This window comes from Hylaeus anthracinus, unplaced genomic scaffold, assembly GCF_026225885.1.
Source record: "Hylaeus anthracinus isolate JK02 unplaced genomic scaffold, UHH_iyHylAnth1.0_haploid 0, whole genome shotgun sequence".
Taxonomy (NCBI): domain Eukaryota; kingdom Metazoa; phylum Arthropoda; class Insecta; order Hymenoptera; family Colletidae; genus Hylaeus; species Hylaeus anthracinus.
Window position 1 is genome coordinate 10,978,888 of NW_026533254.1, and position 144,179 is coordinate 11,123,066.

At 39.5% G+C, this 144,179-nt stretch overlaps 7 protein-coding genes across 15 annotated transcripts; 3 read left to right on the forward strand and 4 right to left on the reverse strand.

Annotated features, from left to right (window-relative positions):
- Window positions 1-4,820: 4,820 nt before the first annotated feature.
- Window positions 4,821-18,584, reverse strand: LOC128896355 (uncharacterized). 2 transcript variants are annotated; one of them, XM_054159697.1, is made up of 4 exons: window positions 15,680-18,584; window positions 11,038-11,162; window positions 10,853-10,937; window positions 4,821-6,531 (listed from the first exon to the last, which is right to left on the reverse strand). In XM_054159697.1, exons 3-4 carry the CDS (start codon window positions 10,895-10,897, stop codon window positions 4,831-4,833), a joined length of 1,746 nt encoding a protein of 581 aa, XP_054015672.1. In that variant the 5' UTR covers window positions 10,898-10,937; window positions 11,038-11,162; window positions 15,680-18,584; the 3' UTR covers window positions 4,821-4,830. The 2 variants fall into 2 exon arrangements, with proteins under 2 accessions (XP_054015672.1, XP_054015673.1); XM_054159698.1 differs by lacking the exon at window positions 15,680-18,584 and adding an exon at window positions 13,920-13,981.
- Window positions 18,585-19,075: 491 nt separating this feature from the next.
- On the reverse strand, window positions 19,076-24,656 carry LOC128896347 (WD repeat-containing protein 44). Its single transcript, XM_054159680.1, has 6 exons — window positions 24,347-24,656; window positions 23,550-23,709; window positions 22,839-23,474; window positions 22,619-22,756; window positions 22,245-22,535; window positions 19,076-22,149 (listed from the first exon to the last, which is right to left on the reverse strand). The coding sequence occupies exons 1-6, from the start codon at window positions 24,412-24,414 to the stop codon at window positions 20,413-20,415; spliced, it is 3,030 nt and encodes a 1,009-aa protein (XP_054015655.1). The 5' UTR covers window positions 24,415-24,656; the 3' UTR covers window positions 19,076-20,412.
- Window positions 24,657-25,135: 479 nt separating this feature from the next.
- On the forward strand, window positions 25,136-38,010 carry LOC128896350 (fragile X messenger ribonucleoprotein 1 homolog). 8 transcript variants are annotated; one of them, XM_054159688.1, is made up of 15 exons: window positions 25,136-25,411; window positions 25,810-25,862; window positions 26,593-26,743; window positions 27,100-27,263; window positions 27,822-27,987; window positions 28,149-28,219; window positions 30,722-30,793; window positions 32,507-32,654; window positions 32,779-32,916; window positions 34,038-34,076; window positions 34,582-34,725; window positions 35,103-35,310; window positions 35,472-35,687; window positions 35,957-36,055; window positions 36,207-36,380. In XM_054159688.1, the coding sequence occupies exons 1-15, from the start codon at window positions 25,247-25,249 to the stop codon at window positions 36,236-36,238; spliced, it is 1,866 nt and encodes a 621-aa protein (XP_054015663.1). In that variant the 5' UTR covers window positions 25,136-25,246; the 3' UTR covers window positions 36,239-36,380. The 8 variants fall into 8 exon arrangements, with proteins under 8 accessions (XP_054015663.1, XP_054015657.1, XP_054015665.1 ...); XM_054159682.1 differs by having other exon boundaries at window positions 25,137-25,411; window positions 36,203-38,010; XM_054159690.1 differs by lacking the exon at window positions 35,957-36,055 and having other exon boundaries at window positions 25,137-25,411.
- A 908-nt stretch (window positions 38,011-38,918) lies between these two features.
- Window positions 38,919-51,057, forward strand: LOC128896349 (E3 ubiquitin-protein ligase RNF19A-like). The gene is made up of 13 exons (XM_054159681.1): window positions 38,919-39,279; window positions 40,729-40,955; window positions 41,031-41,173; window positions 41,295-41,484; window positions 41,564-41,875; window positions 41,957-42,101; window positions 42,188-42,324; window positions 42,472-42,569; window positions 47,470-47,668; window positions 47,756-47,948; window positions 48,023-48,188; window positions 48,305-48,447; window positions 48,521-51,057. Exons 2-13 carry the CDS (start codon window positions 40,793-40,795, stop codon window positions 48,762-48,764), a joined length of 2,133 nt encoding a protein of 710 aa, XP_054015656.1. The 5' UTR covers window positions 38,919-39,279; window positions 40,729-40,792; the 3' UTR covers window positions 48,765-51,057.
- On the reverse strand, window positions 42,835-46,209 carry LOC128896360 (uncharacterized). The gene is made up of 3 exons (XM_054159708.1): window positions 44,924-46,209; window positions 44,527-44,745; window positions 42,835-44,460 (listed from the first exon to the last, which is right to left on the reverse strand). The coding sequence occupies exons 1-3, from the start codon at window positions 45,044-45,046 to the stop codon at window positions 43,510-43,512; spliced, it is 1,293 nt and encodes a 430-aa protein (XP_054015683.1). The 5' UTR covers window positions 45,047-46,209; the 3' UTR covers window positions 42,835-43,509.
- A 99-nt stretch (window positions 51,058-51,156) lies between the features above and the next one.
- Window positions 51,157-51,980, reverse strand: LOC128896363 (trafficking protein particle complex subunit 1). Its single transcript, XM_054159713.1, has 3 exons — window positions 51,775-51,980; window positions 51,455-51,664; window positions 51,157-51,343 (listed from the first exon to the last, which is right to left on the reverse strand). The coding sequence occupies exons 1-3, from the start codon at window positions 51,871-51,873 to the stop codon at window positions 51,215-51,217; spliced, it is 438 nt and encodes a 145-aa protein (XP_054015688.1). The 5' UTR covers window positions 51,874-51,980; the 3' UTR covers window positions 51,157-51,214.
- A 7,608-nt stretch (window positions 51,981-59,588) lies between these two features.
- LOC128896351 (sodium- and chloride-dependent glycine transporter 1-like) lies at window positions 59,589-83,318 on the forward strand. The gene is made up of 10 exons (XM_054159691.1): window positions 59,589-59,736; window positions 62,609-62,777; window positions 64,165-64,443; window positions 66,146-66,353; window positions 66,954-67,147; window positions 70,099-70,279; window positions 73,208-73,445; window positions 74,720-75,058; window positions 80,191-80,343; window positions 83,149-83,318. The coding sequence occupies exons 1-10, from the start codon at window positions 59,707-59,709 to the stop codon at window positions 83,284-83,286; spliced, it is 1,929 nt and encodes a 642-aa protein (XP_054015666.1). The 5' UTR covers window positions 59,589-59,706; the 3' UTR covers window positions 83,287-83,318.
- The last annotated feature ends 60,861 nt before the right edge of the window (window positions 83,319-144,179 follow it).

Sequence of the window (144,179 nt, forward strand, 5' to 3'; positions counted from 1 at the left end):
TCTGTGAGAGTATTACCAATGAATTGTCAAAGTTCTTTCTATGAAAATAAGTCTCAACGTGATTATATACAAACTGTTCTCCGTTACACGTGATTTAATGTTTCGCAGAAAGTATTCGAAAGACGTGTAATTAAAAATGGTTCGAATACAATTATGGTTGGTTTAATTTTAATGAATGCACCTTTGCACCTTTGCTCTCGACGATGAAGGTAAAATGAGAAATATAAAATCTTTTAGTTTTCGTTAGTGTCTGCCAATATTTATACGCAAGTTGCACCGCTTTAAAGTGCAACCAGCAAAGTTCCATGGACTCCTTGTTAAGAACCACTACTCCGGAGACCAAGTTTTCGATAGGTGTCTTTTTTTATAGTTTCGCGTGAAAGCATTATAGATGATTATTTTTGAAAAGTTGGTATTGGGTAAGTAAGCAGTATACTTGCAGCGGATAGTAGCTATATATAATAGAATAAATTAAAGAAATTCGCGAAAAGGGAACTCAGAATGGACGACGCGACGGCTTTCGCTGTGAATATCGTAAACGCGTCGCTTCGTCCTTGAGATTACGAATGACATTGTTAGCAACTATGTTTTTATTACTTTTTTCTGTTCGATGTATCATTGATCGAGTCAAAGACGTTAAGTGCGGAATTACACCGCTTTTCGATGGATGCGTCTCTTTCCTTAGATAATTCACAAACGGAAAGAACTATATCTGTGGAATATAAACTCTCGCGATTTACGAGATTCTTTTTTCGTATGTAAATCATCGCGTTTATATGCCGTGTAGCATTGCACGTCTATTATCTACGTATTTAATGATCGATATGCTAGAGATGCTGCTATGAATTGTACTTAGACAATTGTAATCAAAATCGAACGGAATACGATACAATAATAATTGAAACATCCTGCTATCGTGGAAATGCAAATTTTCCACCACTTATGTTTTTCAAATTATTATTCCAAGTGTTTCTCGAGTCGTGATCGATACATATATTTATTAACAAGAGAAACGTTACTTTCGATCTTTTATACGTATGTGAATTATGGAAATCAATTGTAAGGTAAAAGGAAGGTTGGGAAATTTTTTTTGTATCCAATAATTAATAAGAAATCCTTTGATGATCATAGACACATGGTGAAATTACTTTGAAATAACAGCACCTCTAGATCTAGCCCCAAAGAGGCTGACGATAACACCTAGCTGAAGATAAGAAAGCAATCGTAAACATTATCGAGAAAATTGAAAAACGCTGCTACGAAGCTCAATCCCTTTTATTTTTAAAATATGTATACCGTTACGTTAGTATAATACAAGAATTCGATATTTTTAGACATTTAATCTTCCGTTGACACACCACATCAACAATTACTAAAGATATCATTCGATGGATTCTAGACACCCCGAACGATAATCATTATTTCGAAATATTATCAAAAATGATATCCATCGCAATTCTTTTTTCTATCATCAGGCATTTATCGTTTGGTTGCGTCAACTGAAGGTTAATAATCGAATAGAAATCGATTGCCTCCGCAGGCCTATTGAATTTCGCGACTAGAGCATAGGAAGAATTATTTAAGAAATCCCTGAAGCGTAATACGCATTAAAGAAAACGTCCAGGAAGACGTTTGGTTTACCGTGGACGTTGATCCTGAAGTACCACACGTACGTAATTATACATATAAGTAGGAAGACTATATTTGGAGAACATTACGAAAGAGAGAGGCCACTTTGAAGCACGCGTGCGTGTACAAAATAAAACAGAGTAGGGAGGAAGCTCTTTGTACAGGAAAACGAAGCTTCCTCGTATCCCCTTCATCTTCGTTCGCGTATCGCGTGCACGCCTTTGTAACAAAAAGAAAGAAACGTCTGTTGTTTTCCTTCTCCCCCCCCCCAAAAAAAAAACGAATTAATTAACGATGCGGTGGTTCGGATGAATATGTGTTTATTTAATCACTCGTCCAAACGTTTTGCGAAACGCCAGAACGATTTTAGCCCGTTAGATTATCGCCTAGGCTATAAATATATGTATACGCGTGTATAGAAAAAAAGATATTGCGTGGTGGCAAGGAGGATTTTTAAAATTAAGAACTAGCAACCACCAATTTCGAGCACGACGAATAATATCGAGCCGCGTACAGACCAAAGAGCCAAGGCGACCAAAGGCACATGCGCTCGAACCTTGGCGAACGTTGACGCATGTGGTCATTCGCATTCGATCGCCTTGGCTCTTCGGTCTGTAAACGGATTTAGAATGAATGTTGCTCCACTCTGAAAGGAACAAAAAAGTTAAGTCGTTGTTTTAATCGAGAGGTTGTGTTTTTATTTAACATAAATCAATGATAATGCCAATAAATGTATTTACAGCACCTTAACCGATTTCCACAGACCCGACGATTTACTTTCTTCCTGTGTTGTCGTTGCCCGAAGTACACTTCGTATAGCAATCGTTTGTATCGAGAACGTTCGCGCAAAATGGATGGCAAATATAATTATAAATTTATTAATCGTATATAAAAGTTTAAGTACCAGCGTTCTCGTAAAAAGTACATTGTCTCGTCGATGAAGAATAATTTATTCCTTAAATCTACTTGCTTAACGCTAACATTAAATATTATATTATATAACCTTTCATATACCATTACAAGCTACTGACTATTGCTTTATACATTTGATCTTGGTATCTTGTATATTTCCCCACTGATGTTGGAAGACGTTCAAGTGCATTCTTTGTTTGCAGATAATCGAATCGCTGGATGAAAATGAACGATTCGGTGTTTATTAGTTGAAATTTTCCAGTTTTCATACACAGACTCTATCGATGAACCAAAGATAAAACTCGAAAACATAAAATTTTGATTCGATCACATGCTACGGAATTATTTCCAACACAACCACGAACCAACATCATCCTGTCAGGTAGCGTATCTACCACTATGCAAACCAATTCGTTCCAATGGAATGTTTAATAATCTCCTCAACGATTTGACGATAACGTTCACAGTTCGAACTCGCACGATCACAGGTGCACAAGATGGATCGTATAAAGCAGAAGAAATTTGGAACATTCTATGCAACAAACAAATAACGGTGATGACGATAATGTAGTCAACAACATTAGAACGAAACGCTTCTCTTTAAAAAAAATATACACTATCATCTCGCAGTATTTCAGCCTTAGTCGTGCCCAGTGCACACATTGTTCGCACGCAACCAGCGACGATTACAAAACAAATAGAAGAAATACCCAAATACCATGGTCCCGAAGTAATTGTAACAAGGAAGTTGCGAGCGCAATGTTTGATTATCTTTGACTAAATTTTCAGAAGGGAAGGGACGGGGATCGAGGGTGGAGTGACTATACACAGTCGCCTGTAAGGGTTTGAGCGTTAGTTTTATCATGACGAAGCACAAATCCGTATCGCTGTATCGTTCCGAACGAAAATTAAACGCGATACACGTAGCAGAGAGAATTCTACTTATTTTATTACGAACTATACTCTGTCTGGTACGTGCCGGTATACAGAATCGTGCTTGCGACATTCTGTAGCCTCTACAATACCTGGAATGGAGCGACCAGGAAGACCGGTTTTCTGCAAGATCCGATGAATAAAACTTGGGAAAAAGTTTTCCGCGATCACGGGGTTTCGAAAATGAGCACGAAATTGAGAACCCGGTCACCGAAATTCCTACTCTGTACCATTCGAAATCCGGTAACCATCATTGAGCAAGTCTACGTGGAAGTAATACTTCTTTTTTTACGTATTCCATCTACGTGCTGGAACGAACGAGAATCCTACGTTGACTCGTGATTCGTCGTTCGTATCCTCTTCGATAAATAATTTAATGTTATTAATTAACCAGCCTCGAGGGAAAGGCTCGATTTAAACAATCTCCACGTCCTAATACCGTCCGCGACAAGAAGATGGCACACTACGTCGTTTTATCCGCAACGTGAAAACGGTTTTAAGAATACTGGAGATTTGACTGATAGACTCTGCAACAGACGGTAATTTCAAATTGTGTAGCAGGGCTGAAGACCATTTCCTGGTTTGAAATCATTCTCAGCCTTGCCATAGTGGATCTGAAACTTTACGTTACAGAAAAATGGCAAAAACTCCAACTGAGACCTTGTATAAATCGTTAACGAACACGTTGATCAAGGTGCTTCGATTTGGTGAAAGGGATACGAAATACTAAATCGAAAACAATTCTTTATATTCGTACAAGAATTATTTAAACAGTACGCTATCGTTCCATTTCTGTGCAACAGTTGTGGCTTTTATGCTCTTTAAATTATCAAAGTCTGTACAAAATGAATAAATAAGGTTAAAAGTGAAATGAATATGAAAATATGGTCTGTGCTATATCTTTGTCGTGGACTATATAATTCATCGACTATCAGGGATGGGTTCCCAAAAGTGTGCACGCAAATAAACAAATTTATTTGAAAATATAAGATTCTTTGAAAGCTTGCTGAATTTTTGATGAAAACTGAAACCCATAAATATAGAAAAAATTGGCAAGAAAATGTCTGTTATTGTAAAATATATATAACACCAAAAAAGTACAACAATTAGACTTCCAAAGATGTACGAATCGATCGACAATGATGAAAAAGAACTATGGCTACTAAACGTACCCACGACGATCATCGATACCACAAAAAGGAGAAACACCTAGCTAAACAGAGCTACATTTCGATCACAATCGGAATACAGATCAGGAACGTGGTCGTTCGAATACCTTTTGAGACACACTTCGCCCATCCCTGGTCGACAACGCGACCCGTGCAACCTCCTTCCAAATGCTACATCCGTTTGTACTTATGAATAGAAACACGTCCTCGTCGATTTTTTGGGGGCATTCTGTTCGCCGGCGTGATACGCGGCCGCCTTTCTAGCTTTTCCTGAGAACGGTCTCAGACGTAGACAGAGGTAGGTAGACAATATACACGAGGAAAGTAACACGGCGAGTAGTACTATGAGAGTGACAGCGAAGCCTGGTGTGGTCATACAAATCATCGCCGAACTCGCCGTGTTGTCGTTGCGGACAGGAAACACCATCGTCGGTCCATTAGAATCACCATTGTTGGACTCGTCGATGGAGAAGGTCAAATCGCCGGTTGAAACCACGCGTATTATCCGATTGACCCCGACAGCCTTCTGAGGAGTCGGCACTATTTCTCGTGACTTCCTCCGCCTCTCGTCCCGTGGACGTCCTGCAGTCGCTTGCAAGTATGCTTCCAGGGGAAGCGGGATTGGTGGGGGGAGACCGTAGCTGGAATCGAGGTGGCCGTTAGACGGGGAATGGTGATTCTCCAGAAGACCCTGGGACTCCAGCAACAAAGGGGACTCGGAGCACTGCTCTGGGCACTGATATCGACATATCTGTATCGTGCACTGGAAGTGAACCTCCATCGAGTCTGGGAATTTGAATGCCTGGAAATGTGCGTAGGAAAGAACCGACGCGGACGCGCCGAAGTTCTTGATCTTGGTGAACCGCGACATCAGCTTGGGCCTCGTGATACAGCCCCTCTGATCCACCAGCTGTATCGGTGCCCGTTTGCCATCGTGGGCCATGCAGTTCCTCACTAGCATGTCGAACTTGGAGTCGTCGTCCTTAATCGCGAGCACCATCGTCATCGTCTGACCGATCTTAACCAGACCGGAGACCTCGGACGCCCATGGACCCTTCCCCACCTGTATTTGCATCCAACAGCCGACGTTGTCGCCAGCGAAATCGGCCCTCACCACGTCCAACATGTCCACCGGGAACGGACGGAACGTGACAGACTTCTCGTACAGGTCGTGCCAAGTGCACCTAAGTTTTCTTGCCTGGTCCCAGACCTCTTGGACCTGGGGATCGTATTGCACCACGATGATGTTCTCGAAGTACGTCCCCGAGCCTGATTCGGCGCCGTAGCCGTACAGACCGTTCTCGGTATTCCCAGCGGTGCCACAGGCGTGGATGCTGATCTCGAAGTTGACGGACGTCCGGCCCAAGCCAGCTGGCAAGTGCACGCAATTGACGTTGCTGTAGTGGCCCTTGCTGAACACGATGCCGTAGAACGGCTTGTCAAAGCCCAGGTAGACCTTCATCAGGTTCTTCTCGCACTTCACGTCCAACGAAATGATCTTGGGCATGTCCGGCGTGGGCGCTGGCCAGGGTTCCGCGCCCACCGCTGTGCTGATTCCGCCGCCCGTCGTGTAGATCTTGTCGATGGCCTCCGATGGCGTCTTCGAGGGCGGCAAGGGCGGCGGCGGGCCATGATAAGCGACGTTATGGTGGGGCCTCGGATGAGGAAGGCCCAGACCCCCTCGACTCGGCGGCAGTGGCAGGGGATGTCCACGCAGACCACCTGGCTTGTAATGGTTGCTACCCGTGTCCTTCTCGCCTAGCGATTCTAACGCCAGTTGATCGGAGCTGTTGATGTCGTTGTCCTGGCGGTTCAGGGCCGAATTGTCGTTCCTGTTGTCCTCTCCAGGAATCGCCTCCACCACCTCCACGTCCTCCGTTCGGGCCAGCTGTCAACAGAAAGGCGAGACGCGACGTTTATAGCAAGATGATGGATTCTGTCAAACTAGAATTGGGAAAAAATAAAATGATAATTGGGAAATTGGGTTTTCTTTCATGACTCGGTAACGTAGAATCCTCGATTGATAACTCACAAGTCGCACTGTTGGCAATGTAGAACACTTTGTCGTTAAATCTCTCGATAAATCAGGGCTCTGCATTGCCAAGCCTTATCGACAGAATGCACTACGTTACCAACGCTGTACTTTGCCAAGAGTACCTCGGTAACTGGATACATTTACACACTGTGAGTGTTGCAAAGAGTTCTTACAAACCAGTAGCTGAATATCTTCTGAGACTTTGATTTTAAATATCTCCTAAACTATTTAACGAAAGCACCCAAAGTTCTATATATCATTCTCTCCGTCATTTCAAACTCTACAGCACTCTTTTCTTTAGCCTTTCATTGTTCAAGATACACAATGACTCTAAGGTGGATTTTTCTTTAATATATGGCCCGTGGAAGGCATAAATGGGTTAAGGCGCCAAACCTCGCGACGCAGAGGTCTCTCCGCGCAAAAACAGGCGCAATTTCGTATCCCTGGCCTCCGGTCACTCAAGATCCGCTCAAAGAGCTATCTCCGGTCGTGCGCATTCCTGATGGCCAATACGGGAGACAACAGCGTCCGATCAACAAACCCGTTCCGACTGTTCGACGAATGACGGGTTCGGAGAGCCGAGGAGGGGCGACCAAACGTCGGAATAGGAGCATCGGACCTGTACGCTCGGCGTAGTGGCTGATTACGTCACGCGTGACCCTGGGGCATAACGGACCACCCGTGTCTTTAGCCGCAGGTCAATCGGTCAGCCCGAGCGCTTCGGATACACGGTTCGGTTTTCCGTCTCTGCCCTCCGCCGACATCTGCTTATCTGGTCGCGGCTTTCCAACCTACGCGTTCCATAATTCGACGAAAGCTTACTGGGTCACCTGTGAACGAACTCGTGATGGATTTCGATGACGCGCGCTCGGCTGGAAAAGACGGTGGACGTCCTTCGGGTGAAACGGCAGCGTCGCGACGATTTGCATGTCATGTCGTTCTCGTTTCGACCAAACACGCTCTCCCAGACACGGACCGAAATTCCTGGCTAGATGAAAACTTCGAACGTGGAAGAGAATGCACATTGCTTGGATGAACAGAAATTAGAATTTGATCTTTCGGAAAAACGAGTCGAAAATGTAAAATATATTCTTTTTCTTACGAGGCTTGATACTCGAGATAAAACCATTTCTTTTAAATGTATGTTTTAACGAAGAATCAGTCTACTATCGTCTACTATCTACTATTATAGTCTACTCGCTGCCAAAGGTATCCCAGATGGAAACGTAATCTCTTAATCGTTTCAGGGTAAGGACGATAACGTTGTCTTTGCACCGGGTAACACTAACGACTAGCGATTAATTCCCCGTAACGTCGGAGACCTCGAGATTAACATCGCGTTGAGAGCATTCGGCAAAAAGGGAAAATTATAGTAAGCTACGAAGAGTAATAATTATCCTCCGGCTCCTCGAGCGTTCTCGTATCCCGGAGAATTTCTTCTATCGGCTTAGAAGGTATTTCATTCATCCCATCTCTGCTCCATTCACCTCGTGGAGCCGGTGCAAAAACCATCACGCCGTATGCCGTGTGGCTGTACCATGTTGTCTGTTAACAGCCGCCATAAAATAACGAAAGAGATAATTATTAATTGAACAGATACTGACACCGGTGGCGCACGATTTCCTACCGTACTGGATATAACGAGGATTGCAGAACAGAATAATTGAGATACGACCAAGGAACCGTTCGGTGCGTCTACAACGGTTTAACTGGCTTTGCGAGCGTGCTTAGAGAGGTACGTTAAAGGCAAAGCGTTATTTCCAGACGGCGAGCATGAAGATTGGTAGAGCACTTTGTCTATAGCGCACTTTATGCCTTAAACAAACGTGAACGAGTGCCTCGCGATAATTAGTAGAAACTACTTCGTAGCCTGCGGGATTACGGCCGTCTGGAAGGCATAAACGTTGGAGATCTCAATTTCTTTGTGAAATGATATGTTTCTTCCTGTGCAGCACGGTAATAACACGGTTGATCCTTTGTTGGAATTATTATTTGCACGATAACGCACAGAGAAGAATATTTTAATGAGTAAATCGAATTACTTTTCCAGTCCACCTAATAATTACAAAATGTTACATTCCATATCGAAAAGAAATTTCCTGCTCTTCCATCGCCTGTGGAAAGAGTTTTTATCTAAATTTTTCTAATCTCTATCACTTTCTTTACAAATTTCAATTGAACATCGACGCTACTGTCCGAAAAGGATCGATTCAGCGAAGTTTGGAATGCACTCGTTTGAAAGCAAGAAGGAAGAAGGGAGAAGATCGCGAACTACTTGAAGAAAATGGAATTTTGAACCTAAGAGATAGCTCGGCAAACGAATGTTGGACATTTTATGACCGTCGCTTGACAACGACCAGCGAAGCAAAGAAGAGGGATAAATGAGTTCCGGCGCGAGTTGAGCGACGTTCGAAAGTTGAAACGAATGAAGATAACTACTTCGTGACCCATGGAAAACGAACAAAATCCATTTGCAGCGAGTCGTTACTCGCGATGAAAAATGAATTTTATTCCGCGATCGGAAATATTCGGAACAATGGCTGACTGAACTTTGCCACGACGCGGATAATGGTCGTTGTTTGGTGTCTGTGAAACGGAACTCTATTTTACTTTGTTAACCGCTTTGGGAGCGCTGGAAATACTTTATACTTTTTTATTATTGAATTATTATTCATATTAGGTTGTCACAAAAGTTTCTTTCGCGACTTGCATTCAAATATTTTGTGTGGCGCTATTTATATAAATAGACAACTTTTATCTCTCAGTAGTTGATGTTAGAACGGTAATAGAGCAAAATAGATCGTATGGATTCACTAGCTCATTGACTTTTATCGATCTGGCATTCAAAATTTGTACACTAAATGGCAAAAGGCTGTTGATAACGAGGGCGATTACATAATTGATTAAAAAAAGGAATTTATTAAAAATTTGTTTGAATTTAATGTAAAAATAAAATGAGCATTACTTTCCAGTCCACCTAATATATACGTAAGTATCCCAACCAGATGAAACATTCTTTCATGAAACTTCATGAATTCTTGAATATTTTTGCTTAAAGGAAACGAATCAAAACACCGCGTAATTCAAAGTTTTCATCTACGGACAAGGTGAAAGAGGACACGTTCCGAAATCTTATAAATTTGATGCACGAATGAATTATAGAAACTTGAAACCTGATTTCTGGTCATAAATTCCGTTGGTTGGGAGGGTCCGAAAGAATGAGCGTTGATCAAGGAGAAAAGAAAGGAATCGAAGTGGTATCGGTCCCCGTGCGCGCAGGGTGGGAAGGCAGTATCACGGAACCGGTAGTTTGGTGTGCAATTTTTGCGAGTAATCTTGTAAGACCGATTCGTGGCGAAGGCCCCGGACGGTAAAACGTTACTTCGTAGTAGACGTGGACGAGCCGGATCGAAACGCCGCGCGCCATTTCAAGACAACGACCGGGCCTCGAGTCGCCCTTAGCTCTGGGTCAGAGCACTGGGTAACGGCATTGCTGGCTATGTACCCACCGCGTATCTGGGTTATAATGTAGTAATTACCCACGCAGACATACCGACCTACCCCCCTACAAACGTCGCCGCGTGCTCTTCTTACCTCTCGACGGTTTTTGACCACCGGTCGCGATAGTTCCCGCATACTTTTTCATAAACCGCAATTCGTGCTCGCTAAAGAGGAGCACTGCGACAGAAAGCTTCTCGTGGAATGCACCTTTTTACATTTTACGAAAGATTGGGGTCATTGACAAAGGTATAGATATTTTTGTGAAATGGGTCATATTGGTAAGAGTCCGACAAACGCCCTTTTCTTAAAGACTTGTTTGACAAAATGGATCGATGGACGTATCGATACAATTCGACTACATTGTTTATAGTATAAAAATCTGTTTTTGTTTTCAAGTAAATCTGACCAAAAAATCTAATGTAATTCAATTTTCCAATATTTCTTGATACGAATTTTGTAGACCACACTTCGACGTGTATATATTCAGGTGTTATAATTATAAATGTCTACGTTAAATAATTGGTATATTGAAAATTTCCAAAATATCTTCGTAATAAAATAAAAATAATCATTCTCTAATTGTTTTCTTCCCTGATAAAAATTAAATGAATGAGATAAACCAATGATCATCAAATTTTATGTTACAAACAAAATTTAAAATGGGTTTACTTACCCCCTTTAGTAGGAGACAGGCAAAAATGAAGATTCGCCACCGCATGCTGTACTAGCGTCCACGGTGGAGCACTATAAACCCGCCCCTGAAAGAATACGTTGCTCCCATTTAAAGAACCGTCTACACGATGTAACTTATACTTAAAATTAATTAGAGATAATAATAATCGATCTAGTTACACGTACCTATACCAATAATCTCGTCTGTTTTATTATTCGACCCGTCCAATACAAGTTCTACTTCTGCACTCGAAGTCAGTCGATGAAATCTTCTGGTATTCCCCTTATGAAGAGATTGACGCTTAGTCGATCTGCAATACAATATAAAGAAAAAAAACCATCAAATTATATAATATTTGATATATTTGTCATGCTGATACAGAATGAAGATAATTGAGAAAAATATGATGTAACGCCATTTCCTAATTTTTCTCGTTAGAAATTTTAGACAATATACTTCAATGTCTATATATTCATGCATTTAAATTTTTGAACTGCCTTCGTTAAATAGTTTCTACGTTAAAAATTCCTCCAAATTGGCCTGATTTTCGGAGGGTCAAGAAAGTAAAGTTTATACGCCTTAAAACGTAAGTGGACCATGCCTTTCTAGATGTCTGGGACGTTGTACAGCATTCCCGATGAATGTGCAAACGGAACGTCATAGTTAGTTGTTAGTAGAAAATACTGAACACCGAACGGACGAACCGGTCCATCATCAGGACGCCTGGTTCGTGTTTAATCGCCAATTATCAGACACGTTCGCCTCGTGCAACCACTGGGCCACCTGTCCCAAATTCCTGCCGAATGTCCGGGTTTTCGCTCCGTTACCTCGTTGTACTCATGACACCCGACTGCCACGATCGACATCTATAGGTATGAACTGAATCCGTAGAACCGACGCCCGGAAAATCGGGGATCTCTGCTTCCTGCCATTCGTTATTGAATTTTTCTCTTTCTTCGCGAGTCAAAAGTAAAGATTTTCTATACATAATCACCTAACGGTTAGCGCACAAAGTAAGTCAAGCAAATGGCAATTTTATATTTAGAAGATCTCTAAATTATCTGTCAAGTAATATTATTTTGTAAATTTTTCTCCAAGAATTGTTTCTGCTGAAGAGAAACTTGAAAGCTGTTTTCTGAGTTACGAATTTTGAAGTCATTCGTGTGACCTCTAATTTCAGTTGCGCTAATGGTTGAGTCATTGTGCGAAGCCATTAATACTCGAACTTCCTTTCAAGATGGCTATTTAGGTCCACGAAGTCTCTCTGCAGACGCTCGACGGCGAGTAAACATGATGTCCCGTATTTCGTAGTGCAACCAGAATGGGGTAATTCCTTGTTTAAAAATAAGTCGAAAATAACCATTCGTAGATGATTACTTTTGAAAATATGTGGGTCATCCACCCATTTTAAGTAATATTCAGTTAATTTCGATCAAGACGTTGTCGTTTAAAGTTTGTCAATCGAGTGTGCCAAATATTTTCCAAATGAAATTTTCCAATTATCTGGAGAATGAAGACTCGTAGAAAAAAATTTTGTTGGACATTTTCACTAATTTTTAGTTGAAGAACGTTACGATATGTTCTTTTATTATGAACAAAATTCAATTAATGTTTTCAATTTATTTTTAAAGGATCGCTCGCTTTCTATGCTACGAATTATGGAACACCCCGTACACTCTCCATCTATAGAGAGCAAAGAAGAGGTCGCGAAGACGCGCTAGGTGGTTGTGTTCGTCGGAATTATTCAGTAGGTTCAAGGTGCACGCGAGACATTGCGCGAATGTAGGCAAGTAGGTTTCCATCTATCGGGCTTCAACGTTCGTACCGAATCCACTTACACGGATCCAAAGCTAAAACCGTCCCCGCCAATGGGCTCTCGTTCGATTCCAGCTCGGACAATAGACGATACGTGCGACAAATCACCGATTTGGGAGCTGAGTGGCTGTTTGTCTGCCATTTCGATGGTAGCGCGTTGGGAATTTCTAAAAGACCACGAACAATCCATTTCGGACGCCCTATTGATCTCTGCGCGCTTTTCGGTCGGATCGAGTGTATTTCCACGCCATTTCCATTCATACCGTCGACACCTGAGAAATTTTTACCTACGAACCTTGGAGAAAGCTATTCCAATTCAAAAAAAAAAAATTACGACCAAATTTCTATCTACGGAAAGACACGTTTTAAAAGTCCCTGATTACGCTCCGACTATTTAAATAAAAATTTACCCTCTTTGTTATTTATCTACCCATCTCTGGTATGAAGCGAAAGGAAATTATGATCGACGGATTATGATCTATAACGAATTCCGTTAGCAAAATCGCACGTCTCGTTTATTACTGACACGCATTAGTTATTATTTAACTTAACAATTCGCGGCACGATAGACGACGACACCTGTTCTTTCTTTCACCTCGGGTGCCGGTCCTTGAATAAAAATCACTGCTGGCTGTTTACGCGTCCGTTGTTCCACGCTAACCATGAATCGGGCACGGCGAAGATGTGGCGTGGTGCCAAATACATATAACGGTTCTGCCGGTGTGGTAATTTCGAAGTCAGGCATTCGCATAATGAGTGCGTACCTAATAGTGACCCATATAGAATGGAGCCGAGGAAATATCACGTTCCCCTTTCTTTCGGGCGGTGACACCACCAACTATGTGACTTTTAAAAATGTTTAACGCGAATACCCTTGATAAATCTAATTGGATCGACCAACAAAACGATCAAATTATAATTGTACAGTATAAAACAATTGCAGTTATAATTTCACTGCCTTCCCAAAGAACAAGATAAAGGACCTTAATCTCTTCTTAAGCACTGCATCGATCGCCTTGACTACAAACATGTGCTAATAAACTTGATGCTCGGCGAACACGCAGTTTATCCCTTCAGAGAGGCGTTTGTTAGCAATCGTCAATGGAGTGCGGAAGGAATAAACGATACGTAGATAATCTACATTACTTTATCGTGTGCAACACACCAAGCATGCGGTAATCGAGCGTAACGTAACAAATTGACAACTCGATGACAACTCGATGCACTTTCGATGTAAAGGTGTCGTATTTACCGATCGATCGTGCGAGATATAGCCGATGGTACTCGATGAATATCGTCTACCGTTATCGTCGGCCGTGTCGACTGCCGATTGACTCTCCTTCTTTTCTATGCGCTAGGATTTTACGACCATCGTCAATCACGATTTAGTTACTCCAACACAATCATCACCCCTTGTACCCTTCGGCTACATCGATTGAATAACGACCCGGGAAATTGCTAAGTCCAGCGTGATTAATCATTCGATGATCTCAAGTAGGTATCGGTTAGCAACGATCAAACTCGTGTTTTTGTTAGTATGATGGAAGACTCGCGTATTGTTCCGGAATTTTTTGTGTGGAACAAACACTGAAGAATTATATAATTTGAATAGATGATAAATCGAATAAAAGAGATAAAATGATAACCCTTTCACTTTTTTGTTTCACATAAATCAACCCTGAGTGGCGATGGCTGCAATAAACGTGCTAGTGGAACACCATTTTATATATTATATATTTAATTTTCAGCTTTCTACATTGCATAGTTTTCATATTAAAAATTCCCAAAAACTTATTTTAATCTACCTCTCCAATTGCACCCGATTTACCAAACATCAAAGATAAGTACACCGAGACCAATTTCTGTACCCCTCGCCTTCAAAGGTACCGCCATCCAAAAAATCCCGCATCTCAACAAAGCATACACAGACACATATAAAAAATTTGAAACCGATATCTGTGATACTTCTTCCTGAATAAAATCTGAAACATCACCGATATATACTAGGACTTCCAACTAGCTAGACACCTTAACGGTCACCCCTACTCTCAATTAGTCCCCTGAATCGATGTTTTACCGTATTGGAACGTGTTACGCGAAGAGAGGGACAATATTTCTTGCGCGAGTGTTCGCTCGATTGGCAAGAAAATGGACACAAGTCGAATCGTAAGATGTGCGAACGCGTGCATCGTTGACTTCCAAAACGGACTCCGCGAGATTAGCCCCGACAGCCGAGCGACCGCCAACTGTTGCGGTGCGCATTCAATAGAATGAAAGCGGTCACCACGTGGTCGGTTATAACGCGTCGAACATCCCGGCGGCGCGTCATATAATTTCTACGGGACGAGGTTGCACAGCCTCTGTCATTACCAGCTAATTAGAGGGACAAACGACGACGGTTCCGCTGCAAATAATAGCTTAATCAATGGCGCGACGATAATTGGATTACCACCTAGCACGCGATAATTACTCGTTAAATCCGCGGCGTCGTGTGATAAATGCTTCCGACAAGTACCGCGAACGATCGCCTATTCGAATGTAATTGACGACACGCCGCTGGCACCGTGCGTTAACGATTCCGGATAACTGGTTGCATTGCCATCGCGACAATTAATTAGAAAAACCGAAAATACAGTTTACGTCTCGCTCGAGTGAACTACCACCAGGTGACAGAAGACGAGTTATCGGACGAGAGAGCAACGGTGGAGAAAACGTGCCTCGTCAGGTTGTTAACGCTTCGACCACACGTGGAGTCCTCCTTGGAACGTTGCTACCGCGAGGCTTGCCATCCCGGACAACGTTGAACGCGAACATGATTAATGATAGATTTGCATTTCGCCGAGAGGAAAAAGACGAAACGTGTGTCCTCATCGAAAAAAAGTAATATTTATTACAAGAGGTTACACTATTCACTCGCGAACGACGAGTATCTTTCGAGAAATGAAACTGGGACGCAAGCACGAGATCCAGACGAAACACGGATGGGATTGAATGAGGTGAAAAGTGTCTTACGTTTCTCCAACAGGCTGCTCTTCACCTTATCCCGTGTGTCAGAGGCGTACGGCGCGGAGAAAGAGGTCTCGAGGAACGCACCGCACTGATCGAAGCACCATGCGCAAAGAGATCTCCGCGTACCCGCGCGGTAGGAGGCACTCTAAAGCGCAGACGGTTGATCTCAGTCGATTTCAGTCGCGAAAACGAGGACGAAATCGTGGAACAGGCGAGAAGGCAGGACCACGTTTTACCAGCCACTTGCCACCGGCAACTTGTATCCGTGCTGCGCGCGTTTCGCTTGTTACGCGTCGTTCGACGACGCCCGCGCGAGTGATCTCGTCTCTTAAAAGCGACGCGCCGCGATATCTGTCGCGGGCCAGCTAGAAAGACGCGTTGCGGCGTGGCTGCGGCTCCGATTGTGCACGCGAGAACTCGTGGAGTCGGAATGGGGTACACCTGTCCGATATAGAGAGTATACTATAAACGTGGCGGCCCGCCCCCTGACCCAGACACATGGTACAGTTATATAGGTCCCTCGCGGCCCGGAGGATATCTCTTGTCGTTCGGGCCACACTCCTGATGACCACGACCACGGCCCGTGCTCGTACCTCCTATCCATCGTTCTTGTCCTTCTCGTTGTCCCTCTTGCCGCCTGTGTGCACGCGACTCGTCAGACATACGACGCTGTCGCGTCGTTAACGCGCGTCACATCGGCGTCTGTGTAACCGCCACCCGGTCTGCAGGTGTACACCGATCCGTCCTGTCGCTTGGGAACCTTGAACTTCGTGTTGTTGTTGTTGTTGTCCTATGACAATTTTTTAGATCACTCAGTAGACCAGAAATTACTTGAGCAAAATGACTATACAGTAGAGAGCATGAAAATTGGCACACCATATGGTTTTAGTATCTATAATAGACAATTTTTGTATCAATTGTGACAATCGTACATAGATAAGCATTTCAAAATCAATATTCTATTAAATGTCGATACCTTATTTCGCATAAGAGTACACGTTTTACATACATTTTTTACATACATTTTCGTTTATATATGTGATAAGAATCCGCAGTCCAGTAATTAATAAGGCCTGAGTTCAGACCAACGAGTTTTGTTCTTAAACAATATTTTTATATCGTAATATTTTTATATTCAACCGTGTAAAGTTGTAAAAAAAGTCACTGAAACAAAAGAAATGTATAGTTTCTGTAATGAAAAAGGTCTTAAATGTGCCCACTCGTACCTACTTCGTGTTTATAAGATTCGACGTTTTAAATTACATAAATTATGTCCCATATGCTCCAATTACCGCTTCTCCATTGAGGAATGTTTTGTACTTCGCCAGGGGCTCCAAATGGCGAAAAAGGTGATCGCCCGTTGGAGAAAGGTTCAGTGAATTTGCGGCCAGGCGTTGTCGTGAAAAAGTATGAGTCCGTGACTGTTAATCGATTCGGGTTCGTTTCGTATCAATCTTGACTTGTTGACGATATGATACTACTTTTTATTGTTTCAGCCAAGTTTCAAAGAAGAGTATTGTACTATGCATTACTTTCGGGTATACTAGAGAATAAATTTCGTTGGGTAAAATAGACCCCTTTTGTTTTACCCTCCGAGTTCCCTATTCTATCGACAGTATGGTCTATTTTAACAACAGAGTGCTCTATTTTACCAACGAAATATTCCCTCCTACGCGCGCAATCCAACTTCAGGAACATGCAACTAATTTTTATTTCAGATAAGCATTTTTATGAAAAATGGATTTCCACTGTTTCAAACCTTAAATGAAAAGGCATCCCAATCGTCTCAGTCAATAGGTGTAGCAACTACTTGTCTAGTTATGCTTTAATATACCTGTGACTTTTTGAAATTCGGTTTTGTAACGTATTTTGCATCTGTCGAAATATTCTTGTAAACGAGCTTAATGAACGCTATCCTGTCCAAAATATCCCAGACTTCAACTGGCCAGCAATTCAACACTTACAGGATTATCGAAACCCGCCTGTCATTAATAATGTTGCAAATTATAGGGTGTCCGTACTCTTTCGCGACTGACTGTACGCGTTAAGCAGACTTTGAGCCTTTCTTTCTCATTTATTATAACTGTACCGATGCTCGTGATTTACTCTCTTTTAATCGTCCCTCGGCGTTACTTTTACCGCGAATAAATGTTCAAATACCCATTAACAAAATATCGTGTATCCATTCGAAATACATGAAATACAAAATTTACGTAAACGAAACACTTTTAATATTATCGTATTATCTATGATACTATTTTCAAATGAATTTTAGAAATTGTTATCTTTCTCACGGTTTATTTTCACGTACTCGAATCGCCACTAAAGCGGAAGACCGAAGTTGCACGGCGTACTTCACGCCTCTAAGTCGTATGGCGTACTTTCATCTTAATTACCGAAGACAATGCACGCACATACGCGCACTCGATGGTATGAATGTGGTAAATGGGTGAATCAGCCGACAATCAACCGACCAACCGACCGACCGACCGACCGACCGACTGACCGCACACACATTGCTGACCTATAGGTGAGTAACCAGCCGGTACTCGTGCCTTTGTGTGTAACAATGGTTGGAATCTTATTAGCGGTGATCATTGTTCGGTTTCTCTTCCATGGATATGACGAGTCGCACGTTTTCTTCGCAAAACATTGAGTTATCCCCTCCGCATCCACAATTTTCTATACGCAGCTTCAAATAATTTATAATGGTCTTACATCGACTATAATTTTTCAGTAAAATATTATCCAATACTGTTTTCTTCTTCTTTTTTTTTAATACTTTGGTAAATTATAAGCATAAAAAGAGAAGAACCATGAAACTCGATTTAAAAAAGAAGGAATTGTTAACGTCGGTGGGAATTGTAGCAATATTCCTGCAACATTGAAAGGTTGCGTGTCATACAGGCTGTTATGTACAATGCCGAATGCAAGTATTATCACAAAGCTAATAAATAAAGTTTCCTGTTGGTTAATGTAAACTTGATGTATATTGCTGTGTGACGGCAACTTAAAAAACAGACACATTTCCATACACGAATACACTATTGATACATTAATATATTACATAATTACTGATTACTACGAGATCACAAACGATAGTTTTTGTGCACGCCGCTGTCGAACTGACTGCCGTTAATAAGCGATTAATGCTATCGCTCGAATAATATATTTACAATTTGCATTTACACAAAATACCTACATTTCTTTCCTGCGTATTTACATTAAGTTCACGATACAAATAAAATACATCGTACATTGTAATTTGATCGTTCAATTATTCCTGCGACCCTTCGACACTGCAATCCAACGTGCGCAGAATGGTCTCCATTTGCATATCTACTACAATCGCTCTTCGAAACCGCGAATGAATAGCGCATCATCTTTTTACGACATGACTTGTTTGTTAGATCGAGAATCGCGAAATGCAGAGTTTCGAGCAGCGTTTTAATCCGTCGTTTGATGAATTACACGGTACTCTGTTTTTTTTTTGTTTGCCGCTATAATTGACACGTTGCGAAATCGGTATTCCGCGCAACACCATTTTAAATCAGGTCTAAACGACACGCGATTGCGACATTCTGTCGAGCACTGAACATAGCGAGTGTTGTGAGCATATAATAACATCTACGGTACATAATGTGTCAATGCAAGGCAAACCTTGCACTTACATTAATCGGTTGAATTACATCTGCTTTATATAGAGCGTAACGTCAAATCATTTGATCCATATGGTTATGTCGAACTATAACTTTCATATTGAACATGTGATGTAGTCTCTAAAATATAAACTGCGTTCGTAGAAAAACTTAACGATGATGCATTTTTAACTTCGAACCACCTCATTGTTTTGTTGTTTTTTTATCTTTTTTTTTCTCATATTGTCTTCGATGTATTACACTATCTTATCACGGTAAAGTTCTAGAGCAATACTTTTAGAAACCATTAGGATTCGAAAACCCAGTTTGATATTCATTAAACTATGTAGATACTATTCAACATTGCCTAACGATAAATCACCAAGATATATTTATAAGTTTTTTCGGTTCAATCTGTACGATTCAATCGATTGTTGTTCTATTCGACCATTACTCTTGCGTGCTTGCTTATACTTTGTTTTTCATCAAGGTGCTCTTTCCTTCTATAAATTAATTGAAACGAACATTGCCAATATTATGTTGCAAAATGCATATGTATACGCTGCAACATAGCTTTGGCAAAGCCATTATAAATGTATATGATCGCAGTGGACCAGCACCGAAAAAAAAACATATGATACAAGAAAAATCGATAAAAATATAATGTCAAATTTAAAAAAAAAAATTGTTAAAAATACATTATGTTATAAATCTATGTGTTTCATATGGCTTACTTAAAGCTTTAGTAGACATTATAATTATAACAGTATGCGAAGATTATTATTCATTTTACGATTAATAATTTGCTGCTCAATTTAATAAGGAAAGCGAACATTGTTCGAGCATCAAACTTATGGGTGATTTGGTATTACTAACTATACGTTAGAAGCTTTCTTATTGTGAAATAATCCTTTTAGCATGCATTCCAAAATATTTTGTCGTCGCAAATTTTTAGTACAATCACGTTTACCTTGAAAAACAGCTTACAGTGAGCCCTACATCGTTCACTGAGGTAAAACAAATATACGCGTATAATATATTGGCGTTCTTACTCTTGTCTAATTATTACAACAGTGCATAGATGAATGCAGTACTGTGTTATGCGAGAGCAGATGCGGGTAGGGAACTGTGCTTAGGTCTTGTTTTATTTAGAAAAACTTTTATGCAGCCGTTGAAGTCAGCGCTTACAAGAACGTGTCCACCGCAACCTTTAGTGCGCTGTTCAACCACGGGATCAACAGGAGGAACTTCTACAGTTGAACTACCTAGATTTGTTACATCTTCCTTATTTTCCCTCCACTGCTCTCTTTCTTCGATCTGCTTAATAATACTATCTGGATTTGGTGCAAATACTGCGCATGTAACTACAGCGTTGTGAGCTTTTATACCTTCCCAAAAGTCATTTCGATCTCTGCGTACACTCGAGAATTTGGAGTAATCGTGATGGGTCTTCCAGATATAAATGCACTGATTTTCCGAACCACTAACTATGTACTGTCCGTCAGGGCTGAAACTCGCTTTAATCTGACTACTGACGTTAACGTAACCTTTGTATTTGCACGATAAATTTAAATCTCGTAAATCGTACAAACGAATACGACTATCGTTTGACGTGACCAAAATTTTCTCTTCCCCCGGCATTGGTTCGATACCACTAATTTTTCTTCCCGTGGAATTTTTACCTCTCGTCGATCGAACGTGTATTTGCGTGTGATACTTCAATTGATCCGTATTGTAAAATATACATCGGCCATCGTACGAGCCCACGACTGCGAATTTTCCATTTTGGCAAAAGTTTGCGGCGGTAATTAACTTAGTTTGTCCATCGACTTCGTTCCATACAGCTACTTTCTTGTCCGGAATATTCCAGAGACGAAGTTTACCGTCTAAAGACCCTGAGAGAAAATATCGATCATCGCGAGGATGAAACACTATCGCCGTAACAAAATCGATGTGCTGGAAACAGCATAAGCATTCCTTTCGCGATATATGCCAAAGTCGCACAGTTTTATCCATTGACGATGATAAAACGAAATAATTTTTAGACCATGAAACATCGAGCAAGTCTGAGGTATGGCCGGCGTAAGTGCAGAATGGCTTTGGCATAAAAGGACTTTTTGTCCCCTCTATTTCACTGAAGGCACTAGCCACAACATTAGGATCTTCCATGGATTGTTGCGAGACCAGGGATTCTTGCGAAGGAGTTGGACTAACTTTCTCGGCATTGTATTTCGTTCGCATGTCTTGAAAGTACGTGAACGCATCGCGTAAAACCCAAATTCTTAGAACTCGATCTTGTCCTGCCGTAGCGAGCAATCGTCCACAAGCAGAAAATTTCATACACCAAACAGGGCCCACGTGTTCACCACTTAAGTCTTGAACGTGCTGTAACCAACTAAATTCATATGGTCCTTTGTGACTATTGGACGCTTTCAATTTAATGTATTGCTGTTCACCGGGATAAACTTCATCTACTATTTCCATAACGTCTTCTTTGTGTCTGGCGTGAGATACTTCCTGCGCGATAGATTTTGCTTTGTCCATCGTTTTTTTTACAGTAGATCCTAAGAATCGTTTCAACTTTTGAGTTTTCTTTCGAACTCTACCAACGGCTACGTCTTCGTCTGGTGGTATACTAGACATTTTACTGTCGACGCTTTCCTCGTCGCTTTCTTTTTCCTTCTCCAGACTAGAATTACTTATATATTCGGAAGTAAGTCTCATTATATGAAGCGACAAAGGGTTAATACACTGTGGTAATTTATCTTCCGCTATACTTAATGGCACTCTTTCTCCAGTGTCTAGGTTTAGTACAGTTACTTGTTCTAAAATTTCCTGAAAAAAAAAAAAGAATAAATATCGTTTGTTATTAAACTATAGACATTGAGAAGCATTATAATTAATAAATAACTCTTTACTAAATGTCTTACCATGTCCGTTAGACGTTTTCCAGAATCCGTTCTTGTTCTCACAAACATATTCAACTGTTTAATCATATCTTGATCACCAGCCGATTTTCGTCTCTCTTTCGAACCCGAAGGACTTAAACCCGAAAATTTATGAGGACCTAAAGAATAACGGCCAATGCTGTTACTAGACATGGATCCCACTGGACTACTTGATTTATCGCTCGATCTCAAACTCATTAATTCTGCTTTTGCTCTTTCTATTCTTTCCAATTCTTCAGCCGATGGTCCTTCCGCTTTCGACTTAACTTCATCCTAGAAATAAACAATGATGTTAAATATTTACATTGCATGTAACATGTTAAGCTATGTATTCATAAATATATCAGAATACGTACTTGTGGTTTAACAACATACTGTCCCTTTGTAGCAGATCGAATATCAAGAGAATGCTCAAATTCTCTAGTGATCGACTCAATAGTACTTGCTGGACTTGGTAATGGTGAAGCAGGTAAGACTGATTCCGTTGTGGAAGGCTGAAATTACGAATCAACGTTTATATACTTTATACGTTACTTTTTTACGTTGGATAATTATATTAACGAAGAAATATCGTACAGCAAGATCAGTAGGTGTCTGAGCTTTTGGCTTCTTTTTACGTCTTGGGGGTGCAACAGGTATTCCAATCACGGTAACATCTTCGCTTGACTTTCCATTATTCTTTGTACTAGCGATGACATCGGGCTCTTGAAGTATAACAGTCTTATCATTTTGCGAGCGAGGAGCACAGTTAGACCTACCGTTAACAGAGGATTCCTGTAGGATATCCCCTGATAATGTAAGGATACTGGACGACTGGGACACCTTACCAGACATCGTGTCCTCGTCTTTGCTTGGTATACTAGCAATGGAGGACATTTGACTATCACGGGTAAGGATGCCAGAAGGGGGATACTGGGGTACATTTGTTACAAGTACAACGGAAGCACTGTCTCCAACTCCAGCTAAAATTCTACCCACTCGTCCTAAAGATGTCATACTCTGTAGACTAAGAGCATCATGTTCTATGATTCTAAAGGGATGAGTTGTTTTTGAAGGAGTAGGATAAACACCCTCGATAGATGATGTTTGACTATCTGGAGGGGAATTATTAATCGGGATATCATCATCCTCTGTTTGCATACGCTGCCTAAGTTCACGAAATCTCCTCCTGCCCACAATCTTATCAGTGCTTGATTCCTTTCCATCTTCCTCCTAAATAAATGTGAATCTTTAATTACAAATACAAAACATTAAATATATAATGACCTAATATTGATGAGTACTTACAGATTTATCTTTACTAGGCATACATTCTATAGGTACAGGTTCCTTTGGTTCTGCAGGTTTCACAAAAACATCATCGTCAGATTTTTTAGAAGCATCTGATACATCCTTAATTTGTATTTCAGTATTTTCAGTGCTGGTAGAATCACGTTGTTTACTTTTCCTATAAAAATTAGATACTCATTTCAAAAGGAAAGCAATACTTGGGGTACAAACCATAAAATAATCTTTGTGTTTCACTAACAAATGATTGAATTCACAAGTGATCAAACATTCAAATTTTGTCATATAAAACTCAACAAAACTGAGAGAAAAAAATAAAAATATTTAAATGATGATTCATTTCATAGCTCAGTAATCTTTAAAAAAAAATACATAAGTTAAAGATCATATCTCAAGTTTCTGGAATGACAATGCCAACGATTACAATCCTAGAAAACGTGCAAGTACCGGCCCCGAAATAAGTGCTTTCGATCGTAGAAATAATTGTACGTATGCAAGTATTAAATTTCGAACCTAACCAAAAATAATTCGGAACATAATACAGCGAAGAGCTAGTTATGAAGAAATTGCTCGAAACAAACATCCGTACGCAGAAGAAAACTAAACGAACTACGAGTCCAACAAAATGAAAATCGCGAATCAAATTTTTATAATAGCTGTTATTCGATAAATGTCCGTGTTCAAATAATTGCGAAAAACAGTACAGGAATTATCTGTAATACCTATGCATAGTAAATGAATGATTATTATAGGTTTTCGAACAGAATCATACGTCAATCGAGGACTAGTTAAATTACCGTGAATTGCGGTGGGAAGTATCATCCTCCGCATCAAAAAATTCTTCGGAATCGCTGCTTCCAGACATTGTCGTCTGCACTGAATGATCAGTAATAATACTATTGTCCGCATCGGTACTGTCAAGGCACGTCACGCGTTTCGCAAAATCGCGAACACTGGGGTTGAACAGAAACGGCTACAGGATCGCGAGCGGCACGAAGTCATGACTTGATTTCTAATATTCTAATAGCGGTTACACAAGTGGACAGCTCTATGTTGGACAGTGCTGAAGAGTGCTGAATGCGCTCGTGCGCCCAGGAAACAATGATTTGTGCCGTGAGAGGAGAAACTCACTAGCTTTGGACAGCCATACCCATCTTCATTGCCATACGTTTCTAAGAGTCGCGCGACTAAAAAAATAGATGGAGCTACCAAGACTGTTCGTAATTAAATCTGATACCATCTTAACAAAATATTGCTTACCTTAAAAACCTATTCATAAGAGCAATTTATACTAATTCAAAGCATGCAAATTATTTCAAATCGGACGCGAATTACCAGACGCACCACTAATTATTAACGCGTTCTTTTCTTTTACTTCTTTATCGATATAGCATGAGGTTCATTTGTTCCTACAGGTGTCTCACTGTGTATACAAACGGCGGATGACCAACTTGGCCATCTGGCGGATATTTTACACTTTGTTGAAGAGGTCGCCACAGGACAATTTCTATACTCCCATCTCTCTTTTACGAGGACGAAGGAAGGGCTATCCTGAATTGGTGACTTTCCCCTCTCGTGGCACAAATTGTTGTCAGCGGGTGTACGTGTTTCAATTATCCCAAGTTCTTTCAAACGTAAATTAACGACGCCGAAAGTGGTAACACTGCACGGAGTCCGTCCAATAAAGAGGCCGCGTCATGGAAAAGAGTTGCGGGATTGGTGAACAACGAATTTGCAGCCTCGAACTCGTGCAGCTGCCCGCTCGCCAGCATGCCTGCTGCAAAGGAAGCGAGCCGTCACACAAAAGCAAGATGGAGGATCTCACAGTCGAAGTATGCGGCGAAAACGGAGCATATTATAAGGTTCGTTCTGTGAAAAGTATACAAAAAGCAGGGCTGAGGATTGAGGCCGTGGATAGATCAACTCACGGCCCATGGCGCGGTTCTAATCTCACGAAAGAGACGTCCATACTTCGCGAAAGCGCGGCCCTCAAATGTTCGCGAGGTAACGCGGCTTCCTCCGACGCCATGTCTCGTTTGACAGGGCGTGATTTTCGTCAGCTTTTCATGTTGCGTTTCGTCACGATGTTCTCACGATTCACGAAAACGCATTTTCCTTATGACGGAATTTTAGGAACGGCGCTCTCACTGATAGACCGAACGCGTCTCGATATTATGCCCGAACTTCTTACGCCACTCGCTTCGTTCCTTGATCTCTCGACGAGTGACTTTACATGCTTTACATTTTATTTTTTTTCCAGGCCTTTGTCAGCGATGTTTTTGAAGACGAAGTTCTGGTAACTTTCGAAAATGAGTAAGTTGTATTTCCACCTTGTCAAAAGCAATTTAAACACTGAAAATTGTAAGATGCCACTAGGGTAGTCTGTGCTGATGCAGACAGTGTAGTCTTCTCAGACAGACAGATTATATTATTTTTATCAACAGCATTGTCTCCTATGCTTTTCATACTTAATCCAATGATATCGATAGATCTATCACTTTATATGAATGTTATCTGATATCAACATTTAAGGATTTGAAATTTTCGATTTCTCTTGACGCATTATTCTATTTTTAAACATTAATCAAGAAAATGTGATTGTTCATCTGTAAATATTATTAAGAATTTTCGAAATTTATTATGAATTCTACGAAAGAGTTCCTATTTTTATTATTTACGTTTTTATATATTAAAAAAAATAAGCATTTTTGTTTTGCTTTTTTAAAACTCTAAAAAAATGTAGTATTCAAACTAAATATTATGAAATAGTAATATCGCAATAGTACCTTCATTATTTAAAATTGAGAAATTCTGTAAAGGAAATGCTTGTATCTTGAAGGAAATCTATATATTTTAAAATAATATATCTTGCATTTATCTTATCAAGATACATAAACAAAATTTTAATCGAAAAGCAATCATAAATATACATTACACATAATGTGTAGATTAAATACTTTAAAAAAAAATGGTGCTACATTATAAAAACCATTTATATGCATTTTATTTGAAACGTGATCAAAATTTATGTGTTACATTTTAGTTGGCAACCGGAATCAAAATTTCCATTTGCTCAAGTACGGCTACCTCCTAAGGATGGTCCAAAACCAGAATTTCAGGAGAATCAGGAAATCGAGGTATTTTCTAGGTCCAATGAACATGAAGCGTGTGGATGGTGGAAGGCAATTATTAAGGTCAGTAGTAACAAACTTTCTTACTATTTTTACGTATTAATTATACAGAAAAGTATATAGATGTATTTAATTTTCATACTGATAATCATTATTATACAAATATATTACTTGTAAGTTCATACATAGTAATTATCAGTATAGATTAAAATACTATACATATGCTTTATTGATTAACACATCGAATGCTATGCCAGTTTCTAAAGATACTTCAGTTATATGATAATATGAAATATTTCATGATGCTTTTTATAACAAAGCATTCAATGTGTTAATGTTGTATTTTAATACATTTATCAACAAATTTCCTACCAATTTCAGTTATAAACATTATTTACAGATTAGAATTGATGTTTCAGATGATCAAAGGTGGTTTTCAAGTAGTTGAATATCTAGGATGGGAATGTGCTTATACCGAAATTGTAGCTAGTGAGCGACTGAGGGCAAAAAATCCTAATCCCCCTATTGACAAAAATACATTTCACAAGATCGAAATGGAAGTACCTGAAGATCTAAAAGATTTGTATGTATTACATTCTAATTATTCTATCGCATTTATAATTAATCGTTTCGCTATGGCAGTCTATTCCGTTTGAACGCTCTTATTGAATGAGACGTTGCTCTAAAAAATGAGCGTAAATAGTTTTTGTCTTGGGGTTACATTTTACCGCTTTGTTTCCTTAATATTAACGTTTTTACACAACATGACGCAATAATAAATAGAATAATATAACATAGGTCTGAATGACTGAGAATTCATTTGTCTCTACATTCGCTGAAAGCAATGTACAAAAAAGGTGAACCGCAAAACAAATGATATCGTTTACAGGAAAACATACGCGAGTTTAAACCTACTCATTTCAGTAAAACTGTGTTGGTGTGTACATATAGGCACAATTGAGTGATGAAGAAAGAACGTTCGAAACTAAATAAAAGAAAGCGTTATTCAGCAACATTGTAGGCGTAAGGGTAGACGTAGAACGTAAACAAGAATAAATGTACTGAATTTTATAGCGAAAGGGTTAAAAGTATGTTCGGTAAAAGCACATGATATTACAGAAATATATTTTTATGTTCATAGTGCCAAAATGGATAATGTACATAAGGAATTTCAAAGAGCGATAGGGGCGGCAGTGTGCCGATATGTGCCTGAACGAGGAGTATTGCTGGCCATCTCTCGTCATGAAAATCTACATCGTAACATTACCATGATTCAGGAGATGCACTTTAGAAACTTATCGCAAAAGGTGAGCGGCAAAGTTAATTTTAGTTGAAATAGTACCTACATCATGACGCAATACTTCTAGTATTAAAACAATTATATATATATATATACATATATATATATATATATATATATATATATATATATATATTTTTTATACAATAGTTTGTTTATATATTACAGGTATTACTTTTGAAAAGAACAGAAGAAGCGGCACGTCAACTTGAGTCGACTAAACTTCAAACGATTGGGGGGTAAGTAAAGATATTACTGTTGGTGTTGCAATTAACAAAAAATCTTGTGACATTTAATACCTGCCTCTATCCATACACTGTCCTGGTTACCATCCTGTCTGTGGTTTGCATTTACTGGCAGAAAAAATTCACAGTATTTCCAGTCATTAATTGATATGTTTGCTTCTGAACATCATATAATTTTAATGAATGTCATTATGTAGTTACACTACAAACGTTTATTATACATTTCATTTTCGTTTCCACATGTTACATTTGTGATTGTATATAAAATATTTCATACATTTAACATAATACATTTTCAAAATCTATATACAGTAAGAACTCGTTAGTTGCGTGCCGAACGGACCCGTTAGTTGCACGCGAGTTACCCCCACCACTTATTGAAATTAACTTGAATGAGCGATACTCCAAGTCACCGGTGTTTGACACTTCAAATCGGTGAATGATGAATCATCATTCCGATGCATGAAAATTTTACTTTTTATCATTTATCATTAGGAAACAACCAATACAATGATGTGTGATTTTATTTTTATCTTCAAAGCTTTCGATTTTACAAATTAAATCTTTCGCGACGAAAATCGGTAATGTTCATTGATTAATAGTACAACATTCTTCGAGATAATGAAAGTATATATAAGGAGGAAACTGTACAACAAAAAATATATAAAACGTATATTAAATTAGAAACAAAATAGTAGTAAGAAGTATTATTAGATAGATAGGCATTATCGATTTGTACCGAGGAAGATATAAATTGTAAGGTCGAAAACGAATTACGAATACCATACCATACGAATTTGTATCATGTTTGTAGTCGAATGCTTAAAAGTATTCGCATGTTGCATTCGGTAGCTGTGCGACTACAGAATACTTTTACTCGGGTTCCTCGTCGAATTTAGAATATGTACCGAATTAATGTACTCAATGTTTGATGATTCGGTAAATACAAGTTACACGAGTATTTAATATTCAACAGCATGTATGAATACACAAAGTACAGGTAAATGTTGATATTCGTCACCACAGAATACATTATACATCAACTTTATTTTTTTACCCTTGCTCTTTCCATATCACTTTTCTCCCAATGACATAGGGCCAGATTTAGTGCAAGCTGATTAAACAAATCCTGGGGACTCGCCGTGTATTCGTTAGTTGCGTGTCACCGGACCCGAACCGCGTGCAGTTAACGAGTTCTTACCGTAAAAATTTCTGTGTCAATTGTCATTTTACTTTTCGTACCTTTGCCAATCACAAGAGCACGATGTGCATATTGTAATAAATTTGCACACGATGTACCTTTTCATCATCTGTCTCTTAGCAAGTGTCACTTTCTGCTGACATACTCTTTTGTTTATTTCATAATATTGTTGTATATAGGGTAATGCTATGCTTTTCATTATTTGCTGATTACAATTATCAGCTATATAGAATACGATTAGATCAGTTTTATTTCATGTATTTGGTAATACACTTCCGTATATTAAATGTTTTAAATATTTTTACTGCTATTTATTGCTTTTTCTATATTGAATTATTACGTTTATAAGTCAACAAAAATATGTTTATGAAACCTATAAAAATAAGAAGTTCCCGCACAAGTTAGGGAAATTATAGCGATAAATAAATGTAATTATTAGTTAAGTATTCCTGATATCAACGTAAATTAGTGTTTAAAATTGAAGTTTCCAAGTACTAAGTATCTGTACTGTCTATTTTACTTGTTCAAAACATTAGTGAACTAAATTATTTTTATAAGAGAAGTTTTAATTATCCTCATTCATTGAAACCAAAACTCAAAGAGGCAAGATATTTGTCTATTGACAATTGTATAAAAATTCAAAAAAGTCTTTGTAATTTTAGACGTTTCGTGTGTTCCTACAATAAAGGTCACTATGCGTCTCGAAATCCGTTTATCATATTGCATTCTTGATCGCTAAAATCAATTTTAATGAAATTATATTTTTAGATTGAGATACACAATATTCTTCAAAACAAGTAACGGGTTTGTATATTATTTTATTAATTAGACAGCAATGTTTAATACATCTTAGTAATTCAGTAGAAATTAAGGGATAAAGTTTCTAACACAAACTCTGGATACCAATTCATTTTTATACAGGTATGTTTCCAAACAACTATTAATTGTAATAAAAACTGGAACAACGAGTGTTTCAAGAGTGTTATGTTTTGCTTTTAAACTACTAATATACTAACAAAATACAAATATAAAAATATGTAGGATTCCTTTAAGAATTTTTTTCTAATATATTTTATTTGACAAATTCAACATCTCTAGCTTATTAAAATCTCGGTTGGGTATGAGGACTTTATGAATTATTTATTTCATTTAAATATTAATGGAAGTGGATGTGAAATAAAAATTTACAAATTTATTGGTGAGGAGCAAACAGACAGAATGGCAGGGACACAGGATAGGGCCATCATACGCATGAATTTCCACTGAGTTACACCAGAGTTTCTTTCTCATTTCAGCAAATTTAGATCTTCAAACTTTATATATCAGCGTGTCTCAGACTTTGAGGCAGGAGTGAAAACAAATTCAAGGTGAGATCACAGCAGCGTGGTTTAGATTTAAGTTTAGCTTATTGTATGACAAATTACACGGCTGAATTTTTCAAATGAAAAATTAAATACACTATAAATGTGCATGCTTCGGCGTTGTGTAGATCGTTCACTGAGACCCAATCGCTTTAAGTACACCGACATATAAAATTTATTATTTATTCTTTTCTATTTATTATTTGTTCTGTAGTAAAATTTTGCATAATTGATAAAATAGTGAACCGATTTAAACGTGTAGCTGTGATCAGTTTCCATTTCTTTTCTTTTTTCTTTTATATATATATATATATTTATGTGTTTGAGTAGAGTTTTAAGTTCATTGATCTATCCAATATAAGAATTATATTCTGGCCTGCCAATGTTTGAGAAACACTGATATATTAAGTGTCTTGCACAAAAAATTGGATAACTGGTGGCTCTATCCTATGAGTTTTTAAATGTAAATAATTTATTTACAAAATTGTAATAAGAATGATTAGAAACTTACATTTTGTATAAATAATAGGAATTTTAAACGTTAAAAAACTTGTTAGGCTATTATGATATTTTCAATTTTTCTCCTCACTGTGTCACTATTTAGTTTTTATATTTTATTTTAGTTAATAAAACATCCAAATAATTCAGCTTCTATACAGATATTTCACTTGTGTACAAATAAAATTATGGTAGTACATTTACTTCTATTTATATAAAAATTAATTTTGATATGCTTGTTTAATAAATTGTATGCCCCTAAGTTTTAGTGCAAAGGCTAAAAAGTCAGTTTGGTATACAATTCTATTTTATAAGTTCTATGAACAAATTTTAACACAACTTTACACTAATCATTATGCTATAAATATTAACAATTTTCAACACATCATAGCCACCTAGTATAATTTTTACTGGTACTGGTATTTAAATGATAGTTGAATCATTTTACTATTTAGGAAATACCCAAATTATAATATATTACAAACAAAATGTAATCATTTTTCTACTTTTACAACAAGAATACATATGCATGTTTCATTCAAATTCTAAATATTATCCTCCTAATACCCATGATTTTTTGTTATATTCTTACATAAACTGTGTGCGTATCTTCTCGCTATATACATTCGTTACTGCATCAAAAATATACTTTATATGTCTACTTCAACATGTTGTATGCGTGTGAGTGTTTCGAAAAATAAATTAAACATGCATTGCATATTACGTATTGAACTTTGATTTTAACTTAATACAGTTCGTTTAGAAAAATGTAACAACTGTTTTAAAATTGTCCTCAATTTAGCGATAGTTTCGTCATTTGTGCTTAAGTATCACCATTCATATGCCATGCACATTCAATGTTCCTTGTAAAACATTTTTCAAACATTATCATTATCACTTTTATCTGCCAGGATGCAAGCCACTGATAGGAATTAAATTCTATTAAAATACATCATATTCGTTTTATTGTACTCTAATGAAATAATATAATACTGCATGTTATTAATAAAGATCCAAATTTGATAGTACTAAAATTAAATATTGATTTATAATGTTTATTATCTGCAACAATATCGATCACATTAAGTTAATTTCTAAGATCACTGTTTGTTATACTTATAATACATATATATTTATTACGACTTCTTGCATAATTTTAGCTGGAAAGTATATATTTGAAGTTAAATAATGACAAAACAAAAAAAACGTTTTATTTTTTAGATACACAGACGAATTTAATGTTCGTGAAGACCTGATGGGTTTAGCAATTGGTGCTCATGGCGCAAATATTCAGCAGGCGAGGAAAGTCGACGGAATAACGAATATAGAATTAGAAGAAAATTCCTGCACATTCAAGATATATGGAGAGGTATACATTACTTGTGATTGTGTTATAAATTAATGTGTTATTTTTTTATCGAGTTACAATATATTTATTCAGAAATCATAAAATATGAAGAAATCTTAAGTGGTATATACTTGTTTCATTGCAGACACATGAAGCGGTTAAAAAGGCTCGTTCCATGCTCGAATATAGTGAAGAATCTATACAAGTTCCACGTGTTCTGGTAGGGAAAGTAATCGGGAAAAACGGTCGCATAATACAAGAAATTGTGGACAAGAGTGGTGTAGTAAGTATATTTGTACTATTATTTAGTACTTTGGTAAGTTATAGATATATTATTGCTACAGTATTTTGCATTTTTATCTTAATTTTAATTTGGACATATTTTTTAAAAATAATTACAGTTATTTAATTTTATGTAATTCTCCTATTTTAAAATATATAAACGATATTATCTCTGGAAATAAATTTAATAATGTCTTCTTATTGATTTTTTAATTTCAATAATATACAGTATGTCTAGATTAATCATATACATGCAATCATTTTTGAGACTATTGAAAATACATAAAAGTTTTCATGAGTTGGAGGGAGAACTATAGTACAGCATAAGATCGTGGAATGTACCAAACACAATGTCATGAAAAAGTCACGAATAATATTATATTGCTCCTTCCGAATCAAATAACATTTATATTTAATATTAAGGGTACCATGTCGAATCGGCGTATAAATACTTTTTAATTTCCGGTTTTAAAATAAGAGTTTTAACTATCATTGTATTTAGTTAACTTATATGTGTTATTTAATGAGTTTCTTCACCTTCCAAATATTCCTAAAAAGAGATTGTAAATTTATAAAAATAAATTCTCTGCTTTGTGTGGATACGCCCTTGTAGCATGACACCCTTGATATCTAATGCTTGTCATATTTTAAAAATAATTGAAGAAAGTAGTATTGCAAGCATAATTTATTTAATTAAACATGAACGTTTTTTTTCATGTTTTTAGGTTTAACAAACAATTGTTTATGTAGAAATTGCATTGAAGAAGATAAATGCAAAATTAAAACGTTTATGTTCAATCGAATAAACTATGCTTGTAAATAATATTTGTACAAACAACTTTTTGTATTTTCAATAGTTGTGAAAATTATTATGTAGAAATGGACATACTACATTTATAGATTCATTTTTCCTATATTTCTTTTAAATATACTTGAAATATAATGCATTATTCTTTGAGCAGATGTAAATCTTATTATTCAATTAAAAATATGTCTTAATAAATTGAAATTAATATGCTTAAAGAAAATTTTTAAAGTTCAAAAATCAATACTGTATTGAAAATGGTTATTATTTGTTGTGGGCTGGGTATATTTTATACATATATTGTTTGTTCTCGGTAGATAACGACTGGTTCGAGTGGGAATATGTATACTGATAGAGTAAGTATATCATGTTCATTGTTTTTGATTTTTTCACTTAGCTCAGTCAACTAAATTATACATTGTTAGTAATACTTTTAAATTTTATATGACCCACTCGAGCCAGTCCTACCCAGTTATGAATAATGTCCTTTTTATCTGCATTGTTAGCAAAAGTTATACCTTATGCATAGGTCACACATGTCCATGCATTTGTTTTACGTCAAAAATTGTTTGTAATAAAAAATTTATTAGTTTTACGGGAAAAAGTTTATCAAAGAATTATTTTATTTTGTAAAATACTCGGGAAAAAAATTCAGAAAATGAGAGTAATTAACGTAATTTGTTACAAAACAATATTTAGAAAAATTTTACAGACTGATCCCCAAATCAATTGATGGAACTAATAGACAAAGGGTGACTGAAAACTGATGGTATGGATGTGATGTAGGATTAAATAATGCATAGACGACTTTTTATCGTTAATACAGATTAACAATATGATTCTGAATATCGAAAATTTCAGGTGCGAGTGAAAATAGAAGGCGACAACGAACCCCAACCAACGATTCCAAGGGAAGAAGGTCAGGTGCCCTTCGTCTTTGTTGGTACTGTTGAAAGTATTGCTAATGCCAAAATGTTACTGGAGTATCATTTGGCACATTTGAAGGTATAACAACATAATAAATATATATGTTCTATATATCATATTACAATATATTTTCATTAACCTTCGTACGGCGAATTGTCTGATAGCCGATAATAACTTGATGCTTTATATAAAAATAATATTCCTTAGTCGCTGCTAAGTTGAATATCGATTACGAACTATAACGAACGTTTTTGCAGTATGGGAAATTATTTCATTTCACGAAATAACATATTGTAACAGTATTTAAAAAGTATGAAATAATCGTGAAGTGACGTTCACTGACAACTGTTGACAGTTGAGTGCCAGCAGGAATGAGTTTGAAGAGACTTGCGATCCGTCGGGCGAAGGTTAATCGTTTTCATATATTAAAGAATTTGTTCGTCTTTGTTTTAAAGGAAGTAGAACAATTACGACAAGAGAAATTAGAAATTGACCAACAGTTAAGAAGCATCCATGGATCAACTACGGGACCAATGCCCAATTTTCCTCCAGCAAGACGAGGAATGATTGCTGGTCCAGAGGAAGGTGGTGGAGGTCGTGGTGGCCGTGGTGGTCAATCTCGTGGACGTGGCAGAGGTAGAGCTCCCACCAGACACAATGCCGGTAATACTATTACTGATTATATCAACAATTTAGAGAACATATAAAAACGTAATGGCAGAAGTGGTGTCTGTAGCACTAGAAGTACCAAAGAGCCCACAACTCATTATTTCAAGCTAACGTTTAAATTTAGTTCTTATTATAGGTGTTTATTTCATTTACAGGGTTACGTCGAGATACCTTAGATGGTAGCGAAGACCGGGTAAGAGACTTACCTCCAAGAGGTGGTCATCAAGGAGGTGCAGGAAATTCGGGGTATATGGGCGGTAGACAAGGTCGTCCTCCACCTCAACGTAGAGACCGCAGAGACGAGCGTCGCCGAACAACAGATGATGAAGACACAGTTCTTGACAGTCAAGATGTTTCGAGCATCGATAGAGGTAATAATATCATTCAAATAATACTTTACCATAAAACAACCGTTTCGTCCTAAGGTGAATAGAATATTAAATTAAAATGCTTTGAGAGTGACATGGATTGCGAAGCAAACACTTGTGACCATCTAACACTAACAATATCAACGACGACTACTAATGCACGCTACTAACATATGCAGTAGCTTTTTATATAAGTGACTAAATATATGTAAATTTTAATTTGTTCATAATGTAATATTAAAAGATGGTCACAATGGTTTGTATATGCATAGAGTCTGTATCAAGTGTGGAGGGTGGACCTAAAGGCATAAGACGAAGACGGCTTCGACGTTCTCGACAACGTAGTTCTACACCAACAAATAGTGAACAAGGTAACTACACGTACGAGACTCGTACAATATCCCTTTAGGACGATCGGTTTTTGCCAGGATATACTGTTTACATTATTAAATGCGAAACAAGTATTAATATATTTAAATGTACAGAAATATTCAGAGTTAATGTATGCATTTGTTTAGGCAGCAATGCCGCCCCAGGAGACCAATCAACCGTAACTAGTAAAGAAGGGACACCAGCAAATGACATTTCTGCTACTAACAACAGTTCTCAAGGCCCTAAAGGCCAGAGAGAACAACGGTTTCGTCATCGTATACAACAGAGCAATAAGCCTAAAGAAGCTCTGGTTAATGGTACCAGTGGCTAAATAACCATTATGGTCGACAATTGCTACTTATGTATAACACTACACCTGATGAGAGCTATTAACACCCAGCACATAACATGACGCATACCTACGCAAGGACTACACGATTATGGAACGCGACATGATTAGTCTACGCTCGTTGTTAAGACTGTTTGCTACCGATAAGAATACGACAGTTGTTTAAGAAATCGTCATTCTCCTTAAACACATTTAAGGACACACATTAATATCCATGCATGGTTTAGTTTAATGATAGTTATTACGCTATCATGTTTGATATATGGATACATTCATTGGGAGATAGTAGAAGCATCTGGTAAAAAGGAATCCCCTGATTGTGAAACTGTGCCTCATTTTTATACCGAGCTCCCAACTTGTGTGACAGTAATTTCGACGTACTATACAGTACCTCTTAATCACTTGTGAAACGATCCAATAATAGCCTGGATATTCGTGGCTCGTACGTCAATTATCAATTTGAACAATTTTCGTCTAGATGTGTCGCTATATTCTCATGACAAAAGAACAAGATACGTACGAAAAGGCAGAATGTAATCAGTTTCAATGTTATTTCTATTCCCTTAACTAATTAAATGTTTGTTGTCACAAAGTTATTAATATGTTTAAACATACATTACGGCCAGAAGTACGAGTTTTGTGTTATCTTGTATTCGTTTTTGGAAAAACGAAGATAGAACCCACTGAATATAACTGTTTTGCGACATAACTAGGGCGAAACTGAATGTGATGTAAGAAAAATGGATTTCCGTTGTTAGACATAACAATCGTAGGCGGCAGCTGCATGAAATCTGGGTTTAAAGGTGTTCCCAATGATGTTCCTTCTATTTACTTCACAAGATGAGTTTTTTTTTTTTTGGTTTACAATTACTAGTAGAATTATTTAACAACACTAGATTTTTATGTTTCAATGCTGAGTGTTGATTAATAATACCATGATGAATGCTAAAATGACTTATTTGATTGTAAAAGAACACAAATGGGTGTGCACAAGAAGTCGGTTTTTATTTCCGGGTTCACTTCTCACGTAATTTAGTCTTTTTTTTTATTACAGTCTAAGCATACTATATCAAACTTAGAATTTGATATAAAGTTCGTTTCTGCATTCTTTCGCATGATTTAAAAGGAAAGTAAACGTATACTTAGTAATACCAATGTATGATGTGCCAGAGAAGGAATGATACATGTTTTATGATATCTAGCTGAAGTGCAGACTTAGCGCATACCTTTATTACTATAATACTACTTAGTCGAAATGTGGATGTCTGAAAAAATAAATTAGCTTTACTATACTAAGCTATAAAATAGATATGGCTAACTGTTTTAAATTGATTATCGGTGACTATTAAAAATCAACTGTCAATTTAAAACAGTTGTCTCTTCTTCCGGATATGACAACAACTAATCGGACGTGTCTCATGAATTTTGCAAAAACGCATGGCGGTTGATGCAATACTTGACACCTAATAAAGTAGCTGCCATTTTATCTGAATATTCTTATGGCAGCCAAAAAACTGAGATATCCCCCAACTTGCTTGTTTCAGATACATTTGTATTGATTGCAGTTTGTGCATAATTTAAGAATAAAACATTTCTGTACATAGAGCGGTCATTAGTATGATGAACCACAATTTTTCCAAAACATTAATAATCATTTTCTAATCTTCTCAGTCGTTTTAAAATAAAACCCTCGTTCCCATCCTTAACTCTGAAATTATTTGCTATTGAAAAATTAATATTATTATATTTGATTTCTGATAATTTGCAATTGCTAAATGCTGTATAATTTGAATGATTTGTTTTGTAAAATTTATTCTTTAGTTTCGTTTAACTAAACAGAAACAAATAAAAATATATCGTGGTTTTTGTATGTTTTTTATATTTGCGCTTTTTTTCAACAACATTCTTAGGTAGTAGCTTCATATATTCTAAAAATGTTTTATGTACGTGTTTGTGGTGATTTTGTAAATATCCTTTTCTAATTGTTAAGCGTGTTGCAATTTTCAAATTCAAGTAAAAATGACAAAAGCAATGCTTGGGTCCAATAACAATAAGGTAATATGTATCAAAATTATATCGATATGGTTATGTAAATAAGTTTGTTATGATTTTTTTTCTGTAATCTAAGCTAACTTTTAAGTAATCTGAACTCTAGGTATGTTCTATAAAATTCATAAACTTAATAAGCATAAATCGAAGTGATATACTTTTTTAACACGTTTACTGTAGTAGTAAATGTGCTGATTCATTGAAAGACCAAAATTCCTCAATTAATTGTGATATATCATTTTCGCACTACCTGAACACATATTATCTGATAGAAATCTGTCGATTCAGCTGTGATACTGCAAAGAACAGGTTGTCGAAGTGTACGTGCATAAATAAGTTTTAAATAAAAGTAGGACAATATTACGAGGCTATTTATATAAACCTCACCATTCTTCAACAGTTAAACTATAAAAAAAGTATTTCATCTATTTCTTATCAATAGGTAAATTAAGAAATGAAGAAGTTCTTCGTTGTCCCGTCTATGAGGGTTGGTGAGGGTACGTGAGGGCCCGAAGCTTTATCAACTTCATTGTAAACTCACCTCTGAGTTGTAAGAAGTGTACATGCGAGAAATCAGATATAGATCATAGCCCTCTGGTGGTGACATTGGAAGATGATACCATGAATTTTGTTCAGTACGCTTCTCATCTAAAGTATGTCTGTGACAAGGCTCTAGTCCGAGAGCCGTCAGCTGTTGTGTCAAGTGAACGTCCTTAACCAACAAAATAAGTGAAACTTATCAATAGTGCATAACCGTAATAGTAACCTTGTTATTTGTTACTGAAAGTGTTGTAGGACTTCTCAGCGTTTGTTGACAAAAACGAGGTTCGTTTACGTATTGATTTGATGAATTTTAGTTTGTTTGCTCGAGGACTTCTCGCACCTGCATTAGTGCTAGTCATTTATATGTAAGGTTTCTCAATATTCAATTCAAGTGTACTTTTGTGCAATCACGTCAAGAAAACAATTGATTTTGTGCTGTTAGAATCAATCTCGTAATAGTTTCGAATAAAAAGATCAATCTTAATGTAACGTATACATATTGGATGTATATTTTATGCAATATACGTGCACATTGAGCCTATTACAAATGGCGATTATTTTGTATCTCTCGTTAAATTTTCGTTTCTAATTATTCTAATTATGTTTACACCTATTGAAAAGAGTATAATTTTTTCTTACAAATATACGTCACGTTGATTTACGTTTCATCGTTTGCACCAACGACGAATTATTAAGCGTGAAGTGTACTAATGTGAAAACCTGCACGTTACAGCAGTATTAGAATTACACTTTTACATTTATAATCAATGTTTGATATTGATATTTTTGTGTTTCTGTTTCGTTATGATTCACGCGTCCTTCGCATAATTCTGTCGCGAGTCAAGCGTAAATTATACATTTGAATTTTGTTACATGGAAAGATAAATAAGTGCAATTGTGTAGTGGTGTGTTATTTGATCCACCATATTATCATCGAAATAGGCATAAATCGGCCAATGTTAAATCGGTGTGTGTCAAAATGTTTTATGTTACACATTAAAGATTTCGAAATACTGATTATTTATGCATCTCATGAAGGCGGAGAAATCGTAATTGATGACAAGTGTCTTGACAGACTACATAATTCCCTTTTTTAGTGAAAGTAGAACAGTCGCCTCTACAAGAAATTAGATATAAAATAATTTCACAAGAAATGATCAATATTCTGATATAAATTACTAACTATTAAAAATAAAATTAGGTGTTTACCTGAATGTTTTACGCGATAAATACGTTCGACAAAATTTCTGTTTAAATCATATAAGGACAATAAATATATCATATTTCGAATATTTTATATCTAAAAAAATTTCTGTGGCGACTAGCAAGTTGTAAGGTATAAACATTAAAGTTGTATTAACCTGTTTTTCAAAGTTAAATACGATCGATGTAATTACGCGTGTAATGGACTACACACGCATTTCTTATGGAAGCATAAGTAATCAACCGCATGTTAAACATGTTTATTATAGTATTTTCTTTAGTATTAGTTATAAATGACTTGTGCATTCTTTAATCTGTGAGTCTCATAAGGCATTCAGAATATAGGATATTTTCATATCGCGAAATGCAGACTTACACATCGTGAATTGTTTACAACTCTATTTGAATAACTGGACAAAAATTATTTTTTTAATTATTAATTTGAGTTTCAATGAAACACTATTTGGAAAACACTGGTTTAGAAAGTTCTATTTCACTTAATTGTTTTGTTTTTATTATTTAATGCAGATCAATTCTTCTTGCATCTGTGACACAAAGAATGAGACTGTAGTGAACCCGAATATCTCTCAGGATGTTCAAAGAAAATGATAGCAGTTCAGGAGGCTGCAGTGGTACGGCTCCTAGACCACGTAGAATATTACCACGATTTTCTCTTCGCCGATTATTGTACTCGAGTCCTCTTATTGGTCGGCGAATTATGAGGACCCCTAGTTCAAGTAACAGGAATACTAAAGGTAATAAATAATATGTTATGTAATAAACAATAGGAATAAATTGTTTGTGTTTCTAAGTATAAATTATTATTTTAGCTAAAGATCTGACTGGTAGCAAAACTGCGGATGTTGAAAAAGGAGAAGCCAGAGTAAGTAATGGTTCGAGCCATTTACAATTTCAGAACATAGATCTACAACGTGCTTCCAGCAAAGGCTCTGTACTTTCTTCTGCCGGAAAGGTATTTATAAAATGTATCTGTAAGATAAAGTGTTTGGGATATATTTGGATTATATGACTCAAACTACATTAGTTAACTAATGATTAAATTTAATGCAACAATTTTTAAATAATTCTTTTAGAGTAATGAAAATGGAATGGTGGATTGTCCTTTGTGTTTGGCCGAATTTCCAATGGACTTCTTTCCTGTGGTACAGTCTTGCCACCATCGTAGTTGTTACGACTGCTTTCAACAATATCTTAAAGTTGAAATTTCAGAATCTAGGGTTAATATAGCATGCCCTGAATGTTCAGAACCATTACATCCGAATGGTAAATTTATATTTCTGATGAGAAAGAATATATTACCGTTGCGAAATTACCTTTTTTCATGGAATTTACTTTTATGCAGATATCCGAATGATTTTGAACGACCAAACACAGTTGGAAAAGTACGAAGATTTTATGGTACGAAGAGTACTTGCGGTAGAATCTGATGCAAGATGGTGTCCTGCACCAGATTGTAGCTTCGCGGTTATTGCCAGTGGTTGCGCTTCATGTCCAAAATTGCGTTGCGAACGGCCAGGATGCGATTCATACTTCTGTTACCACTGCAAAGCTCGATGGCATCCTAATCAAACGTGCGATGCTGCCAGAGCTCAACGGACTCAGTACTACGAACGTAGTTCGTCTCTTAGTTTCAGTCAGAGCGATTCACAACACAGTGTGTATTCGTATTTTGTATTATGTACTTGGATAAATAAGTAAAATATAATATTCTACATCAATTATTTTCATTCAATAGGAGATGACATCAAGCCTTGTCCAAGATGTCAGGTCTTCATTGGTAAAATGGACGATGGAAGTTGCAATCACATGATTTGTGCTGTTTGCGGTGCAGAATTTTGTTGGTTGTGCATGAAAGAGATTAGCGATCTTCATTACTTAAGGTATCATAGTGTTTGATATAATATTTACTTTGAATGTTATGCTACTTTCATAATTCTTTACATTACGACTTTTCATTTATTTATAGTCCGTCTGGCTGTACCTTTTGGGGAAAGAAACCATGGTCTAGAAAGAAGAAGATACTTTGGCAACTTGGGACCTTAGTTGGAGCCCCGGTCGGAATTGGTTTGGCTGCTGGTATAGCTATACCTGCTATGATTATAGGTTAGTAGAACATGTATATTGTTTAATGTGTTTGTATGGTCTCGTTAATATCAAATTAAATGTTATTAACTGCCAAATGTAATACTGATAGAGAGGATTTGGTGTTTAAATATGTATCAATATTTGACTATATATTTTTTGCTACAGGTATACCGGTATGGGTGGGAAAGGAATTGTACACAAGGTACGAGAAAGCTAACAAACATAAGAGGAATGCCTTCATCGTCGGTGGCGTAACTGCATCCGTAAGTGAAAATGACACCTTTCTTATTCATCTTTTATATTCAACTTGGTCCATTGTTTAATATTTATTTTTCATAATTAAATATATTTTATGGTTAGGCAGAGTTATTAATGTCGCGTATGATACTATCGGTTATAAAAGTGTTCTTTTTAAACGAAAGCATCGAAAGTATGGAAAACCAGTGACAATTATAACAAATATATAATTATTCATAGACATTTTTCGAGAATCATCGTTAGACGTGTAAACACAGATATTTCTACAAATTCATGACAACATCAAGGTATATTTTATTTATATAGTTTGTACAAAGAAAAAGAATAATACAATTATTGCGTATGTAAATTAGCGATAACAGAATGTCGGTCTTATAGCCGTTACAATAATTGCGGGAAGAAATGTAGTCGGAGAAATAACTTCGAATCGAACGATTGTTGCGCTTAATTGGCATAAAAGTATTACCGTAGATCTAAATTATTTTATAGCGCAAGCGCCATTAGCATTCGTTTAGCTCTCGAGTCATTATCGATATCATAACCCCGTATTATATTTATCGACGTTCTGCTTGCTTGCGTTACGCTGACGTGTAAATATCGCGTATAGCAAACGAAATGTTTATCTTAAAATGTATATCGACAACGCAACTTTCTACGGATGTTCGTTAATACTTTCTTCGTTGGCAAACATTTTCGAACACAAAAATCTATCGGCTCTATGCTTTCCCATGGTAGTGGCACATTTAACGTGACTTGAATTTCTTTAGCTACCCGCAATTACACCGATATCGGCACAAGCTCTTTGCTCGCGAATTGTATCACGTTGGATTGCGATTTCAGTGTCCACGGTTGATCGCTGACCGGTTCAAGTCGGTTACCAGTTACCGGTTGCTCCTTTGAAGTATTAATTCACTGCGGCACTATGATGAGCGGTGATCACGGTGACTAAGAATCGCTTTCGCTGGCCGCGGTGACAGTCTCGTCGGTGAACACACCCTCGTTGTGGAGGTCCTTGAGGACGTCGATTAGTCGTTGTTCGGTGTCGGGATCGCCCAAGGCAACGTCCACCGATCCGATGCAAAGTAGAAGCGCTAGAAGCTGCGATCGCCTGTAATCTTTGCTCAAGTCTTCCCTCGTGTAGCCCAAGTCCTTGGGTATGTCGACACCGAGGCGTAAGCACGTGCTGATAAGGGTGTTCCAATAGACGTCGAGGAAGGTTTCCGTGTGCTCTCGACGCAGTTTGGTCGGCAACGAACTTACTATCAACAGAGCGATGTCGTTGGTCGGTCTGCTATAGGTAACCATCTGCCAATCAAGAATGCAACACTCGAGACCGTTGGGACCGTCTTTGAAGAGCACATTGTTGCACCAGAAGTCTGTGTGCGTGATCAGTGTGAGCGGTCCTTCTGGCGCGAGAAGCGCTGATATTATGTGCTTAGTCTTAGGTCGTAACACGAGCAGAGTCTCTAGTATTGCCTCTAGTCCGGTGTTTTCCAAAAATTCCGCGAGTTGCGGCAAACCACGCTCTACTAAGTGTTGGTACGAGTCCGTCGCCTTGGCTGTTTGAAAGAGGAACGGATAACGTTCGGACAGTGACTGACCCTCGATGACTTTCATCGCCAATGAGTGCGCGTGTATACGCGCGATGGCCTCCAACGCGACTTTTGTCTGATCGTACGACATTCCTTTGCGAAATTGAATGTTCCAAAAGTCCGAGTCGTGAAGATCCTGTAGCACCAGAATGGAATCACATGTTGTGAGGAAGCAGTCTGACTCCTCCGCTGGGGTATACTGCGCGTGGTAGCACACAGGTACCGACAGGGGTATTTCATCGCCCGATCTGTTTTCCTCTAACGCTAGTTGTTTCTTTTGGAATTCCTTCAAGTCGGGCATGACCTGACAAGATGTAAACAGAGTTGTAAATAGATCGTAAACACGACGGGTTTAACATTACTCGCTTACCTGTGTGTAGAATTTGATTTCCCGCAGGTCGAACTGGCCAGTGATAACGAAGAGACGACTGCACCCATCTTTCGGTAGCTCTTTCACGATCAGAGACAGATCCTTCGTGGTATTCGAATCCTCCAACACGTACGTGACTTTAACTCTACTTATAGTGCTCAAGGCAGTCAAGACGTTTCTCAAACAGCTCGAGTAAACCTTACTGTCGATTATCGTGACCTGTACATTATGGGGTTAGAATGTTTAAACGATCCTTCGAGAATAGCTTGCACACGTTAACACGTTTTTCAAATCCGTCGCGTATGCATCGCTATTAAGTAGCTGGGTTAAAACGGCTGCGCAAGACATTCCCTACAGGTAACTGTTAACTGGAAATCATAGTTTCTACCGAACTAACCGATTCTCTGTGAAAGTCCCTTAGGATATCACCAAGCCACTGCTTATCAATCTCCGACTTCTGCTCCTCCGTTTCGCTGGAGGAATCCTCCGCGTCCTCGCAACCCCAATGCCAATTCGCCATGGTTCCGCCTCGTTTTTGTGCTTTTTGTTTAGTGCGGTCAACGCGTGAGATCGATGCTCGTTAGGTGAACGAATGGGGGGAAAATATTGTGTCGTCGGTTACGATGATGTCCCGTGCGTCCGTCTGCTCCCCGTACAACGCTGATAAAGCACATCGACGCTCGCGATGGACAAATAGGCAGAACGCGCCTATTATTCCCGACTAGTTCTCACATAGATGACCGCTTGGGCTTCGTGAAAAACCACCGGCAGTCCCGTCTATTTCCTGCTACGTCGACCGGTTCACGAGCGCGAGGGCCGGCGTAGTTCGACGTCCTCTGATCGGGTATATCGGACAAAGCGTCGTCGGCACACCCTTGCCGCAGAGGCACCCAGCTATCTACCTTGATTCGCCCGCGGCACTCTTTCGTGCCCGTGCAACCCCTTCGATTGTGGCGCAGTGTGGATCTTAAAGTACGAACTGACACGACGGACACGCTCCTCCGTCGTTGCCCACTCAGAGGTGGATGCAGGCAGGGTGGGACAGAGAGGATATCTCCCATGCGCGCACTCCCTAACCCGCCCGATCAATATCCTTCCTTCCGCACCTCTCACACCTCCTGCTCCGCCGTGCACTTTCTCCACCTCCTGTTCCGCTGCCCGCCACGCTCTTTTCCTCACGCTCGATGGAAATCTGGAAAACAGATCGCCTCCGCGACGCGCCCGTAATCCTCTTCGGCTCGCCGTGACCGGAATATACCATTATTTCGAATTATTTTTGTAACCGCCACTAATCGCTAGGTATCAGCCTGGAAGCTTCTTTTTCCTTTTTTTTTTTTTTTTTTCAACATTTTGTATGATTGTTCCAAGTTTTATGAAGCACGGTGAAAGTGTCATTTTGATGATGGGGACAAATAACTTGGAAAGTTTTATTGTTTAAACGGGTTTCTTTTTATTTGATCACAATGGCAACATCTATTTCTTTATGAGTTCGTTTACGTTGAGTAAAGAGAGCTTCCTTGCTAAAATCATTTCACAATTACTTCGAACATACTTATAAATATCTATCAAAATTAAATGAGGAAGTAAAACGTATTTCAGAATTGACCGCAAAAACCGTACCTCATGCTTCATCTAATTTGATCACCAAGGATAATATTGGTACACGTGCTCGAGTGCACTCGAGCGTGGCTGTTAAAAGGTTAATATTACAACTGAGAAGGAAAATATTACTTTAAAATTTAGAGACTTTGTTCCTCCCATCTGAACGAAAAGTCTATCTTCAAGAAAAAATTTAATTTCCACTTCTCGTGGAGCGCTACAAATTTTACTTTGGGTTTCTTCTTCGCACAGCTATCCTACGTTTTTCCTCAACCATTCCAATTTGATTATCAAACATTGACGTTTTCCGTCTACCTTAATGTACTTGCTCCAATTTGTCGGATCTGAAGGGCAATTGTGTCTCTGAATGCCTATGTCTACTCGATTTCGTTCCATTTTAAAATAAAACTTTTCGCGAAAAATCCTAAGCCTATATACTCTGAGAGTCGATAAAAAAAAAAATCAACTTTTTAAAGCTTTAGTGTAATATTTTCCCTTGATGTTAATTCTGCGCTGAAGCGTACCGGTCCAGTGGCGTGATACTAGGGGCCATACGTTTACATGTACCTGACATTGTTATATGCGTACAGAGTATATAATTGCTCAAGGTCTTGGACAGGAATTAACCGTAACTCTTCGTAATAAATATTTCTTATAATACCGGGGATAAATATTGACATATCCCTTCTTGCCACTGGTGCTTATCGTTAGAAACATTCAAATAAGAATTATAATCCTCAAGAGCTTCACTGAGGATCAATATGCATGAAAATAATTAATCTTCTATTATTTGCGCATAATAATGCACTGTGGCTTAAATGAGCAACTTCTTTTCAGGCTTGTCGTTTTCCTTGCGTACTTGTACAACGACGCGTAGTTGAAAAATAATTATAACACAATTGTAATAAGTTTCCATGATAAAATTATGTAAATACGAGCGATTTACAATTGAAATTAAGTTACTCTCTCGCATTCACGATTTGCATACTTTTTTGTGCTAGTATACATAAAGTATAAATGACTTATGAGAGTGCACTTAAAACATTTTGTGAATTATTGCGCGCTTCTCCCGAGAAAGAGTGCTTCCGCGAAAGAAAGTACATAATTCTGAATTCTCCAGCGCGCATTGAGAAACTTCCGGCAGTACGAAACTACGCGTTACGAAACAATGATTCACCTAAGTTTGAAAGTTTGCGATATATCAGACTTTTTCTGCCGTTAAATTTTCATAAGTCAGTATCGAGCGAACTTTGCCGCCAGTATAAAATCAAACGAATCTTAATATTTAATATTTCTAGATAATAACATTTACATTAATATTTTATCTTCTTGTGATTGTTACAGGTGTTAGTGTCGCCAATACTAGCAGGACTGGCTGTGGGTATCGGCGTGCCCGTTTTATTATTTTACGTTTATGGAGTGGTCCCAGTTTCTCTTTGTCGAAGTGGGGGTTGTGGTGTTTCCACGAATGGCACGGGTGTTCGATTTGATTTCGATGACGAGAACGAACTGATGGGCTCTTTGGGTGCCCGCAACGGTGGAGGTAAGTATATTAATCCTCTCCCTTAAATCTCTCCACTCTTAATGAATGATGTTCGAACTTAATTACAACAGTAATTTTGTATCGCAGATGCAGCGTCGATAGACGTCGCGAGTCACCGTGGCGGTAACCCTTCGATAGGGGAAGCATCGCTTTCGCTCTATGGAAGCCAGTTGGAAAAGCTGGGTCGAGAAAATGATCGTGAGAGCGCCAGCAATGTAGCTCTTGCTGGCACTAGTCTTGCCGGAAGTATAGCTTCCAGTGTTCTTCCGGGTGGTCAGAGGTAAAGTGTGGTTTGTTCATTTGTATAACATGCAGTAGCTTGAAAATTACGTCTTATACATATGTTACGAACAGATTGGAGGTTCAAGCGGACGTGACGTCTACACAACGATTCAGCTTGTGCAGCGAAACCGTGTCTGTTACGACCAGTTTGTCAGAAAAGTCGGTGAACGCATCTATTGCTTTGGATGATGGAACGGCATCCACAAAAGCCTTGGCGGGTTCTGTTCAAAATTTTAAGGTACCCCGTTTTCAAGATTAAATTGATACATAGCTCTACCTTGCTTTGTACTAGATACATTTATATAAGAAACCACAAACTCATAATTCTCATATGTTTTTTTTTTTTTATCGTAGCTTAAGAATGAATTGGGTCCAAAGGCGTCGACGGAACCTCAAGAAAATCGAACATTCGCGCAGCTTTGCGTTCCTTCAAGCGCTGGACGACGTAAGCGCAATAAGGAGACGGAACCGGAAACAGATGCTCAAAAACCTTCGAAGTATGACTGGACTTAAATATTAATTTAATTCTACATTCGTATACATTACTGTTATTTTTGCTATGATTTTCAGAAATGGTAACAGTGATTCGAAGGTTGACTCGTCAGCGGACGACAACGTATCGCGGGAACGAGTCAACGTTGCCACGTTAAGGAATGTATTCCTCTATAGCTCGACTGTAACCGCGGATCGCGAGAAGCGATTATCAGTGATAGAAGAACCGTCTCCTGCAGGAGCACAGAATAAAGCTGCTCGTGTGTCATCTTCCGACGAGGGCTGCAAAGCTAGTAACGCGGAAGAGGATGTACCCTCTTAAAAAATGGAAAGACTGATTGTTTCTCTAATAACGATGTACACGCATCTTTTAAATACGGGACGTGTAGATACGTATTTACATATGTGTGTATATATGTATTTAAGTGTACACCGTGTGCGTACTCTGAGCTTACTGTATATTAGAGTTCTGCAACGGGCGGGTTATGGTTTAACTAGCCACCCGTTCACCCGATGGATGGACTAAGCGATTAGAGCGTGTATCGTTCATGTATCGATCAGGATAAATTAGTAGTCGCTCCAGCACTGCAACGGGCGGGTGTACCATAGTTTAGCCCACAACCTGCCAATCATGCATTTACACGAGACTCATCTGGTCGATTGTCACTTTCCTCGACCATACCTATGCCTTTTGTCTTTACTTATAGTAGACTCGCCCGGCGCGTATTGTCGCGTGCAAAAATTTTCAGATAGTTCTTCTAATTTTTAATTAGAGATGGCAAACAAGAATGAGTTTAACGAAACATTTAACGGAAGTAACTGTCTGGAAATTTCTACACGCCACGGTTAGTATAACACAACGGAGATTTCGAAAGTTTGTAGATTTCGCTCAAAATTGACCCTGGTTATTGATAGATACTGGCGGGTACAAATCTGGTAACGGACTACATTTGCAGAACTCTATTATATTTATGCATACCGGGTATAAACGTACTTTGAGTGCAATAGAGGGAACAAGTTAAAATTAACTTTGCGAAGCAAAGTATATCGAAGTAAACAGTATATGCATTCATATTTCCAAAATGTGTGCGCGTAAAAAATATTTGACACTCGCATACGCTAAAAGGCCTCAAGTTTGTTATAAACAGTTGACATAAATTTAACATGAATCATTTTCATCTTATGACAGCACCTTCTGAAGTGAGAATGAAAATCGTTGTAACGCGTGTAGGTTATGTTCTTGTATACAAACGCAGTGTTAGTAAATCCCAACTTCGACAAAAAATGACATCGTTGTCGCGTGGTATAACACAGAGTGATTATATAAAAAGTTGAACAGAAAGTATTGACAACTTCGTGGAGTCTTTATAATGTTGCATTTTACATCAAATAACAATTATTATTTACTATGGATAACGTACTCGTCAATTCGTCAATCATGTCTCCAGGTGTACAAGTATTATAAGTCTTTGTATATGAACAAATTTTCTAAATGTTGTCCCTCGATGTATGAAAATATACATAATATATGAAATACATCTCTAAAGGCAATGAGTATGCCTTTACATTGAATGTATAGTGTTTTAGGAGAAAAATTTAACATTACCATAAGAAAGGGTTATGGTAGTCTATTACTTTTTGCTTGTATTTATTTATTCTTATTTCCAGTGATTTATATATGATAATTTCTGATGCTTTATTAGGCATGTCGACAGCTTTGGTTTGTTTTTCTTGCCCATATATACACATTTACATAATATTACTTACGAGTCACTAACAAACACAATAAAGAAAAAGCGCGTTATGGAAATATTTTTGCAATTTTACGTTCAAGAAACTTATGGCCTTAAGTTTGAAAGAATTTAAATATATGTAAATAATTTTGTAAAATTATCTTCATCATCATACGTACAAACATATAGATATATATATTTGTTTTTAATATATATACAAATATGTATGTTTATGTTTAAAAGTAATAGCTATGTTGTCTATTTGGATAAGCTGATGTCATACGTCCAAATCAGTAAATTTCTATGGACAGGTTTTCATAGGAGTTTACATATACGTATGTAAACGGACGTGTGAATTCAAGAAAACCGAATTGCAAAATATGACATGAGCTGCCATATCATGTTTATATATACACAGTAGATATTTTAGTTAAATAATGCATATTTTGAAAATGTGCCTAGAATAAATAGTACACGGTACAAAATATAAAAAAAAAAGGCAAGCTTATGTAGAAACAAATTTTTAAAAAGTATGCATTTTTACCGATATTTTTACGAATTTTAAATAATGATTTAAATATATAAATTAGACAAGTGCGTTTCGTTAATATAAAGTGGGGTGCAATTTTTAATATGTTAATATATAAACAACATAAACAAATCCACAAGGAATAAAATTATACTTTTACAACCATAGTATTAGTTTCTTCAAATTTCATTAGTCATTGTACATTTTGTATGAAGACCAAGGTTTATTGTATTACAAAGGTGTATCATTTAAAATAGTATTTCTTTTGTGATGAATGTAAATTCGTAAATACAACAAAATATAATGTAAATTGTATGCTTCTTTAAATTATAAGAATATGTTTATGCTGTACAAATGTAATAGTGTTTTTTTTCTTCACAATTACATTACTATTTAATACAGACATACAATAATAATAGCACTGGATTATTAGTTAAATTTGGAAGACTGCAAACTTTTAAATCATTCTTATATTTACATACATTACATACCTTATATAAATATTATAAATTAAATTGATCTACTTAAAAATAAGGGAGATTTTTTAAATAACTCGTCCACTTTTAGCTTAAAAAGTTCACTCTGAATGGGTTCATTTAATTGGCATAGGGGATTTTTTACAACATATTCCAAATAAACCTGAAAATATTTATTATTTAGATAAATTCTATATAAGGACGTCAAAATTTACACTATTAAAAATGTCTCATGAAAGTTTATTTAAGGAATATTATGTGGATGTTTACTCACTTCTCTATATAATTGCTGCAATAATTCTCTAGCATTTTGTGATGCATTATCGGTGTTCAATATGAATTTTAACCCAGACGGAACTTCGAAATAGTGCAACGTGTATTTACTCGTTTTATAATACAAGAAACCTTCCTTCGGATCCAGTGGTGATATTTTACTTACAAATGATTTAATGGAAAATAGCATCCCGTACATTAATTTAGCTTCCTAAATTTCACATAATTTTACATTCAAGTAACGCGAACGTTTTATCAGATAATTGGCAAGACGTTAACGTCGAAGAGGTTAGATAAATATTATTATTGAATAACAAATACCTCTACTTTCGTAATGCCGGATCTGTTCAACCTATTCCATTCGGCGTAATACAATAACGTTCCATTCTTAGAAAATATATATAAATTATGAATTGTCATAGTCACTACTGTCACTGATTTCGTTCTGTTTACTTGACCACGTCTAATTCTAACAGTGTCAGTCTGACACACGCAATGGTGTTCATCGATACATTCATTTGTAGTTGTGATAACATTAATACTAGTGACGTCATCGGTATAGAAACTCTCAAGTTTATAGTGAAAGTTGTAGCGACTGTTGATGCTATAGAGCAAGTGGTGTGGTATCAGTGGCGCCATCGGTGGGAAAACGCCTAAGATTGTAATAAAAATAGTTCACACCATTTCTATAAGATGGCGCAACCGATACCTTTTAATCAATTATTCTTTATTTTTTATAATTATTACAATTCTTTGCTTTATAACACTACAATATATTATTTCAACATATTGTTTAAACGTTTACCTGCTTTTACATATCTATCTGAATCTATAAGCTCAGACTGCGAATCTATAATCACTATTTGCAATAAACGTAACGTGAACGTATTTTCCCTAAAGGTAGCTTGATATTATAAATGAAATAAACTGAATTTAAATAAACTAATAAATGTGTGAAACAATAAAATGGTAAGGGCATATGTTAAAATGCTAAAATTATTATTTTTATGATTAGTTATCTAATGCAGGAATAATTATCGACTGTTTAGCTAGTGAGGCCATCTAGCAACAATAGTGGGAACTATTTTCATTACAAACTTGGGCATTTCTCCACCGATGGCGCTACTGATATTAAATCCTCTATAGTAGTATTAGAACGCGCGCACTCCATAAGAAATCAATTTCTTTATAGAAAGCTCAGCAAAATAAAGGTAGAATAAGTTAGGATTACGAATATAGAGAAAAAGAGGAGCGAGGATGGAATTTCCTCCCGTCCCTTTCTTCCCTTTATTCTCCCTCTTTTTCAATTTGGCATCAGAAATAAAGCAACGTATAAAAAAGTTCGCATTGTATCTACCCCTAACAATAATATTTGCCCATTCCAGCGAAATCCTCTGGAATGGACGCAGTAAAGACCGGTAACTACCGCGGTCGAATAAAATAGCAAAATAGGACCAACGGCGATTCCCATCCCCCGTTAGCGGCGATACCATTGGAATACTTTCTCTCAATTATTGATCAGGATGTTCCAGCGAGCGAATGGGGATCTAAGTTGCCGCGCGAAACTACCCACAGGGTTAGAAAACGTGGCTTCGGTTCCGACGCGATTATCGGTTAGAGTACTTTTATTAACGCGTAAGAGTATCGTGGCATGTGAGCGGGCCCGAGTTCCAGCGCATAAAGCGTCGCCTTTCGATCGGTATTTTCTACGTCGAGCGTGCCATTTGGCTTTTCAACGTTCAAGTAGAGTCAAGGGGAGGCTAAAGCCGGCCAAACCCGAGAGGAGGTTTACCGTGGAGCAGTATAATACCTACGCGAACGACGCTATGCAAATAAATACGGGCGCAAACGAGAATGTAGGAAAGTAAAGCGGAGAATAAATTGAAACTGCGGGCGCGCAGCCGCGGCGGATAACAAATTATGAATGATACGCGTTCGCACAATGCCCGTGGAAACTACGCGGAAATTAAGGATACCATCGGAAATGTCTGCGAAATGAAACGGGACAAATTTGGCCGGGAGAACAAAAGATAAATAGAGGGCACGCGTGACGACGCGATGCTAATGGCAGGATGCTGAAGGCGCTTTCTGCTGCGCTGCTATTTCTGCGAGTGCAAGAGGTGATGATAAGGAACCGTCGTCCAATTGATAATTTACTGAAACTCCGTAGAGAAATGGGTTTCCAATTGTAAGGGACTTCTGAGGGGGAATTCTTTGAGACTTCTTTGGTCTCTCGAGAAAAGATTAGGAGTGTTACGATGATTATCTACTAAAATCCCCCGTTGTTCTACATCGTAATATGTATATTTAAATATTAATGATTCACGTTGAAATCTATTTTATAATTCCTGTAGGGCATTATCTTAATGTGGTACGAGCGCAAACAATTTCTGCTTAGCCCTTTATTTTTTAAACATTAAAAATGGGGTACGTGTTTCGAAGTGCGTGGCTGTTGAAGTAAGTGATTGGAATATGTTCTCGGGCTTATCAGTGGCATTGAGTAGGCTTTTACTAGGTATAATACGAAGCTACAAAATTAAACAAAAGTAACCCTTTTGTGATAATATACTTGGAAATCATATTCCCAGCAATATATCATCGTTGCAATATTGTGTCATGAATCGTGGGGGTTATAAGACTTGAGGTATTCATTCGAACATTATTATTATAAACATGGGACTATCTACAGTCTTTAATGACACGTATCCACCGCCAGTGAGTGAAAATAACGATATGGTATCTATCGACGCTGAAGATAATTGCAAAGCCTCAACGGACGTTGCTCGCCATGCAAATAATTCGCAACCGAGTGATTCGGAGAACAACAGTGCTGGCAACCATTTTAACGTTGTAACGATAACGTTGGGTTGGTGTAGCGAGCCATTTGTCATTACCAGACTGCGAATATTTATGCAAAATAAAATCTTCGCGAACGTGCGGTAATAAATTCAACCTAAATAGGAATTTATTTTATTCTGCAAATATTATAACATGAACTCTACTTTCGATATTTTTTATATCCTTGCATATTGTTTGCATTTTGTAGGTTCTTGCACATTCGAATTTCCTATAAATGTATAAAGATCCGCAGTCTAGTCATTACTATTCAACGTTATCGACCAACTTTTGTGATCACTTTACTTCCTCGATGATTATTAATTACATAGACAGATATTAGATCGTACAGTATACGTGTTTTGTTCGTTACCCGCGTTTTTTTAAATATTTTCTTTACGTTTCTTATTATGTTAATTACTCTTACTTTAGTTTTTCTATAATTCAAAGTATGAGTTTTTTAAACAAAATTAGATGGTAGGAACACCAATGATGAAAGGTAAATTCTAAAACTAGATTTGACTAGACATCGATATTGATCTGGTCTCCTATTATACAGTAAAAAAAATGGTTCGTCACACCTGTAACCAATGTCACCGATTTCAATGCGCTTCATTTTTAAACAATTTCAACGAATCCTTCTCCCGAATCGCAGCTCGGAACAATGAAAATCACCGAAAATCCCTTCGATCCGTTACACGCGTCACGTGGCTCCAATTTTCGAGGGGATGAAAAAGATTTCGACAGGAATATCCGTGTAAAACAAACGAACGCGTCGAGCAGCCTCAGGAATAATTCGATAACGATGACCCTAGGCCGTAAATCAAGCGAAACGCGTCTGTTCTCAGTGGATCGTGGAACACCTAGGTGGAAGCATAGGGGCAGACATGTACACAAGCCTGTAATATAATCACTTGGGCCCAAATGTTTGAAACTGCGAGCTTAAAACGGTATACACGTAGACCCGTAGATAGCCTCAACCCTGCTACAGGACTATATTGACCCTGACACAAGCTTACCAAGTTTGCCGATAGCGTCTCTTCCGCCGTGGTCGCTTCTGTTAATTTCATTCGCAGTGGTAGTTTCCTCGCGACTTTGGCCAGCTACGTTCCCCGATTTAACGGTTAATTTATCGATAGCATTGATCGCATCTGCCTGCTAGCGGGCAGCAAACTCCGGAAAAACATTTTCCGCTCCCCACCCGGTCCTCTAAATCCTCCTGACCCGGTGGTAATAAAACGGCCTATACAATAAACCGACCGCGTGTATCGACAGAGTGCTAGATACCACTTTCGCCCCTGAGTACTAGTCGTGGATCGCAATAAACGACCCGGTGACTTCCATTTCTGGGTGTTTGTTTGCTCCTCGTTGCTCTTTCCTCTCCGAATGGCCGCTTCAAAATTGATCGATTGCCATGCAAAACACGCCGTCCCGGGAAATCGTTCCAGCGGGTCCAAGAATTTTTTCTACCCGTTATTCTGATCACGTTTTTCGATGTTCTTGAAATTATACAGAGCAGGTGGTCGAATTTTAAGTTTAATCATAAGGCTGATTTTTAGTTTTAGAGAGGCTTTCCTGCATTCTTTTTTCTGGTAAAAATTGAAGTAAGACTCGCGTTTCTTATCTGTGGTTCTCGAACTTTATCTCAAGTAGTAGTAATCTATTTATTTCATTATCACCTCGATATACATAGAAAGGATCAGCGCCTCCTATTCATACGATAGACTTAATTATATTAACCTTATTCTAGTTGGAAATTTGTATCCTAAATTCTCCTCGCTAATCTAATGTCATAACTTGATATTATATTCTTTTATTTATTCCTCCTATTCTCTTTGGTTCTTTTTCTTGCCCCTGGAATCGTTTTCATCCACTTAATTCCAGCACCTTTTTCGTCTAAAATTGTCTCCACTTCCATTCCTGTGTTTCCTACCCCTTCGCATTCTCTTATTAACTATAGAATTGTTTCGCCTTCCTTTTCGCGTATTCTTTCCATCCTTTGCTCGTCTTTCGTTCAGTATTTATTACAGTTCTCTTAATCCCCACATCTGAATCCGAAGATTGTTGTTTTTCCTATTTTTAATATATCTATCTCTGATCTGTTTTCGCTGTTTAAATATTTGGGTACTTCAGGCGTCTATAAGAACTTGTAGTATCTGTTATATTTCGAGTTCAGTTTATCGCAAGTAGTGGACATTGTCCGTCACGATATCTTAGATGCGAAAACGAGGATCGACGAGGGCCTTCCTTGCGGGATACGCGAAATAAATAGAAACAAAGGCGAGAGGGATGAGCGACGGTGACACACGAGCGCAGAAAATCCCAGAAATATTTCACGGCGCGCGCGCGCATTACACACGGATGCTCTATAATTTGTGAAATTTGCGAGTTACAGTCGGTTCTTTATAAACGATAAGCCGCTTTTGTTTGCCTCACAATCAGGCGAGGGGTTCCATATGTGCAGCGGGGGAAACAAGTTTGCAAATCGTCCCCTTTATCCCGCGCCGGTAGAGCAGATTTGTTCACCTTTCCCCATTCAAATCGCTCCCCTTTCACGCGATACTCGCGCATACGCGATCGCGAGATCATCCCGTCGCTTGTTCTCGCGGATATGTATAAAACTTCCCCCGCAGTCAACCGCGATAAAATAAGCGCTTCTTCTTTGCCTTTCGACGTTTTCCCACCTCTGGGCTCAACTTTCGGAATTTCAAGCAGCTGTCGTTCGTCTCGGTCGTCTGGGAAATCATACGAGATTATTATTGCGTTACGAGACGCGCTCGACGTATTGTCTTAGCTTGATCAACGTCTCGATTGTTTAAGATAAGAAATTTATAATTAAACGACCGGTGCTAACGCTTTTCGGAAGAGACTACTACGAGTGGGTTTAGATTTCATTGGTAGAAATGTTTGTTGAGTCACGTGACTCGAAAGTCGAGGTTGAATTGGTCCTGAATGAAAGAAATTTGGAATAGGGAGGTTATAAATTGTTTCCACTAAAAAAAGAGAAAGAGAAAGGATGGGGGTACGTGTAATAATAAAATAGCGTGCAAATCAATTATCGTCTTATCGTATTCTTACTTTGAAATTTCTATGTTTATTCGAAGCGACTAGAATGTAATTAGATAGAATAAAATTATAGCGTGATTGAGTGAAACAGTTGTTAAGACTGTCGTGTTTGTTAATAGATAATTGATTTTCAATATATATTCGTGTAATGTAATCAACAAGTTTTACTACGGTTTCCACATTCATGTCTGTCGAGGGTATCATTCTACATAATACCAATATTCTATGTACATGTAATTATTCGTTTTATCGAATGTTATTTTAATCTATCGAAAAGTAGTTTACGTTAATTAATTGTAAAGTCTATGTAGGTTAATGTCAGTAGGTTAATAGATCCAGATAAGATTAATTTGTTAGTTCAACTGTCGAGATATGGAGCTTGTCACGATTTTGCTGTACATGTGTAGTTTGATGGATTGTTTGACGGATTCAATTGTTTTAATCTTTTGAATATCGAAATCATGTAATTAATCAGTTATGTTGGTTAAGCACTGTTTGCTCCGTTTGGCGAGTAATATATGATTAAAATAAAACAACGAAAAAGGATATAATTAATATAAAAAGGTCACTCATTTTTATTTTTAACTTTACGGATGATAATCTTCATTTATTATGAACGAACACACTTAATGGATTACTCGATTATTGTCGAAGATAACAAATTTATGTAGTATCCTTCTTAGGAATAATGATTGGTCATTCAAGTAAAATTTCTTCAGAATTTACGTCTTTCTTGATACCATTCGTCATATCAATCCCTTCTATGGACTAAATCTCTTTTATCGCCTATCCAGTGGAATAACGTCAATTGTAATTGACTCGAACGAAATTTATCTAGAATTCACTTCTTCCTTGATAATATCCATCACATGAATCTCTTCGGACAGACTAATCGTCAAATATGAATTGCAATCGATTCGAACAAAATTTCCTCGGAATTTACTTCTTTCTTGATAATATCTATCGTACCAATCCATTCGATATACTAGATCTCCTTTATCGTGCATCCACTGAAAGAATGTGAATAATCACTTTATCGAAAGATACCGTCGATATTAAAAGCGTCCCATTTAATGGAAAAATGCATCGTGTCGATGAAGTCTCAACTCTGTTTTTCGTATCGTTCCTTTCAATATCTCTCAAATCACAGTAGTTCATTTATCGGTAGAAATTTCTAATTAATTGATTAGCAGAAAAGGCTAGCTTACTTTATCGTTAATTAGTTTATCACACGGAACCACGAGGACGTATTTGGATACGTATTTGGATACAAGTACCAAGTGGTTGTTTTCCAAATTTATTGCTTCGCTTGCTTAAAATAATAATTCTCAATACGTGTTTCACGAGGTTACTTTTACTTTAGTTCTATTTTTTTTAAATGGGTTCTACACGAGCCCAACGTTATCATAAAATTTCTGATTCGAAACTTTCGACACATTGTACACGAACATGGGAAAGAACCGTTGAATGAGACGCGTCGATAGGCTGTTTCATTAATAACACGTTTCGAATTTGTGCGTATCTATCTGATTTTACGCTGCTTTATCACCAACGGATCGATTGTATCGCTTCCAGTTTGCTCGCGGTTAATAGACCGAAACAGTCCAAATGGCTGTCACAATTTTATAATAAACGGTCACAGGGCCGTGATTAAGCATTTTGACACCCAAAAGAAAAACTAAACAAAAATATGGCGTCATTCGTACCATGTTTATCTGAGTATGATAATCCTTTCGGGGAATGATGATTTTGCAAACTGAAATGGGAGAAAAATAAAAAATAACGAAGTTTGAGGCTTCGTGTCTGACTTCATCTATTTAATTGGTGAATATGTATTATAAGTTTCCTTTTTACGATTATTCGTATTAAAAAATGTTTCGATGACCTTAAAATTTCTTAAATTGTAATAGAAATTACTCCTCTATCGCTTTGTTTTCATTCTACTCAGTGCGCCACGTTCTGAACGATATCTTTGCATCACCAATGAGCGATCTACATGTCGAGATTATTGCTTCCCCCCTCACCCATCGGTATTGTATTTTGTAAACACCGGATGGACGCTCTTGTGCGACAGATTGTACTTTCCCCACGAGGTGCCGCGCGATTTACGCACGACTTTGAACGAGGTTTTATTTGTAACCGCGACGCGATGAAGTGGATCCAGAAACCGCCTCGCGATAATGGCCCCAACCGATTATCTCGATATCTGACGTTATACAGTTGTCCAACCGTCGCGAAGCTGTTCAGACGAACGCGATCGCGGTTTCGAAGGAGCGACTGTTCGACGAAAGGTCGAACCCGCGATATAACGCACCCGACTCCGAGCGTTCCGTTGATTTTCTCACTGTCACCATGACGGACAAGGAGAAAAAGCCGTCCAAGGTAAGCCAAATGCATCGTCGTGTTTCGTGATTAAGGCAGGCGCGTGCTATCGACTTTCCTGTGATTACACTGTTGACGCGCGGAGGAACGCATGGGATTTAATAGTACAACTACCAAGCTGGTCAATTTGATCCACGCGCTTCGAACTTACTTTCAATGTCACTCAATTATTAACGATGCTTTTATCGCAATTTTTTAGGGAACAATTGTTGTAATAGACAATTAATTTGATTGATAAATTAGTTTCTTCGAAGCGTTAAAGAAGGATTACTAAAATGGATAACAGAGTTTCATGTCCACATGTCTCGATATTCCAACGGGAAGCGTGTGTAAATGGAAGGCCTATTTACTTCATATCTCTCGATAATTCTGTCAAAATTCGCTGGACGTGATGTACTTGATCTTATTAGGATTCCACGTAGTGACGCGTGGCCTTCTTACGTCAAAAGTTTCCTCATCTCTGGTCCGGACAGTTAAACTCTTTCTACATGAGGGATTATTTCCTGCACGATTCTTTTTAGGATGACATGCAGGAAAGTAAGTAGTGTTTAACTCAAGAGAACGAGGATACTCACTTTTGGTACCTTTCTCCGTAGCAAGAGTCGATTTTTCCATTTGGTAGTGTCACTTCTCGAGAAACACCTAAATCTTCTCAAGTACATTCCCATTGTTTTGGGTTACTTCTACTTCCGACTACCATTCTACGAAACCAAGCCCTGTATGATATACAGAAGGAAGCTTACCAAGAAGACAAGACGCAGGAGTCGCGAAAAGAAAGTTGCATTTAGTCGTAACTCCTTCAGTGTCTGACAAGTATCCTGAGACACGCTAGGATCCAAAAGGCTGTACAGGCCACAGATCGATCGATCGCGAGAAAAATTTGAACTATCGTACCTCGAGGAGTCCATAAAGTCGGCGACTGACTCGCAACAAAACAGTGTAATGTAACTGCTCGGCACGATTTTTAAGGTTCCGCACCAGCGTTACACTACAAGGTCGTTTTTGGAATCACGAATGCTCGCTTCGAACTCTCGGCTGAATTATCTCTCAATGCTTCCTACTTAGTTCGGTGAAAAGTAAACGATCAAAGAGATTCGTCAAAAAACCGACAGACCAATGGAGCACGGTCGAGCGCGAACCGAACTCAAGACCGGCTCGGTTCGTTGCTCGCTAGCCTGTCAAGACTAAGCAAATGCTCGCGTTAAATTGTGTGCGCGTTACATGTTCTGGTGCAAGTCAGTCGCCGGCTTAACACGTAACGTCAGAACGTAGTATGCTTAACGTTCTCGTACCCCACTCAATTACACCGTTTAGTCCAGGAGGAATCGTTTCTGGACTCCGCTAAACAGTTTAGTCGAAGTAGATAAGCCCACGTGCCTTATCCACGCATCGTTCCATCCAGGGAGCATGGAACGGAGACGTGGAACACGCGAAATTCGTTCATTGGCGAACAATGGACTGTCAGGTGTCGCGCGTATGGACGTTCGTCCGTTGGGACGTTCGATACGCGCGATATCCGTATCGTGCGTTCGGTTCGAATTCTGTTCGTCCGAAATTCTGCATTTCGCGATCGGACTGCGTGCGACATAGACGGTGCACGTGTGTGTGTCACGTTATGGAAACTCGTTAACAGGTTCTTGTTATGGGACTCCACGGAGAGCGTTCTGCATCTCCATCTGTTCTACGCTTTTGATCGTTGGATCGAGGGAGAGAGGAATGTTGTAACCACTCGGCGAAGGGTCCGCGTAGTTGGTTGAAAAGCGCGAAATTTCAAACAAATTTTGGTCGGTAATTGTGTGCACGGTTGATAGCCAGAAGTAAGCGAAACCGCGAGTCCCAACCCACAGGCGGCAATAATCGAGCTCGCGCGAGTCGGTGCACCGACGAAACAATGACAACAATGTTGTACGGAAAAGAACAGCGTACGGTGGATCTTATCTGTCCGCGGCTTAAAGCGAGAGTAGATTAAACTACCAATGCGCGTTGCCGTTAGACTTTAGAGATAAATTCGCTCGATTCGAGCGTTCCCCTAATCTCGTTACGTAAATACCTTAGGCGATTTTTCAGTGGCTCGCTCGCATTCCCCGCTGTCCGCATTACGTTTCGGCGCGTATTTTCTTCTGTGGATCCCTTTCTTTTACTCATTAGGCACACATTGCGGGGAGAGGGATGATCATCCGAGAAAACAGAGTCGGGGAAATTTTTATACGAACGAAACCGTCGTGGGCGATGCATGGAGACCTCGGCGGGATCACCGAATCTCGCACGAGGGCGTCAGTTGCTCATCCTTGTTATAAATCTTTAGAGGGTAATAAGGATGATTTAATAGGAAAATGATATATTACGTTGATAAATTGCGTTGAACAAACCTTGGAAGAACGTAATCTTTTATTTGCGACGGTTTGACGATCAAAATCTTTACATGCAGAATGAGACAGTTAAACTGTTATAGAGCAATAATGTCTAAACTATCGTGGATAAAAAACTTTTATTAGAAAAAGTTAGAAGGTTCGTCACCGCCATTTTTTTAACTGGAACCACGGGATTTCCTTTACTGTATATCGAAATAAATGTTCTCTAGTCCCTTAAAATACACTCAAATATTGGACCAGAAAGAAAACGCAGGACGTTAATTGACTCCTCGAACAATACTTTATATTGGTACGACCCGATCGCCAATACCCCGTAAAGTATTGTATGAAACCATTGGAACGGAAAGGTTTGAGAAATCATTGGCCTTTTGTTGGCTCTCCTCGAGTCCCACGACTCCCTTTCTCGACCTCCCTGTTCCATAGTCCGATATAATTTCCCACCCCGTCTTCTACTAATAATTTATATGATGGAAATATGATGTAGATCGTGTTATTGGCAGGCGAGAAGGGTCTCTCTCGGGGTCGGTGGTGCCATGGTGGAGCTGCCGCAGGATCCTGAACGGGGTAGCTGGGCCAACCCCATCGAGTTTGTTCTATCCTGCATCGGGTATGCCGTTGGCATTGGCAATGTTTGGCGTTTCCCTTACCTTGTGTATCGTAACGGTGGTGGTACGTATGTGCTCATAGCTGTTCCAGCTGGCGAACGTACACGAGCGTCGGTGTGTACGTACACGCGTCATTTCCCCTCCTCCCGTAAACGGGTACCGCGAAACGAGAAAAACGTCTAGTCGAGTTCGACTAAACAGGACGGTCACGGGCCGGCAAACGAACTGCTGGGATTACGCGGAATGATTTATTCCCGTTGGCGGGAGGACGTTTTCATGAAAACAGGCCGAAAAAAGACACGAAAGAGAGACACAGAGAGAGGGAAAACGTGAGCCGGCGGTCGACGTGACGAAACGGTTAATTCGAATAATTAAGCGCAGTTTGGCAGCTACCGACCGAGCGTTCGGGGAAATTTAATAAATCTTTTCATGGCTGCGCGTGTGCGGTTATGCCTGTTGATACGACCACGCGCACCCGTTTATTCGCGTAAACGCTGAACAGAAAGAGAGAGACAGCGGGCCGCGTTCGTGTTCTAAACGCATCGCTTTTAATTATTCTACTTTGGTTTCGTTGTTTCGCTTTATCCTTTCTATTTACGCGGTATATTCGGGGTTGCACCGTGGCCCGCTAATGAAAGATTGGGGGTTGCCGGAGCGCAGGGGTTTCAACGCACGGCGGTGTCCCGTATATTTCATCGCGTTAATCAGATACGGAGGTTTGGTTAATTTTAATTAATTCGAATTAGAAGTGCCCGGAAAACCGGCTTAATTTATCGCGGCGAGCCGCGAACGAATATTAACGGGAACATTGATTCGAGGCGGAGAACGTGTCATTCGGCACCGATTGCAATCGATACCGGTAGGTACCACGGTTTTCAATCTACGGCTCTTTTTTCCGCAGGTGAAACGAGGAATTTTTGGTGTGCGAGGAATCGATTGTTGCACAGTTGCGTGTGTCGCAAAGACATGAGATTTATCTCCAGTTTTTGAGAATCGATCATTTCCGTTGATGGCATACGTAGTGAGCTATTCGAAAGTTCAGTTTTTTGTTGTTGTTGTTTTAACATGCATGGAGTTTCATTTGAATCGTCCCAGGAGTCATTTCGATTAATCTTATTTAACCATGGAAAATCCATTTAACGCATTCGCGATCGCTGCCGTGAATTCACGTCATTTATAATACTACTCCTGATTGTCTATTATCTATATTAACATCAAGACATATTCATATATATTTTTTAATTTTTAAAGACATCAGTCGAAACATATTTTATAATTTTTATGTTCGCCCTAACGATACAAGTTTGCGGCAACCGTCTGTAGAATTTCATTATTTTCGCCGCTACTAAATATCGGAAACGCAAAACATCACCTGGTCGCGAATGTGTTAATCGAGTCGAGTTTCTTAGTGGGATTTTGTACACTTTGTTCTCTCGTCTTTCTGCTTTCAGGCGCCTTCTTACTACCGTTTATTCTAATGTTAATTACGATGGGACTGCCAATATTTTTTCTGGAACTCGCGATCGGCCAATACACCGGCCTCGGTCCAAATGAAACGTTCACACGGATGGCACCGGCGTTTCAGGGCCTCGGTTACTGTACCCTCGTCGTCATTACGCTGGTGATGATCTACTATATGGTAATCGTCGCGTGGAGCCTCTTCTACATATGCGTCTCGTTTATACCGAAACTCAGCTGGGCCTACTGCGACAACGACTTCAACACGAATAGTGAGTACAGAATGAAACAGTCATTTGTCTTCCCTGCGAATAATTTATCTTCCTTCAGCGAATCTAGTCGACGAACTCTTCTTACCTCGATCGTCTTGCTATACAGGGTGGTCAATGGAAATGGAGCACGTGAATAACTTAGTAAAATATGTTAATTTGCGTTATTTTTAAGGCTGTATAAACGAATCAAAAAGAACTGTTTTCAAGATCAACAGTTTCGAATATTTTAAGAGCTCGCTTTTTTTATATGTGTAATGATGTCTTCCCTTGTTTCATTCTGTAGCTAATATCGAGGTAACGTCATTTGCGTAATTGTATATGATCTTGAAACGACCATGATTATTTCAGTGAAAATTTATTCAATTTCATTTTAAATCGTAAGCTTTGACGACAATTTTGCTGGTGTTCTGTTTCGACTGGACTACCCCGTATAGGATAACATGCTAGTGCACTACATACGCGGTTTATCGTTCCTATAAAATTCCCAGTGGTCGTAGAACTGTTTTAAACGATTGAACGTCGGAAGGTTCATTTCTTTGAAATTCAATTTCGTTACTCGAAGAACAAAAAGATATTACACGAAGGAAATAGTTTCGCTTCTCTTCCCTTACGGCGTTTTGTTTCAACGTCTGTATTTCTCTACCCGAGTTATCGAAGTCGCATATTCTATTTTACGATATTTCATGCATGCTCATGTAAGTTCAAACATTAATGCAAGATTCCGTATGGAAATGTTTATTAATGCGATAACAACAGTATTGATTTCCTATAATTTTATTATCGCTTTCCAACCTCTAAATCTAACAAATATTCAGTGTTCGAATAACGCAATTAAGTTTGCCACTCCATTAAGTTTCGTAAGAATTGAATGGACAAATTATAATAAATTACAACAGCGTTATTACAAGAAAATGGACGCAGCAAATTAACGATTAAAATTTTGCAACTATTCCACAGCGGACACGTTCAATCGCATTTAATTATTCAATTATCGAACTCGAATGTATTAACAAAATCGTGGACTTCACATTTACGTGTTTGACGCGTTACATTTACTCTCAACAAATTTTGATCGATTATCAGTTCACTTGACAGAAAAGAAAAAAATTAGAACAAAACTTATTTATATTTTTCATTATTCTCTCGTTAGACTTTATGTTAGAGACATTAGGGATTGTTCACTTTTCGTACAAAAATTAATTCTTTTTCCTCGAATCGCAGAAACCACGACAAAAATACTCGCCTGGAGCGTAAAGGTGAAACGATTTGAAAAATTGATAATCGCCATAGAGGAAGATTGATTTTCTAGAAAATCCATTCGAAATGGAACACCCCTACGTGTTATCGCTAAAACGAGCGTGGATAACGGCGCGTGTTCGGAACTGAAAATCCCGTTACAACGAAGTGGCTATAAAATAAACGGGGATGGAACAACAAAGCGTTAGCGTAATCAGTCCTGTCTCGATCGTAACAAAGTATCTGCGCGGGATATACATACGCTTGCTTATCGCGTGTAAAGTCAAACCTTTGTTTCTATGACGCGTCGTATCCTCCGAAGTGCGGTCATTTCGTTTTCAATCGACGACATCGCGGGTGGAATGTAGGCCTTTGATGTATCCTCCTAATTATCGCGTAACCAGGGAAACGATATTGTGTGTTCATCGCGAAAGCCGGAAGCTGCATGTAACGTTGATGCTGACAGATTGTTACAGTGGGCTGCAACAAATAGAATGCCAGGAGAACGACTCGCAGAGTATGTTTTACAACAAAACCTGCATGTCCATCGACGAGGTTTGCAAGAGCCTCGGCTACAATGATGGTGGCAACGTCACCGACTGCTTCCGGGGCAACGAAGCGACACCACTCCGACATCTTTATAAGCGGGTGTTGTCCTCGGAGGAGTACTTCAGGTACAATCATGCTGTTTATTTTAAGTCGTAATCCTTAGCACGTTCGTCGTCATGCTTGTAATTGGCGTTTTATGGAAAATGGTTCTCAATGTTTTCGATGATATATTATTTTACGTATAGTAACAGAATTTGAAATAAAGCAATGTTAAAGTTGTTCTAGGCCTGTGATAAAACAAGGATATTTGTATGTCGAGGGTGTCACGTTAAACTTTTGTTTAGACTCTATTTAATATTTCTTTTATGACAAACAATCACGGAACCGCGATATTATAATATTTGGACGAGAATATTCAGTCTACGGATGCCAAGAATTTTACAAAGTAAACGTCACGTTTGCACAGAAAACATCCTTCGAAAACAAATAGCATTTATCTGCCGAATCTCATAAAAATGCACCACCAACATAGTAATCGAATGCAAACCTGTTTTACATATTTGACACAAAACGGTCGTTTTGTATGCCTTGCTCCACGGGTGTACTCTAATCGGATGACGAGAACTGGCTTTTCGTGCATCCAGGCGATAGACGATAAGCAAGAAAATGGCGAAGAAAGGTAAAACATGTAATCGTGATCGGATATTATCGTTGATCGAATCCAGCGACTACGTTCTGGGCTTGCGCGGAGCCACGTGGGAAAATTTCGGAGGCATAAGATGGGAATTGTTAGGATGTCTCACCCTCGCATGGATAATCTGCTTCCTGTGCCTGATGCGCGGTGTCCAGTCCATCGGGAAGGTCGTCTACTTCACCGCTCTTTTCCCTTACGTCATGCTCACGGCGTTGCTGATACGAGGTAAGAGGGGGCGAGAAACGTTTCCCGTGTAACGCAAAATGCCCCATCCGGCCGATTAAAGCTCTTTTTCTTTTTTTACACTCGCGTAAAACGCGAAATGTCAGCCACTTGAAATTATTTCATTTTCAATAGATTCGAAGCTTAAAATGCAATTTCACAGCCGTTTAATTAGATTTTGTAATTAAAATTTGTTTTAACGTTTAATCTTGACACGTTTAAACAACAAAAATTGACTGCAAACGATTTGGAATAATTAAATGATACGCACAAAATTTCTCTAAAATCATAAACATTTCTACAAATTTATACCAACCGTTTATCTATAATATTACTTAGCAAGAACTGATGTTTCGGAAAACTATTAATTCAACGTTAACTGATTCGCGATATATGAATATTCTTGATCGGAACACTTCGACGCGTTAGTTTACACTTTATCGATGTTTAAATGGTACATATTTCAACGAACTGCGAGCGCGATATTAAACCGGCAACGCGGATTAAAAATCGTAATGAAAGTTCCAACCGTGTTTGTCGCGCGAAAATACAAAGTTTGCGCTTACATCAATTCCCGCGGTATCCGCGTATTAGCGGCTAAATAATGTGTCAGAGCATAAATCATTCATAATGTGTTCCCGGCTAATATTATGATCCGAACAACTAAATTCATCGTGAAACGTTATTTATGCCGAAATCCAATTAATTCGAGTTGCAGTCAAGTTTGAAATACGTTACCGAGCAGTTTCGCCACGCGAACGTATTATATTCCGACGAAAATCGCTACGTGTCCGTGGTGGATTATTTTCGCGTATTTATGATGGTTTACAACGCGTAAGAAACAGCGATGCGAACCGTGCAATCTCGCCTAGAGACTTTAGTGACTTAATCATAGGGCAGGTGTATTTTGCGACCTGGAATGATAGGGAATTCGATATAGTATTTCCATGTTGCTTGGTATCAACAATTTTTATCGAGACGTCTTCATTCGAGCTGAGAGAGTTAAAAAGAAGGTGTAAACGAACAATGAAATTATCGGACAATAATATAACAATAATACGAGATTGCAGTTTCGAGGCACTCGAATTTAATGAAATATATTCGAGCTAAATCGTTCTGATTTAATAACGCAACAAGCCTTAATGAATGTTTGATGGTTCCCGAGGCTTTGACACTGGCTTACAAACACTTTTAATTTTGTATAACAGTTTAAAGATAGTTAAGTAAGCACAGCAGAACCAATAGAGGGCGAGTTACACCTCCGCCAACGTTTGCAAAAGGAAACTCAAATAGAAATAATGAGCTGTAAGAAGATACATTCAGCAGATTGCACGAGCATTTATTTGAAATCGATTCTCTCGAAGAATGACGCTCGCTATAAATAAATCGTAATATTGCGGACATCTCGGTGTGTACATTTGAGAAAAAATTAAAAAAATAAATAGCAAAACCAACGCGATTTTAAAATATTACGAGGCGTCTCTGCTTTTATCGCACTTTCCTTAAGCTCTCTCTTTCATGGTACACGTTGAACTACTTTTTTTCCGCTAATGCACACTGCTATACATTTCTCATGAGGACACGTATGCATACGCCAAACGGGAACACTGACAGCTAATTAAAGTTGCGCTTAGAGCTCAAGTACCCGTGAAAATTACTCACTTTAAAAAATAAGAGAAAATTTGAATTACAGTAAATTGTATGCAAACTCCAATTATTACATTTGATTATTATTTTATAAGGCACGGAGTAAATAGAATCGATATTAATTAGCTCTCTGGTACAATGTAAACGCTACTTATCTATGTACAAATTAAATTATGTAATTCTTTGTTCGAGTAAATTTACTGAAAATAACAGTTTGTTAGACTCTGGCCAATGTTGGCTGAATATCACATTTTTCAATGGCTAGACCGAACGAGACAGTGATTTCCCACTTCCATCGAGATCGTCGAATTTACGGTCTCCTTTCTTTCCGCGGGGTCAATTGAAAAATGAAGTTCATCAATAGACGTCCGGCGAAGCGAGTGGTCTGAAAATCAGGATTATCCAAGCGTATCGTCCTATTCTCCGTGGAACCTTTGAGACAGTGGAGAGATCGCTCTCCAATCGAGTGCATTATTGCATCGAGTTTCGAGCATGTTTCGAATTCAAGTATTACGTATAGGTTTGCCCTCATTTATCGGAATTCGATTTCCGAATCTCCAAATATTGCTTTTGTCTCTTCCGAGCTGTGAACTGATGAGTTCCAATGGAAAGTATATAGGTTTAAATTTAAACGAACGAACGTGATTTCGAAATCTCGAAAATAAAATTCCCAGGAACTCGTAGCAGCCGACTTACTATTTCTTTCGACGAATTGCGTGCGATATTTAATAACAGTGACATGGAAAATTAGTACAAAAGTTATTCGTTTGCAAAAGAATAATGGTACCGACACTTGCACAATGGTGCCTAGTGTTTTTACGCGTTTCAATGAACGAATGGCTTTCATTCGGCACGATGTACATCGTTATTGCGATTGCCAATAAAATCAATTCACAACGAACAAAAATGATTTTTAGTGAAAAGAATCGTATTTCGAGATTAGTGCATTCAGTATAAGAGTACTGTACTTGTACCATTTCACCCATCGGCGATTTTACAGAGAGAAATCAAAATATAAAATCGTAAACAATAATAAAGATAACCGAAAGCATTACAAACCTAAGCTTCAAATTTGATACCGGACCTTTAAATCGAATTGTACACTTGCAATTGGTTTGTTTTTAATATTTGACTGTATGTATCTTACTATTGCATAATGTTCTTTTGAAAAAGTTTAAAAAGAATAAACGTCAGCTGTCAAAATTGTTCAAATAATAAATACATTGATATTCTTTAAAATTTAATTTTGAAAATCAGGCTTCTAAGGGTTAATATTATGAAACGATTAAATAAACGTATTTGTTTAGGTGTCACGCTAGATGGTGCTCGTGAAGGTTCCCTTTGGTTTATCACTCCCGATTGGTCAACGCTGGGCGAACCTAGCGTCTGGGCGGATGCTGCTTCTCAAGTATTCTATTCCCTTGGAATCGGTTGTGGATCTCTAATCACACTCTCCAGTTACAGCAGCTTTACCAACAACTGTCACAGGCGAGTATAAATAGGAGTGTAAAGAATTGATTCCCGTTTGTATGACAGACTGAGATTTATAATGAAATATACCGATAATTAATTTCACCAACCTCGCTCTTTAAGTGGCATTTCGGCTAGAGTGCCACTTACTGGGGATTCACTGTAGGTATAGTTTTTAGAAACTGATTCTTCATGTACTACTGCTTTCTTCTTCGCTTATTATTAATATTTTTACTATTTATTCTTATTTCTTCTTCTTCAGCACTTTTATATTGGGCTGTCTGAAAAGTCCATGCCGATTTTTAGTAGGCAGTACAGGTCTGAATATATCGGAATGCCTGAAAACAAATAACATGTGTACATTCCTTAATAGGTGGAAAGATTGTGGAACAAAATGGTACATATATAATTCAATAAATATACATCAAAATTCAAATATGCCTTTGAATTTTTCTTAAAAATAGGCTTGAACTTTCCGGACAACCCAATATTTATAATAGAAAATTGATTTGGAAACATGAAGCCTGTCATTTAAGTTAGACAAGTTTCTTTGATAGATATGGAGGGTGCGAATACTTACGGGACTAACTGTATTAGCATGTGACCTGAAAGTTAGACGAGTCCACAGGGGGTTAAATTATGCTGCTGCTGACCATTGTAATTTTTCAATTAACATCCATACGAATGGTTTCTCTGGAACACCAGCAAACACGAACCATAAACAACTTGCCAGGGCAAATCGGCGTCGCGTCCCCGATAATCCGTTCAATTAGAATGTTTCGAGAACGATAGTACTTTCTTGTTTCGACCGCGTTGTCGACGCTCGGGGGCATTAATATCCCCTCCGAAGCACGGCGGTCGCGTTGCAAACGAAAATTCATCCGCAGGACGAAATTCCAGGAACGAATTAACCATACCGAGTTTCTAATGATGTAATTTCCCTGCATAATGCTTAAACTACAGCTTCTGGGCTAGCCGAGGTATTTTCGACAGTAAACGCATGCACGCGATACACACGCTCAAAGCGTCTGTCAGATATTTCATTCTCCGCGATGCCAGTCGTAAGGCAAACCGTCTCGAGCGATGCTGGGGTAAGCTTTAAAGCACCGATATCCCGGGTCAGGAGCGTTCACGTCCCCGAAATATTGCTCAAAGTCGTAATTAGCATTATTATCCGACGCTGAAGTTCCTCCTCCTGCGGCGATACAATTCGCTGCACGTTGCATCGCGTATAAATTATATCAGTGCGGGGAGCGCAAGTCGAATGAGCAAAGCGCCCGTGAGCGTAATTCCTCGCGCCGGCTGGCTAAGTTTTACTAGCGGCTATTAATTGTTCTTCCTCGTCATTCAGCCCACCAGACACGTTTTATATTTCCCTGAAAACTTGCGTCGATAGGAGTTCTCGTAGCTGTGTTTCGCCTGGGCAACGTTCGCGTACCGTTGGCGCGCGAGAAGAGTGATTTCGGCGCGGTTACAGCTAGGGTTAACGTTTCTGTATCGAAACCATAGAGTATAGAGTATTTTTTAAACCTTTCGAGCATTATATTGCGCGTAGATAGAAATTTGGAATGTTTACGAAACAAATAATCAATATGAACTGATGAATCAAATACATTAAATTGTTAAATAGAAAAATGTTTTTATCGTGCTATTTCAAGAAGATCCGTTAACCTGCTCTCAAGACTCACGACTTTACCGTTTTCTCTCACAGCACCTGAGTGACTATCTCGTACAGGATATGCAGCAATCAGTGGGGTTAACGTTGGCTGCCAACGATCACAATTTTAAACTAGAGCTGTACAATGTAGACCTTTTTTATTTCTTAGGAGAATGCAGACGAAAATGCATTTTATACTTGTACACTCTGTTCATCAGCGAGTAGACAGATCAATAGATAGACGAGACTTGGATGAATTGTTAATAGATGGATCGATTGCAGAGGTTGGACTGACGTTCTCCAGGCTTGGTGATTGCGTCGCGAACATTTCGACTCTGGAGGAAATTCCATTCAATGGAGAAACTTTGTTCATTTGGAAAACAATGAGGATTACGTTTGACACCTTCTTTTCTAGGATGGCGCGTCCAGGGTGCGATGGTATACATCCGAGTGGTGCTTCTCGCTTTCAAAAACGTTGATATCGACCAGAAAGTCAATCAAATTAAGAACTCGGACAGTATAGTTCAAGTTTTATGGCAGTTAGAACACACCGGGTAATCAGACTCGCTGGTATAATAGTCAGTTAGGAGCAGTAAAAAACTACCAAGCTTTTCGGAGTAATTCCATCTCTGGAAACGTGTATCTATACTACGTATAATTATATTTAAATAATTAAACAGATGAGCAGGAGTTTCAAGTTTCAAAGTTTGCAAAGTTACAAAGGGGGCGCAATTTATAAGGTTACAAGGGTTCGTCACCTTCACCGGCACTCCCTTTGGAAGAGTATGAAGAACAGAAAGGGGACTCCCCTGATACTTCAAACGAGTCGTTATTGTCATCTTCACTGGGAAAATCACAATGTATCTCCAGCTCTGTCCAATGCAATCTCTAGCAGCAACGCTAAACAAAATTTTGCTGTCCATCAATTCGTAAAATTCAGCTGTGATTAATGAAAATGGAATTGTATTTTTGTATATTGTGGTAGGTCGTACCATCAGTTCGTGCTGCAGACTGAGCCAATATTTAATAAAAAAAAAAAAAAGTAGCTTCACACAAGTACAAGTAAACTTCACACTTGTATATATTTATAATGAGAAATTTGGTTGGAAACATCAAACCTATCATTTAATTTCGACAATTATCTTCGATAGATATAGAGTACGAATACTTATGAGACTGACTGTATATCGTATATAGTATTTTATCGTTAAACATCCATATTGTCCCCTCATCCCCCGTGTCCTCTTTCACTACATGTATACCGATACCTGTACCATTATTGCCTTCAGGGATGCGATCTTCGTGACAGTGACGAATTTGCTCACCTCCATTTTCGCTGGTTTCGTGATATTCTCCATCATGGGGTTCCTCGCCCATGAGATGCAGATGCCTATCAACGAGGTGGTGCAAAGTGGCGCAGGATTGGCGTTCATCGCTTACCCGGAAGCCGTCGTGCGGATGCCTCTGCCAAACGTCTGGGCCGTTCTGTTCTTCTTTATGCTGTTCATCCTTGGCCTTGGTAGCCAAGTAAGTATACCTAAGCTAGTAGAGTAAACTAGTGATGCCACTAGTTCGTATGCTCGCCGCGCCCTGAGACAGTCGCGGCGCCCAACCTTGGTCTACACTACTTTATCGTAATAGATGAAGCATCTGGTCAAAAATTGTCCCTTTAACTCATTCGCTGCTAGGGAAATTCAAAGCGTGGGGACCAAAATGTAATACAGATGTAGGTTGCTACTGTAATATCGCCCCCCTCCCCTTCCCCCTATATTCAAGAATAAGGAATCAAAGAATTAATCCCAAAGGGATAATTTATACCTAGGAATATTGGCCGTCTCGAACAATCGTAACGGTCAGTTTTTGAATGTCTAAGAGAAAGCAGGGAACGATCGCGGAGCTTTCTGCGGTAACACGTTTCCCTTTGTGTTTCGAGGGCTGATTTAAAAAAATAAAATGGGGAACACTTTTGAAATTAAAGGGAAACGCCGCGGCTCGAGCGGGAAGAAAAGGCGAAAGGTAAGGAGAACGCGGAACGGAAAGAAAGGCGCAGCCAGCGAGAGCAGCGGGGCGGGGACTCTAAAAGCGTAGGGCATCGTATTTCCATGTTGCGTAAACTTTAAAGTACGGCCTTGTTCTTTGTACGATGTTATTCCGCGCGAGAAAGAGCGCGCAAAAATTGTTCCTACCGAGCCGGCCAAGAAGGCGCCACTCAAGTGCCTCGAGAGCCCGGAACGCCCGCCGGTCGCTGTATTCGTCAAAAGAGCTGCGGGCGAAAATGTGCTTGCAAGTAGCCAGACGATCGTTCCGTGTTACTTTTGCATCGCCTCCCCGTCTCTCGTCCGCCTCGGGGCTCGTATATCATGGAAAGAGTTATGGTTTGCCGTCCCAGTGAAATCCACACCTTTCTTTTCGTCCTCGTCTTTCCCTACCTTTTTCCTTCGAATGGGGGGCGAGCGTGGAAAGGTAAACGAGCGAGGCAGGGAAGAAAGATAGAAGGGGATGAGAGACGGAGACGGTTAGATGGTTTCCAGGGAAAGGGAGCGAAAGAACCTTTGTTTTCTACATGCTGCTCTGTCTCCTCCCTTGCCAACCGGCACGCTGAAGGGTAATTAAGACGGACTGCGTCAAAAAATGAAAGAAAAAAAAAGCAACAAAGGAACGCGACTCGTGGAAGGGGAGGGGGGGGGAGAGAGAAAAGGAATGTAAAAACTGGAAGGGAAAGGGTAACGAGAAACCCCCGGGGCGGGCGAGCATCGAATCCCAGAGTAACATGGTCGGTCGTTACTTTTTACGATACACAGTTCGCAGGCGTGCAGGCGATAAACACCGCCATATTGGACCTGCGACCAGATTTACGAAAACACGAGAGCTACGTGGTGCTCGGGATATGCGTCACTTGCTGGCTCCTCGCTATACCGATGGTGTTCGACGGCGGTATTTACCTGTTCACCCTGATGGACTGGAACACCGCTTCTTGGGCGATACTATTGATCGGCGTCGCCGAGGTCGGCGTGGCGAGCTGGTGTTACGGCTGCAACAAATTCCTGCGTAACATTGCCGAAATGCAAATGAGGTTCGGCTGTTTGCTCCACAATTATTGGTGGTTCAGCTGGGTCGTGCTCGCGCCTATCACTTGTCTGGTAAGTGTGCATCGCGATCGCAAACTATCGCGCGATATCCGCGACCGCGTTCGGCTCTTTGAAACACGGGCGGGAAACTATGCGCCGACTATCCGCTTTATAATTAAAGCTGAGAATTTCGAAACCGTTTTGCTATTTCCAGGATGGGCTTGACAGCCTTTTATGCGAGTGTTTCTCAAATTTAACGACGATATTTCTGGTTGAATATGCTTTGATATTTTGAATGCTTGAAATGTCGGATGGTGTTTCATTTTTTAATTATTATATCGCGGCGCTCGAGTAGGGCGCACTCAGCCGCGCCAGGTCGCGGCGTAGCCAGCTGAACGCGCGCTATTCGGGCGCTGTGATTGGTCGGTGACTTTCGTTAATGATTCAAAAATGAAACACCATCATCCGACATTTTCGCAAAGGAAATTGTATTTCAGAATCGTCTCAACTACCTCCCATTTCTGATTATTACATTATTTCTGAGACACCCTGTATATTTCGAATACGTATCGGTGTTTCCAAGAAGGAATTAAAGTAATCTGTAAATAAATGTTAATCTCCCTAGGAAAGGATAAAATTCAGGAATTCTATTTGCGGTTTGTCTATTTTTTTTTATCCTGATGGAATTAATCTTGTCTTCGCAGTTCGTGAACAGAGTCACTGTGCCGGATTGACGATTACTCCAGAGCTTCCAGTATTAATTCGATTCGTCGCGAAATAATCAAACGAATCATCCGGTTGATTAAATAAAACAATCAGTGGACACAAGTGTTCGATTTAGCTGAATAATGGATACATTCCGCGCATTCTTTTGTCTTCGTCGAACTATTCCCAGCCCATTGGTTACGCGACCCAGTGCGTCACTCTGCTAGTTGATGGTCGATTACCCCAGTGCTTTCGGTATTAACTCGGTTCGGCGCTAAATAATCGAACGAGTCCTCCGAATAATTAAACTAAACCGTCTCGCGAATGTAAGTGGTAGTTTTGGTTTAATGTTCGGACATTGACTGTATATGTTCGTCCAAAACACACCCCTCGAATTTTATATTAATAATTTTATCCACGATAGTTGATCGAGATACTTAAGGTGGCAAAGTTAGGTGACTCACTTCGTGTTTGAGCAGATTCCGCCTATTTTTTCCGATCGGGCTAATCCGATCTTCCCGGTTACGTGACCGGCAAGTCACCACTGGTCGACTACCCTAGTGCTCCCAGTATTAACTCGATTCTTCGTTCGGTAATCCAATCTTCCGAATGATTAAACAAACCCGTCTCGCGGACGCGAGCGTACGCTCGCTGATTTTATGCCACCCCACTTTCCAACGGGACGCCTTACGGTTAAGACGTTAATCCTGGCTCCATCCGGGTGCGTTTCCACTGACGATATTATCGCGGTTTTGCTCCTCGGTCCACAAGTATTTAGCGCGACGGTCGTACTCCATTATTGATTTTCCGTTTGTTTTAGACTCTTTCCCCCTTGCCCTCGGTCGCCTTTTTTCCCCATTTTTTTTCTTTCTGTCTTTTTTTTTTTTTTGCTTTTCGTCTCTCCCTCTGCATCTCGTTTAGTAAATGACCTCGCACTTGCAAACCCTTCCAGCTCGCGCGTGGGTGTGCTACGTAGCCGCGGGGCTATTGAAAAAAATCGTACCCTAAATAATTATGTTCCATCGCTGAGCGCCTCGCCAACGACAAACGCAAATTCGCGGAAATCTGGATCACCAAACACACGCCGAAGAGGGAAACGAAGCACCGAGTAATGATCATTCGCGGCGCACTTGGCGATTTTTGATCATTACGTCGTGCCTCGAAAAGATTTCGTCGTTATTCAACTCCTGTCGTCTCACGCTCGTCGACGAACCGCGAGAAAAAGGGTGCATTGTATTTTCGAATTAATATTTTTTTTAATCTACTCTATTCAAGAACAATTTCGATCAGTTCCATTGATTACAGATAATGAAATTAAATTAATATTTACAGTCAGTCCAGTAAATATTCGTACAGTTTATGTCTATTAAAGAAAGTCTAAGTTAAATAATAAATGTGTCGTTTCCAAATGAAGGTATGTAATATAGCTCCTATGGAGCTATTACTAAAATGGCTATTTGTTTCTACATTTTACATAATAATTAAGTATCTTATAATCTCGTTCGCTGTATTTCACAATTAATTATCGATCTTGACGATAATCTCATTAAATTCGCGATAACAATAATGCATATTTAATACTCGTTACGATAAATGTAAGCATTCGCCACTGCTGGGTGGTTTAAAATGGTCACGCTTAATTCTTGTCGGGGAAAAGGTTGGTATAACGAATGCATAATGCTTGCTGGACCGTTTCTTTTTTCGCTTCTTGGTGATACGCCTTACATTTAACCGGGAACGTCGTGCAAAAGACAGTGTCCTTCCTTTTGTTTGTTCTCTGCTCTGAAATCCTTCTGCCAACGACGCTTCCTTTTTAAAAAAGAATCGCGCCGCTTTTAAACGCTTTCATTAACAGAGAATATAATAAGATTAACAAGTAATTATTATTTGATTTAGGAAAAAAGGATTATTAGGATATTGGAAGGCTTTCCTCGTGTCCTTGCTTTTGTTTGTTCCTCGTGCTAAAACCTTTCTGCTAATGACACTTCACCTTTAAAAAAGAATCCCGCCACTTTTAAGTGCTCTCGTTAACAGAGAGTATAACAAGATTAACACGTAATTGTTATTTTCTTCAGGAGAGACAATTTATTAACGATCGAAAAGATCTACTTATGGATTACGTGTACGAAATAATTTTCCGTGTACGCGCCATCGTTTCTTTTTTTTTTTTTTTCATTGTAATTGTGAAGTAAAATTACATCACGTGCGTATCCATTCTGCATGTGCGTGCTTGAAATGACACTAGCCCGAGGGAATGATCGCTTTAATGAGGTACAACTACTCCACCATCTCTTTACCCGTTTTCCTGTTTCTTCACAAGGTACCTCGTCTAACCTTATTACGCGAAATATTTCTTTCTGCTCTTACAAGTCAAAGAAAATATTTTTTTTTTTTATATATTTTCTTGACGCTGCACCAATAGAAATATTTTTATTTTGCGCTCTTGTCGGTTTTTCGTCGGTTCATCTTGTCTAACCACATTTCCTGAAATATCCTTTTTTACTTTTAGAATTTAAAGAAAATAATTCCTGCACTTTTGCGATATTGGGTGGCATCACTGGAATGTTTTTAAAAAAGATTTTAACGAGTTTGATGACCTCCGACTTTCCAAGTTTCAATCGCGAGAAAGATATTTCTGGATGTTGTAAATTTTTTACGTAGCTGTATAAAGTGCAGTAAATAGTCTTTTTTTCAGTAGTACTTTTACTTATGTACTTTATTAATTTTTATCTGGCTGTCTGTGAATAAGTGAAAAGTCACATTAAATTATAAAATTAAAATTTCATAAACGATGCTATTGATAGATTGGAAAGATAAACGAGAGACGGATTAGATTATAACGTTAAAGAAAATATTATGAACAGAATTAATTTGTAAATCTGCAATAAATGTAAAGATAATAGAGAAGAACAGAACAGGAGAAAAATATAAGAGCGAAGAAAAGGAGAGAAGAAACAAGCAATAAAAAAACTTGTCCTTTCATAGCTCGTTTCATCTCTGCTTTCATTCGTTTTATATTCTCTCCTTTCTTCCTTTTCCATTTTAAACATTAATTGCAGACCTACGTATAAATATTTAGGTATATTTATTCATTTTATTTTCTTATAGATTTAAGACTATTTATTCGAATCATTGTGTATAATCATTTACATTCTGAAAACGAGTGTATTAAATTATATTTACCCTGAGATTAATTGTTTCTGAGATATTCGACTAAGAAAACTGTACTCAACTTGGCAAGATACATGTTAAAAGACGATGTCCAGAGTTTGAAACCTTTTGCGCCTGTGGACTACATAATTCCGAAAAAAGCGCCCCTCGTTTTTCCGTGTCCAGGCCGGAATGGCCCCTTAAAACAAGCGATCGAGTCGATAACATAATTTCTGTCCCGCGCACGAATCAAATTGATCGCTGGAAAAGGAATGGGGTTCGCTCGATCACGTTCTGCTTTTTCCTGGCCAGCGGAAAAATAACGGAAACTACACGGGTCGAGCTTTGTTTCGCAGCCAATCGAGCGCGATCTCCGGCTGAGTTATCGCCATTTTCCGATAAGTCCACCTGCGTGCTGCGGTCATCGATCATCTAATTTTCATAAACAAGTAAGCCAACCAGTTGAACGGGTCGCTTCCCGATTTCTATCAAGGAAGCCCTCCGCAACGTTCCGATCACTTAACGCGCAGATTTATACTCTGGTACATGATTCATTTTGGGTCACGTTCAATTGGAATCTGAGTCCAGAATGTGCTTCAGGATCTTGATTTGAATGAAATACAAGTGGTACGGAATATATCAGGTTCTTTTTTTTAGTTTCAATGAAGATACTCATGATTATAATTGAACATGAAATATAAATGTCCAAGACGACTGACCTCGCAAGTGCATATCGTTATTAACACTATTTACGTTTCTAATATCGAGTACTGACGAAAATCATAAAATTCTAAAGCTGGACATTGCAAATTTGTATCGTTAGGGCGAAGATGAAAATTACAAAATATATTTCGAAATACCAATGTTGTAAATATGTAACGTATAAGATAAAAAGATTTTCATAAATTTTTCATAACCAGAAATAGAGTTTGAAGTGACGCGAGTTCACGTCAGCAGTCGCTAATGCGTTAAGAAACAATACGTAAGGCCCCTTTTTTTATACACGTAGCAGAGGACAAAACAATTGACCTAGAATAAAATTTAACACCTTCTCCAAATACAGGAATCTTTTTTTTTATAAACAAGTCGACTGTTTTCCCCCAACTGGTATGATCTGTTTTAACGTCTCGATCAATTCCACCCAATAAAAAGTATTTTCCACAGCGAATATTTCCATTTCGTTCCAGAAGATGACGGCCCCCGAGTTGTAAGCAGTCATTTGGGAGAACCGGACGATGTTTATTCCGATTAAAAATATTAAATTCTTAATTGGCCGCTGTACCACAAGATCACTGCTCCCCGGTGGTGGTCCCAGAAGAAATAACAGTCCTTCTCTTTTTGGTCCGCAGGGGGTGTTCGTGTATCAAATATATACGTACGAGTTGGGTTATTATGGCACGTACATATTCCCTGACTGGGCGAACGCGATCGGAATACTGATCGGGCTGTCGACCCTCGCACCGATGCCGTTCTTTTTCATCCGACGGCTGTGGAAAGGACCGGTAAGTTTGTCACGGGGGGTAATAACGACACCGCTAAATCTCGTGAATTTCTATCGTTAGGTAGAATAAGCGCATTAATTCGACGAACGATTGCCAGCAATTGCACGCTATCAAATCACCGAGTTTATGGCGCGAGCGACGGGACACAAGTTAAATCGAGATATCAGCTGGAATAATGCTCGGCAAACTGGAGATTATTATGCAAACTGCTCTCTGTTTTTATTACGATACGTTTTCAGCCGAAACTGGACGGCTCCGTGCTTCTCGGAACTGTGATTTCGGTCGTAACAGCCTTCTTCGCGGAGGCCATAGCAAGAAAAGATCGTATAATAGGAAAAATCGCGCGCCTCCCGAAACCAGTGTTCCCGAATTAAAGAATTGTTATTTTACTACTTGGAAACGACATTTAATTCTACAGTTGCTAACAACGTTCTGCTTACTTTGATCCGTGTAAGAGATTCATACTTCCTACAGTTCACATCATGTATTTCTCAAACACTCTATGCAGTGCTAAAAATGATCTTCGACGTGGCCAATTTCGTGTTCGGACAGGAAACTGCACGAGACCCCTCGAGTGTTCTATATTAAGTATCGAAGCTAGAAATAAACTAAATGTTACGCCAGCGTTCTTCTTATCGGCAGATTGAAAGTGTAGAAAGCGCGGAAAGACAGGATTTGAAATAATTAGCCTCCGCTAAATGTTGTAACCGGTCGCCTCTTTCTTTTATTATTTGATATTTGGACACTTCAAACGTAACTCCCTTGGAATACTTTTCTGTATGGAATATTTGTAAACGTTTCTTTTTTATTCGTTGCAATTGCAATGAAGCTGCAACAGTCTGGATGAAGGCAAAGGAGATTAAAGTTTATCTTTGATAAAGCTAACAGTATCAGCGCAAATCAAACAAACTGGGATACCCGCAAAACGTTGAAAGAAAATCGATATGGAACCGAAGTTTGTATCGGAGGTCGATATCGGCTTTAATAGAAAAATATTCGCAATATTGATTTTATAGATTATCGATGGTCGGCATACCAACGAGAATTGTATTTATATGTTTTCCTGCTGGAAGCTTAATTGATATTAGTGTGCACTAATAGCGCAAATAATTTTTTTTATCTAAAATCACAATTCTAGATATTTTTTAAATAATTGGGAAACAATGTAAATAAAATGATTTTTATCCCAGTAGAGAGAATAAATTCAGTAGACGTACAACGGGTATCGCGAAAATTCAGGTGTTCAAATAGTTTCCCGTAAAATCAACGAATAACCCTTCACGCAATAATCGTCATCGACTCATCCAATGGGTACACAATGACTCGAAGCAAGACGAATTGCATATTTTTCAAGACTCTTATAGTGTCCGGCGGCGGTTACCCCTGGGAGGTGTGCGCCGTTTTAAAAGTTGCCCGTTTCGCCGTAAAATCTCGCGAACTTCGAACGTCTTAATACAAGTTTTTCCACGGTACGTAGGTAATCGTACTTTGAAACGAAAAGTTTCGTCCGCGCTCCATCGTTCGGATCGAAACTATTTCTGCCGTACTTCTTACCCCACCGTTCACCGATGCTCCTCTTGACCGTTTCCGCTTTGTGTTCCCCGATAAATTTACTATTACTCTTATCTCCTTTCCTCCTGTTTTCGACTCTCCGCACAGTTTCGAACTACTACCCGTGCGGTTCGCGGAGATATGGCCTGGCAAACGAACAGGAAGCGAACCTGTCCGAAGAAAGCGACGCAGCCTCTTGCGTTTCGATACCTGGGATCCCCCTTCGATCGATGTTAACGTTATCCGTGTGTTCCCCGCCTTTGGAACGGTCCCGTTTCTCGATTACTTTTATTGCTCCACGGGATATATATCGTTTCCCCGATAGCCACTATTCGTTTCCAATTGAAAATGTTTAATCAGCGTATATTCGTCAGAGTAGCTTAACCCTTTGTCCTCGAAACGTGATGATATAACTCGAGAGGTGACTCTCGGTCGCCACTAGGTTCGACCGAGATTTTGTCTCGAGACTATTAAAAATTAGATATGTTAACATTTGCCGTAGTAACTAATTGTTTAACGTCACAAAATTCACGAATCCTATTGTAGTGTCCGCGTCTCCCATACCCAACAATAAGGAGTCAAATAAGAACACGAAACGTAGGGTACGGAATTGGTCGCGTAGGTAAAGCGGTCGACTGTGGATTCGAGGATCGTGGGTTCTCGAATCCCCGTGCCTTATTTTTCGTTTAGACTCCTACACTCCTATTCAAATTTGTTTTCATTATTATCTCACTTTCGGAATTAATTTTTGTACTTCCCCAATGAAAATTCCTGTCATCCACTTCTGGGTGACATGGCGATGAACGTGTTAATAGAAATAACGGCACTAAATTTCATAGATAATAGAATTTGGTCTTTCGGCAGACAACAGCGAAGCAATGATTCAATTCGTCGATTAGCCACGAGTGCACGCATAAATCCGCGAATGACTATATATTACCGCCGCGAGGATTTAGATCAGTCGCGACACACATTTATAGGGCGGACCAGACACTTCATGAATTATTCTACGAACGTGCTCCGTTTAAGGATTCAATCCGTTTTAGCGGTCGAATGATTCCCAAATTCATATTGGCGCTCGCAAACAATGTACGTACAGTATCCTGGATGAAATCCGTGGAATCTTTCGTCGTAGTTTGACGGTCTGCCAGCGCGATCGGAACGTTCGGGCTGGAAAGTCTAGCGGGATTGTTTCCGCAAACTCGGGTCAGGCGATTGTTCAAAGAATTTGACTTGCGCTTTAATTGTCCGCAGAGGGATTGGAGTTTATTTCGACCCAAGAAGACTTGGGGACCGGCAGACCAGCAAAGTACAGGTAACGACACCCCGTCCACGGCGTCCATCAAGATGGTGGCGTCTGGGGACCAACCGAACTCAGTCGACGTTTTATAATTTAATAAAATTACATCGCTTTTTTATACAATTCTGGCCGTCTCATCCTTTTTTTCCCGTGGAAAAGTTTCGAATATTTCAGGATCTACGACTCCTTTAGATTTTGAAATACTCACATCCATTAGTGATAATAATTAATTTTAATAATTAATCAAGCGCAGCTCGATAGAACAATGGAATGGTGGATGGTAATTTTTGTTTTAAATAACATTCAGAGTTACGTTAACTCTGAGGTTATGATATGTAATTTTGTATTATAAATTGTGCTATTATTGGAGATTTTTGAAGGAAATTCTCTAACAGTAAAAAACTGAAATACAGAGTATTAGTTGCCGAGAGTGTCCGAATCCCATAGAACGAAAAAATGTCGAGATAGTAACAGCCATTGTTTGCAAGGTTTACGCACGCGTTTCACATTCTTCGCGGAAACTAATTCGCGGAGCAATTAAGAGTTCTTACGCGCTAGAAGAGAGCCAGAAAGTTTTAAGGATGCGGCGTGCAACTCGCCGAAACGAAAAGCTACAATGGCGCGGCTAACAACTCGACTTATTCCATATTTTCCAATGCAAGCGTTAAAAACTGGGAACGTCTTTTCTGTTTTAACTTTTAAATTAACGCGCGTAAACAATGTCTACGCAGTTGCGCTTTATTATTGCGCTCGCCGTAATATTTTTCCTTCGAGACGGTTTTACGCGGTAGTGCATACAGAGTGTTCGCGAATTCACGGGTGAAACTTGGACTTGGAAATCATTTTCGAGATAAAACACGCGAAACGTACCAACAATTATGTAGCGATCCTTTATCGTTGACATATGTACAATACAAAATTAAAATTATTCGAAAAATTTGGTTTTTCATTTAAAGTAACGGGGTGTAAAATTTTGATGTGTACAATACAAATTTTGATATGTACAATACAAATTAAAATTATTTGGAGCATTTGGTTTTCGATTTAAAATAGCGAGGCGTGAAAATTCGGATGGTATTTGTTCTGTGAAAAATGAAATTTTTTTATCAACGCACTACGCAGCTACATGTGTATAAATTTTTAAATAAATTTTAATTTTAAATTTAATTTCATCAAGTTCAATTTATAACTTGAATTATTTTTTAATTTGGAATGAATAATTTGATGAACGCTCCATGCGAGACCTTTTGCATACAGGTCATTGATTCGTTTGGGTAAAGAGTACAAATGGATTATTGTTTAATAATAGATTTAATTGAACGGTAATTCACCGACAATTTTCAGTTTCTGCTGTTTCAAACGAAGTCAGTCATATTAAATATCATGAATTTAAATAGATTTGTGAAAATTCAATTTTCAGTTTCTGCTGTTTCAAACGAAGTCAGTCATATTAAATATCATGAGTTTAAATAGATTTGTGAAAATTCAATCGGTTGCGCGTATTAAAATTGAAGCGATACTCTCGTCTTCATTGTCCTAAAAAACTTTTTCAATAAAATTAAAAATACGACCAGCAATGAATGGCCGTGTTTCGTTTAAATTTTGTAATTGTAATCTTCCTGTACCTGAGAACCGGATTTTTATCAACCGTATTATTTTGGGAAAAAATATATTTTTTCCAGGTTTTCGAGCAAAACAGGACCGTGGTCCATCCGATTAAAAAAATGGTCTGTTTATTCAAAAATACCGCTAGTTTATTGCTTGCATATGCTGCTTAGACCAGATCTCAATAAATCTAATTAAATTCCCATTATCTCTGATATCAATTAATTCATGAATGTATAAGTAATAAAGAAACAATTTCTGTTTTGAAAAGGATATTAAAATTCATACAATACAGATGTAGAGAGTGTCTCGTGTATCCGTTTTGCGTGATTCAGAGGTGGAGACTGGTTGAAAACAATCACGCTTGGCTTGGACGCATCGAACATCGAATTTCTATTACTCGACTGCGTGCGAAGTCCTGGGACTCGTGCTGCTAATTTCCGCCTGGGAAGAATTAACACGAGCTCAGCCGGCGTCCAATGGGAGACAACTTTGAAGCAATCTAACGCGCGTTAGAAAGTTGAGTCGATTTAGCGGGCGAAATTGCTGGCAACGATATTGTCAGCAGAAGCGTAGATTGCCACCTCGTATCCTTATTCTGTTCACCGTGACTTCATACCGTGTCCAAAACGCCGCGCTGAGTTCGACCGTGCGTTTTCGCGTTAAAAGACACCCACGTTGCTGCAACAAGTATCGCAGAGCGGATCTGCAACTGCCGGAACTGTCCAGATTAAATGGAACGCTTGTCCAGTCGTGCACGGTATGTCCGACAATGAAAGTCTTTCGTTGTGCGTCGAAATTCATTTGGTAGTCTGTTATGATACAAGGCGCATCAAAATACGTGCGTGGAATACAAATGTGGGAACAAAATTTAGAAATTTAGTAGCTCTTAGTATCGATAAATCATGCCAATAAGAATTAAAAAGTCCTTTTTCAATTTCCAATACGAGGCATCGCTTTTGAGACACGAGCAGTTAAAGTTCTTTTGAGTGTCAACGCATGGATCGGAACGCGCAGTCTCGTGATCAGCTGACTAGAATGCAAACGACGCGCGCCGTGAGTCGTGTCGTTGAATTTTGATTGATCGTATCTAGGTAACGAAGGTTCAGATTGTGAAATGGCGAAGGACTTTTCGATTCCTTTTTATACGAGGCATCAATTCTGAAAGAACTTTTCAAGGTTGTGGTCACATTATTCGTTAAAAATTGTATTCACTAAATTCCTTTCGCTGTCGCCAATTTCTAGACGGCAAAATCACTTGCATAATATATAATGTTAAAATGCCACAACAAATATCACAAAGCATTGGAAGTTTCACTCCGGTTGACCTAACACTGTACATACATATAGCAGCACCTTGCTCTACGTTCCACGAGAGCACATTAAAATTGAAAGGGTACAAACTGGGTCCTGCCGTTGTTGGCGAAACTCGTTCCGCGATCCCCGCGCCGTAAATCTGGACGCAGCTCGCTTGCGCGGTGATCACTGGCTCCTGGCATCGAGGAAACCTGTAAAAATTGCGAATGTCGCATGGTCCCGTGTTTCCACCTAATTAATGCGATGGAACATCCCCAGTACGAGGAATCCCGTGTCCTCGACGCCGCTGCAATATCGTGCGGCCGTCTCCGCCGCGTGTACCCCGTCTTATGGGGGAATGTAGAGGCGACGAGAGTGCGGCTTGCACTTCACACTAATGAGAATTTCAGTCGGTCGCTGGTCTGCCAACAATTCGCTCCTACGGCTGCGTACATACGTGAACGGATGACGGGGGACTTCGGAATCCTTAAAATTGCTCGTCGATCCTGATTTATCAGTCACCTGGAATTACAAAAGCCTCTGGAATACCTGAAATATTTGTATCGCGAGCCTTTGTTTAACTCTACTTTATTTAAATTTCTCAATTTTAACAAATTTCGAAACATCGACTTTCCTGGTTTCTATAGGATGGATTTTTTATTCTATTTCATTATTATTGTTATTTTTTTTTTTTAACGTGAAAACTAGAAAGGGTTTGTACACTTCGATGCGTATGATTTCGATTCTCGAAATGTTTCGAGCATTCGTCAGTGATATACATTGAGAAAAAATAAATCAGTCTGTTCAGCTAGTTCGTCGGAAACGAACCAGTTTTCCATAGACGGTGACGGTTCGAAAAGTTTGCTTCGAACGTCGTTCGTAGTTATTCGCGCGTGTTCGTTGTATTCCGCGACACAAATGAAGTATTCGAGGGCCACGAGGGCCCTAGTGTCTCAGAAGTCACTTTAGAATCTCAGGACAATGGTTAAAAGGGTGAAGTTCCCTCTTTTAGAACTACACCGCCAGGTTAGTCGCCCCGAAGACATCCATCTTCGCTATGTAGAAACAACGAATCGGAATGAAACTGTTGAAAACATATTTACATGGATGCTCGATTATTCGTCGCGAACAAACTAGAACTGAATCGAATATGCCAAACACAGTGAAACACGGGCGGAGGTAAAATATTAGATGTCATATAATAATTGTTTTGTCATAAAAACAACGTTGACAAACATTTATATACTAAAATATACAGGAGAAACATTCAAACGTTTATCGAACGCACGCTCGTTGTTCAGTCAAACATTGCAGGTGGTTAAACACTTAACGATACGAATGCAAACATCCCATTTTCCATGCTTGTAAATTCTATACCGCTATGGTTCCACCATTCGTTGTAAAATATTCACATCGTTTCCTCCTATGCGCCGCGCGGTATTCCATTTCAACAATATTGGTAGACAAAGTATAAATGGTTGCTCCTGAAAAGAACGCGATCCATTTCATTTTTATAATGTAGGTATTACAAATTAATTAGTTGTTGTAAAAGTATCGTTGCCTGCTAAGGTAAACATTACACGTATATTATTTACAGGCGATGTTGTCGTAAAATCAAATAACAGAATGTCTTCAGTAGACACTTCATCGATTATTGGTAAAATACTAATTGACTTTTGTCGTTAGCTAGATAAAATTAATGTCAGAATAATATCAGGATTGATAAGTATATGATATTGAATGCAATACTTTTTCATATTTTGAAGTTTAATTAGGATCGCAATTTCAATTCAAGCGGTTCAGTTTCTTATCGGTAATATTACCTTCGATAATGTTACTTACATTATCTGAATAGTCCCCAAGAAAGTATACACTTTGTAGCTCGTAATTAACGATAACGTTACCGTTATCGTTTAGACCGCCATAAATCAGTTCTCATGTAAGCTTGTGCATTAATATTGACATTTACGAACGTGCAGTTTTGTTCGTTATTGTAAATCACTTCTTGGTAATTGTAGCAATATATATTGCTCTCGATTAACCTACGAAGCTCGTCTTAAAACGTATTATAGGATCGTTGTAAATTAGATTTTGTTTTCATTAACAGGGACACATCAGAACAGATTGTAAATTAAGCATCAACAAAAGATAAATAGTAATCTTTACTTAGTATCATATATTTAATAACGACACTATGAAAGGATTTGATATACAACACAGATCGAAAGATCGTAGCATTTCGTAGTTCGAGGTATTCTTTTTTTCAATCATAAAAGGTAAAAGGCTCTTGGAGTTTATTTATTTATTTTTTTTTTTTTTAATGAACTTCTAGCAACGAGTTATTACTTTCATAGTTTCTATGCAAGCATCTATAGTGAGATCCATTCAGTCAAGTTTTAATCAAGCGCGCGCGTAGTTTCAGCTTTGATTTTCTTTCAAAGGCAAAGACTCGGACGGTGAAACTTTACTCTTAACATTTTCCAATTTATTTCTTCGTGTCACTTTCCATCGAGTATCACTCTCAATCGAGCATCACTTTGTGCTCTGGTATACTCGGTGTAACGTATAATCATATAATTAAGGTTATAGAGGGAAGGAGGGTGCGAAAGAGAATAAACATTGCAGAGTACAATCTCAGCGCGATAACGAAGTAATCGCAGCGGCTAGTTTATAACGATTTGTAGCGAAATTTATATCAGCTAGTCGGTTGGCGGCCCTAGAACTCACCCGATGCAGCTGTATCAGCGCGGTGTGAAATTGGGTAACAACTTCGATAACACAACAGCGCCTGTTGCCTATATATGTATGTGGTGGGAGAGGCTTTGAATAGCTCTGGGCGATCCTACGAGGTGTTGAGACCTAGTATTACAGATCAGTTTCCAAAGACGTCAAAGCCAAGCAAGTGTTTCACCTTCTTCGGAGGTGAAAAAGGAGACACCTCTGAGTATAGTGTTCGTTGGCATATTATACGTAACATTTCGAACACAGAATACACGAAGAACAAAAATTCTAGCAATGTCAAATGATCAAATTTGGAGGTTTCAAGTATACAACCCCAACTAAAATCAACCTCAATATCTTGAAGAATAGAATAACGAAGAGGGTGCCAGATTATCCCTTCTCTGTTAACAGCTAGGGGGTGGATAGCCTTGGTTTAGTGGTCTCTGGACCTCAGTGGTTGTAGCCATCGAGCCTCGGTACGCTCTGCGCGAAATTACACTAAATGTATGAACGTGCGACGCGCCTAAGTCACCGGTATCGCGGCACCCTACACGCGTCGTTAATTAATTTCGTTCGTTGCTTACCGTTATCTATTGCTCGGCCGCTTTTTATTCGATAATCAAGATAACGGATGTTCCTTGCCCGGGGAAAACCCTCGCGAGAACGTTTAAGTAACTCTGCGTATTTATACCGCAGGGGTCGCCAGCTAAAGTAAGTTTACGTCCAGCAGAAAAGATATGATCGTGATAAAAGGATTAGGAAAAAGGATGCCGCCATTCGGGGTGACATTGATCATTTTTTTTTACTTACCAAGTTATATTTCGTAAAGACTATAGGGATTTTAAAAATTTGCCTTTGCGTTTATTCAACAATGTTACTATGTTAATAATTTCAGGGGTAGATGGTATTATATACGGTCAGTCCCATAGTTAATCGTACCCTCTATCTCTATTCAACACATTTGTTTAAATTAAATGGTAAGCTTAATATTCCCGAATAGATGTTTCATTACAAATATGTACATGAATAAGCTTTACGCATGAAAAATTGATATGCAAATATCACACCTATCATTTAATTTGGATAAATTTCTTCAATAAACATAGAGTGTACGAATACTTATGGGACTGACTGTATTTCTATTATATTATTCTAAATGACAGTGGTTGCCTGAAAAGGATCCATTAAATCATTCAGGAATCTAACTCGTTTTGAACTATTTCATGGTGTTCATTGTACAAAAGTACGAACAGTTATTTATTTATTGATGTATGAAGATCGTTGGACAATTCCTTGGAAGAATTGTTGGAGAACAGTGGGTAAATAACAGTGGGTCGATGTTCGCCCTTTGTTAGGGTTGAAGGTAAGGGCTCTGGAAGTGAGGAAGTAAGCGATGCGCAAAGTAGGTAGAACTAATTATAGTCGACCTACGCGAAGAATCGATTTGGGAAACGTACTCATTCATCGCGATAGGTCTTGCTCTACTTTGTTGACTGATGGCTTTGCTGAGCGATGGCATCGAGGGGAACGCAAGTATCGAAACCTCGAGACCTGCAAGAATAGGTTGAAAAAATTGAGAAAGAGAGCAATACTACTAACTAACACGTCGAACATATTAACTGACATCCATCGCGTTGCTCTGAGAAGATCGACCAGGTTCTCATATCTAAAACACGTACCAACTAATAGTTAACAATTCAAAAAACAGATATCAACTTCTCGTATCAAATTCAATCGTCTATAATCACCCAATAAACTCGTAGATACGGTAATTCCCCGTTATGAAGACACACAGTCGAAGCAGCCACTTCACTTGAAAGCAGGATAGGTAGCAACTTATATCTCGAACAGAGATGAAAGGATCGCATGAACATAAAAACAGTGTGTATGGAACGATTCCCATTATTTAAATCCGCTATAAAAGTTATCACTTGAAAGCGGGGCTCGCTGTACAACGACCGGGGGCGTTCGCAGCGATAGACGTAAGGTTGTGAGAAGTGGCTTAGCGGTTCAGTGCTTCCCCCTGCCTCTCGACTGGTTTCTTTTTTCGATTCGACCGCGGGAAACGAGTTATTTATTCGTAGCATTTCTCGAACTGGCTGAGCACTCGCAATTAGTCTCTGATTCTCGTCAGTTTCCCTGTTCGCTCTTTCGTTCAATTCTTGGCACTGCGTCCGGGCGCGGATAGCAGCCGCGGTTTGCCGTTAATTGAACACGGGTATACTTGCACGAGGAGAGATCATCGGCGGAGAATTACTCTGTCAAAAGCTTCTCGATCAGTTTCGATACGTGTCATTGCCGTTTTGTCAGTTTTACTGCGACGTGTGACAGACGCAGATGCTCGAGGCTCTTTAGTGTCGTTTCGATATCTGTCGTGATTCCAGGGCGGAGGGGTATGATATACAGTCAGTCTCATAATAAATATTTACACGAACAAACTTTTCACATATACATATGTTTATAATGAATATTTGTTTGAGAGTGACTGTATTTCTATTATATCAATATTAGAGTGACTGTATTTCTATTATATTTTTTCTGAATTGGATACATGTATCTTTTTATTTAATTATATATTATTCTAAATGACAGTGAAATTAAATTGTATAACATCAAAGGAATGAATGCAATGTACGTTACTATTTACAATAATATTGTTAAACATATGTAATAAAAATGGGTAATGTGCCTGTTGATGATAATCGTTTGTGTATTAATTGTTATTAATAGTTTTATATTACTATAAACTTGAGAACTCGAGTATCCTCAGACCCAAGTCAGAGTGCTCATGAGAAATTCATTATGCCGTTGTCACACGGTCGTGTTCAATTTGAATCATATTACCCACAGAAGCACGGGACATCTTCGATTCATACGTTATTCATAGAAATCAGGTTTTAAAGGCAGTCCAGAGAGACGCGTCCGCAGGAAATTCGCGTGGCTCGAAAATTCGAACGCAGATATTACTCATCTAATACTGTTGCACCGAGAGAAGACTAGACTTAATATTTATATACGGTACGATGCTCTTCCAGTCTTCCTTTTACCTTTATTTTCTCCCAACCGCGGTACAACGGAGAGCTAAAATACTTTTGACCTTACTTTTCCCCGGTTATTTCGTTCCACGGGAAATTTTGTCTTCCACGGGAAAAATTTTCACGGAAGAATTGCTTGTTTCTGTTGCATATTCACGGGGCTATGGTTTTTTGTTGACAAAAATAATGACTACGAGCTGGCAATCTCAGGGAATTCCGTCGGGTTTCGGAAGAATTTCTGTTACTACGCTTCGCATCAAAAGCCGCGGGCCATTTTATGAGGTAAACACGCTCGAAAAGCAACGGGAATAAAAATCTTTAACCAACCGATCGTAAAACGTTTCCCCGCGAATAATGCTGAAAATTACGACTTATAGGGTGTGCGATTTTTGCGGAACGACGGAGGATAATGCGAGGCAAACGAATGGAGATAACATTTTTGTATTCTTTCTTTCCGTTCATATCCTTTTTTTTTTGTAAATTCGTGTAACGCTATCGAAATACCCGATGCTCCCGCGCAAAATAACGGGTCAAAGCGGAAAAATGCTTCGCTCTCTGAATACTATATGATTTTGCATCGAGCATGGCTGGATCAAATGTTATACGTTCATCAATTACACACGAATCCACCCCGACAATGTTCGCGCCGACTGACAGTGTCGCGTATTCCTTTGATCCGCGAAATGTTGCATTTTAGTTAGCAGCGAAACATCCCCCCATTCAATCCGCCATTTCCGAATCTGGGACTAATTGTAGCCCGAGCGACGTTGTTCGAGGCCGGTCTACCATTAATCGCGTCGCGTTGCGATTATTTGGAATTTCGCAGGGAAATTCCAAGTCCGTTGTCTCAAAGGTCGATTGAATCGAATAATGATAGATAGATCATTTTGAAGCTGATTTGCGCTTTGATAGTTGCACGTCATTTTTTCAAAATTGACCGTAAGGAGTGAAAGTTCAATACTATGTATTATATTCCCATTGTCAGGTATGTCATTCTTCTAGGCAGTTTCTTATTAAAATTACACTTTCTTATTAATTTCATTAATTAAACTTCGTAAATAAGCCAGAGTAGTATGCTTAGACAACCTCTGTTTCATTTGTCTGATTAATATTGATTTCTTCTACTAGTCCGACTAAATGAATACCCTATTCCACTTGTCTGGCTTGATGCATGTCCCACCACGCTTCTCTGTTAAAGTCAGGCATATTCTACTCGCTTTCATTCTCGCGAGTCATTCTACTAGTCAGACCAGAGAGTAGATTCAGACCGTAACTGACCAGACAAGGGGAATCTTACGTACGATGAAAAACAAAAATGTTTATTTTTCATATTAAATTCATTTCAAACTGTTGACATCAGAATATCATGATAATATAACACAGGACATACATAGCGCGCCTACACCGTGTAACTGGGATTACAGCTCATCGTATTGGTTACCTCGATTATCGCAGAAACCTCGATTATTGCGGAAAGTTTCAGCTGGAAATTCCTGCAATAATCGGTAATTGTACGTTGGCAACGAGTTCTAAAATTAGCTACTTTCTGCCATTGTCCTTTATTGTTCCGATTCATTATGCAGACTGCACTCGAGTTGCCGCGTCTTTTGGCTCTCGCAACCCTTTGTGGCGTCTCCCCGTTTCTCCGTAACCGCTGTTGGCCACCTCCCCTGAACAAGAGTAACAAGCTCAACTCCATCACTGGGAACCCTGGCATAATGAAAGATTTAAATTTTCCACGAGCGTTAAGCGGGGTTTCCACGTGCAATGTTTACTGGCGCCAGTAACGCGACAGTTTAGTATTACCGATACAAATGGTGCCATTTTCCCTTCTACGTGATTTTATGACGGCACTAACAGTGGCGTTAACTTATTTTTTAGTGGAGCAGGTATTAATGTAATGCGCGTGTAATTAAAAGGTGGAATGGTTAGGGAACAAAATGGTACCTAATTCAATAAGTATGTATGTATCAAAATTCAAATATGCCTTTGTATTTTTCTTAAAAATTGGCCCGAACTTTCTGGACAACCCGATATATATTTTTGTATCTATTGCACTTCATACATTTTCGCACATTTTCACTTGTCACAAATGCATAAATATTCGGTGTCTGGTGGCTGTATATGATGAAAGCTTGTAATCCTACAATTATTGTTTGCGATCCATCAGAAACTCCATTCCGAAGAACACTTCTGTCATTATTTACAAGAGACCTCGAACGAAGACGGTCGCCGAAAAGTACACACCCGCTCTTCACCACGTTGGCGCAATGATTTGTAGTGCCTCTCGAATTTACATGTGGAAAGTACGCTTTACGCGCGCTGATTTGAATTCGGATCTATTTTATAATCCGGGCTATTAAAGTTGTCCCAGAATTTGCATTCTCTCATTCGCGTCGCGTCTCCAAAAAGTTTCACCAGGAATGGAGGAGCCGGGAGCGTGACGAACGGCGAATGAAATTTATGAAAGCGCCACCAGACCCGTGCGCGCGCGTACGTTCCACAGATTATTGCGTAGACGGGATCCGACCCGTGGAGTACAATTTTCTTCTACGCTATCTATTTTCTTCTGCCCGTTCTATTTTCTTCGGTTCGCTCCTGGCCTCGTTCGATCGATCAAAGTGACAATACCGTTGTCCATCCGGTGTCGACGGATCGCTGATAATTGCTAGCGATGGGATTTCGATACCCCCCACGGCAAACTTTCGAACAAGTACAGAACGGGGGTTTTTCAAATATTTCAAGATTGGTTGAAGATTGAAATAGCCTCTTCTCTATTTGGAAAATTTGTAATATTTTATTGAACGTCTCGAATGTCTTGAAATTTTTCAATGTTTTGAAAGTCTTGGCAGGCTTTTAAGAATCATAATTGTTATGTGATTCTCAAGTATTTTATAGAAGATTTTTCTAACATTTGTACTTATTTGTGGTTTCCTTCGGTTTAAAAAATTACTCAATCCTTGCATATTAGAAAAAGAGAATTATTCATTATGAAGAGCATTACAATATTCTAGAGTTCAATACCTAAAATTGTGACGATTTTGGATCGTTAGGCGCAACAATTTATCATTCGAAACGAATGATGAATCGTCAAAAGAGACACTTCGCTATTAAAATATTCAATCGTCGCGTTTTCATTGTAATGGCATTTTTCCGATGTTTTTTGTTAATTCATATCTCTGACGAAAGGGGATTTGCGTTTCATCGAAACCAGATATTTAACGTTACAGAGTGACGTTCGGTCGTATATTACGATGTTGCGTACAATATTAATGGAAACATGAAGCAATTCTTCTTTAGTAATTATTACATCTCTTTCGAGAGAAAGAACGTTTACTTTTGAATAAATACCAGGAGATGAAAAGTTTATTTTAGAGAAAAAATGCATGAAGGCTTTGAAGGCTTGCAGCTTTCCAGGATATTGTACAATAGAAGTAACTTTTGAAATATCGAATTGTGTTTAAATATTATTGGAATATGGTTTCCATATCGCGTTGTGCATGTTGCAAGCCACGAGCTTAGAAAAGTTATTTTTCGTCAGATGCCAGCAGCTCTCGATTCAGAGCCCCGGGATATTGCGCGTCGAGGCAGGAAATTCCATGAATATGTAATAAAGTGCAAATTTAGGTTAAACAGTCTTCCTCGGAATCGTATAGATTTAATCACTACTCTGTAAGAATTTATTTAATGGTCCGTCAGTTGATTCAGTGAAGGTTCCTTGTGCGGTTTGGTTAAATCTCATGCTGTCATTCCTAATTTTATCCTTTGAGTTGTCATCTCATCTGCTTCTGTGCGATGGCAGGCATTATTTATTTTACATTTCGACTTGTTACTTCAGAGTCATCTTCAGTACCTATAAATGTTATAATTGCATTTGTCGGATTACAATAGATCCTACCAAAATAATCCTTAAAATTAGTTTACTAAGTCCAAAGAATTATACAAAGTATACACATAGAATTTATTGAGTTTACATATAAAATGAATTTTGCACAGTAATGTATAAAAAAAATGTACAATAATTCATAATTCAGTTTAGAAATCGTTCATCGTAGAAGAGTTATATGACACTGACATTTTTGGATCACTGTTGAAATAGCTTGGTAGATCTCAACCCTCACTTTCACACGTAATTTGCTCCTCGTTTTGGTATCCGGCATTAGTTTCCTCCTTTCGAGAGTGTTAGTTTTGAAGATGTTTCAATCAAGATCCTCGCCAGCCGGTTTTAGGGGAGAAGGAGTCGTCGGCGAATGGGTCGACCCGCGAATAGTGCCGGGAAGTTTCCCTTGCATCGAGGAGATGATCCCTAATGCACGCAAGTGTTCCATAATAGGGACATTAATTTAAGTGATTTGTTTACGCGAGAATGAGAGTTCGATGTTTACGTTAACTGCCATAGTTTGTAGAACCTAAACCTTGGACTATTTCAAATAGATGATTGGCTCTGGGAATTATTATGTCATCCTTGCTCCTTAGATTTCAAGAGACAGAATTTATTTTTAGAAGGATTTATATAAAATTAATTAAACCGTAACTGACATCTGCATTCTTTCAATGTTTCCATAAAAGATCTGTTTAAAATTCATTAAGTCATGTCAAATATCTGTATTTTCTTCAAAAGGGTATGTTTAAAATTAATTGTATGACGTCTAAGAGACGGTGTCGAGCATTTAATTGGATTAACAAAATTTATATCTGTCAATATGTAAAGATAACGTTCATTAACTTCATGGACTTGTATAATCTGTCATGTCACGATTCACTGTCCAATTTTGCAGGAATATTTAGAAAGGAGTCTCGACAAGTGTTTGAAGAAATATTATACTTAGGTAGTTGTTTGTTAAAACTCAGACGGGTTAATTTTACTAAAATTACTTATCACTAAGACATGATTTTCGCTGTCAATGGAAAATATAAATTAATTAATTTGACTGAACAAGAGTTTGAAAATAGAGATACGCCGACATTTAATAAAATCAGAGAAGAGGACCGTTATAATCGCCAACACGAGGAGTGACCTCTGCCTTTAAAAAGAAAACTTGTTTTTAACTAGATATCTTCTCTGCGACGCTGACGCTTAATTTCCCTGCGGACAACTCGCTCTAATCGCGTCAAACATTGGTAGCATCGTCCATGCTCTGTATTTTCGTTTTAAAGCGGAATAAAGACTTTTTTAAAACGTGTATCAAGCATTTTTATAAATTCCGGATTACATTCGATCGCTAAAAGTCCGGCGGAATTTATTTCATACTCCATTCGGGACGTTTTAGCAGTAACGAACAGCACTTCGAAGAATGGATGTCGATAAGTCGCCAAAAAGGGTCACGAGAAGTGTTGAGTTTGGCTTCGGTTTAAATTGTTTCAATTAAACGAATCGATTGATCTCGAATCCATACCATGAAGTACTCGAATTGCATGCAGGAAAATTGCGATTCTTTAAAAACTTCTAGCTGTTAAAAAATACCCTGAAACACTCGTAATTTTAAAAATTTCAAAAATATTGTCATTTATTTGATCACCTCCTTTTATCGTTATACAATTATTTTCTCTTTAAAGTAGAAATCTATTTTTCCAACCTTAGCGAATTCGAACTTTTGAAAACCACACGCGATGGAAAACATTCTAACAATGGAGTACATGGTCCCGTTTGATATATTCATTCGAACGAATTCATTTTATCGAAGTGGTTCCGGTTACGTGCCAAACTCTTCACTGTTCAAGATTTTCATTCTTGATGAGGAGATTTCATTTCTAACCCTCAGCCGATGGTATGAAATCAAAAACCATTCGCATCGTTCCATCCAAACGTCGCGCGTAATTGGTTAGAACAATCGACTACCTGAAATTTTCATCGGTGGTCCGCATCTTCCTTGAATATATTTTTAATACCATACTTGGGACTTTTTGTAAAAATTACATTATTGACATTATCGAAAATTATTCCGATAACGTCCCGATCAGCAACTGCTACAAATCTCTCGTTTCGGACATCATTTTTCCCTTCGTGACAGTCTTTGGCGCCCCTGCTTACGTTTAATTAAATTTCCCGCGTCCATCGATTAATTGCCAGCGGACAATAGACCGAGACGATCCTATTTTCTACTAGACTTGATTAAACGCGTCCCGACCGAGACAAAGGCGTAATTCCAGGCTTCCCAGGCACGTCGTGTAAATGTCACGCGTATGATTTTAACTCCGTCGGAGTAATGCCGGCTAGTGAATCGATAACCGACGATTGCCCGCCCGGTGGAGGTACGTCTCCGAAAGGCATGTCGAAGAGGAAAAACTGGGAACCACACGAGGGGCTCGAAAAAAAGACGCAAGGAGCGATTTCGTGGAAAGTAAACGCAGTTGCCACGACGCGAGCAGACCAAGGGGATCATAATTCGAAAATACCCGGATCCGTGTTGGCCACATATCCGCGACCCCTCGAAACTCCACTGTGAAATTTATACGTGGTGTCTCGTAACTGGTGGTGCAAGTAGGGAGCGATTCTGCGTGAAAAATTGAATCGAAAAGAATTAGTTTGAAAATTCGTCGAATACGCGTGTACTTGATGTAGCTTCAGATCGACGGATTTTACTATCTCACTGTTCCGAGTAGGAGACTACTTCCGTACTTCTTGCAATGCTTACAAACGTTGTCAACGTGTTGATCTATAATGAAATCCGTCGAGCTGAGCCTGGTCCAAGTGCACGCGTACTCGATACATTTTCAAACTTATTTTTTCCGACAACAATGCGTCATGTGAAAAAATTTTATTCTACATCTCCGATTCAATCTTTCACGTAGAATCACCCCCTACTCACTTGTATCACTAGTTACCGGACACCTTGTACGACGCCGACGGAAATCGACAAAAAAATAAAATGGCCTCAAACATTTTCTGATCCCTGTCGAGGGCCATTTGTGGACGAACGCGCGTTCTGCTTGCTATTTCGCGAAGAAATAATAACAGAATCGTCAGCGATACCTCCGGCATCCCCAACAAAGACAAACATTGTTCGACGAGGTCGGCTGGATCAGGGACAGGGTTCTCAGGACTCTCTCGACCTACCAGGCCAGAGTAATTGAAAGAAAACTTTGTTAACGGCCGGGACATAAAAGTTTATCGGGCGCATCGTATTATTCCTCGGAATTAATAACCGACGACTCTTTGTGATCTTTAGATTTCTTGTTCGGTCGTCGTTTTCCTGTTCAACGAGGCTTTACGACCAATCGGTGAGTCCCGTCTGGGGTCGGGGCATACTTAACACATTCACGGTCGACGATCTTACGTTTACGTTAGTATAAAGCCTGTGGGTGGTTGATATTGTCGTCGTTCTACGTCGTTTTGTATTCATAGGGAATCCTAGATCACTGGAGGCTTCCTTTGCTGAAGGCTTATCTTAGTTTAACCATTTGCACTCGAGGCCCCTTTTTCTGGTATCTACCAGCAACTGGAGATGCTTTCTTAGTATTCTATTGTCACGAATGCTAAGCTTAGATTTACTTCGAAAATAAGATCTCTGATTCGAGACTTGAGAATCACGTCACCTTTGCCTCACCGACAATCATTTTATCGACATTTCGAGTTCAACAAGAATTAAAACTAAACAAACATTATTACTGGTTGATCTACTGCGTCGAACCTAGTGGTAAACGACCATGTGCATGGAAAATCGAAGCTTCGACTCTTGACTTCCGAACTGATTTCTCAGGTTTTGTTGCTTTTTTGTCATTCCGGTTGCGAAACAATTTGGCAACTGTCGCTCGACATAACGGAGAATTGGAGCGTAAAAATGGCCCTCGGACCGTGCTGCGATGAGGGTTGCGGTTCGATCGAGCTGTCCGTTGCTTCAACCCAGTCTGGCCTTCATCGTACAGACATTACACCGAAGAGCTCGGCGACTACAATTGAATAAAGCGTGGAAATGCTTGACACTACCTCTCGAGCTGCACAACATTTTTAAATCGAAAATATACGTACTTAATCTGTGACGATGAGAAATGAATTAAAGGTGCAAAAGGGTGGAGTGAGATTTTTGGTTTTAATCTCCTAACATTGGGCTGAAAATATAAATATATAAAGTACAAACAGAGATCGATGCCATTTGGTTACTTTATATTATTGTGAACGTTAGGTTAGATTACAGAGGTGTATGTTGCTGTCACGTGTTAACGAAAATAATCTCTGGTTAATTCGTTTGTCGATGATGTCCAGAGGATAATCGTTTCTTCGAAGAACGTTTCTTACGTGGGAAATGTTCTTCGATTGGAAGCGATTATCCGAATGATAGAACGCTTTTTCTCCTAAGCTGAAAATAAATGCCCATTATCTGCAGTAATGGTTAGGGTAGAGACTCATGTACACTAGTGATCGTAGAAATTGCACCATTCCTTGAAAATACAGTTCAACTCATACATCGAATACATCGCGAACGTGATAGCTACGCTATATATGTAGTTCCATTTCTATGGTCGAGTTTATTCAGGATTACGAATTCATCATACTTATAAATTCTTAATGCAAATAATCGGGAAAGTACTTAACTCTTTAGTCTATAACAACGCGCGAGACTCGTGGTATAGAATTTCACTCGAACATGAAAAGCACGAGTCAGAGACTGTCGGGAAAATTTATTTGGAAACATCAAACCTATCATTCAATTTAGACAAGTTCCTTCAATAAACACAGAGGGTACGAGTATTGAAAAATCTTGATAAATTAAACGTTTAGGAAATAAATACATTTGCCGAAAGGATTTCCATCCCATCTCAATAATTCTCAGCAAAGACCTCCTCGAATAATGTATTAACGGGAAAAAGAAGTTTACCAACCCGCGTCAACACGACTCGCTGCCTCGAACGTTAACCGCCTCACCGAAATTGCAATTGGGAAGGGGCTTACATCGCGCGGGCGGTCGAAAATTTGGTTATTTAGCGGGCAAGCAGAAGTGGAAAATTGCGTGGCGCTTACACGGATCGTTAAATCCGTGGCGGCGTCATGCAGAGAAACAGCGCGAGGGGGCGGTCGGAAGTTGGGAAATGCCGTTGAAGTTCGTACGAGCAGCGATGCAGTTGCAGGAGTCGCAAAAGCGTGGGCGGCGGCGGTGTCCGGTGATACGGGCGAGCCTCGACCGCCGTTGCACTCGTATCAGCGATAATATCTCGCTCGATTCCGACGGCCGCAGTCGTAGTCACGCGTGGCGCTGCAACCGACACGCACTAATTATGCAAATGAGTTTAGGACTGCCGCGGGCCGCTGTTAACGAGCGATGCACGTGCATTCGCGTTCCATCGAGCGGAGAAACATCGGGTCGTGCCAGCGCCCAACGTGACACGCGCGTGCATCGGACGACGTGCGCCTCGTCGCCTCCCTCGGCGGCCTCTCGACGCGGAGAGATCAATTTTTCAACCGTCAGAAGTCAATTTTTAAGTCGCCGAGAGGAGTTTCGCGGCCACCTTTGAGAAATATGACCGTCGTTCGCGTTCGTCGCCGAAGCGTCGGGGACAGCGCCCCGAGCTTCGCGAGGTCCCTCGTTGCTCTTTAGAGGAAATTTCATCTCGTTGACGCGCTTGGTTTTCGACGATGGGATGAAAAATTTCGCGTTAGGTTACTCCTAAAAGCCTTTCGGGAGATGGTGGTTGGAAATTGTTTTTTGCCATCGAAACTCTTCTTTTTCGTGCAGTCGCAGAGGCTGCGTGCTCGGGGTTGTGTAACGAAATTTTTTTACGTACTTACGATATATGACCTACTATACTAATTTCTATCGCGATAGGACAAATTACTGGTCTTAGAGACCCTTTCTTTCAATGAAATGCAAAAATACTTTACGTGAAACTAAATTGAATAATGCTTGAAACAATTGTATGTAATTCATGTAGCATGTAAGAACTGTATACGAAAATTTGGAAACGGTCATTTCACCGGTCGTGGTAGGTTTAGTGTCGACGAATGAAATGTAAGTGAATCGAAGAACGTTATATCCATGACATTCGTCGGACAATCTTGCGAAGACGGTTTCTCTATAACCTGTTACCTCAATCGATTATTTTAAAGTAAAAACTAGCTGCTCGAATGTAACTGTTATGCAACTTTAAACAGTAACGAAGTATGCGAAGTAGCGAATGAGAAAGTGCTTAGGCTGCAAAGGTAAAATGTTCGAACATCTGCTAGAATAAAGTAACTCACCAGTATAAAATATGCAATATCTCGTAAAGTGGTACGTTCTCCATACCTACACTTTAATACTTCTATATGCGGAATGGCGTGAAGAATCGATCTGCGAACAAAAAATGCTCGATGTTATTTAACAGATAAACGCAAATGTAGATTGCACTTGCACCGTTACGCGAGAATAAATCGTATCAATGGGAGTATATTTTCATTGGACATTACTATTTTTTCTTTCATCCTAGGGAAGATGTAGAACTTGTGTTATATTTTAGAGTCACTGTGTATTGTATGTTGCCAGATGATGGTTATAAAGAGTGATAATTTCACACGAAAAAATAATAGGTTTTGTTTTTGAGATATTCGGTACCTCTTGACTGGCGTGTCTGACCATTGCTCGCTTTTTCTACTTGCGTTGGCGTTCGTGACCATTAACGATAATGAAATGGTATTTATTTTAATTGTGTCGAATTAATTCGAAGATAAATGAAGAATGAATGCTGCATATTATGATTAATATTTATAAGTCACGGCACAAGTAGAAACAGCGAGTAATGGTCAGACAATAGTTTAAAGTAGCACGCCTAGAAGAATAAGTCTTGCGCCACGTTATCATAGAAGAATAAGTCTTGCTTTACTATGAATTTATATCTAAATATATTTTGTAGACATTGTCCAGGCCGTTTTTACAAAACTTGAGAGCGGAAAGGTTAAACAATTTTTCATGTTAACCATCAATTTTTATACTCTTGCAACAGTCACAGAATTCCTTCATGTTTGTTTATTTTTTTCACGTTCAAAATGCATGTTGTGCCTCAGCTTTGATAACTCTGGTTTCAATCATTTTTCGATCGTACAAAATACAACGTCGAAATGGTTTGTATACCGAATTGTTTCCACAAATTGTCATTTCGCGAATTGTTTCAATACGAGCCAGCATGCAGTCGTTCGTGTCAACACATAAAGAAAACAATTGCGTTTACGGTACGATATCATATTTTATCAAAATTTGTTTTGAAAAGTAAACAGAAAATGTACCACTTCCTCGCTGTACAATATTTCACATTCATGATAATTTATTTTTGATGAGTTCCAATACAGTTTATGTGGAATAAGAATGTCTAATTTCTTATTCAGTGAGTTTCACCGACTAGTCTCCCTTAATCCTCTCTTGATCACTCACGTCACTATATTCAACAAAGACGAGGGGTCACCTTATCCACTAGTTTCGATCCCTGATTTCTTAGAAATTACCATAGAGGACGTGCAACGTTCCTGCAACTAGTTTCTAAGGGTAGCTCGGAGATTGGCTTGCTTATAACGGCTTTACCTCGTAGCAAACTTCTTTCATCAAGCGCGATCCATCGTTCATAGCGCGCTCGGCAAATCGATTCGTTAAATAAGAGCCGTTTCCTTCTTTTCTTTTTTCTATCCTCGATTTTTCCGCTTTGTCAATGCTCGTTTCCAGTCCGTGGCTCGAGGATTAGCCGGTTGTAACGAGCAACCCCCTGAAGAATTTCGCTCGACGCGCGTTCTCTGACGCCAAGGGATCAACGTTCGCGTCCGTAGTTGCGATTTCACGACGAAATACACAGCAAAAGCGGCGACCCCGGCTGTCGTGTTTCCCTTTAAATTATTTCACAAATTTTCACCGTTCGTTTAATCCCGCTAAAGCGTGTTTTTTTTTTTTTAAGACATTTTATCTCACCATCTCCCCCGGACCGTTTCAATACGCTGAACACTAAGCCTCCCCGTGATTCAAACTTTTACATCGGCTTCGAATGGAATATTTAAACCACACGGAGAAACGGAAAATCGAGAATTTTGGACTCGACGAGGGTTTGATCGGGTACGAACGTAGACGACGCCCGTTTAATAATTTAACGTCTTCGCTGTTGAATTAATCCTCTGAGAAAATCCACGGTGCTCAATTTATTTTGGAATCGTACGTAAAAATGAAGGAATACGATGACAAAAGGACAGTGTTCCTGAGCTAAGCATCCCAGCTTCGTATTTTTAATCAAGTAAAAATTGAACGAAGGGGAAAATGTTCACGTAGGTGGTGCTTTCTTTGTTGAAGTTGATCGTCTAGAATGTTACCGTTAACTTATTGTTAGGTGTACTCGAGCGTAGGAGTGGAGAGAATGCAAGGATGCGGTGTCCAGACTTTCCTGGGATAAAGGGATTACTCGAGTGATAAGTTTGGATTTTGAGGGTGCATACGTTCCTAAGAGCATTACGTTTGAATATTGTTTGTAGAGACTGGAAAATTTATCTAAAGAATCTTTTTTTCTTCTTCGAGCTGTGTTTGCTTCATGTTAATTCTCCAAGAGGTGAAAGGATGGTTTTCAAAGCAGGAACAGATGTAGTAGTAGATGAAAAAGTAGGTGAGGAATAATAGAAGAATATCTTCTTCCTTCCTTTCTGGAATAGTATGGAACTACGGTGCAGAATGGGGGTCTACATTCAGGGACTCCTCACCTCGCCGGTGTTAGCAAACAGGTATGCCACTTTCCAACGCAGGGATGCATGACTAAATAAATGAATGCACAATTTCCGACACAATTAACCCGAGGAAAATGAGTTATAAATAGTTTAGAAGTGCACGGAGTCAATCGAGACAAGAAACGGGGGGTCTACACGCAGTGAATTCATTATCCCTCGTTCGTGCATTAGTGGGATACGTCAAAATTGACATTAATGACGTATTTTCACGGAGGATGCTTGAATTATTATCGCTCTGCTTCGCTTACTATTTAGAGAAATGATATGTTTCATGATAAATTCTTCTCAATTATAATTCGCGTGCTTCAACCTATTTTTCTTCAGCAACAATTAAAAGTGAATTCACAAGTCGCGAAACGAATACAAATGACAAATGAAATCGTTCAATTTATCAGGACGTAGTTGGAGCTTTAAGAACTTACCCTTCCACGCGATACTTTGAGTACAGTTGACTAATGGCCGGTACTCCTCGTTCAGTTGGATGGTTTTTGCTTGGTGAATGGTCATCGACCGTATTCTTTTTTCGTAATAGATCAGTAATTGTACTCACGGTAGATTTACACTTGCAATTTATCGTACCGAAGAACTTTGTTTTTCATCTCTTTGCCGGAGGATACATCTACTCTCATCGGTCTAATGTTGCTGCAAAATGTACTGTTCGAAAGAAGAACAAAAATTACTTTCGAAGTTATTAATCATTTACGAATTTGAATATTTATTTAATGTTATTCAAAATTCGTCCATACGAAAATATTTAGTTTATTTTCAACATTGCATTATTTTCTAACGAATAATTTAAAATTAAACGTTTTGCTGGACTTGAAACATTATGTACTGTAATGAATCGAAAGTTTTGTCTACATTTTAGACACACTTTCCATGCGGTTAACATTTTTTTTTACACGGAAGTTCGCTTAATTGGCTTTTAAAAGCTACTTCGCTTTCGAGCTTCGTTGAAAGGGGTGGTAAAATGTTGAAGTACTTTCGTAAACTAATTTGAGACGTTACTTTTCGTTCTTGAAAAGATTTTAATACCATTTCAACCAAAATAATCATTTTCACAGGTTTTATATGTATAAAAGTTCTCCATCATATCCAATATCAAAAGAATATCAAGATCAGTTAGTACAAAAACAGTTGAAACAATAATATTATTAATTAAACTATGCCGTATCGTGGCTAGTATTGTATTGACGTTTTAATTAAAAAAATTTGAAAAGAATAATCGAGAAAAAACGATGCGAAACAATTATGAAATTAATTAAAAATCCACGATGAAATATGAATTGCAAGAACTAAAAGTATCGCGTGATTCAAATTGCAATATGTGAATTTTTTGATTATTTTTATTATTCTTTTTTTTATCGATATTGTTAGCGCGCTTCCAATGGAATTTCCCTGGTTACATTAACTTTGGATTATTAGCTTTAATATATTCCGCAGTAATAAATGCGAGCGGCATGTGGATCAAACTCGTTTCCGCGTTGAAATTGCCAATCGTAGATTTTAAGGAGAAACTTTTATCGGCAGAAACTTATAATAGTACCTTAATTGCTTCGATAAATGTAGCAGGAAGTTCGCAAAACCAGAACTCGGTTACGAATACTATCTCCTACAATCGGTAACATTGTTATACTCTTGTGATTCATTACTACTTCCTGTTCGCGACACATCTTTCGAATGAACGACTACTAATGGCATTGTTATTCTATCAATCGCGTAAAATTGAATGGAAACGCGATTACATCGATTTCACGTTAGAATTGAAAAATTTCTGGTTTAGAACGAGAAAAATTTTCGATTATCGTCCTGTAATCTCGTTTGTATCGACTCGGAAAATAGCGTATAGCTTTAATGGAACAGGAAACAATATTATTTCGGTCGGTTCAAATTAGGCGTTAAAAAGTATTCATGGAATTTGAACAGAATTGATAGAGAGAAGATTAAAGATGATTATTTATAACAATACCGTGTAATCATCTGTTCACTTTTACATTGTATTTTTAGATACTACAAAATTCTTTTAGGATCGTAACAGCTTTGTCTTGCCATATTCGTGATAATAGCACTAAACCACATAATCCGCGTATATTTGCAATTCGTTATTTTTATATCCACCCGTGTTAGGTATGTAAACATGCCACGGTTCGCGTTCATTTCTCATAATCTCTATAACAGTCGTAACTCTCGTTTATTCGCTCCGATACATTAAACAAACTGGATTCAATAAATTCAGCGACTCGGAAATAAGCATGTTTATATACTCGAACACACGTGCTCCACTTAATGTTTTAACGAGAGCATGCGACTGTAATGAACGTTGTTAATCAACGCATTCTTTTACAGCTCGACATTTCCATAACCGAGCACAAATGTGTTTACCATGTCGGCGTTATAATTTACTTTTTATCAAAGCCAACGTGTACACAATGTATCGCGCCGGCTACAAAAGAACATTATTTACCAATCTTATAAAACGTTGTATAAATATTAAAAAAAAAAAAGAGTGTCCTCGTGAAACGGCCATCACCCAGCTCGTGTTAGCGAAAATCGTTTCTCCTGTACGCGTTTAATAAAATTCCCCATAATTCACGCGAGTTCATCGTCGTTTATTAAGCTGACGTTGTAAACGGTTGGAGTACTTTTCGGTATTTATCATTGATAACTAAACGATGGACGTTCGTGCACATGCATATTTTATATGGGAACTTGCAAACACGCACTTATAGCTGAATGTGTAAATATGCACTTCGATGCGGAATATGCAAGTGCACACTTATTTGTAGAATTCATGCATTTATGCAAGATAGATACTGTTATTAAACTTTGATGATGAATGTGTTACGTTGGTCCAAACAAAATGGCTGAACTTTGAATGACTCTGTCGAGCTATAGAGTTATACGTCATTTATAGTAAAATTAAGTATTATTATTATTATAGTAAAAAATTAATTTTTATCTGATAATTTCTCGGAAGCATCGCCACCCCATAGAGTCCCTTCATCGATACGAAAACTATCGTCTGACTTTCTCGTAGAGCTTTCAAAATCACCCCTCGAGGGCCCAGGGTGTATATTTGGGGTGCGCGTTAATTTCCAATCCATCGCGGAGAATTCCATCAGCGCGCTGATCGTAAAAAACGGCGCTGCGAACGAGGACACAGGACCATAGTCGTTTTTCTAGTCTTTCATTTTCGTGATCGCGCAGCATCGCCGCAGACCATACGCCGGGGAGGAGGTTTGATTTCGCGCGGCTATATTGACACAGACTGCAATGGCCAATTTCGATCTGGAATTTTGAGCGACGCTTCGCTGCTCCGGGGATATTCGTGTCTAGATACGTCCGCCTGTCGGTTCTCATGGTAAAATTATGAGTACACCCAAGGGCGATGGTGGGTGCCTTCTCCTGGTCGCCATCTTGCGGTGAAAATTACATCTATTCTGAGATGATTTATTCTTGAAAGTGATTGCAATGGCTTCTTCATCCCTTTAACACGGTGCATAATGATATGCCGTGTGTGTCTCAATTTTTCTGCTTTTCATTATCTCTTTGTTATTGTATTCGATATGAAGGGCATATCGCCCGTAAATAAAGTATTACTTTCATTATATATAATTCGTATATTGCATGCAAGAATTGTATAAAGAAATTAGAATACGGTCGTTCGACGTAGGTTGAATGTTAAAGGTAAAAACGAAAGCCTTCTTAATAGCGGACCATCGGAACAATCTAATACATTCGGTTACTTTCCAGTCACTTCGTTAATTTAAAAAACGAATGTATCCCGCCGTTTTGGTCTCCAGAAGCCATCATCCGCGTGGCGCGCACACCTGGCACCCACGCCAGGGCTCGCGCCTGAATACACGTGCATCCGTCAGCGACAGAGGATCGAAGGGAGACGCGCGCTAAAGCCAGACGGGAACAGGGACGACCGTCGGGAAGGCCGGGGGAAATAGAAACAGAGAGAGGGACAGAGAGAGAGAGAGAGGGAATATAAATGCTGTGCACGGCAGTTGCGCAAATCTATTCGACAGGATCCGGGCAGCATTGTCGGAATCCACCTCCCGCGGTTATTCCGCGGGTATGGGCTCCGGTGAAATGAGAATCTTTTATACATTCCGTGTACAGCACTTCCGTTAGCCTTTTTCCTCCCCATATTTTAATTAATGGTAGCTCGCCGCGCGAATGCAACGCACGAGAAATGAAATCACGACGACCCACTCGTGGGCTTCCTCCTCCGCGAGCGAACCCCTTGCGTCGCAGCTACGGCGCCTTTGTGTTCCCCCGTCGTTGGCACGTGACGCCTGCGTTCGCGTACACCGAAAACCGAATGCAAACAGCATCATCTCCTCGCAGTCGACCCTCAGTACCCCCCTTCCCCACCCTCCCATTCGTTTGCCCGCAAAAACCGTCGATCCCTTTTATCCGCTCGCGTTCCTGTTTCTTCTTGGCCTTTTTTGTCTCCCGGCGTCGGTGTCTCGAACCCCCCTCCCCCTTTTTACACGGCTCCTTTTCACAATAAACGGGATCGTTGCGTTCCCCTTTCGCAACCCATTCGCGCGCCGAGCTCAATGTATCGGTTCGTGCCGCGAGAAATTGCGCAAACGAAATTTTTGAATAATCCCGTGCACGCTCCTTTGAACCGACACCCGTTGCGGCCGCGTTATTTTATTCCTTCCCGCGGCCTCTGTGCACTCAGCGTTCTCTTTCGTCCATTCTTCGTCGTCGCGGGTTTCTCGCGTTGAAAACGCTCGCAACGTTTAATATTTCTGCGACGATAAATCACAAAGCCCGGTCACACGGGGTAGTTGAGCGCCTGGGCGGGCGGGGGGCGGGGGACGATGCGCGAAAAGCTTTGATTTTCTCGCCAGTGCGGAAGCGTTCCTCGACAACGCGGAATTCTTTGCCGGGCACGTGTTCTCCGCAACAGCTGCAACGTGCCACGAAACGAGCCTTCGAATGTGCATCGAGACATCGTTCCTATGACAACTGGTTCAGCGGCTAATTATCAGTTGGTTTGCGGACCTTCCAGGGGATGTTTCGAAGCTGGAGGTTGGCTCTCGATGGCGAAGCGCTGCTGGTAGTTTACGGGGGCAGTCTGGTCTAGTAGTTTTTTTTTTTTTTTGTTTAATAATCTTCCTAAGAATAAAACAATTTTGGCTTTTTACAACAGAAAACTTTAAACGCATTTTTCTCAAAACCACCCAAACCATTTTTCCAAATTTCCGAAAGACACAGACAATATCCGATAAACATTCATCGAATTTTTATCCGATTCGCTTGATCCAAAGTTTAAATTGAAAATAATTAAATTCATATGCGGATGAACCTTTCCATGAATGATTATTATAGCATAAACGTATTGCAAATTAACGGCCTACATGTATCGTTCATTTTCATGTTTTTCCCGTCATTTTTGACTAAATATTACTGTGCACGTTATAAATGTTTAATCAATTCAGAAATATTGATTTTAAGCGCATCTCGATGTTCCAGAGATTGCTATTTCAATGTAATTATTTATACCAGTCATAAATGCGCACATATACACAGTCCAATAATAGCAATCATTAATTCCTTAATGCGAGTCCCTCGAAAGTATATAATCCAATCGAAGATCACTCTGGAAATAGTCTTCCACCTTCTAATATTTCACGAAATGAAAATAAAGTAATTTCACTTTCCTCTTTTTTAATAGCAATGTCTGATCCATAGATAGATTTATCCAACCGTAAGGGGTCCATTGAGCGATGACTTTATTCTCGTCTGTTCTCCTAATGACTTTGTTTTTAACCCTCTTCCCCTCATCCCCTTCGATCGAACCGATTACGAATAATCCCGTTGTCCCTTCGGCAAAATTTTCTAGCTGCGCGGTTCGCTACGTTAACCGTTACTACGAATCGCATCGATCGGTGCCGGTTTTAATGCATGCATAAACGTTTAATGGCAATTCGTGGAAAAAGGAACAAAAATGCGGAATCGGGGAGAAATTATCCGCGCGGACGGTGGATTAGTACAACGCATTTATCGAGACGGGAAAATATGGACGAGACGAGATGTTGTTCGGAAGTCTGGTTGTGAATAACGATGTAGCGCGTCAGGTAATCGCTAATTGCTCGTCAGTGTTCCGAGAAGTAAATGTAAAGCGCAATGTGGCGAGAAAATATTTAAACGAACGCAGACATCGAAGCCTTATTCCACCCCGCCAGGCGGCGATGTTTCTAAATATTATTAAACCTCGGGCAAGAAATAATTCCAGGCGTTCCTCTTCATCTTGGTATTTAAATTAATTTAAAGTAGCTGTGATATGGGAGCCATGTTTATTTTATTTTGTATACTTTATTGCAATTCGTTTCATTACTACGTCTGCATAATTTCGCAAATATTTCGTCATATCGTGAAATATGTGAACCCGTTGTCATATCGTCATATTGTCGTACGCTGTGACAAAGAAATGGTTTCGAATGCTTTCGCAGTACGATGTGCTCTCATATTTGCGATTACACTTCTCGAGAAATGCGTGGTCCGATACATATTATGGATATACCGATATACTCGAACAGATTGCGTAGCACAGCTGTATTCTGAAATGTTCCGCTTTGCCTGGTTGCAAGTTCGATTTCCCAGCGATCGACACCTCTCCCTTCTCGACGTTGAAAAGCCGCCCCGCGATCGGGCCGCGAACTTTATATCGACGCATCGATTGTTTCCGCTCCTTGGCAGGGTAGTAATAGCGTAAAAGTTCCTTGCCCTCGGGATATTTGATTAATTGCATCAAAGGGTGTCGAGGCCGACGTAAATTATAAATCACGACACGGTTAGATGGCGCTGATCGAAACTCGTCTATTTTCCTGCCCACGGGTGCTGCTTATCGTGGCCCTCGCGTTTTCACTTTTTTAAGTATCTTATCGCCGCGAACGATCGGACGTCGTTAATCTGCCTACCGTACAGCCACAGTCGCAACTAAATATGCAGTCGCGTTTTTCTTGATTGTTACAATGAATTGCTTTTTCAGCGGCTGAAAGGGTTGGCTTGAAACAACAATGAACGTCGGAGAGGAATTAAAAGAGCGAAGGCGAACTTTTCCCTGGAAAAGTTGACCCCAGGATGACTTTTACAGTGCTTGACCTCTGTCCTTAATCAGGTTTTGGGTAAGTAGAATTCGTTATTTTAGTGGAAGGAAAATATTTCAGGAATAATGGAATCAATTTAATTTCTGTCAGTTATAATAATATCCTTTCATTTTAAATTAAAGGACTCTATCTGATTTGTTGATCGAGAAATTAGTAATTTAAGTTTGTCAGTTTAATTCTAAAATTGTTTCAGAGATTTTAAGTTACAGATACGAGAAACGATGAGAAATCTCATTTTGAAATGCCAATTAACATTTTATGCAAAGCATATTGGATGTGAAGGTTATATCTGTCATCGAAACAGATTGCAGGGTGATTTACGGTACCGTATTCGGTGGCTTTGGAGTATGTTCGTCGCTTCAGGTTCATACAAGTGTGCCAGGAGAGTTAAGCCAGAAGAATTTGGCTGGCTATCCGACGGAACTTTCGCGGAAACCATACGTTACGAAGATCGGACTTCGAAAGCATTGTGCTGGTATTTTCTCGTTGTTGGATAACCGGGGAACTCGCAAAAAGTTGCTCCGTCTCGCTTTCAAAACCGCGGATGACCAACGATTTTCAGGAAAAGCAAATTTCGTGGGATCGTAGCGCGATGATTGAAGGGTTTAAGGGTGGTTTTACACGTGCACTTAAAAGTATCAAAACAGGTCAACATTTGTAACTTTTTTTTTTTACTGAAACAGTTAAATCGATCGAGTCAATGTTTCATCGTTTACAAGTATGGCTTTCAAGAGTCACACGGAATAAATTTAAACAAATTCGTGGCAGAAACACAATTTTGGTTCAGTGACATTTACTTTACTCGAATGGAAATGCATAGTTACTGGGTTCAGCTGTTTTTGAGATGTCAGCATCGTGGACTCGAAAAACATCGTATTCAGAAAAACATTTTGAAGTTTTTATTGCAGGCATAAAGTGGATAACGATAGATGTAGAAGGAATTCGCGAAGACAAATTCACTGAGACGAATTTCTTTTTCACACTTCTCGGAAACTTCGGATGTACCTACACAGAGTTGCGTGAAATCTCCGAACTTATGATATTAAATAGAGGACTGAGAAACCTTTCAAAAAAAAATAATGGAATGATAAATAACAGAAACCCATGTACATACTTTATTTATATTAGAAATACTCGGAATAGTTTAACGATTAGCCAGAGGAATAGTGTCGATTCGACATCCGAGAGTGCTCAGCCATGGAAAAATCGCTGACGGAGATTCCGAGTTCGAAACACGAGTTTCTAAGTTTCATATTTACGAGTACCGTGTCCCGTGTTTCAGTTTTCGATGGATTTTAATGTACGTATAACGCGGGGTGAACGATGAGCAACGGGCTGCCAACAATTTCGCCCAAAAATCAAAGTTCCCACCGTGCTTCCAGAACCGTTCCGAAAGTTTCGGTACAGCAGTTTCCTGGCGAGCAGTTTGCTTTCGAGGCAGTAATCCAACGAAACGGCATTCAATTCCGCGAAAAATCACACTCGCCTGATTTCCACCCCTTTCCAGCGTTACGTTCAAATATTTTCCAATGTTATTTCGTGGACCTTCCCTCGGAAAAGGAACTCCTTGGTTGACGGTCACCACGGTGATCGAACAACCGTGAAGATTTTGGCTATCGACGCGAGGGTCAAGGGTTAACGTCGGTGATAAAACTTTGAAGTGGACACGTAGCGCAGGACAACGATTGCGACTCTATCTTGTCGACGTTCTCGCGGGTGTATCCCCAACGACGCGTCATGTTTTCGGTTGTCTATCCGCCGCAGGAGTAACGTCCGCGTATACTCCGTTCTGGTTTCATCGTAAAATTTAAAACGAAATCCGTGTCATCGGCCAGCGATCGTCAACCACTCCTCGTTGTTCGTAAATAAATAACCAACTCGCCTCTCGAAACGATTGATCGTCCTTCTTCGCGACGGGACCAGTCGTTGCTCACCTCTAAGAGGTTGTATACTGCTGAGCATTCGAAAAGAAGGCTCGATTTTATGTATCCCCGAAGGGTCGACTATTAATTTTCTTCTTAAATCACCATAGGAGGCTACGCTGATAGGAAGAACGGTTTGTAAATAATTGTGCTCAGCGTATGGAATTTAATCGTATAGAAAATTAAAGAAGAATATTTTGCTTTTAAATGACTTGAAATAAATGCGTATATATTTTAGGCTAAAGCTTTTTTGTAATTATTTCTGTAACCCCACTTTGAACTGTATTTTTGTAAAAAAAAAAGGTCTAAAAGAATCAATCCTTCATCCAGGAAGAAATTCATGAATTCGATCACACCTTTAGTAACCAAGTGTATACAATTCCTTAAGCAAAAACGGCAACGTTCGATCGCTCGTCGAACGAAATGCCGCGAACTTCGCGCAACAATCCGGCATTAATCACGCCGTTAATTACTCCCGCGTGTAAACACCGCTGGAAATCGGTTGTTCTGTCGGTGAGCTAGCGACGTTTCGTGCTCGTGGAAGTCGTCGATGATTTGAAACGTCGAAAGGAACTTCAGTATTGTCAGCTGTAATCCGTTTTCTAATCGTGAACAGACATGATCAAAATTTTATTCCAATCACGGTCGACGAAGAAAAATAAATAATTAAGAGAAAATTTATTTATCCTCTACGAAACACATAAATTTTAGAAGAACAAATAAATTTTATATCTAAAGTTTATTCTCGTTTCGATGCTCGAACAGGTCAACACTTTATCGGGAAGAAGCATGTCTTACTCAGACCTGGAAAAGGAACAGGACGGGAAGAATTGAAAGAGGAATTATTCTTTCTGGGAAATAGAACGATTGGCAACCCTGGCTACGGTTGACGAGCACTGGTCCCCAGCGGAAGTTCGCGCGGCCATCCAGTTATAAAACATCCGGGCGTTCCCTTGAGCGCAATTTCCATTACGCAACCTAGACGGGGTGGGGAACGGGGTGGATTGCGTTGGGAAGTCCGACGCGAACGCGGTTTTCCCCTGAACCCAATGGCACGCTTCTACGAGCGTATAAGAGCCCGTTAGATATCGTTACGGAGCCTGTAAATTCATAAGCGCCGGGAACATTCTCCGAGCCAGACGTCTTTCGCCCTACCAGACAGCGCGCAGTGCTTCGATTACAGGTGCCAGATGTACATAACTATTTATTCATTTTTATTCGAATCAAGTTTGGTGCGAGTAGAGAATTGTATCGAAGGTACTAAGAAGATTCAACAACAAATTTCTTTCTTCTTATGGAGGTCAATATTTACAGTGAGAAATCACGAAGTTGAGCCTCAATCACGAAACTATTATAAAGGTTCGTTTTTAATATCAAATCATATTTAAAAAATCTTTGACATCCTTTTATTAAAATCGGTGTATTAAAATATTATTACTTTTCTGTTTCCAGCTGTTTCCAAGTTAGCACTCACGAGGGTTACACTTCGAGCGTCCTTTCCACCGCTTGAACCTGAGCTACAGCCGCCAAGAAAAAAGCACATAACGATTATTTCTGCCCTCTCCACAAGGCTACAAAGTTTCATCCCTGTCAACCATTCCCAGCCCTTTTACATTAGCGACAATCCGTGGCGGTAATACGCCGAGCGCACTTTGTCTAATGAGAATGAATTTTGTCCAGTTGATTTACCCGAATCGAAGGGGTGTGTCCTTTCCACGCTGGCACGTAATTTTCCGATCGCTTTGAAGAGTCGGACGAACGCGTCGCGTCCTTAACTTTGCTCCGCTACTCGAGTCGTCGGGGTGGAGGGCGAAAGTGCAAGGGAGAAGGAGACCGCGAGAGAGAGCGAAACGGGGGGATAAAGCCATGGTTCACCATCGATTTCTCGAGGCAGGTCCGGGTGAGTGACGGTGGCGCGAAGTAAACTCAGACCTATAATTGAGTTCGACGTGTCTCGGAAGAGTGGTCATGTCGGTGCAATGCGCGCCTACGCACACCCTTCCGCCCTTCTGGCCCTGTGGCTGTGCGCGGATGCATGCATATGTAAATAGTCGTGTAGTCGTTCCGTCTACAGCTGTGCGCTAAGGCCGTTCTTCCACCTAGAATATCCGACTAACGGCGAGCATACAACTCCGCGATTTTCGTGGAAGTTTGCATGCTTGTAGACCAACCAAAAGTGACGAATGTGTAGGGTTTTGGGTACCGGTAAATCAAAGTTGAGGGATGAAACTGTTCTTCAAAGTTTGATACCAGCTTAAAAATGATCGAATATGCCCCTGGGAGTTCTTTAAATAAATTCTGTATTGCTATATATAAACATTGCCATTTTTTGTCATACATTAAGATTGACCACCCTCTTCTCCAGATAGTATTAGTTGTGTCCTGTTGGTGGGAAAACGAATTAATGATCCAATGTGGAACAGTGTCCAAGTGACAAGTTTTTCAGTCGCGTTGTCCTTCAATTGGGAAATGCTTTAAACGTTAAACGTGTAGGCAATCCTCGAATATCTGTTCGATCGATCGCATTTTTCAGGTGGGAGAAGGGCCTAATGGTCTCAAGTAGAATAAGAGCCTAAGCCCGCGCAAAGAGTAGAATTCTCCGACGAGACGGATGACTGTGCGCGCCCCTTTTTATCGACGATTTCGCGACTCGTCGGCGGAGAGTGTAATTAATTACTTTTAACGAGCGCAGACGCCCGTGATCTCGTGCATCTGATGCTAAAGCACAGTTGAACGTTCCCTGGTGCTGTGCACGGTGATGTTTTCTTTCAGAGATTTGGGGTGGAAACATAATTGTTTTCGCATGGGAGGAAGGTAACACCGATAAAGACGGTCTCGAGTGCGTCGGAGTCGCACAGTAATTTATTTGCTAAAGACGGGGACCGAGTTCGAGGAGAATTATTGGTAAATAACTGTTCTACATAACAAATCTGATTACGTTCAAAAGGAAGACGTTACGTTGAAGCAGTCTGCGATGCAAGGGAATCTCGATTAATGCCGAAAGTCGAGGTTGAAAATTTCTTTACTCGAGCGAGCGTAAAATATTCTTAAGTAACGTCTCCTTTATAAACATAATTAGATTTATTATTTGGACCATGGGAATCTGATGATTACTTAAAAAGAAACTCTGAGACTTTTGCAATAACCAAACAGATCCAAAGTTTCTTCCTTCACATAATGCAGATGAATTTTAACTTGCATCAAATTGCTTATAAATGTAAATCCGGTTAATCTTAAATGCAATTTTCAATAACTTTCAACTCGATCTATTAGGGAAAGTAGGTGATGTCTCTTAAGCACGAACTTCAAGTTGAAAGTACTGACACAAGAAGCTAAACATCGTCGACCCTATTATCGACAAATCAAATTTTTAGGTCTGTTCCTTCCGTTCAGGAAACACTTTAAAAACATTTATTCAAATCACATGCAAATAATAATGTATAAATAACGATACTGGAATACTTATATTTGAATATTGGTACTGAAATATTGACGCCTGGATAATGACATCCGAAAATCGAAATGTTTAAAATTTATTTCTCCCGTTCGAGTAGCTTTAAAATATTTAAATATTAAACTAGTTCAGTAGTTCCAGCGCGCTAGAATCGCCATTAAAGGCCATTTTCTCAAATAGCGCGCTGGATGGGTTTGATGGAATACATATTCTATGCCGCGCGTTGCGTTTTCGGTACGCCACTGGCGCACAATCGATACAACGTCGATTGTTCGCGATCAGCCTATCGGATTTTCGATCGACTTTGTTTCCCGACGTTCGCCTCACGACGCAACTGAGCCGGCAATTTTTTGGTTTTTGCGCGGTTATTTACGACACGGCCAACGCGCATTCACCTCGCCAGCTGCAATCAGCAAAACAACCGGTCTCTGTTGCATCGAAAAGCGCAAACTTCGTTGGTTTCCCAGGCATTTGTTTATCCTGCCCGTTAATTTTGTATTTTCAATTCTCCTTTCGTTCGCGCGTCGTCTCTCGTGTCCGCATACGAAGATATATTTGCTTCGACTCTCGAACGTGTCCCAATACAGGGTGATCTAAACAGGTGATCCCTCATCATGCTTTAACTATTAAAACGTAAATATTTATCGATTTTGTGTCCACGCATAATCTTCTGATGTGTATCCTTTATAATGTCGAGCTTGATTTCGATCATTGTTTCAATTTTAAAAACTGCTTTCAAATAAGCTTTCCCTGAAACAACCTTTTCCCTTATTTCGTTTCGCTGCTATCGAAGTTGGTTCGCAGATCCATAGTTAGCGGACACTTTTTCACTATTTTCCCGAGGTCTGAACGCCTGTACATTCAACGACCTCAGTTTCAGGTCACCCTGTGCATGTAGACCTGGCTTGATCTGTATATTTTCAACGTTTCACAGGCGATCGAGCATCACCATTTTTCAAGCCATGTCCTCCAGCGTCCGATTCCTGCTTGACGAGTGTTACGCGCACAGGACAAATTTAGTTGTTTTTTTCCACGAAATCGATGGGAAGGACGCGTTATAGCGAATGTGTGAATGTGTCAGTTCAGGTCAACAAGCAGTACGGTTTTTCAAAATTTAGTAAATCCTTTCGTATCCGAACACCCAATATATCCAGTCGCTAACGACTTTCCATTCTTCAAATGCAGTTTTAGAAGAGTTGCTACTATTGAATTAAATGGAATTAAAGTAATTGGCTAATAGGGAAATAATACAGAAGTGAATATCGAAGAAGTCTCGAATGGGTAATAAATTTTATATACGGGCGAATAATTTTAGCTGACTAATTTGGATTTACTCCAATTATTAAATTAACGAAGATTGAATAATTTGTCGAGCTAACGTTGCTATTTTGTTGACCATCTTCAGGCTCCACGATGGACTCGATCGATTTAGACTTAGGCATAATTAGGCTACAGTATTTGTAGATTTTGGAGTTTGCAGAGCGGTAACGCGCCAAAGGATCCTAATCAAAGGAAACCGACCCGCTAATCAATACAGGAATCTATTACGGCCGTCCTTGTATACGCCTGTTCGTTGGTCTAGAAGATGATGTTATACGTCAACCGCTACCGAGCGGGGTGCATCGATTGATCCTAGAAGACGTCGACCAAAGTTAAGATTAGAAGGGGCTATAGGCCAAGCAGGCTAACGCTTAGGTGGTGCGTTATATCACTTATATTCCCTTCGATGCACGAACTCAAAAATTATTTAAACGTTCTCACTATGCAATTAAATAAAAGATATTATTGTTAACGAAAAGAAAAATAGAAAATTCAAGAAGTCTCTGAGTGTTCTAACAGATTCTGGTGTTCAAAAGTAAATAAATGAAAAAAGTTATCGTTTTTTAATTAGGTTAAAAATAGGAGAAAATGGAAATGTAAACTCCTCGTAGTTTGTACGTTCCCTTAAAAATTACAATAAAATTGATTCGGATATAAAAACACAAATATCATTCGTTATTGTGATCATTATAAGAGAAGGAATTCCTTATGCCACGTAGCAAAATTATGCATTCGGACACATGCCGTATACGTTCTGGTTGACGCCAGTCGTGCTGCACGTGTCCGAATGTATAATTTCACTAAGCGGCAAGAGGTATTCCTTATTTTACAATGGACCAAATAACGAATTTTATTCACGTATTTATATATGTAGATAGAATAAATATGATTAAATTTATTGTAAATTTATATTGAACATACAATTAAAATAATTGAAATAATTGGCATTACAAGCAATTGTGTAACTTTGTATAGATTTCAACGTGTTTCGAATCACGCTTTGGATCATTACCAGTAACAATTAACCTAATTAACACTGAAGGCACCAAAGTGCAAGAAGAAAAAGTTGTTGCCAGTGGACAAAATTCGATATTGTTATCAGCTGCCACGCTCAGTTAAGGATCTTTTTCTCCGCGTAAACAAAGAAACTGGCGAGCATGACTCCATAGCCGTTTATCCGAGGCGAAAAACAGGCACTTATCCGGGGATTAATGTACTTGCGTACCCCGCACGCGAGATTAATTTTGTGTGAGTAATTAAGATGCTTGGGGAATGGAGTTAACTGTGACTACTACAGAACTAACTTTACCAACTAGTATAAGTGAAGGAGTGAGCGTCGGAGACGGCTTAAGCGTACGAGGTGTGTTTATGTGCACTGTGTATCCGATGAACGCGTGCAGCTTACAGCAACGTACTCGTCCTCAAACATCTTGGAATTTCTGTCAGCAAATGAATCAGTTGCGTTCGGAGAATGTGCGAATTCTAGAGGTCGATAGAGCCGGTTGCGTTTTGTTAAGTATAAATTTTATTTACATTAGTCCTTTTTGCTTTCAGGTGAGAATATTGGAATCTCCATTAACTCTTTGAAGTTAGATGGGGTTAAAAACTATTCCACCTTTTGCTTAGCTATTCTATTTTATTTCAAGTTTTTCATTCGTGTGATACTATAAACTAAAAGTACAATAAGTGGAATTAGAAAGGTCTAAACGCGTTAGCAAATTGTTGACACTGTTTTTCAGTGCAGCTTGAACGTAATTTTTCTTTTATAATCGTGTGCCTCAAAGAGTTAAGTGGAATCTAGTTAAAAATAGGGTAGCTCAAGTCTGGTACAAAAATTGCTACTTGTTAGAAGGAAATACAGTAGCACGACTGTTGTCTATGCAGGATATGCTCTCACGTAACTTGTTTACTCGCATACGTATCAATATCAATCACTCTCTATCGAACAAGCGATACATCAAAGTACAATAATCGAGTGTCGCTCAAATTCGCGCGGTCTCGATTGATTTTCAAAGTTTCTAAAAACCAAAAACGAACCTTTAAGCGAGAAAAATTTATCGCGTCGTTCCGACGTATTTTCTGATAGTGACTCGATATAAACCGAAGCAGCTCCGTGGGCGCGGTAGATTCAATTCATCGAGGCGTTCATCAGTGGCTGTCAGGCTTGACGCGTACGGCACCGCTTTGAAGTTCAGTCACCGAACGTCTGTAACGCACTCGTTCGTTTAACAAATTCACTATTAAATTCACTATTACATTCCTGGTGCATATTAGGTCCTCGAATATTGCTAACTACCCTCGCTCAAAGTGTCAAAATTGCCACATAAGGTGAAATCGTCGATGATCACAGTGTCTGTTCGACAAACTTGAGATACAATATTGCGTCGTATATCCGACTCCGTTTCAAGTATCCCTAACCCAGATATGCTCAAAAAGCATGGCAGCATCTCTACCTTTCTTTTCGTTCGACGAGCCACGCGTACGTGTCAGCAACACGTGAAATAACGTAAGAAACACCAATTCCTGGAACAAATTCGCACCGAGCCTCGTCTAATTGACAATCTCCCGGCCCGACTCTTCGCAAATAGTCGAGTGCTATCGTACAAACTGCGGCGGTTTCGCGCGCGCGCGCTGAATTTAATTTCGTCGAACCTCGTGCTTACGGATATCTAATATTAAAGGTGAAACTACTCGATATTCGCCTCACAGTTACACAATAATAAGTTGCCGTGGGACGGGAAAGAAGCGAGGACATCGATCCGACTCGCAGCATTCTCTCGTTGGTCCACACAACATTGACGAAGTTATCTCCGAGTAACGCGAGCATTACCGACCCTTTCAATGATCTCGTCTGATTTCCATTTAAAGTAAGCCCTGGGTAAATGGACGGGGCTGCATACCCTTATTCCCTGCGCGCCCCACCCTTACGCCATCACGCGGTCTCTTTTCATCCCCTCTGGCACGACGGCTCGCGCAGATTCCCAGTCAACATCATTCACCGTGCACGTTTCATCCGGTAATAAATCCCACGCACGTAGGCTTGCTTCCCTTCGGCTCGGTCGCTATCCTCGGTTTAATTATTTCATAGCCGGAACGATTATCGAAGACAGCTGAGTAAATACCAGCGTGCGCGCGAGGCATACGTTGACGCTCGCCCACGCACGGCGGTTGGAAATCCCCGAAATTGCTGACCAAAATGTTCACGCTGTCTCTAATTTATTTCTACGTAAGCGACAATCTGTGGGTTATTTCATTCTTTCATTCTGGTAATCCAGGTTATTATTTTGACAATAAAAAGTGATATTAAATTTGTTATTTTAAAAAGAAAATTTACGATCCTTTTTTGCAATAATTCGTGACTCAAAAGCCTGTAAACTAATCCCTTGAATAATTGCAATCAATTTGAAGTAGAAAACATCTTGTTGTTGGCCTACATATCGAAAGTTTAGGGAATGGACACATTATCAAATTTATAGAACACTCCTAATATTATCAATATATAATTAAAGCTAGTGAAATAATGGCTTTCGTCTTGTTTATACGAAAGATTGATTCTATTAATGTTTATTATCGATTCGTTTCTGATAATTCTATCACTGAGCGTTTATTAAAATCAAAAATTTTTAAATACTTTCGGTCAACTTTTCAGGAATTCTGATTACTGTGTGCCGTGACTGCATTTCGGGTGTGCTGCACTTCGTTTTAAACGGCGATCGTCGGGCACTAGCCGCGCGCCCACTTATACGAGCGTTGTAAACGTTCGCTTTACTGCGGTCTCGTTTAGCCTACCTTTTAGCCCGTTCCGCGCACCGCGCACCGCGCACATAAGGGGGATGCAAATAAAAAGTGAAACGAATGCCTGCGAGGCCAGAGACGAGGAAAATTTTATTTATAGAATAGAGGACGAATAAAAGCAAGGCACAGGGAATTCATCGATCAACATCAATCAAATCGATTAAAATTGTTCTCCTTTTGACGTTTCGACTCTGACAAAATTCTAACATCTTTTATTCGTTATTCGAGATTTTCATTTATATAAGAATGTTGCGTAAGAGTCCGGTGACTAAGAGTCCAGTAGTTTTCAAAGCGTGCCTTCCACGAGAGAAGTAAGAAGTCTTGTTGCTCGTGACGGAGCACTAGTCTTTACTAGAACGTCTTTTGTTCCGCGACAATGTACATCCTTTATTACCCAGGCCTGTGGAGTACGTAGTTTTGAAACGTGACGAGGGAAATTAGAGAAATTAAGCGAAGCTATCAGACCATTTCCGAATTAAATTTCTTAGGCTGCGGTGAAAGAATCACTAACATTTCCACAGGATAAAGAATCGATCGTGGCGTGATAACGCAAGTATAAAACACGACCAGGCTAAGCAGTACACTCCACGCGATCTATTTACTCGTTAAAAAAATTATTCGTTCCAGAACAGTCTCGCTTACTCAACTGAAATGAGTTTTATCCATATTCAAACTCGGTCAACTCCACTACAGAGTCGACGAGTCGTTTTTCACATCGACTAATCGCAGCGAACTACGAAGATGACCGCAAGGACGACCTGAAGCAGCGTGGCGGATGCGAAGTTGCGTCAAGTTTGCTCGCGCGGTTGCGTAAACTTTCCAAACCACTAGCTACGTGGACGAACTACGTTTCCCGAAAGGAAATACCACGCGAAAGGTCTCTTCGAAGCTTCCGTTGCGATCCAGCGTCGATGTTCGACGTGTTTATTTCTGGAATCCTGGAATCCTCTCGTCCCAGATACCATTCTCGCCTGTCCATGCCCATGTCCTCGTTGGGGAACAATTGGTCCGACGCGGAGACATAATTTTTATGCCTCGGGTCGCAAACCATCGCATCCCCTTCCCGATCCTCCTCCTTTTATTCCCGTCTGATCCTTTAATTCTGTAGGAACGCGGTTTACCAGAGTACCAAGTCCGCGTTGACGCACGCGAGTTACGATCACTGGTAACCGATACCTCTGACTGTGCACGTCTTGTTCCATTTTGCCTCGATCACTGTAGACGTTGATTCGCAGATTCAACACGACATTCGCGACCGTTGACGCGAATTCACGTCGCTTCAAATTCTATTGGTGCTTATAAAAACTATTAACTATTTTTCTTAACTATTATTATTAATTATTTTTGCGATCGCATTTTCTTCTACTACAAATGTAGTGTTCATTCGTTAAGATTGTTAGGCTTGAACACGAAGCATTAACGTAGAGAGAAAGACTCTACTATCTGACCTTCTTGTAAACGATGCCATCTTTACGAATATGGTAGTTATATTTTATAAGCTTGCGTCTTGGAGTCACATCTTCGAAACGCGTCACATACCATCGTTTTTTATGCAAGTTTAGTATTTATTCGTTAAAATCTAATTGCTTGAACACGAGCCGTTAACGTAAAGGGAAAGACTCTACTATATGAGTTTCTTGCAAAAACTGTCTTCTTTATAAATATTTCTTATAAGTTTGGGTCTTGTACCACGCGCTTTTAACGTACAGGAGTCACATCCTCGAAACGCGTCAGAGACCATCGTCTTCTACCTACGTCCACGTCATCGCAAGGAAACAGAAGCACAGGATATAATTTTTATGCCTCAGGTAGCAAGCCATCCCGTCGATCCTCTTTTGTCTTTGTCTGCTCCTCTAATCCTGAAGGAACGCGGTCGTGGCGGTTTACCAGACGACGACGTCCACGTCGACGCACGCGAGCTACGACCCGAGCTCACCGATACGTCTGACTGGGCTCGCCTTTCTCCGCGTTTCCGCGATCTGGCATCCCGACGTTGCCTCCAATCCACGAAATCCTGGACGACGCATCCCTGGAAAAAGACGCCGCGTGCTCGTCGAAGCGTGCGCGCACGGGAACGGGTCCTATCCCCACGTAAATCTTGCGAACGGATTGAACTGACGTCGACTGACGGAATGTTTGCCTCGGGTGTTCCCCGTATTGCTCGCGGTCGGAGTTTCTTCGAATTAATACAGTAGGATGCACCGGGATCTTCCACTCGTGACTTTTGCTTTGTTTCGAGACTCCGCGACGGCGACGTTTCTCTCTATGCTTCCCGTCGGCTGTTCGCGTTGTTTGCGTATCGCGTTTCTCAGAGACACTTTTTTTCTGTGAACCTTCCACGCATTTCAATGGGCGTGATCCGGAGCCGCGTTACGACGGTTGTGTGTACGGTTTGTTGGCAAAGAGAGCATGTAAATTTTGCTTGTATGCTTTCAGTGGCAAGAAGTAATGCGTACAACTGTCAGTCTTGGAGAAGCAAAACGACCACTGTTTACCGTCTTGGCTGGTGATCAAAATTCGAGCCCTGTGGTTTTTAGCATTTCGCGTGCCTCGAGTTAAAAATTCCATTTGGTCGATGATTTATGGCATACCTCACTAGTGAGAGTATTCATTTCTTTGCGATGATATCAATATCATATTACATTTTTGATAATAATCTATGCGTGTGCGAGTTGGTTTGAATGTACTGTATACGTCGTTTTTTTGTGGTTCCTTATGCATGCCAGTGGCGTTGTAAGCCAGCTTCCCGCGACTCTTGCTCACAGGAGAACGTCGGTTTGGCGAAGGGCTGTTGCACCATAGTGCCAACTCACGTCGAACCGGTTTATACACTTTATTTGCACTCCTATTGTACGCTTGTTACTGGGTGTGCCATGCGAGTGCCGTATGAATGGCTTAAGTCGAGTAGAGGTGCTCCCTGCAATGTTTACGTATCTCGAATACGTAGCATACTAATGCTTTGTACATGTCCTTGTCTGATGCTGAAAATTTGTAATTTGCGTTCAGCCATAGAAAGAAATTAACACCAAAGAAACGAATATTAAAGCTCGTTTATTTGCCAGACGAGAACTCTCTCATTTTTTTATCGAAGCTTCGATTCTTGACACTGCCAAACAATTTATAACACATTTCGACTCGTCTCAAGTATTTTTTTCATAAAAATTTATACCAACAAAACCACCGAGCGATTCGTCGAATGAATTCAGTTCCGGAATATTTATTCCGTCTTAAGTCAGTTTTATTTCGCTCGACCTTCGGGATACCATTCGTGTTGCGAAATTTTCAATGCATTTCGACGAATGCACCGACAATTTCATTCGGCGTTCCGCCTGACTCGATACAAATTAAATTTCAATACCTCTGAAGAAAACCCACGTCGGTGGAACGGGCTGCGGTATTTCCTTGTCGATACGGTGGGGGGGGGGGGGGGGGGGGGGGGAAGAGGGCGTCTACTTAACTTCCTGCATCTTTCGTCGGGTATACTCCTTACTTATTATTTCTACACGCGGCTGGAATATGTAGCAAACATACCTTATTTCATTCACGACCGCATCGGTACGTGTATATAACGTATTTGATGGAACAGATCGATGGAGTGGCGAGGAGTATACTAACATTGCCCGGATACGCAGGGAAGTTTTTTTCCTGCGGCTGCACGGTTTCCTCTTCGTATTAAACTTTTTCCACTCATCTCCCACCCCGCCTTCGTGCGCGTTTCTTTTCGACCCATAGAAATCTGTTGCCGTGCACGATGAAAAGTATCCGAAGAGTCAGCGTGTTCAGTCGCGACACAATTGGAAATCTCCACCATACTGGCTACAAGTAGTGTGTACACTCGATGGAAGAAGGATAGATAGATACGTATAGATTGATAACATTTATTGCGTGTCTACTCGGTGACAGTGTCCACTAAAAGCGTCAAAGCGTCAAAACAAGACGAGAATGTAGAGTGACAAAATTACGATAGAGGCTTCGTTTTAAAGTTATGAAAAATTGAAGATTGGCTGTCGGATAAATCCCGCAATCAGTGGTCATTCATAGGAATACCACACACACCCTAGCCAAACCAATCAAGTATGCGATAATTGCAACAAGTAACATTCTCTTTGTTACACAATTCACCAAGAATTGGTACTTGAACTCTCGGAATTTTTTTTACCAGTGACCTTGTCATATCCACCACTAAGGCATCCCAAGGGACAGTTACGAGCCAGGACGCCAAGCGTGAGGCCTGTCCGAAGGAAAAGGATGCCATGGTTCGTGAGGCAGCTGGCGACTTTTCTCGATGAATCACTGTCCACCGGTCTACCCCTCAGAATTCATCTTCTCATGCGTCACCAATAATCGTGACAGGCCTTTAGTCTGTGTAGTTTGGCAAAAGTCTGATGGTAATAGAGGATATCAACTCCAGGATAGATGGCTACGGATTGTGACGCCCCAGGTAATTTATGGATCTCGAGAAAGGAATGATATTCGCTCCCACCTTGTGATATAGTACCCAGAGAACAGTGTCAATAACATCCCGTGTTCAACGTACCCATGTAACTTGAGCTGCTTGCTAGCTTACAAGAGGTTGGTGTTCATCCACACGAGGATCCAAAGATCCAAGAGATTCCCTGATTTAGACCAGACCCATCAACTGTCAATATTGTTGGGGAGGACAGTGTTGTTGAGTGAGGAGGTCCTCAGCATTAAAGCTATACTTGGAAGCTATGTTGGAAATAGATAGAGTGAGGTCGAAGATAAGGAGGCCCTTGACTTGGAAGCTCTACTAGCTGGAGTTAATATTGGAGTTAATGTTGGAAATAGATAAATAAGGTGACGAGGTCAATGCTTGGAAGCTGAAGTGGAGTTAAAGTAGGGGATAGTGGAGGACACAAATAGATGAAGACAGAAGGTATTTCCTGTTACTCCATTCCGTCGTCTTTTATTAACGTAACTGGTAAGTTGATTGACCACAACACTGTCCACTATTTTGGGGAATATATAATGCAAATAGCTCCGAGGGTTTCAAATCTAGGAATAGGTACAATGAGTCACTTTCAGATTCAGAGTAAGCACTTTGTAGATAGAACTTAAACGAATGCAGTAGCAGACGGAAAATCAAAGGTAAAACCAGTTTGATGAGATTGAGAGAAATGTAGTCAATTCTTAACGCCTCGATGTTGGAGGAGCGAAAGAAGAACCTCCAGGGCAATATCCTTAATACAAAATATCACGATGCCTTCAAAGGAATAAGTTACAGGGTGGGAGCCAGTCATAATATTTTTATACGGGGGCTAAGATAGTCTAATGTATACATCGTTTTATATCGAGACAGGAACCGTGTAAAATTTGTTCAAAGTCTTCCATGCGCATTCAGCAGTTTCGAAGGTAGAAGGGCGAAACTTTGAAGGGTAGTTTCTTTTCTTAAACATGAGTTGCCGTGGCTAAATAAAATACGCATCCTTTATTTTCGACTGCTCTGCAAACCTACAAAGTTTTATCAAGGGTCGTACTTTAAACACAAGACTTTGGTGTGTCTCACCTGAATTCCAAATATTAATTCTGTACTTTCTTTTGGATATCGGTTTGAGCGTAAGGGGTTATATGTTGCTTGCCTTCGAAGATGATGTAAAACACACTCGGTGGTTTGTAATACTTCGTACATCCAAGAGTATCGTTACTTTATACACCACTTGGTTGTGCCACGACAGTTTTGCGACTTCAGTTTCCCGGAAACTCATTAAGGGTTTTGATTTTGTGTTCCCTACCACCTAGTTTATAATACGTTAATTGAGTGCTATTGAGAAGCTGGAGGAACCGCCAAGTCTCGGAAGATCTAATTAGAATTTAAAGTTTTCCTGCTTGTAACTTGGTAGGTTGAAAGGAAATCCCTAATTTCAAAAATAAGAGAAGAGTTCGGTCGCTCCGTGTCGTTGTCCTTAACGAGTTTTAATTCCGTCACAACTTTATCCTCGATCACCTCCTGGAGGAGTGTTCTACCTGTCATCTGCGAGAGATTTTAGTAAAGCATGAAAGAGGCAAACATAATTTCGTCGTTACTTTTAACAGTCTCGGAGACATCGCCTCGTGTAATTCGATAAAGCGAAGAAAGTAGATAAAGCTCATGATTTCTTTAAAAAAGAAAATATACGACATCATTGGACATGGTCAAGTGCACCCGTACCCGACGAAAATTCATAGTCGTTTTTCACGAAAACAAAGCCTCGCATGAAAAATTGTTATTCTACATTTTCGATTCATTTTTTCATCTAGATTCTAGAACCACCCCCTTATCGCTCGTACCACCAGTTACCGAACACTCTGTATAGAGTTTCTCTAATATTTCTGCAAATTGTGTAGTCTATGCTTTCAGCATGGAGATGCAATTTAAAAAAAGTTTCAGCCAGATTGGACAGAAATAGTACGAGTTATACGGTAATCGCAAACACAGAATTTTGATTGCTCATCCAAGTACCCAGTTGAGGCGAAAAATTGATAGCATCGATAAGGCGTGGGCGGAAGTATCGCGTAGGAATACAGGCATCCTCGGGAATATTGCTCGACGTAAACAATGAAAAAGACCGGTCGTTCGTTGCGGCGCGGGGCGTAACAGTATTTACTGCCGCGGGACCGCAAATATTTACGCTGAAAAACACGTCTGTGGATCCCTTCTGGTTGCGCCGTAACGGCAAAGAGGGCGTTTCGTCGTTTACATTGCTGGGGCGGCAGTTGAAGCGCCGGGACGGCAAATAACGACGCGAATTATCGTAACGAAGCAGCATACCCCCACGGCCGCGATCTTTTGCTACGTAACAATTGGGAGCCCAGAGGGTTGGCTGAAAAGTCGCGGTAGCGGTGGTCGGGGTAAGCATCACGGGGGAGTACACACGTTTCGCAAAAATCTGCGATTTATTAAGCGCCGTGTAATCCGAGACACGGTTCGGTCGGTGAATCCCTTACGGCAGTGTTCCGCAAACTTTTTAAAGCAAAGTTTTTAGCGGATCCTTCGAGTGGAAACCGTATCTTTCTTTTAAGTATAATTTTAAACTGCTTTTTGTGGAAATTTGTTTACCTTTTAATGGGGCTTTCCGTGGCCTTGCAATTTATTTAAGGTGCGATACGATTTCGCGTCGAAATAATGGAATCTATTAAATCTCGTTATTCGGCAAATGTACTTCGAATTTGGTATTGTTCTGGAGTATGATTAATAGCACGAATAATTAGGATTGGCTGGCTAGCAATAGTGCGCAGTGACTATCCAGTAACATAATAGCGCTTGTAATAATTTCGCGTAGCGCGATCATTATTTTTCATGACCGTCGACGAAGCCAAGGCATGATTATAATGCTGGAAATTGAAAAAAATTACTAGATCGTTGAATGCATAGAATTATACCATTTGAAACAACAATGATCGAAAAGTATCCCAATTAGCGGGTTTCACGTGCCTCGAGCGATATTAATTCTCTTGATTAGGACAACAATTCCATACTAGATGGAATTTTACATCCATTATGGACCGTGGCGTTATCACGTCAACGGCATGACATAATTAATCCAAGGCGTGGGAACGTTTATTACTTTGCATAATTAGTTGTCCGTGTAATATGGTTTCATCTGTCGATGGCCTCGCTATCCTGCAGCATCAACGGTGTCAGCATCGAGCGATGAAATGAAAAACATGGCTGTTCCTCCGAGTAAACGTGATAGTCATCGCGGGCATGGACGGTAGAATGTTGAAAGTTCCCGCGATCTTTCGCTCGTTAGCGACGCCGGCACATCTAATTTACACGATACGCCATGAATCGCGGGACAAGCTGCTGCCTAAAACTTTCGCACAACAGAGCTGTACGTTAAACGTCTCGAAAGACGTATCACTTCTTGCCAACCCCTGCGCGTAAGTCGTCGGGGAAAGTTTCCTTCGAGACATCAGCACTAAATTCCACGGAATTTTTATTTACATCACGAATAAATAAAACTATAAGACAGCGCTGTGTTAAGGTTACGCTGTTCGCGAGACTCTAAACTGCTTTCGGATATCGTCGCTAAATTATAATACGAATGGAGCAGGTTTTTCACATTCAAAGTATGCGTGTTTGTGATTCTCTTATAATTTATGCGATTTTTGCTTAACGAAAAGAAAAATTTGTTGGATATTTCTGCATGATCTGATGGAAAGTATAGGCTACTTAAAGTATAGATTTCTTTAACTTGATTTTTTGTGAGGATCCATTACTTCTTTGAGATCTAAATTTTTTTTGTATAAATAGATTTGTTTACACTTTCTCATCCAATTAAATAACAATTATTAGGGTACCTGGTATAATAGCATACTCAACTGCTTCAGCTTACTCAGTTATCCAAAGTGGTTGCAGACATAAATCGCACCTCTCGATGATGGCTTCTTAATTGACGCCCGCGAAGTGCCTATTTTCGAGTATAACTTCTTTTCAACAGGGTCATTTTATTCACTACGTTAGTAGTTTGAAACGCGAGATTTCTCGCGGAAACGTCTGCGTAAAATCGTGAATCACTGGAAGTTTTCTCGTTTTGGAACTTCCACGGTTGATGATTGCTCGGAGCAAGGGAGGAAGATCGAAAATGGCACCGCGATGAAAACTTTATGTCTTGCATTTCATAAAGCGGCTCTCATTCGGCATCCGCATGTCGACATAATTAACCGAGAAACGTCCAGGGAAATTCCATCTTCTGTTAACATTCAACAGCATCGCTTACTGTTGGCATTAAAAGCGTAATTTGGTTTGATTATTTATAACAGCTGAGCCAGTGTAAGCCTTGATGTAGGATTTGAAAAGAGCTAATATTGACAGGCTCTTTTATGAGACGTGGCGTTGCTATTAAATGTTATAATATTTTCATGATCGTAAGAAGTGGGAATGACGATGACAATATTATTATTGTGTAATTTATGTATTCAGTTTTAAAGTCTTCATTATTGTAGTACATTCCCTTGATACTAATTTTTAGACACAATTTAGAAATTCAAAATGGTGGATCCAATATGAAGGACCAAAATACAAAAAGTGATTCGATTTGGATGGAATTTGGTATACAGAGGATTTTGAGCCCGCTAAATTTGAACTCAGAATTCAGAAATATAACTCTGTACGGGAATGTCTATATAATTTATTATATAATTTTGCGTTACCTGTTTCACCTAGTGAAATTTACTCTAACAAGCGATAAAAAGTTTCTTTAAAAACCGGAATGAAAAGTTCAATGGCGATCGAAACCACCTCGACGAGAGGTGGACTTTGACAATCTTTATCACTGAGGAATCTCCTTGCTACTTTCCCTTCTAGTTTTCTCAAGGAATTACTTCGTCTGTTTGTCAGTCGACTCTTTGCTCCTTTAATTGATTCTGTTAATGTGAGTTCTGTTGCCGCTTCTCTTATCACACCATTGCCGCTAATTGGATGATATACTGTCAAGAAAGGAGAAATTTCCTTCGAAGTACTCCACGGACTCTAAACCAGACATCCCGATATGCTAACTTTCGCAGGTTCTCTTGGAGTAGATACTTGGGGCGATAGAAGCTTCTGTGAAGAGTTTTTAAGATCTTCAGGGTTCAGGGAACTTTCCATCAACGTTTGACGAGAGGGAGAAAATAAATGTTCTTATGACTGAAAACAAAAATGTGGTATGTGATTTTTCTCAAGGAAGAAGAATCACATCCTCCACAGACTCTTTATGGAGAAGATCATTTCTTTTGGAGACCTCTGTGTTGAGACTAACAACAAAGTTGTAGAGAATTAGATATTATTATTATTAGATATTAAAATTCTACGTCAGATACAAGGATTATTTTGTGTTACAAGCTTTTAACGATTTATTATAGTAATGCACTTTCAGACAAATTCCACCATATTCCACGCGTTTCTTGGTCACGATGGTATTTTACTTGTCTTGACATAGTTCGCCCGCGTAAACATCTGTAGTCTACTACCGAGCATAGCGATTTCCGTCTTGATGTTTTTACGCTGACGCAGTATCATCTTTTCTCGAGCTCGCCACTTTTCCATTTGCTTTCCAATTTGCCTGGCGCTTATTCGTTTTTCTCGCTCGCGGCACCGTATTTACATATGCGTGGATATACGTAGCTAACATTGTCTTTCTCCTTCGTACATGCGGACTTAACCATTCTCCCCATCGCAATTTTCCAGCTGGCCTCGCCTAGCGATATTTTACAGATCTAGGGTCTCACGTTTTTGTGATCTCTGCAATCTGAAGTTTTTTGTCAGCGAGCATATATCCGTGATGTATCGACGCACTAACCAGACTTACATGCATCGGCATTCGATAGAACAGGAAGCATAAACCATAAGCGTTTCTCCTTTATGGTTCCAAACAATCGAAACATTTATTTCTTGGTTTTTTACTGGGCAGTCGCTGGTTCCGAACAGAGTCTTTTTGTTTGGTAAAATATTCCTAGTCTGCTTTAAACGGTTCTTCTGCTTTAATAAATTCTTTAGTCATTTGTAGCTCGAATCAAGTTGCGCTCATCTCTGGGCATTCCCATCAAAGCCAGGTAACTGCCTCGAGATCTTTTCTAAGTTGCCCAGCTATACGTCAAAGCCTTATTGACCATTTCCAAGAACGACGCATTGATACGACGTACAAGTCAAAACTTTACTGGCTATTTTCACGGGTAACGGCTGTCACGCACGCGCAATTGTAGCAGCTTGGTTTCGTTTTTATTGCTCTCAATGTTCACACAGAGTCTCGACCAAGTGTTTGTTTTTACACTCGTCACGTTCCCTGACTGTTCGCAGTTTTGGTCCGGCATGGGCACCGTTGTTGCAGACGAGTCAACGAATAAAGACACTCGAGATCTTCCGTACCTTCCTCGAAACAATTTCATCCCCGCAGAAACAAATATTTTGTTTATCTTTTACTATAGCGTAGAATTTTTCTGATCGAAATTAGAACTGAAAGTGCAATTTAGAAACACGATTTAAGCTCTTTATTAATGGATCGAATCTTTTTCATTTTGGAGTACACACGTTATATTGGACAATTTTATAATAAAATAGAATCGAGTTTTTCGTAAATAAAAGAATAAACCTCGCAAAAATAATGGAATACATTTTTTTGTACGTTTCTCTGCACCAGAGAGCGTATCACTCAGTCTTCAATCTTCGTCACTACTATCTGGACGCTAGGATTTGGAATGTTCCAAACAAATATATTCGCGACAAAACTGGCAGAAATATCGCGCGTTCCAATGTTTACGAGATGTACCTTTTACATTTATTAGTTTCTGTCCGTGCATATTCAATGAAAGATCTCATAAATCAATAACCTTAAGAACAATTTTATTCTATCGTTCTATCGCACATACCCTGTAAAATAGTAAAATTTAACAGCAGGGAATTTTATAACAGAGGTCCTTGTTTCCATTTATACTTTATACCCTGTATAACAACATTATCGAACGCATTATGCTTCTACTATGCGTCTGACAACTTTCACCTGATTATACACGAAGACTCGGAATAAAGTTGTATTAATTAGAGTTAAAAACACGTTTTTATATCCAATTTTAAATTGAAATATTTTACTAACGATAAATAAATAACCCGTTGGAAGTTCATTAAGTGAAAAAAATTTGTTCCAGCGGGATTTTAATTCGGGTCAGAGAGCTAGCAGAGTGCGCCGCAACTTCGCCACGGCCTCTCTTGTTGAAACGGTACGAATACTAGCATATACTGACCAAACGGAATTAATTTCTCCGACTTTTCACCTCTTAACTGAAAAGTCCGCGAACGTGTTCCGCTAATATTGCGCAAGACGCGAAGGAAAACATGCCTTTACGAACACCAGCGCCGACAACTAAAAAAGGGTCGCCGAGTGGTGCGCGAGCAAAATGCGCAGAGAACTTTCGTGTTCTGTTCACCAAGAGGAAACGGGATTGACTCGGTAAGTCCAGTTTCATGATCGCGTCGTGTCGCGATCTCAATTTAACTTCACCCTCTTAGTTGAAATAATTACTTGGCAGAGTTAGGACTCAGACTACGGAAATCAAAGAGAGTTTGTAATTGTAATTTCGTTGTTTCGATCTTAACACATTCTTGAAACATTGTACTTTTGATGTATGTAATAGAAATTTGATTTTTTGAACCTGTTACACTGGAATCAGCCCTTCATCGTGGATTGTAGCTAGTCCACGGTAAAATGTACTTCGTAGAACAGCGAGCGACGACCCTTACCTAACACCGAAAGTTCAAGTCTCTGCATTACCGTCAGAGGTCGTGGGGTGGGAGGGAAAAAAGTCACGGCACACACGATTAAATAATTAACGAGCTCCCAAGTGGCCTTCCCAGCGTTCTCCCGTCCCGTGGCCCACGGGTACGCGACGCATTCGTTAGCCACGAATCCGTTCGTGGGAGTTCCCCGCCGGAAGAACCTAGGGAACCCCATAAAAGTTTCAGCGTACCGCGACGAAACCGCGTAACTGCACCCTCCGACGCGTTGACGTTCGATACACATCGAGGTCCCTCGTGAAAGTTCGCGGTACCCAGACGCAAACTAATCGATAGAAATTTTATACGAGCTACATCGGTACGGCCGACCGTATCCGCTTGTACTTCCGGATTCCCCACGTCAGGCCACCAGTAATAGCGACAGAACAGTTCTACCGGGCACCGCGATACGCTGCATTATTTACGTTACGGGGAATTTGTACTTTCGTCGCGTTTTAGAGGATTTCCCCCGTTCACGGTATCGTGATTCCCATTGGACGCGACGTGTGGACGGAATTTCAAACGATCGAAGCGATGACGTCGTTAGCGCTTCGCGGGGATTCATTCGTGAACTGTTGACGTTAGGGGAAACCTATGAGCTTCAACAAGTTTGATGAGAGAAGTCCTTTGGAAATGACATCGAGTTGTTCGTCTTCTTGTTCTCTTTGTTGTTTTGTACTATGGAGACTTAGTATTTCGACTGTCCGAGGACTAACTCTTTGCACTCTGCGCCATCTCGTTGCAAAACATCAGTTACACCAGCTCAGTAATTAACACGTTCACTGTTCGGCCTCTCAGCACGGCGGCGTACATAATAACCTCGCGCTATGACCCGTATGTGAGTCACGGACAGTGCTCGCGTTAAGAATCGCGATGGTATAAAAATGAATCTAACTAGGGAACAAGGTCAAATAGGGCACGTGTTTCGGATATGAACTTTTTCATTGTTCTTGCCGTCCTCTATCGACCGCTGAAATAGCTTCCACATGTTAGGACGCACCCTATACCGCATCTCCTGCTCCGTAATCGCTGCAGTCTGGTGTAATGACGGTGCTGTTGACTGCTCTCATCTGCTGCGAATCGTTGGCCAAAAAGAAGCTGACTCGTTCCGCCATTCGAGGAAAATCTTTTAAATGGCTCCTACTCGAGCGCTCCGCTTTCGTATCTAATGGGGGATCCTCAGCGCCATAAAAACGTCTCGAGAGCGTTTTTGGCATTTTGTTCCCTAATTGAGAGCGTTTTTTTGCCAGTGTCCGCGTTATGCGCCTCCACTCTCGTTCGTGTTTCGCGAGATTCTGATCGGGTTTAATTTACGCCTCCCCATGCGTCTTCAGCTCCGTATTCTGAATACCAATAGAGAGTCAAGAGGGGAGAAATATGAGGTCTCTAAATCGCGATAGGAAGATGGATTTTCACGTATGAATAAGATTACTTATATCTAGCGCTAAAAGTCGCTTCTTTCAATATAATTACTTAATGAATTTAATATTGTTTAAAGACACAAGACGCAACATTTAGAATTTTTTGTTAAGATTACAGAGTAAATTGTAGTATATTCCATCGAATGGATTTCTGTTTAACTTTATCTTCAGTAGAATATTCACTTGTATGAGAATTTAATTTTAATTTCGTGACTACAACTTTCTACAACTAATAATACATATTATAGGTGTATCGAACTCCATTCGACGTACAAAACGGATTTCTTCCTTTTAGCTCTACCTATTGTTCCCCCACCTTTAAGATTATCGAACCGCTACTATTTTTCGTAGCCGGCAATACTTCTACCGACAAATGGACGATTGTTCCTCCCCAAAGAAGTGCAAACACGTTCATCGGTTGAATACAGTTCACCTCAGAGTTCGTGCGGAACCCACTTCCCTAGTTTCGACACTTTTCCAATTTCTTATAACTGTCCCCGCACCGTGCTAGAATTCTCTCCCAATATTTCTTGTGGCCAGGTTCTGCATCAACAAAATCCCGTAGATCTTCGTTGTTCGATTCTCTCTCGGAGGATTGAACTTTGCTGCATCCAGAAAAGTCGACAACACTTTTTCAGATCGCTAGGAATAGTTCGTTTCTATGTTAAGGGGCTATCCTTTTTTTTCTGTGGCAAAAAGTAAATTTTTTACGCGAGTCAGGATATTTATTACATCAGGGTCATTAAAGTCGCAAATATAATAAGAACGTCGAAGACTTAAGTTTAAAGTTATTTTGTCAATTTTCTTACAATTCTTATAATTCTTTATAATTCCTTTTTTCTTCCCTAATTGACGTCCTACCCACGCTGCTTCTTCACACTGCTTCCGGGATACACTCGAATTATAGTTCGGTACGTAAAGGAGACAGAAATCGCTATCGACGGGGCTTTAATTATAAAAACGTCCGTGCAGAAATCGGAATGAATCGCTTCGTGTCCTATTTCTTGGAAACACGCGTTTTTTATTCTTTCCAGCGAAGGTACAAGCGTGGGCTTATTGCTACGTGCACGAAACGCTGCGGTTGTCAGAGGTATCGGATAGCGAGGCTTCAGTTGCACAGAATGAGAGTGGATCGAAGAGCATGACGGCACGGTGCTTTTATGTTCCGCCGAGTTCGCGTCTGTTTATGGATTCACGATACAATTCAATGTGATTTTATGCTGTTTATTCCTTTGATACCTTCGCGAATGAGAAACGCAAAAATGTGGGTTGGTAACGCGCGCGTTTCAGTCCTTCCTTGCGTTTCGCTCTGGCCGGGCTGCATTAACGTATGAATATGTAACGCTTTAAACGATGATACCCAGCGTACACACGCGGCGCATTAAATATTGATAAAAGCATTAAATATTAGACTTGGAATTAATAATACGAATTCTGTCAAAAGCGATTCCAACCGTTCGATGACCAATGTAATTACTGAATACAAGGGAACATTTTAGTAAAATGAATTATATAAATTCGTAATGAATTTTCCGAATTAAGCGACATTTGCGCGATGTATGCAACTATCCTGCTGTATAAAAGCGTATTAGTATAACCGTATAATAGTGATAACATATGTAATTAGAAATATTCGTTTCGATGGTAAAATATGTTCAAATAGATACGTTTGTTGGGCATCTCGGAACGTAATATGTAATTATAACCTTATAGAGAATTTTTTAAATCCAACATATCGATCTATACAATTTTTGCGTTTTGCGTAGAAAAAAAATAGTGAGTCTATAAATACATATTATACTATGGAATGTCTGACGAACGTATTTATAAATTAACACTTTCATAAATCATGCGAATAGACTAGAACGAATTTTCGTGCTACATCTCGTAAAAGTTTAATGAAGTGTAATACTTTTAATAGTAGCAGTAAATAGATAAGAATACCGACGTAGACTGGACTTGATCAGGCAGCAATCAATGAAGGAATAAAAATCGTTTGTAGTGTCGTGTTTCGAGCTTTGGAATGTCACAGAATTTCGCTGAAACGTTACCAGAGGTGCAACGCGGGCTTGCGAAATGGTGCACATAAATCCAGATAAAAATCAAATTATCGCGCCGGCGATATTAATTTCCATTCTCTATTCACACCTTACTTCCACACAGACGTCGTTACATACGTCATTTCGTAATTAAATATATAAATCCACCCGACGACTTCGACAGATTTATGATTGAATTATTATTGGCTCCGTTTCAGCGCATGCAAACCGATCGCGGACGATTGTAATAATTCATTCAACGTTAATATTATATTCGCGTTAGTTTGAAGGGTCAGGGATGGTTTTTAGAACAATGACGTGTAACGTAACATTTACTATGCACTGTCGAGCACGGTGAAATTTACCATAGGCTGCAATCCCGTTGACCCGTGGCAATGTGTATAAATCGGGCTCGAGCTTTGTCGAATAATATGGCGTTTAATTACTTTTCACAATAGTTCTATGACGCATTACTGTTAATTAATTTAAGAAAGCAACTTTATATTATTTTTTAATTAAAAGTATTTTTAAATAATCACGTTTTCTTCGTGTATAAATCGAATAATCTTGTCATTTTATCGATATTTTTATTTTTAAGCTTTTCTCATAGACAACGTGCCACGTTGAACGTGGGCTTTTAATTAAATTTCATTTAAAAGGTAAACCCATGAATAATCAACTACTAATTAATCTTACGTATATTTCGATTAATTAACGTGAATTATTACTTCCGTGGCTAAAGTACAACATAATTTGCGATAAATTATTATTTGACACGAAAAATAACAGCTCATTCCATACAACCCGTTAATCCATGGATTATTTATGATTTGTTATTCGAACAAAAAGCACCTACGCCCGCCATAAATATATCGGAATTGGCATAAAATTTGTCGGAACAATCGGGTCAGCTCTCTTTGTCAGGGAATCGAGGCTATCCGATAAATAGCGCGCGGTTCAATGGTAACGCCCCCGTCCTGCTTATTTTCGCATGGGCAACAGTCGTGTCTTTAAAATTCTGATACACGAGGTGTTAACCGCGGCGCAGATATTCTTTTATCGCGTCAGAAAGGGCGACGCTCGCGCAGAAAGGGACGCCAGTTCCTGGCAAGAAGCATTCTTAAATATTAACAATCTACCCGCGGTTCGAATGTACCCCGTTCCTTTAGACGCTGGCGCCTTTTCATTCCTGAAAGTGTGCTCTTTTGATGTGTGAAATTTAATATAATAGCCCCGTCCCAGTTTCTGCTACATTTCGCGGCCCCTGGGCGACATTTAATATTTACTGAAAGAATACGGAAGGTTTCCATACATTTCCATTCAAGACGGCTGGAATTGTTACCGTTACGAGCATCGCCGATATTTACGTAGCGAGTCGTTCCTTGGGCAATGTAAACTCGCAAAATTCTATTCAATCCACGACCAAGTCGGGCCTTCTTCTTTTCGATGGACTCTGGAAAGGACTCGGGCAGAGTGAAGGAACGTCAAAGAAATTTTTCGAGCGAAATAGAGACCTCCAGGAGCTAGAGTCTCTCCCAGGATCAGTTCCTCGCGAGAAAAGAAATTATAAAGTCTTTTACAATTTTACGATGCCAAGCCTCGTTATCGAGATATAAGTAATTAAAGTTTACCGCTGGGAATCCCACCGCGCGCCATTTGTATTCCAGTCAGCTGATCGCGCGGCTGTGCGATGTGCATGCGCTCACGCACGACGAACTCGCGAAGAACACTTTAACTGCTTCCATCTCCATAAAGAAGCCTCCGATTGCAAAATGAAACACAACTTTTTCGCTCGATATTAGCTCCAGGAATTCGTCAATGTTTAAAGATTTCCGTGGAATAATCGAGGTTTCAAGAACATGTGTAATAATCTATGCAAGGCAACTCCGTTACATTTCTATACATATCCGAACAGAAAACAGCCTTGTAATTCGCAACTAGATCTTAAGCAACTTGGACACATTATCGCTTCAATTTGAATACCGTCGAGCGGTGAATGGCATCACGGGAACGTTATCCGCGTAAAACTAAAGCAATTTCAGTCACGTCGCGCAAAAGTGGCACGAAACTATCAGTTCCAACCGTGTGCCGATAGAGGAGGACTGGGTCAATAGGTGGGCGTGTGCGAAATTTTACACGAATTACAAACTCAGAATTACCACGGGGGCACACGTTTGCATTCTAACGCAGAATTTTCACGTTCCGCGCGCATGTCATTACGGTGGCCGCCGCGTTACGCTCATTTGTCGTTCATGATTAACCCGTGGGTGTAATCGGTGGCGCACGATCTTCACGGAATTCCGTGACAACCGTGACCGCAACCACAAATTGCATCTAATTCGCGATACACGCGGTTGCACTTTTCAAGTTGTCCGTTCGAATTTTCTCGCGCCCTCTGGCGACAGCCGTTACACAGACGAAGAGCCTGGAGGCGGTTGGAAGCATTTAAAAAGATAGTCTAATGTCTTGAATTTTGAAATTTTCGTGAAAATTTAAGGAAAATTTGAGAGACAAAGTTAGGAGGTAGTAGACTCCTGAGTGAAGGCGCTTTGGAAGATTCTGCATGTGGTGCTTTATTGAGTTAAACTTGTGACAGAGATGTTGAATATTTAATACATTCTAAGATGAAATAGATGTTCCTTAAATTGCTCTGTCTTATAGGGCGCCATAGAGAACACCACTTACTGTACGGCCATTAGTTTGCCTGGTCTCGGTGCGCTGTAACGCTGAAGGTACTCAAACGTGCTTTAAATCAAAACGAATTATAAGCAGCTTGGTCACTTTTCGACATTTATCACTACATATGCATGTCTATCGCATACTTCATCGAAGCTATTGCACATGCAACTGTGAACGCGCATACATTATACACGGTGCGCGAGCCTAAGGTCTTTGCGGAATGTAGTAGCAATTATTCACGCACGATTAAAGCAGCAATTTTTTCGCGTACAGAGGAACAGCTGTTTCCCGCGGTGCATCGACTTTGTGCGCGCAGCTCCAGACATTACAAGAATAAACTTCCGGTCGATATGCGTCTAGTTCCTCGTCTCCCGATGATCCTGGCGTAGAGGTGCGTTGCACGCAAATGTTTCCACGGTAATTTCGCGGCAGTTATGCGTGCAGCGTTTATAGGGGAGATTTTCAGAGAGAAAAGAACGAGGCTGTACTTCGGTAACTCGATTTCCTTCCTCTTCATTGTTATCGCGCTAACGGAAAGGGGCGAGCAAAGCTCTGGTCTTCAATTATTCAGCCGCGAGGAGGGCCGCGATGATTTCGATCGAGGGAGCTTCGAACGTTTCCGGTATCGCAGTTAATAACGCGCGGAAAGTGAAGTAAAAGAGCATCGACGTCAAGAAGCGATGCACGCAACGGTTGATGGAAAACTTGAGGAAGCTGGGTAAAAAGTTAATTATTCTTGGCTAAGGGGAGGTTAGGTACCTCGATTGTACTAGCGAGCACGGCGAGCAAACGAACTAGTGGCGCCACTAGTGGAACCTTCGAAAGAAATTAGTTAGAAGTGAACTTTTATGTTTTTACGTTTTTTCGTGTACGTATGCAAGGAAAAATAAAAATAAAATCGCGTAGATGATAAACAGAATGGAAGAAAATCATTAAAGTGTGGAATGAATATTTGGTTAGGTTTTTATACCTCTATTTCTCCGATATTCTACCTTTATCGAATTTCTACTGAGCTAGCAATATATTACTGAAGCCCACGAGTTCTTCGATAACTCCTTCTTTTAATATTTTGCATATGCTGAAATTCATCATAATAAAACACATTAAACTTGAAATACGTACACATCTGTTCACTCTCGGTTCGCACTATCGACTTCCCTCTTCGTGGTATTCGTTTCCTATAGCATGCCTATCTTCTTTTGTTTCTTCCAATTACTCGATTCCACTCACTCAATATTTCAATGCACACTTCACTCTCGCTCAGGCCCTTTGCGTGTATCAAACATACGGTGACCTATAAAGGGTTCAACTACTTTTCTAGTTCTACCGTAGAGGTCATAATATCGCTTAAAAGTGATATAAGAATGGTTCATGATCGTACCTCTCATCCATATTTTTCTTTTCCAGCCGATACTTCGTCCTTTTCTATGTGTAACGTTGGTCCTAGAAAATCTTTTATTATTATTATATGGTTCGGGTTATATTCATTCGGAAGACCTCTCTGACCGATACAATACGGTATTGTAATAATTTTAATTTTCATAAAATTAACAGCGAAGTTTACTAGTAATTTGGAACTTCGGTGACTCAACAATTGCGATAAAAACCCAAACTTTTAACGAGCGAATATCGTGTAACGTTGCATTTACATCGAAAGGAGGTCGTGCCTCCATCATTTTCTATACGTTTCCTTCATATCTCGTAGCAAACAAGAGATTGTTTCATTGGGAATATGTTAATTTAAAGTTTTAATTAGATACATTAGTAAGTTAGAAATATTAATAAAACAATTGTATATATCCTCGTTAAAGAAACATCCGTTAATATGTTATAAAGTATTTTAAACGTATTACTGAAACATTCTATAATTCTCATGTATGTACATATAAAATACAATTCTCTCTCTATTTTCATCAATATCTTTAAAAATCAGCATTTATTCTATAAAATTACTATAAAAGTGTATATTATAAAGTTATAAAATCTAATTATAAACTTCACTCTCTATAATATACTCTTTTGTAATGTAACTCATGTAATATATGACTAATTTTGTTGATAATATTATGTTTCCCATTCACAATTTTCGCTAATTACTCATCAACGTTATAAATGCAACACGGAAGCCGTGAAATCGGGTTTATTAGAAACAAAATATGAAAATGTTACGCGGGGTCGCAGTACCTCGTGATTGCGCGCGGAAATCGGTTTCAAAGTACAGGAAGAGCTAAAATTACGGCCACGCCATTAAAATAAATTCGATTACGCGGGGACCTTCTGATATTCTCAATATTTCTGTTGGAGAAATATTCATCGCTCGCGATACGCGTTGGAAAATAAAATCCGCTCGCGCGCATGTTAAAACGTATAATTATCACGCTTGTAACCGGAGCTTCGAAGCTGGAATTGATACGGATTTAAAATATTGGAAATTTATGCTACATTTTTGTTAAAATAATATTTTCGTTACTATTTATCCAGCGTGCCAATTAAAAGCATGACTCTCATCTAGATGGCTACTAATTAAGTATAGTTTGCAATTTTTTAAAGAGAAAGCTTCAAGGATTACGCTATTTTTCTATAAAAATTTCTGTCGAGATATTTGTTAATTTTTTGATCCACTTACTGTCTAAGAGTACCTTTTTAAACTCTCAATTTCAGAAAATTACTTTATTATCGAACTTTCTACGAGTAATCCTTGAAAATATGATCCGTGAGTTTGTTTAAGCATCTAGATGAGGTTTCCCCTTTAACTCGTCCACTTTCTTCACCGCCGGTCTGCAATTTCAGGGGAGGCTTTCTTCCACGTCACGTAAAACATCAGATTTTCGTCGTTAGTATCGATTTCACGCGCTGATGCCTAGAATTAAGCAACTCCAATCGGACGTAGTTTGTAATCGATTCATCATACCCGATTCCCTCACGTCCGTGCATTATTCATTCGTTTTCTTATTCATCGGACTAACGCCTCATTTGGTCTTTTTCTTTTCAAATTTCACTGCGTTCGATTCTTTTGCGATGAGGTTCACCCCTTCCTCCCCGGGGATGAAGATTGGAATAATGGATTCATTTTCTGGGTACTTTGATCCGGAATAAAGGCTCATATTTTTAGCGCGACGCTCAGAAAAAAAAAAGAACTCTATCGGATCGATTCCACTTATCTTTCATTTCGATGCTCCGTCTTAGTCGCGCTTTGTCATCCGAAGTGGCCATCGATCTACAGATCCTCGGGATACGTGCTCGTATATCCAGGCCGCGATAAAAATGTACCCCTTCATGCACGCGCATTTGCCACATCTTCCAACCCGTATAATCCGCACACCATCAACCTATATTAAAACTACTTTTCTAATAATTTGATTTCGCGTTTTGCGTGCACTCTACGTTGACATAAAATCGTAGGTTCGACTCGGTACTATTAAATCTTCGTCCGTATTACCACTATAAGGTACACAAAATGTAAACGTTTAATTATTTTTAAAATTTTCAATCTTGATGCGCTTAAATGGTAACGTGCTTTGATCTTAAAATACTTCAGGGACTGAATGCGCAATACTCGGTGTTTTTCGATCCAGAAATATCAAGAATGAATATTTCACAGTTCTTGGAGTATATTTACCTTCATCAATTATCACGTCTTTCGAATGAATATCCAAC

Bases quoted from the DNA above. Each gene is read 5' to 3' on its own strand.
- LOC128896355 (XM_054159697.1), bottom strand. From the start codon at position 10,897: ATGCGGTGGCGAATCTTCATTTTTGCCTGTCTCCTACTAAAGGGG. The intron at 6,532-10,852 runs GTAAGTAAACCC...TTCTGTTGACAG, and splicing joins CCTGTCTCCTACTAAAGGGG to CTGGCCCGAACGGAGGACGT.
- LOC128896347 (XM_054159680.1), bottom strand. From the start codon at position 24,414: ATGTCTGGAAGCAGCGATTCCGAAGAATTTTTTGATGCGGAGGATGAT. The intron at 23,475-23,549 runs GTAAGTACTCAT...ACATTTATTTAG, and splicing joins TGCCTAGTAAAGATAAATCT to GAGGAAGATGGAAAGGAATC. The intron at 22,150-22,244 runs GTAAGACATTTA...TTTTTTTTTCAG, and splicing joins GAAAACGTCTAACGGACATG to GAAATTTTAGAACAAGTAAC.
- LOC128896350 (XM_054159682.1), top strand. From the start codon at position 25,247: ATGGAAAAGAGTTGCGGGATTGGTGAACAACGAATTTGCAGCCTCGAA. The intron at 32,655-32,778 runs GTATACATTACT...GTTTCATTGCAG, and splicing joins CATTCAAGATATATGGAGAG to ACACATGAAGCGGTTAAAAA. The intron at 36,056-36,202 runs GTAACTACACGT...GCATTTGTTTAG, and splicing joins ACCAACAAATAGTGAACAAG to GCAGCAATGCCGCCCCAGGA.
- LOC128896349 (XM_054159681.1), top strand. From the start codon at position 40,793: ATGTTCAAAGAAAATGATAGCAGTTCAGGAGGCTGCAGTGGTACGGCT. The intron at 40,956-41,030 runs GTAATAAATAAT...TTATTATTTTAG, and splicing joins AAGTAACAGGAATACTAAAG to CTAAAGATCTGACTGGTAGC. The intron at 48,189-48,304 runs GTACCCCGTTTT...TTTTTATCGTAG, and splicing joins GTTCTGTTCAAAATTTTAAG to CTTAAGAATGAATTGGGTCC.
- LOC128896360 (XM_054159708.1), bottom strand. From the start codon at position 45,046: ATGGCGAATTGGCATTGGGGTTGCGAGGACGCGGAGGATTCCTCCAGC. The intron at 44,746-44,923 runs GTTAGTTCGGTA...CATAATGTACAG, and splicing joins GGGACTTTCACAGAGAATCG to GTCACGATAATCGACAGTAA. The intron at 44,461-44,526 runs GTAAGCGAGTAA...ACATCTTGTCAG, and splicing joins AAATCAAATTCTACACACAG to GTCATGCCCGACTTGAAGGA.
- LOC128896363 (XM_054159713.1), bottom strand. From the start codon at position 51,873: ATGACAATTCATAATTTATATATATTTTCTAAGAATGGAACGTTATTG. The intron at 51,665-51,774 runs GTATTTGTTATT...TGTGAAATTTAG, and splicing joins CCGGCATTACGAAAGTAGAG to GAAGCTAAATTAATGTACGG. The intron at 51,344-51,454 runs GTGAGTAAACAT...AAATATTTTCAG, and splicing joins TGCAGCAATTATATAGAGAA to GTTTATTTGGAATATGTTGT.
- LOC128896351 (XM_054159691.1), top strand. From the start codon at position 59,707: ATGACGGACAAGGAGAAAAAGCCGTCCAAG. The intron at 62,778-64,164 runs GTACGTATGTGC...TTCTGCTTTCAG, and splicing joins TGTGTATCGTAACGGTGGTG to GCGCCTTCTTACTACCGTTT. The intron at 73,446-74,719 runs GTAAGTATACCT...TACGATACACAG, and splicing joins TCCTTGGCCTTGGTAGCCAA to TTCGCAGGCGTGCAGGCGAT.